This window comes from Lemur catta, chromosome 8 (assembly GCF_020740605.2).
Source record: "Lemur catta isolate mLemCat1 chromosome 8, mLemCat1.pri, whole genome shotgun sequence".
Classification (NCBI taxonomy): domain Eukaryota; kingdom Metazoa; phylum Chordata; class Mammalia; order Primates; family Lemuridae; genus Lemur; species Lemur catta.
This window is the reverse complement of record NC_059135.1, coordinates 58833108-58945258: the sequence shown is the minus strand read 5'-3', so window position 1 is coordinate 58945258 and position 112151 is coordinate 58833108. Positions and strand designations below refer to the sequence as shown.

General features: G+C 35.1%; 1 protein-coding gene and 1 non-coding gene across 9 annotated transcripts; both read right to left on the bottom strand.

The window, feature by feature from the left end:
• Window positions 1–25355: 25355 nt before the first annotated feature.
• On the bottom strand, window positions 25356–111115 carry LOC123643698 (sodium channel protein type 1 subunit alpha). 8 transcript variants are annotated; one of them, XM_045559356.1, is made up of 26 exons: window positions 110855–111115; window positions 97626–97744; window positions 95462–95551; window positions 93763–93891; window positions 92108–92199; window positions 90796–91065; window positions 82819–82882; window positions 82121–82262; window positions 80928–81134; window positions 79175–79459; window positions 77874–78221; window positions 76462–76594; window positions 75376–75614; window positions 73861–74034; window positions 72527–72883; window positions 70508–70990; window positions 50134–50254; window positions 47886–48040; window positions 46234–46407; window positions 43715–43837; window positions 36240–36521; window positions 33755–33808; window positions 31706–31843; window positions 30336–30440; window positions 28089–28359; window positions 25356–26559 (listed from the first exon to the last, which is right to left on the bottom strand). In XM_045559356.1, exons 1-26 carry the CDS (start codon window positions 111113–111115, stop codon window positions 25382–25384), a joined length of 5994 nt encoding a protein of 1997 aa, XP_045415312.1. In that variant the 3' UTR covers window positions 25356–25381. The 8 variants fall into 8 exon arrangements, with proteins under 8 accessions (XP_045415312.1, XP_045415314.1, XP_045415310.1 ...); XM_045559358.1 differs by having other exon boundaries at window positions 79175–79456; XM_045559354.1 differs by lacking the exon at window positions 92108–92199 and adding an exon at window positions 91921–92012 and having other exon boundaries at window positions 77841–78221.
• Window positions 52768–52870, bottom strand: LOC123644272. The gene has a single exon (XR_006737087.1). It is a non-coding gene; the product is annotated as a small nucleolar RNA U13 (small nucleolar RNA).
• Window positions 111116–112151: the final 1036 nt, after the last annotated feature.

The following is a 112151-nucleotide window of genomic DNA, read 5'->3' as shown; positions in this document are numbered from 1 at the left end:
CACCACTGGCACCGTTTGCCGCACGTTTGTGCAGGGGCCGGTCCCGCAGTGCAGCTGGCTGCGAGACTGGACTAGGGCAGGGAAGGCGCTTAACTTTCACGTGTGGTGGTTGTATTACAGCCACCAGGTGGCGCAGAAAAATCACAAGTGCTTCACAGAAATGCGATGAGCTTCTTGGGCCCTTATTTGCAGACATTACTGCAATCTCTTGCTTGTTGTTAGAATGCATATTAGCCTGGTTTTTGTTTTGTATTACCAGCCCTGATAAGAGGGACAAATAAGTTAAACTTTGTTTGTGAGCGCGTAATTTGAATGATACTGTTGATGTCAAACTGAGAATAAAATTAATCCCAATGCAGACTTTTATGTTTGCACCCATCAGGCAACTCTGTCAGCTGCTAAGAGATTTCTTCAGTTCAGAGAATTCCATTGAAATATAATGGACTAAGAGATTTTCTATTTCTGCTTAAAGAGTTTTTAAAAATATTACATAAGGTTTAAATCATCTTTGTTGAATCTTTTACCTGGATTCCGAATTTTGATCCTAGTGTTAATTATCTTACTTTAATTGACATGATATGTAGTTGCCTTTTTCAGGTTTTAAGTTTCTTAAGGAGTTTATGAACATTAACTTTTTTCCCATGTAATGACAGTCTTGAGAGAAAGGGTAGCTACTATCCTAGGCTTTAGGGCACAGCAATATTTCTAATTGGTTTCCCTTTAAAGGGAAGTACGTTCCACCCAATTCAGCACATATTTTCATGAGCATTGATTTTTCTTTTCAACATTCACAGTCCAGCTAAAACATCTGTGGTGATGGGCAACTGGTACTATCTGCTAGTATGATTTTCAAAGCTGTAGATTTATCTGCACTTGGAAGGCAACAGAGAATACCACAGGCCAAGAGACTCATTAAAACGTATTTGGTCATTAAATATGAAATGTCAGATTTTGAATCAAAAGTTTAATTTAGTAGATGTCAAACAAGAAGCAGTACAATTAATCAAAGTATGGACCTAAACGATCAACATAGTTTTGCCATCTTAATGGTAGCTTGTTTATGCCAGCAGCGAAGAAGCCTGGAGAGCAAATGACCATGAAATTATGAAAGGAGTTTTACACATCTTATTGAAAATTGAATATTTTTCCTTGCAAGAAGTGGTCCAAAGTTTGGAAGAAGTGGTGGTCAGTTGGAGCAAGGTCTGGTGAATATGGTGGATAACAGAGAGTTTCCAAGTCCAGCTTCTGTAGTTTGAGCAGCGTTTTTTGTGAAATGTGGTTTTGCAAGATGATTGGCCTGTCTCTATGGACCAATCTCAGCTGCTTAATCACAAGCATCCTCATAATTTCATCCAATTGGTTGCAATAGACATCTGCTGTAATCGATGGACCAGGTTTCATGAAGCCATAGTGGATACTACCAGCACTGGACCACCAAACAGACACCATTAGCATTTTTTGATGAATATTCACTTTTGGACTGTGTTTCAGCACTTCGTCTTTATCCAATCATTATGCCCAATGTGTGTGACTGTCAAAAAGAATACATTTTTCATCACATGTAACAATACAGTGTAGAAAATCGTTAGCCTTTATAGTCCTGACAGCAAAGAAAGACAAGCTTCGAGATGATTTGTGTTCTGATGCTCATTTAATTCATGTGATACCCATCTATCCAGCTCCTTTACCTTGCTGATTTGTTTCAAATGGCCCAGTACTATTGGAATAGTAATGTCAAACCTTGCTGCTAATTCACACATAGGTTCGCTTCCACTACAGCTCATCATTTCAGCTCATCATTATCCACCTTGGTTTCAAGTCACCCACATGGCTCATTTTCAAGATTAAAACCACCAGAATGGAGCTTCTGAAACTGTGGATGTACTGTGTGTTCATTAGCCACATCCTTCGAAAACACTTCATTGATATTTTGAGTTCTCTGCACTGCATTGGTTCCATGATGGAACCCATATTCAAAAATAACACAAATTCTTGATTTATGTATTCATGGTTTCACAAAATTTGCTCTAAAAAAATTTGAAAGATAATCACAAGCCAAAATGTCCGTTTGAAAGAATGAGGATGCATCTTCACAATAAAAATAAAACAAGAAGTATTAAAGTGAAATGTCAGAGATATCAAACTTAGTACTTAAGGAAATTGGACATTCCACGCATAATAACCTGATATAATCTTGAACTGTGACTTTTGGTTGCAAGTAAAAGTTCATCTGGAAGGAAATATTTTAGGATCAGGCTATTTCTGTATGTAATTTCCTTTTTCTGTCTATAATTACTGCCTGTCCAGGTTGCTGGGTGGAGCTCTTTGACCCTTTATTGGTTCTGGGTGCTGCCTGATTCATGAATTATTTCTTTGCTCAAATAAACTGCTAAATTTAATTTATCTAGAGTTTTCTTTTAACAGGTTATTACTATAAAGTTGAAACAAGATACATAGATGTTAAAGTATGAAATCCAAATAAACCAGCACATAGTTCAGGCAACATCATGAAAAACTTAGAAGGTTAACTGAAGTCAGAATTGCTGAGTTTGAATTAAGGTTCTGTCTCTTAATAACTTTTTAACTTCGGGCACATCATTAACTTTTCTCTGCTTTAGTTTATATATGTGTAATGGCTAATTAGAAATAGGTAGTGTAATATTGTCTTTGTCAATGAATTAGACTAAAAGAGATTATGTGAAAGTATTTTATAAATTGAAACACACTATATAAAAGTTATAGCACATTTATAGGCAAGCTCCTTAACCAAAGAGCCGTTTAACTATGGGGGAAGCCATTTTACCTCCCTGGGATTAGGATCCAGCCTATGCTATCAATGGCTCTTTTCTTTCCCAAATAACACAGTACAAATGTACTGTGCTTTTGAATAGTGTATGAAGTGAAGAGGCTGCTGATACAAAAAAAAAAAAAAATAAGACAATTGTCATAACTTATCCCTTTAAAAGTTTCCAATTTTTCTCATTTAAGTTAGGGAGAAGAAGATAGAGGTCAGTCACTTGCCTTTTATGTTTCTTTTACTAAATGGCACTCACTATGGTGAGAGTTGAGGAAGTGATCTGAGTTCTAACAATCAGTTGTTTAATCATTTATTCATTTATTCACCAAACATTTAATGAGTGTTTATGGCAGAGAAAAATTCTTCTCCCTACTCTTCTAAAGTTTAAAGTCTAATAGAGTTAGATAGACATTGAATTCACAAAAGGGAGACATTGAACAAATATTCACAATGGAAATGAATAAATTGCAGTAAGTTACAGCTACAATAAATTAATAGCTGTTTTAGAAAGTTCAGTGAAACAAGAGACAAATTGGGTCTCTCTGCCAAGCTTTAGGGATTAATGTATCAACTCACATCAATTGTTATAGTTCAGAGAATCCTTTGACTCAATTCCTATAATTTACTTCTTTTAGACTACTGTATGATACTTTGTTTTTGTCTAAAAATACCCCAGCAGCTCATATATCTGATGGTTAAGGACTTCTGATAATAGTAAACTCACTTCCTATTCACCTGAATTATCAGATGTAGTGAATGTTTCTAGTCAAATGTCATGACATAGATGTACTAGGAGAGTTATTTTTTCTTGGTTTTCTCGGGTAGATCTTGACATTTTATCTATGCAAAAGTAGGAGAGAGAAGACACAGAAACATACATTTAAAAAGAGGCTGGTCTTTTGAAATAGAGAGAATGAATTATTTAAGTGTTTATAACTGATATACAAAACATCTTCAGACAAGCTACCATCTCTCTTTCCTTTTGCTTCTTTAAAGAATCTTTTTCTGGTTTATGGAATAAGTACAAATAACAGTGATAACTCCTCCCTCTGCTTGATCTGGTAGTAAGATGGAGAGTACATTAATAAGACAGAGAGTACTTATGTCCAAGTTCACATGTAGAAAATTGTACTCAATGTCAAATTCACACTGCCTCCTTCTAGATACTTTATTACTTTTGAATATGAGATAACCAAAGCTCCATTCTAATTTTTGTCTTAAGGTTGAGAAAAATCAGGTCGTAACTTTCTAGGTGTCTGATAACTTTGTTTATAGCCATGTTTCCAACTAGTCACCAATACTCTTTAGAGGCAGTTACACATTAATGTAAAATGTTGAGTCTGCAAAATTAGAGCAAACAGCAAATTTATGCCCAGTAGAATTGAAATTATGAAGACTGTTATGCTCTGGTGTGATCTTCTTTGGGTATGTTGTATCTAATTTTTCTCACTGATCTTCCTTTGCTTCCCTTTTTTCATTGGTTTCTCCCTTCCATACATCCATTTCAGCATTTGTTTATTAGTAGAAAATATATGATGCCACTGCACTACTGAATTAACTACAGGGAAGGTGAAGATTTACCTCTCCCCTCTTAGGGTCTTTGGCGGGGTCTGAGAATTAATTTGGCATAAGACATTAATAGGAGAAAAGCATATGAATGTATTTAATGTAAGTTTTACATGACATAGGAGCCTTTGTAAGCAAATGAAGGCCCCAAGAAGTAGCAAAAGCAAAATGCTTTTATACTAGGTTGAGCAAAGAGAAGGAATTATGGAAAACAATTGAACTATGTGTGGAGATTAACAGAAGATAAGTATTATTTTTACAAGGTCTGTTTGTATAGAATTTTCTTGGCTATGCCTCCCTATCAAAGAATGTTTCTTTTCTCCTGGTACAGGGAGGACTTCTTTCACATGAAAGTCTTTCATCTCTTGTTTGCAGGAAGAAAAGGGGAGATTAGAGTGTCCTTTTGCATCTGCTGTATTTCAGGTGACTTTAGCTCAAAATAATTCTATGCCAAACTGGCATATTTTGGGGTAGCATATTCTGCCACACTTTCTGCCTCTTCTCAGCTTGTTGGTCCAACTTCTTGCCCTAAATACCTATCCTTCTGCCAGTTTGGCTTCTTTATCTCTAAGAAATTAGGATAGAAGCTCATCAGAGTTTCACTTCACATTGATGAACGCAGCATTCTTCCACCCTCGTGATGGCAACCAGACTCCATCTCCTTCAGGAAGGGAATCCTCCCCGTGCCTGGAGACAGAGATTATGTTTCCCTCTAACAGTTGAAAAGATTTTTTTCTCATCGCTGAAGTGTCCAGGCTTTCTCTTTTTTTATCCAATTCCTGCTTTTTTATGCACTGTAACCTTCTCATCAGCCCTTCTGCTTATCTGAATTAGCAGAATGAAAACAGCTGGAGCTCACATCTCAGGATTCCTGTTCCTAAATCCATTTATAACTGTGCTTTAATTTGTGGCAGTATATGTTTTTATCCTCAAATTTTTACTTTGGGAATATTGAAACATATGGAAAAGTTGCAGAAGAGGACGATGGCTACCCCTATAACTCACCACTCAGTCTGGGTTTAGTTAAATAAAAAATAAAAAGAAGAAATAAACATTTCTTGCACACATGAATTTTGGGACTGAGTTTCAAGCCCACTTACCAATGTAGTGAAAATTGTCTTTGGGAATTATTTTAAGCACAGTGTACAAACATAATTACTTAAAAATATTGTACATGTTTTTGGCCACTGGGGGACATTGTTGTCCTATACATAAGACAAAAAAGGTTTTATAGCAGTGGTTCTCAAACATGAGCATACATCAGAATTACCTGGAGGACACTACATTCACTCTCTTAGCATTTTTCAAGAATACACTATATTATTAACTATATCACCTTATTGTACAATAAAGTATTCTTACTATAAAATGATAATTATGTAAGGTGACACATATGGTAATTACCTAGACTTAGTCATTCCACAATGTATATATACTTCAAAACAATATGTTGGAGGGGTAGTGGAGCAAGATGGTTGAATGGGAACTCTAGCAGTCGTCCCTCCTCATGAACAACAATTTGACGACAATCCACACAAGCAAGCATGTTCAGAAGAACCAAAAATCAGATGAGTGATCATACTACCTGGTTTTAACATTACATCAAGCAAAGAGGCACTGAAGAAGGCAGAAAAGATAATTTTGCATTGCCTACACCCCCACCATGTGGAAGCGTTCACCACATCCCCTGTCAGTACCCGCATACCCAGGGGAGAGAGAATGAAGTGATTGTGGGATTTTGCATTGAAACACAGGGCTACTCTGGCACAGGAGAACATAGCACAGGGCAGAATTCTGCCAGTGCCCATGGAGGGAGCATTTAGACCAGCCCACACAGATAGAAATTCTGCACCGGAAAACTAAGCTCTGGCTAGCCGCACAACCAGCAGACAAAGGGAGCATGGAGCCTAGACTAAAATTGTAAGGCATTTGGGGCACAAGGGCTGCAATCCTTGGGCAATTCTTGTGGCTATACTGGCTCAGGGCCAGTGGACTTGGGGTACACATGAGCCCAGTGAGACATCAAGAGTGTCAGTGAAGTCAATGCTCGGGTCACTCTTCCTTCAACTCCAGGCATTGCAGCACAGGGAGAGTCTTCTTCCACTTGGGGAAAGGAAAAGGAAGAGTTCATAGGACTTTGCTTTGCAACTTGGATAGCAGCTGGGGCACTATAAAATAAAGTACCAGGCAGACTCCTGAAGCCCCTGAGCCCAGGCCTTAGTCCCTGAATGGCATTTCTGGACCCATCCTGGGCCAAAAAGAAACATTCTTCTCTGAAAGGAAGGACCCAGTCCTGGTAGGATTCATCACCTGCTGACTCAAGAGCCTTTGGCTTTAAATGAACATCAGAAGTAACCAGGAAATAGTCACTATGGGCTTTGAGTGAAGCTGGGCTGGCTTCAGGTGTGAGCTGGTGCTGGTGGGAATAAGGGAGTGCCCACATAACTCCTCTGCCTACTCCAGCAGCACAGCACAGAGCATGAAGGATGAGAGTTAGAGACTTTGCCAGGTAATCCAGGGAATTTTCTGTATCTTACCCAAGTCCACCAAAGTGGTACCACCAGGAGTCTACAAGAGTCATAGCATCACTTGGCTTGGGGCACACCCAGTGCTGATAGAGCTGCAGTGACCAAAGACTTAGATAACAATACTCAATTCCCTTTGAAACTGTGGAAAGACTTCTCAAAGAGGATGGGTTCAAACAAGCTTGGACTGTGAAGATTAAAATAAATACCTAACTCTTCAATGCCCAGACATTGACAAACATCCATCCATATGCACCAAGAACATTCAAGAAAACATGACCTCACAAAAATAAAATAAAATAAAATAACATACCAGTGAGCAATCCTGCAGTGATGGAGATATGTGACCTTTCAGACAACGAATTCAAAGTAGCTATCCTGAAGAAGCTCACTGAACTTAAAGAAAACAAAGAGAAGGAATTCAGAAGCCTATCAGAGAAATTTAACAAAGATATTGAAGTAATAAAAAAAATTAAACAGAAATTGTGGAGCTGAAGAATTCAATTGACAGGCTGAGAGATGCATTAGAGTCTCTCAACAGCATAATTGATCATGCAGAAGAAAGAAGTAGCTTGAAGACAGGCTATTTGAAAATACACAGTCAGAAGGAAAAAAAAAGGAAAAAGAATGAAAAGGAATAAAGAATACATACAAGATCTAGGAAATAGTCTCCAAAGGGCAAATCTAAGACTTATTGGCCTTAAAGAGGAGGCAAAGGGAGATTGGGGTAAAAAGTTTATTCAAAGAAATAATAACAAAGAACTTTCCAAAGCTAGAGAATGATATCAATATTAAGGTATAACAAGATCATAGAACACCAAGAAGATTTAACTCAAACAAGGATACCTCAAGGTATTTAATAAACAAGCTCCCAAAGATCATGGATAAAGAAAAGCTTCTAAGGGAAGAAAATGAAAGAAAAGGAAGAAAGGAAGAGAAAGAAAGAAAGAGAGAGAGAGAGAAAAGGAAGGAAGGGAGGGAGGGGCAGGGAAGGGAAGGGAAGGGAGGAAAGGAGGAAAGGAACAAAGAAACAAAGAAAGAAAAGAAAGAAGGAAGCTACAGTACATCTGGCAGCAGACTTCTCAATGGAAACCTTATAGGCCAGGAGAAAGTGGCATGACATACTCAAAGTGCTGAAGGAAAAAAACCTTACCTTTAGAATATTTTATGCTGCAATAATATCCATCAAACATGAAGGGGAAATAAAAATATTCCCAAGTAGTTATACATAAATGTATATGTATATGTTATGTACATATACTATTTGCCATAAGCTGTAGACTGAATGTTCGTATGCCCCCCAAATTCATATATTGAAATCATAATCTGAAAGTGGGATCCTTGGGAGGTGATTAGTTTATGAAAGCAGAGCCCTCATGAATAAGATTAGTGCCCTTATAAAAGTGCCCGAAGAGCTCCCCCGCCCTTTCTGTCATGTGAGGACACAGTAAGAACATTTGAGTCCACCATATTGGGGTTATTGTGGGATTAATTTGGACACTTAAGGCATGATCCAAGGAGGGTGCCATGGAAATATCTAGGTTTTGGTGTAAGGAAAGGGGAGTATCATAAAGTTCTAAAACATACCTGGCTGGTTTTATGCTAAATTTCATATAATTAATACTTAATGAGTTTTATTTTAGAAAATCATGATGTATAACAAATAGAACAACTTCTGCTGTGTTTTAATGATGTCATTCTTCATTCTTCTCTGAAAGAAATATTTCCAGGTACTTTAACCATTCCCCATAAATCCTATTATCTACCTCCTTCCGTATTTATATATTCACAGACTTATAGTTACTATACTTTGCTCTAGCATTTCACCACTCTCAGATTATCAGTCAGTATAACTCAATAGACATTTTCTGTAAGTTAGCACAAATGGCTGCACTTACCACTGAGGCTGATCAAAGGCACAATTTGTTTGCCTTTAGAAATTTTTTTTTTCTATTACTGTGAGAAATACTGCTGAACAAGACATTTCTTCACCATCCTTGATGAAAGATGAACATTAATAATGCAGATAAAAATCAGGCCAAGTAATGCTGGAGAGGAAACAAGGTCCAGTAGCCCTAATTCCTTTTAGAAGATAAGAATAAATAAATTTAAAATGGCAAGCTCAATAGTTCTGCCATAGCAAAAAATGAGGTGGGTACTTAAAACCCTTAAATTCTAAAGAGTTAAAAATCAATTTATGGACTCATATCTTGAAAATATTTCTGTACATACATATCTATACCTACACCTACACTTATATCTCTGTTTATTTCTCTATAGGTAATAGTGTATGTGCTTCTATGCATGTAATATGTGTTCATTTAAATATTATTCACATGTATCCAATATTCCTATAAGGTCTATTTTAATTTGTAACTTTTGTGATATTTATTACTTTATTTTTTTATTTTTTTTTATTTCAGCTCATCATGGGGGTACATAAGTTCAGGTCATATACATTGTCCATGTCCCACCCATCCCCCCAAGTCAGAGTCGCAAGCACGTCCATTCTCATTCTCCAGACAGTGCGCCTGGCACTCATCATGTAGTCATACTTCCATCCTCTCCCCCACCCCAACTCCCTGGGTCTGCACCTTCAAGCATGAACATTCCCCAGAGGGTGTGCAACGCACTCATCATGTAGGCATACACCCATCCCCTCCCCCCACCCCCCATCCCAGTCTGATATCCAATTGGTATCCTTCCCCGATGTACATTTAGGTGATGATCAGGGAAACCAGTTTTCTGGTGAGTGCATGTGATGCTTGTTTTTCCATTCTTTGGATACTTCACTTAATATAATGGGTTCCAGCTCTCTCCAGGAGAACCAAAGAGATGTCGTATCATCGTTATTTCTTATAGCTGAGTAGTACTCCATGGTATACATATACCACAGTTTACTAATCCATTCATGGATTGATGGGCACTTGGGTTGTTTCCACATCTTTGTGATTGTGAATTGTACTGCTATAAACATTCGGGTACAGGTGTCTTTGTTAAAGAATGACTTTTGTTCTTCTGGGTATATGCCCAATAATGGGATTGCTGGATCAAATGGTAGGTCTACTTGAATCTGTTTAAGGTATCTCCATATTGCTTTCCATAGGGGTTGCACTAGTTTGCATTCCCACCAGCAGTGTATGCGTGTTCCTGTCTCTCTGCATCCACGTCAACATGTGATGTTTTGGGATTTTTTGATAAAGGCCATTCTCACCGGAGTTAAGTGGTATCTCATTGTGGTTTTGATTTGCATTTCCCTGATGATTAGGGATGTGGAGCATTTTTTCATACGTTTTTTAGCCATTCTTATGTCTTCTTTTGAAAAATTTCTATTCATGTCATTTGCCCATTTTTTGATAGGATTGTTTGATTTTTTCTTGCTGATTTTCCTGAGTTCTAAATAGATTCTTGTTATCAGTCTTTTATCTGATGTGTAGTATGCGAAAATTTTTTCCCATTCTGTAGGCTGTCTGTTTATTTTTGTGACTGTTTCTTTGGCTGTGCAGAAGCTTTTTAATTTATTCAGGTCCCATCTGTTTATTTTTGTTGTTGCTGCGATTGCCTTAGGGGTTTTCTTCATAAATTCTTTGCCTAGACCAATGTCTGTAAGAGTCTTTCCTACATTTTCTTCTAGAATTCTAATCGTTTCCCATTTAAGGTTTAAATCTGTTATCCACCGTGATTTGATTTTTGTGAGAGGTGAAATCTGTGGGTCCTGTTTCAGTCTTCTACATGTGGCTATCCAGTTTTCCCAGCACCATTTATTGAATAGGGACTCTTGTCCCCAGAATATGTTTTTGTCTATTTTGTCAAAGATTAGATGGTTATATGAGGATGGTTTTATGTTTGGGTTTTCTGTTCTGTTCCACTGGTCTGTGTCCCTGCCCTTGTGCCAATACCAGGCAGTTTTAAGAACCACAGCTTTGTAGTATAGTTTGAAGTCTGGCAAATCAATACCTCCCATTTTGTTTTTATTGCTTAAGATTGCTTTTGCTATACGGGGTCTTCTCTGATTCCATACAAAGTGTATAATTATTTTTCCTAAATCTGTGAAAAATGATGTTGGTAATTTAATAGGAATTGCATTGAATCTGTAGATTACTTTGGGTAGTATAGACATTTTAACAATGTTAATTCTTCCAATCCATGAGCATGGTATGGATTTCCACTTATTTACGTGTTCTGCAATTTCCTTCCTTAGCGTTTCATAGTTCTCTTTATAGAGGTCCTTTACCTCTTTAGTTAAATATATTCCTAGATATTTTATTTTCTTTGTTGCTATCTTGAAAGGTATTGAGTCCTTAATTTGGTTCTCCGATTGAATGGTATTGGCATATATGAATGCCTCTGATTTGTGTGTATTGATTTTGTAACCTGAGACTTTACTGAATTCATTAATTAATTCCAGGAGTCTTTTGGTTGAGTCCTTGGGGTTTTCCAGATACAACATCATGTCATCAGCGAAGAGTGAGAGTTTGATCTCTTCTGTCCCCATTTGGACACCCTTGATTCTGCTCTCTTGTCTGATAGCTCTCGCAAGGACTTCCAATACTATGTTGTAAAGTAATGGGGACAGTGGGCAGTCTTGTCTGGTTCCAGTTCTGAGTGGGAATGCTTTCAATTTTTCCCCGTTCAGTATGATGTTGGCTGTGGGTTTGTCATATATGGCTTGTATCATTTTTAGGTAGGTCCCATTTATGCCTATATTGTTAAGTGTTCTTATCATAAAAGGGTGTTGAATTTTGTCAAATGCTTTTTCTGCATCTATTGAGAGGATCATATGGTCTTTATTTTTGCTTCTATTTATGTGGTTAATTACATTTATAGATTTTCGTATGTTGAATCACCCCTGCATCTCTGGGATGAAGCCTACTTGGTCGTGATGAATTATTTTTTTAATAAGCACTTGGATAAAATTTGCTAGGATTTTATTGAGAATTTTTGCATCTACGTTCATGAGAGAAATTGGTCTGTAGTTTTCTTTTTTTGTTGCATCCTTTCCTGGTTTTGGTATCAATGTTATATTGGCTTGGTAGAATGTGTTGGGGAGAATTGCATCCTTCTCAATATTGAAGAATAGTTTATGTAGGATGGGCACCAGTTCATCTTTGTATGTATGGTAAAATTCAGATGTGAACCCATCTGGACCAGGGCTTTTCTTTTTGGGAAGGTTTTTTATTGCTGTTTCAATTTCAGTTCTTGATATTGGTCTATTCAAGAATTCTATTTCTTCCTGATTGAGCTTGGGAAGGCTGTGTGTTTCTAAAAATTTGTCCATTTCCTCCTCATTTTCCAATTTGTGTGCATAAAGATTTTTGTAATATTCATAGATAATGTCATGCATCTCCGTGGCATTGGTTGTGATTTCTCCTTTCATGTTCCTGATGGAAGTTATTAAAGATTTTTCTTTTCTGCTCTTGGTTAGTCTAGCCAGTGGTGTGTCTATTTTATTTATCTTTTCAAAGAACCAACTTTTTGTTTTATTAATTTCCCTTATAGTATTTTTGTTGTCCTTTTCATTTAATTCTGATTTGATCTTAATAATTTCTCACCTTCTGCTGGGTTTGGGGTCAGTCTGTTCTTCTTTCTCTAGCTCTTTGAGTCTATTCATTAAGTTGTCTATTTGTAAGTTGTCTGTCTTTTTGAAATAGGCATTTATGGAAATGAATTTTCCTCTCAGGACTGCTTTAGCTGCATCCCATAGATTTTGATAAGTTGAGTCACCTTTGTCATTTAATTCAAAGAATGTTTTCATTTCTGACTTAATTTCTTCCTTTACAAAATTGTTATTCAGGAGAAGGTTGTTTAGCTTCCATGACTTTGAGTAGGAATGAGAGTTCCTGTTAGGGTTCATTATTACTTTTATTCCATTGTGATCTGAAAAGATGCATGGCATGATTTCTATTTTTTTACATTTTTTAAGACATGCTTTATGTCCTAGGATATGGTCAATCTTAGAGAATGTCCCGTGAGCTGATGAGAAGAATGTATATTCAGTGGATTTCGGGTAGAATGTCCTGTGGATGTCAGTCAGGCCCATTTGTTCTAGCATTCTGTTTAAGTCTGCTATGTCTTTGCTTATTTTCTGCTTGGAGGATCTGTCATGTGGTGTCAGTGGGGTGTTAAAGTCTCCAATTATTAAGGTGTTGTTGTCTATCATTTGGTTTAGATCGAGTAGGGTTTGCTTTCTGAATCTGGGTGCGCCTAGGTTGGGTGCATATATATTAAGTATGGTTATGTCTTCTTGTTGAATTGTGCCTTTCACCAGTATGTAGTAACCGTCTTTGTCTTTTATCACTTTTGTTGGTTTAAAGACTAAGTTATTGGAAATGAAAACTGCCACACCAGCTTTCTTTTGGCTACCATTTGCTTGAAATATCAATTTCCATCCTTTTATTTTCAGTCTAAATGCATCTTTGCTGGTTAAGTGAGTTTCCTGAAGGCAGCAGATACTTGGTTTGTGTTTTTTTATCCATTGGCCCAGTCTATGTCTCTTGAGTGGGGAATTCAGGCCATTGACATTTAGTGAGAGAACTGATAATTGGGACAGATTTCTGTTTATCTTATTGGGTAGAACTTCATTGCTATGTTTTCTCTCTTGAGCCATTGTGGTGGTTAGAATTTGATCTTTAGCTCTTGGGTGGTTTTACATTCGTGGGTCTTTGTTGTCATGATCCGTGTGTAACTCTCTTTTGAGTACTTCTTCGAGGGGTGGTCTTGTCTTGGTGAATTCCCTCAGTCCTTGTTTATCTGAGAATGTCTTAATTTCTCCTTCATATAGAAAGCTTAGCTTAGCTGGGTACAAGATTCTAGGCTGGGCATTTTTCTGTTTCAGAAGAGTGAGAATGGGGCCCCAACTTCTTCTTGCTTGTAAAGTTTCAGTTCAGTAATCTGGCGTAATTCTAATGGGCCTCCCTTTGTATGTTACTTGTTTCTTTCTCCTTACAGCTCAGAGAAGGGTCTGTTTAGTGGATATTTTCGTCAGTCTGACGACTACGTGGCATAGTGTTTTCCTATTTGCTATGAATCTACCAGGGGTTCTTTGAGCTTCTTGAACCTGTATATCTAGAGTTTTAGCAAGGCCTGGGAAATTTTCTTCTATTATGTCTTCAGATAGTTTATCCAGCCCTTGCTTATTATCTTCTTCACCTTCAGGGATGCCTATAACTCTCACGTTAGGTTTCTTCACATAATCCCACATTTCTTGAAGGCTCTGATCTTTTTTCTTATTTCTTTGCTCTATCTCTGTGACTGTCTTATTTAATTGGAAAGAGTTATCTTCAATCTCTGAGATTCTGTCTTCTATTTGATCTACCCTGTTCTTGAGACTTTCCACTGTGTTTTGTAGCTCTCTGAATAAATCCCTCATTCCTAGGAGTTCAGTTTGGTTTTTCTTCAATATTTCTATTTCTTTAGTGAATTTTTCTTCCAAATCCTGGATTTTTTTTGTGGTTTCTTTGTGTTGGTTATCTATTTTTTCTTGTATATCATTCAACTTATTTATAACCCAAGACTGAAATTCTTCTGGTAACATGTTGGTATTCTGAATCTGGTTTGTGCCAATTGGAGGAGAGTTGGTATTTCTCTTTGGGGGCGAGGTTTCTGTTTGGTTTTTTGTGCTCCCCATATTTTTCCACTGAGCCCTTCCCATCTGGCTCTATCGTTAGATCTTTTCTCACAGGTTTAGTTAACAGCACATCTTATACTCTGTTCTTAGGCTGTGAAACAATCTAGGTATGTTGCTTCCTTTATCTAGAGGGGGAGACTGTTCTGTGTTGTTTAGAGTTTTTTTCTATCTCAGTTGGGGGACTGCTTCTGATGGGTCCACCCTCAGAGGGTTGGCTTGACCTAAGACCAGTTTCGCAAGTTAAATCACTGTGTTGTGGACTTTCAGTTAGTAGGCAGGATTCACACGATTTGCAAGCAGAAAGCCTCTTCTCCCTCTCTTTTTCTTTTGTTCCCCCTGTCTTTTGGTTCTTCCTGTGGATGTGTGGTTTCTGTCTCTTTCCGCAGGAAAGACACTGGCTAGGTGGAGGAGGCAGTGCCCTCACTCACTCAGTGCCCCAGCTGCTGCAGCTCCCACGGGCAAAGGTCTACACTGTCCCAGTGTTCCCAAGGTCCGGGCTCCACACTCTTGCGTCTGGGGAAGCACTCAGTGTTCGCACCTGGGAAGGGGACCTGGAGAGGGTCTAGGGATCAGGGGATGGAGCCTCCTGGGGAGCCGCCTGGCACCCTATGGCTCTGCAGCAGTTAGACCTTGGCCCACACATTTGCTGCTGCCCACCCGCAGATCACTGGCACTGGGGGGCAATTTTCAGGGTCCGATAGGAATCAGAGCTGGGGGTCTGGAGTGCTCAGGAGTATACAGTAGCTCCTGGGCTGGAGGGCTACTGGAAAGGAGAAAACAAAAAGAAGGGAAAAACAAACAAACAAACAAGCAAACAAATAACCACTATAATAATAGTAAAAAATAATAATTAAAAAATGAAACAATATGAATAACAAGAAAAAGAAAAAGAGAAAACAAGAAAGAAAAAAAGAAAAAGAAAGAAAGAAAGAGATAAGAAATATATATATATAAAAATAAAAAAAAATAAAAAAATAAAAAAATAAATCAATAACAAGAAAAAGAAAAAGAGAAAACAAGAAAGAAAAGAAAAAGAAAAAAAAAGAAAGAAGGAAAGAGATAAAAATAGAAAAAAATTAAAAAAAATTAAAAAAATTAAAAACAAACAAACAAACAAAAAAACCCTGTTATTCCATGATCAAGAGTCTTAGCTCTTTCCCGCTGATGTCTCCCGTCCACAGAGTTCACACAGAGCCACAGCTCTTGTCGTTGTGTCACAGACTATGAAAGAGGGAGCTGCGCGGGGACCCGTGCGGCCCCCTATGGATCCGCGGCAGCTCAGCTGTGGGAACCAAGATGGCGACTGCGCGCCCGCCAGTCACGGTTGCTGGGGGAGAGTGTTCAGAGCTCGGCAGGCACCAGGGCCCACAGCAGCTCCCCGGCCAGAAAGCCGCCGTAGGAGAAGAACAGAGCAAAAAAAAAAAAAAAAGTCCCGCTTTAATATTTCACGCTTGCGGCCCCTCGCCTCAGTGCAGGTCCGCGTCTGTCCCTTTAAGAGATAGGTCACTGCGGAGACCCGCCAAAGTCCAAGCTCCTTTCCGCTTATGTCTCCCGTCCACAGAGTTCACACAGAGCCACGGCTCTTGGCGTTGTGTCACGGGCTATGAAAGGGGGAGCTGCACGGGGACCCGCGGGGCCCCCTATGGATCCGCGGCGGCTCAGCTGTGGGAACCAAGATGGCGACCGCGCGCCCGCCGGTCACAGGCACCGGGGGAGAGTGTTCAGAGCTCGGCAGGCGCCAGGGCCCACAGCAGCTCCCCGGCTGGAAAGCCGCCGTAGGGGAAGAACAGAGCAAAAAAGTCCCGCTTTAATATTTCACGCTCACGGCCCCTCGGCCCCTCGCCTCGGTGCAGGTCCACGTCTGTCCCTTTAAGAGATAGTTCACCAAGGAGACCCGCCCGAGTCTAAGCTCCTTCCCACTTATGTCACCTGTCCTCGGAGCTCCACGTCTCCCGTCTCCCGCGGTGATTCTGCACCAATTTCAGTCAGATCCCTGACCGAGTGGATGTGGGGGTCAGTGGGGAGATCAAGCCGCTCTGCTGTGGGGCTGAACCCGCCTCACTCGTCGGTGAGGCAGGCACGGCCGTCCCGCACTCCGCTGTCTGTTTTCCTTCCTGCACTCTCCAAATTATCTCGGTCTGACTTCCCACTCGCCTCTGTTTTTTCTTGTTCTCTGTGTCCCATGGTGATTCTCCGTGGGTTCACCCCGCCATTCTTGTGGGGGAGCAATCCTCTAGCATTGTGGCAGGTCGAGATCCATGCCTTCCTTTCTGGGAGCACAAATCCAGGAGGTCACCTCCACTCCGCCATCTTGCCCCTCCCCCGATATTTATTACTTTAAACATCTTACATATAATGACAACCCTCTGACATTGTGCATAAATAATGAAAAAATGATTTTAGAGGGGTAAATAATTTTTTAAAAAGAACTACTTAGAGCATTAATAAAAATTAACTCATTTTCTCATTTACTTAATGTCATCAGTCATCTTGTGTATGCCAAGCACTATAGAGGTTCATTTACACGTATCAGGCACCATGTGGTGTGTGTTTTCTTATGACAGAGTAGAAGTGAGGGTGATGAAGGGAAACAGCCTGCATTTCAAATTACACCTAAATGTAGATTAAGTGCTGTTAAATAGATATATAAAGTAACCCTATGTCCTGGTGTGTCTAGAACAGTCCCAATTTGAGTCCACTATTTAACACAATTAATGTCCTCCTTCACTCCCAAAAGTCTCTGGATTTAGACATATACATCAAAACCCCACGGAAATTCAAAGGAGAAAAAATTCTCTTCTAATAATGACAAACAAGGAAGCTGTCATAGAATCCTGAAGAATGGGCTTGGTTTCACTGGGTAGAAAGAGGGAAAGTATTCAAGGCTTATGTCTCACCATTTCTTGCCCGTGTTCTCCCAGTAACTTCATAAATTGTGTCCCTGTTTCTGTTTCCTTTGCCTTAAAGACAAAATCTGTTCACACCACACCCACCTTAGCTTCTTTTACAAATCTCTAAACGGGTCTTCATCACCAAAGCCCCCAACATGCATTTAAGGCCCTTCATTATCAGATCCCTGCTTGTCTCTCAGTTACTGCCAGTGCTCACTTTTCACATCAGCAATACTGAACTGTTGAAAATGCTCTGAAGTGCCAGCCTGTTTCTCGTTTTATATGTGTCATGGATTGTCATCATCGGAACAAAGACTTATTTAGTAATTATATGCCTGGAACTGTTGATCTGAAAGCTTTACCTCCATTAACTCATTTAGTCCTCATAAGAATTATTATCACCATTTTACAGATGATACAATTGAGGCAAAGAGAGATTAAGAAATTTTCAGAGTTATTCAGATCACATCAGTAGATAGCTGAGATTTAAATTCAGGCAACCTGACTCTAGAGTCTATGCTTTTGACCACACTAGTCTATGATATTGCTGTCTGAGCTGTCCTATTCCTTTGTTCTTCAAAACCTAGATCAGAAATTACCCAGTTAGAATCTTCCTTGTATGCTCACATAGAGTTACTCACCTGTTCCTCAATATACTCTGTAATTTGCACTCTTTTCTTTTGCTGAACTAAAAGGATAACTTTACCAATAACAGATATTGGGGGAGCAGTTTGACTTCTGGCTAGTTTCGTTGGTGGCTGAGAGAAAGAGAATAAGGAGAGATAGGTTCTAGACATGTTAAGTTGAAGGTGATAGCCAAATATGAAACAGACAGTTGAAACTGCAACACCAGCTTAGCAAAAAGGCTAACGCTCCAGTGTTAATCTAAAAGGAGAGAAAAAATTAATAAAGGTTAAAGGCAAAAAATCAAGGATATAGGAAAAGGCCTAAGATAGTCTAGTTTTATGCAAGACAAAGGAATATGCAATTTCAAGGTGATGATCATCACCATCAAATTCGAAAAATCCACCAAATATGAAGACTGAATAAAGATTGTATTTGTCTAATTGTAGACTAATAGAAGTAGCAGTAAGATTTGAGAGTATGAAGGAGAGCGACAGTGCTCTGGAAGAATTAAGACTCAGCATTGGTTCAGTATTTGAATCTGTTAGAGTCACAGCTTATTTCAAACAGCTTGAAGAAAAAAGATACAACCTGTATCTCAATGCTTTCCAACAAAATACATGCATTGCAGCAAGTTTACTTAACACAGGGGTAGTGAATTCATTAAAACCTTAGTGAAAAAATTAAATTTTCCCTAACAATATATTTTTCATGAAGAATTTATTCTTAAAAATATAATTTTTAATACGTTTATTTTAAGAACTTTCTGCTCTCCATGTCCTCCTAAGATTACATTCCTGAAGGAGAAACAAAACAAACCAAAACTGCTGCAGTTAACGATTGTATTGCTCTGTGACTATTATGCCCTTGTAAGTAAACACAGAATAGAGGAGATGTGATTCATGATAACCAGACGAATACGTATATCTTTGCTCCATATGGGTAATGCTCTTTTTTACTCTGTCCACCTTTTGTACTTTCTAGCCATTTCCTCATAATGTTATTGGGAAGACTAATAGCTAGCATAGCGTTTTGAAAACTCTAAGTGCTTATGTCAACAAGACGATTCGCAGTCAAATTTTCTCGTAAATATCACTGGGACTTTCTTTCAAATTTAACAAAGAGTGAAGAAGTAAATATACAGCCCTGGTTTTAGAAGCTAATCTTTAAAAAGAATGAAGTAACATCAGGGTTGAGCAAAGTTATATTTTCAAGATTAGAAAAACTGATTTTGAAACTGTAAAGGCAGACAAAAAGATGAGTCAAGAGGGAGAGAATAAAGATACCGGATAAGGAGAACAACTCATGGAGCAAGTTATCAGAGAATGTAGACATGAATGAGGAAAACTGATCCCTGAAAATGTGGAAGGAAGGGAGGAAGGGACAGAAGAATTGAGGGTGGGGGAAAGGGAGAGGAAGAATGGGGAGGGAAAGGAAGGAAAGCAAAGGGAAGAGAAATGAAGAGAATGGAAAGAAAAAAAGGGAATGGAAAAGAAGAGGAGGGGAAGGGAAGGAAGGGAATGGAAAGAAGGCTTAGGTATATTTCACAAAGAAGTTGAGGAAGTTTACGATAATGTCTTCTTGTTTCTGGGTGAAGCGAGCGGCAGAGTGATCTGCAAATATGAGAAGTGTTCTGAGGGGATGATACGGGACTGAAGCAACATTGAGTAATCAGCTGACATTGCAGTTTATCCACCTGTGATTTGAAAAATTTCTTGGTGATGCAACTTTTCCTGCTATACTTGACTGTCTGGAGTATTTTCCTCCTCTAGTGCCTTTGCCGTCACAATGATTAAATCGATGTTGTCTGACAACCTCAGTGGAACATTCCCACGTGCCAGGAAGAACAGTACTATCAGCTGTACCTTATTGAAGCATTTTTTTTTATTACGAACATTTTATAACACTAAATTCATGGTGATTTAGAAACACATTTATTTTCTTACATAAAAATATAAAATTCCAGTGCACACATGAAGAATATGCAATTACAGGACATATTTGCTGTCTTTTGCATGAAAAGTTAATATTGTTTGAATGTTTAAGCTTTGTGGTATGTATATACAAACATACAAACTTGTGTGGTTGAGTCGTCTATCCCAGTGGTTCCTAGACTTTTGGATTTCACACACCAGCAAAATACAAACAGGAGGACCAACCCAAGGTTGCCAATTTGTCATTTAGCCAAATAAAATGTTAAAGCAAATAACCCATTATCATTTATTCTCACCATCATTTCAAAAGAGCATTTTAGCATTAGATGATGTAAGTCTTTAGAAAATAATCTAAAAGACACAATATTGGAATGAAGATCTTCAAAGTGACTATGCTCAGCTTTATAAACATTTATAACATTATTCTTAATTTCCTGGATTAACTACGGGCATCTAGGAACCTTTTCATGTGGGTGCTGCTCTGTGGAATTGTGTTTGGAGTTATTATTTACACCCATAATGTCAGGGCCCCAGCTTAGACAGCCAAGAGCTACCTATTACCATACAGACAGAATCACTGGAGTATAGATCACAAGGTTCCAAATTAAATCTGTTTAGCTTCAAATACTGGGGTCTTAACCACTGTGCCACAGATCTCTCCTAATATATTCTTAGTTTTTGCAAATAGGGATTATCATGAAGAGCAAGGAACATAATAATTTAAGTGACTCTTCAGAAAGATGATTGCTAGGAAACAAGAATAGTAGTTAAAATCCAGTATACTGTTAAGTAATTAGAGATGCTTAGATCTAATTTTGAGGGTAGAAATCATAAAGTCCAGGACATAAGAAACAGATGACAGCATGAACACACATACATCAACACTTCAACAACATAACAGCAACAAAAAATCCTCCCTTTTCCAAACACACACACACACATCTATATCTATGTCTCTACATATATACATGTAACTCATTTTCCTTTGAACCCACTCAAGAGTGAGCTGAAAACATCATCTCAGTCACCCTACATACTTTAGTATGTATTTTCTGAGAACAAGAACATCTTCTATTTTCATGTATTAATAATGGCCTTAATAAAATTAGGAAAATTAACACTATTATAATACTAATATTATAATTATCAACAGTCCATATTCAAATGTACTCAGCATTCCCAATAATATTCTTTATCACTATTCTTTTTTCAGTTTGATATCCAATCCAGAATCCTACATTGTGTTTAGTTGTCATAGCTCTTCAACCTCATGCAGTTCCTTAGCCTTTCTTTGTTTTTCATGACATTGACATTTTTAAAGAGTTCAGCCCAGTTATTTTAGAGAATGTTCTTAATTTGGTTTTCCTTGTGGTTATATTCTGTTTATGAAATTTTGACTAGATACCAAGAAGTGATGTGACTTTTTCGGTATATTTTATCAGGAGGCACATAATATCAGTTGATTTCATAACTGATATATTTGAAGGTAGTGTCTGCTATGTTTCTCCACAGTAAATTTTCTTCTTTTTAAAATTTTTAATTAATAGAGAAGAGATACTTTGAGACAATATAAATTTCCTATTCCTCATCAAATTTTCACCCATGAGTGTTATCATTCATTGATGATTCTTGTAAAAATCAATGTTCATTATGATGATGGCCAAATGATGATTGACTCTATTATTTCTTCTATATCTGTTAGTTAACATTCTATTGTAAGAAAGAGATTTTTCTTTTTCTTCATTTATCATTATCAGAATATACTTGTGGATTCTTATTTTATTCAATCAATTACAATCTATTACTATCATTATTTATTTGATGCTCAAGTTGCCCCAGATTTGGCTAATGGGAAGTCTCTTTTAGTTGGTTCCTGTGTTCTACTGACATCACCTCATCATTACTTGAGCATTAATTATTTTTTGGCACAGGGAATATTATGCAAAATTACACCAAAATGAACATGGAGATTGATACGGTTATGTTTCACCAGTTCTTCTCTTTGTATTTGGAAAAGTGCCAGTCAGTACTGATATGGATGTGTAGTATAAAAATATCTGTAGGGTTTACCCTGTAATTATTACTTACTTTGGTCAGAAATAGGAAATATTTTTCAGCCACTAATATAACAGAATTAATTGTCACGTTGTTTTAGAATGATGATGTTATGAAGAGATGAGGTCAGTGAATTGTACAAGGATGGGAAAAGTGCTATATATTACTGTTCCTTTTATGGTCAAGGTCATATTCCCCCTTCTGACTTCACCTGATGACAAGTGAAGGCTTCTATTTCCTCAGCAATTTAGATAAATTTATTTAGACTGTTAATTTTACTATCTGGACCACTCCATAACCTTTCCATGAACTCTATGAATTCTGCACTTGTCTTCCTTGTGGTTCCTCAGTTACTGTTTTTCTATCTGCCAAAGCCAGTTAGATTAACCCCACAAACAGATGGATGCAAGGCAAATCTTTGCTCCCTACTGACTTTCCAGAGCTATTTAACTTTGTATCAGCCAGGCAGAAAACAGACGGCATGCTGAATTAAGGCATAGAGAAGGTTTCCCTGAAGGGGCCATTTACAAGGGTGTCAGCAACAGTTGGACGAAAGCTACAAGGAATAGGGAAGCACTTCCAGTCCATCAACAGGCCTAAAAGAGCAAGGGGAGGAGTGATTTCCAGACCCCAGAGAAAGTAGTAGTTGTAGGAGGGGGCAGTCTGACTTTCAGGGAGGTTCTGCAGCCACTGCCAACCCAGAGCAACCTAGCAAAGAAGGAACTGGGGAGTAAATATTGCTAGTCCACTCTTCTCCCTCTGGTGCTTTCCTGCTGGTGCTTCCCATTGGCCAAACCAATTGGGGGTTAAAAGATTGGGGAGCCCATTGATGCAATCCAGAAGTCACTGTCCCAGGACACACAGCAGGGTAGAGAAGCATGGAGAGTGGCTCTCCATGTGAGTGATTCTCCACTCACACATGGCAACTTGAAATTTGTTAATGATGAGTTAAGGGCTTCTTTTCCTAGCTTACGTGGTCATCACCATTGACCTGGTTCCTATACTTCTCTTCCTCCTACAGGCGCCACCTTATGTTCTGGCACCAGTTCTTTCTCCTAACAGAGAACACATCTGCTGCTTGTAGCCACCCTGGGAGGTCATTCCTCCCAGTGACATTTCTACCCCAGGTTTTCTTGTCAGCCAGGTAAGTCCGTGTGTGTGTGTGTGTGTGTGTGTGTGTGTGTGTGTGTTTAGCTCCCCATCTTCCCCAATTTATAAAATAAATAAAAATATCTCTATCTTGTTATAATACACTTAACAAAATGTAACTGGGCAAACAATAAAATAAAAACTGTAATCTTTATTAGTTTTGCACATTTTTAATGTTGTTTAGCATCATTTAGGGTAATAGTAGCATTTTCCAGCATGCAGTTCACGAATACAGTTTATCTAAGTGGTTTTAAGAAAAAGAGGAACCTATGGTTTGCTTCCGTAAGAAACACAAAATGTTCTGATGTAATTGACTATGTAAGTTCACTACCCTCTGTTCTTGTGGAAAAAAAAACTGTGAAGCCCACGTTATATTTAGAACTATCTAGAGTAGCGTGACTCCAAAGAAATGGAAACATAAACAGAAATTAGAAGAAAAGATCAAAACTAAAAAATAAGCACTCCAGTTCAGTTAGTGCGGACACTACCAGGAATGTAAATAAAATTTGATACCCTTTCCAATTGCAAAGCATAATTTAGATGTGAGTTGTGAACCTATTTTGTCCCTTAAAATTATGAAATAATCTAAAATTAGCAAATGTAATAAAAAAGCAGAAATCTATGACTATCCAGTCTTGTTTTCATTTCTTATTTAGCAAATTTCTTCCATGAAAAAGTACTATGGACATAAAGTAAGAAAAGTGATTGTGATATCAACCTGAAGATAATTTCCTCTTCATATTTATGTACATAATGCTGAAAAATAAAATAAAATGATTTTTTACAGTATTTATATTTGCTTATAAAATTCTAAACACATTTTTAACAGGTTAAGCAGTGTTTTTTTAAACATGTCTGTACAGTCTGACTATACACCATATGTTATCCACTTAACATTTAAAAATAACCAAAAAGTTGTTAAAGTGCTGCAAACTATTGCTTAATGACTTAAAGAAATGAGATCTGTTGATTGATTTCCTTGACTTTACCACTGACATATGGTTTCTCCTAAGTGAGATTCTGAGCGGTGAGAGAAACCAGATACAGCAGCATGGTAATATAAACATGCATTGATAGCATCCAAACTATCTATAATGGTACAGAATACATTATATTACCTGTGTAAAGCTTGCACTCTACATTTCTTGTGGTACATATTTGATGCAATAAATACTGTGCTTGGGTCATTATTTGTTTGCTCAAACGTGCACCACAGGGTAAAATGACTATTTACATAATAAATAGCATTTCATTAACATATACAGTATCAACCTTGCTGAGAGCTGAAGATGGCTAAACAAAGTACAGGATTAAGCAGAAATTTATAAAGGGTTATTTTGATCAATTCAGTCTTCTGGGGGTGGAGGGTAGAGGGCAATATTCATTATTTGAGTTTTTTTAATATGATAAACAGAAACATAATCTTGATGACTCCAGACATTTGAATGAAGTTTGCATCTGCTAAGATTAAATGTCCTACCCAAATGCAATCTACTTGGTCTAGGGGCTGGATTTGACAAAACAAGATCAACAAAGCACCTCCACTTATCACCCAATCACCCCTCCCAGAAATATGGATGGAATTTAAGAGCTCATTGTTTTTCTGGTGACTTTTTCTCATGCATGATCTCTAAGTGCAGCATGCCCTCATGCAAACCGTGTCTTTGTGTAGATGGGAGGGCTGTGTGGTTGCCATACCACCCACCCAGGTGGCATACCTGTTAATGAGGTCCTTTAGTCTATTTCCCAACAGAAACCCCATTTACAAAAATAGTCACATATACTAAACATATGGATTAAAAAAAAGATGAATCCACTAACAGATTTTGTAAAAATGTGACAAATGTGGCAGTTGAAATGCAAACAGTGGATACGATTATGACACTAAAGTGTTTCATGTTAAACAACCCCCAAATTATAGGTTTGCACCCTTTTAAACTGGTCCCTACAATCTGAATAGCCATTTTGTCTCTTGTCTTCAGCAGTGTCAGCTGGTAATGAGCACAGTAACCTCCTGTCAAGGTCGTCTCCTCTTTACACGGAGTCAGTTTGCTGACAAGGGGTCACTGTCTTATTGTAGGCACTGACCTTAAGTAGATTTGTGTAAAAACAGTCAGTTTGGCATTGACCTCCTAAAGGAGTCCTGTTGACAAAAGTACATCACCTTCACGGGCTGTAAACAATTTATCACCCAATTATTTTTATGTTTTTGTTTATTTCCCTTTGGCTTTTTCATCTTTGCCTTCTTGCTCATGTTTTTCCACAATTGGCTTTGTCACCCGATCATAGGAAGGTGGACAAACTGCAGTGGACATGGTCAGATCAGTTTTTTCTGTAATAGAGTTTTCATTTATTCTGTCAATTATCATGTCTTCTTTTACAAGAAGATTAGCCCCACCTTTGATTTTGTTTTTATTATATGTAAATGAAGCTTGTTTTACAGTTCGCTTTAAAAGGTGGCGCCTGTAAGCACGCTGAATAATAACAGCAGATACTTCCTCTTGCTTTCGTTTTAAAGTTGTAGTGATTGGCTGATAGGAGACTTTGGAAGGGTTGGAAGCCATGAATCGCTCTTCCATCTGTATTCGGAGAGCATCCATCTCTCCACTCTCTCCCAGAACCCGCTTCGTAAAAGCAAATAAGATGTCAAGACAGTGGATTCGGTCACCACTGACCATAGGCAAATCCATGGCAATGAGCTGGAGTTTGTTTGGTTGCGGCAAATTAAGAGGAGGTTCAAGAGCAGCTGCAAACTGAGATAGTTTTTCAAATTCCATGAACTGGGTCGCATCGGGATCAAACTTTTCCCAAACCTCATAGAACATCTCGAAGTCATCCTCACTCAGGGGCTCTGCACTTTCTTCAGTAGCAACACTGAAGTTCTCCAGGATGACGGCGATGTACATGTTCACCACAACCAGAAAGGATATGATGATGTAACTGACAAAAAAGAAAATCCCAACAGATGGGTTCCCACAGTCTCCCTTGACTGAGCTTCCAGGGTTAGGTTTATTCGGGTCACAGTCGGGTGGTCCACTGTTGAGAATAGGTGCCAGCAATCCATCCCAGCCAGCCGAGGTGGTGATTTGGAACAGGCAGATCATGCTGTTGCCAAAGGTCTCAAAGTTGAACATGTCATCAATTCCAACCTCCCTCTTAACATAGGCAAAGTTGGACATTCCAAAGATGGCGTAGATGAACATGACCAGGAAGAGCAGGAGGCCGATGTTAAACAACGCAGGAAGGGACATCATCAGAGCAAAGAGTAGCGTGCGGATCCCCTTTGCTCCTTTGATCAGACGTAGGATTCGGCCAATCCTGGCAAGACGGATCACACGGAACAGGGTCGGGGACACAAAATACTTTTCTATCAGCTCGGCCAGAAACATGCCTACGAATAAACAATAAGAATAACAATCAGTGAAGAAATTATTCATTAAAATATTACATTTCTTTAAATGCTCCAAGGTAAAGTTCTGAGTACTGAAATTCAGTAACATAATCCTAACTATGACAAACATATAATATATGTAATTGTATGTAATATATATTATGAATAAACTTTAATTTTACATTTAGCAATACATTCAACTATAAGGATTATAGTATTTTTTGTCTTTAAGGGATGCTTATGAACTATCTTTAGTTTACATAAAACGCAAGTCAGAATTTTTAAAAATGTAAGTTAAAAATACGCAAGTCTGACTGAACAGCAGTGACCCAACAGTACAAATTTGTATGAATACAAATGACTTTTACTAAAATTACCAAATTCTAAATTCTCTTTTCACTCCTTAGCCATCAAAAAGTATTTGCAGTTTTTGATGCTACTTTCATCTATCTATGAACTTGATGCTTCCTTAAGTTTGTACTATAATATTCTCATATACTTATTTATGTACATTCTGGTGAATTTCTAAAAGGATCCCAGGTTGATGTTCTTTTTGGTTTCTTGTGTCTGACATTGGAATCTCAATTATCTTCTTTTAATCTTCCCCATTTGCCTTTTAAATGAAAACTGTACTTTTATAAATTAAAAAAAAAAGAGGAGCTCAAGAAACTAAACACCTTCAAGTTAAAATGCCTCATTCTGAAAGTATTGTGTGTGTGTGTGTGGGTGTGTGTGCACAAGTGCGTGCATGTGTAAGAGATAGAGAGGGAGAAATATGTGAATACAGCTTTGATACCCCAGCCACTCTGATTATAACCAAGAATTAGCGTGGGAATCAAAGGCTACTTACAACATATGAGTTGGATATAAGGTCAATTTCTTCTGGGGGGAATGACATGAACATTTGCCCAACAGAGGTGCCCCATTTTGGATGGTAAAATATTGGCCCAGTGATATCATCTTATTTATGAAAGAATGAATACTTTGGGCCCTGCAGACAGATGCTTTTTCACTTCACCGAAGCTGTACTTGCATCTAATGAGCATTTGTTAATGTTTAGTCCTTGTCTTTATTCTCTTTTTACTCTATGCCTTTCCTTGTCTTGTAACCAGCTTCTGCTACTATCTACATGCCGGTGACTCCATGTCTATGTCTCTAATGCAATGTCTTTCCTGAGCACCAGACTAAATTTCTAACCTTCTTCTCAACATAAAAATCTATATATTGTATGGCTTCTTCAATCTCAACATATTGAACACATTTTTATCTTAGTTAATAGCACAGTTCTAGTTCAAACAAATAAGGTTTCACTACATTGACACATAAGATACTTAGTATCTAAAATGGATAGAATAAGATACAATACTGATATATAGTAGGAGCCTCATTTTATAAGAAAAACAAACATGCCTAGATAAATGCATCAAAATATTCACAATGGTTATCTCTGAATGCTGGGATCTAAACTTGACTTTTCCAACTTTTCATGTTTATTGAGCTGAATTTAAGAGATTTTAAATATTTCTTACCTACAATGGAGAGAATGACAACCACAAAATCAAAAATATTCCAGCCAATGGTAAAATAATAATGGCGGAGGGAGATGAGCTTCAGGACACACTCTCCAGTGAACAGCACAATGAACACCAGATTGATGCGTGACAAAATGCTAGTCACATATTCACTCTGGTCATCTGTTTCCACCATCATTGTGACCATGTTAAGACAGATGAGAATCATGATGCTTATGTCAAAAACTTGTCTGGTTACAAAATCAAAGACCATTCCTTGAAATTTATTCTGTAAAGAAACAGAAATGCTTTTAGCAACAAAGGAGTTTTCTGATGAACTTTAGCATCTACATAAGTACTTCCAGCGTTAATTGGCTTTTTAGTTTCCTGCATAGTAGCCATTGGCCCTGATTATTGCAAGAATGGTTTATAGCACATTAATTTTTAAAACTTAGGCATCTAAATTGCTATTTACCAATATGTATTCCTCAGCATAACAATCCCCTGTCCAAAGAGGGTTTCTGATTTAAAAAAAACTACATACATTATACTTCTCTCAGAGATAAACAATGCATAGCAATATTTTAAAATTATGAGAAGTTAAGAAACCTGTTTGATTTTGTTTTACTAGACTTTCCCATGATCAGGTGGATTATGCAGCCATTTAAAAATGTAGTATTTGTTAACATCATTTGTTTTATTTTCAAAGAACTGTTAAGGGAATTTGGGATTTCTAGGACATATCCTTTAACATTATGCATTTATTTATTTTAATTTTTAACTTTTATTTATTATGAGTACATAATAGTTGCATATATTTAGAGAGTACATGTGATGTTTTGACACAGGCATACCATGTGAATTAATCAAATCAGGCTAATTGGGTTATCTATCACCTCAGGTACTTATTATTAAAATATTTCTTTGTGTTAGGAACATTCTGATTCCACTCTTTTAGTTATTTTAAAGTATACTCTACCTTATGGTGGGTTACAGTCACTTTGTTGTGCTATCAAATATTGTTCATTCTAACTATATTTTTGTACCCATTAACCATCCTCACTTTATCTTCCCCTTCCTGCTACCCTTCCTAGAACCTGGTAACCATCATTCTACCCTCTGTCTCCATGAGCTCAATTACTTTAATATTTAGCTCCCACATATGAGTGAGAACAACATTATGCATTTAAGTCCCACGTTTGGCAATATTGATGTTCTTCCACAAAATAGCCTTTGCTGACATGGTCAGACAAAGAATGCTGAAACTCCACAAGGATAATCAACCCAGGATGACATTCCTTATGTTTTAATATCAAAAAATTCATGTCCTTTGTCAGTGATCTGTGATTCTGCTCACCAGTTCTGCCACTGCCAGTCACTGCAGGCCATCTGCAGGATTATTTTTTTGGGCCAGTGAGGAGTTCTGAGGATATTTCCATCTTATATTTTTCCTACAAACAGTTGGTTCATTTCTATTTGAAGTACTAAGTTTTAACAGAGGAAAGTATATATTTGCTATCATTCACTAAAGGGCAATGTTTAGCTAGCACTGGGGGGCATATGAATGTCCACTAGTGTTTTGTTCCTTGATGAACTCTAAGAATTACTTTAACCTCACAGATCATTATCAAAAAAATCATTACAGTATGGAATAATACCTTCCCATTTTCACAGAAGTTAATTTGGTTCACCATGAGAATTTGAGAATTGTTATTTATCATCATGAATTGTAATTACTGACCATGACTACCATAGACATTAGTAACTTCAAACTTTATAGCCATATATATGAATAGTAAACGCTGGAATTCTTTCCTCCTCCAAAACACTTAGTACCTCTAGTAAAAAATGAAATAGAAGTAAGGTGTTATTTCACTCAGCACTTCATCAATTTATTAATCTAGTAGAAAACTGAATATATTTTAGCCCCCTCTAAAGGTTTACTCCTTTCCCTGATATTACTTGGCAACCATTCTTGAGTCATACGATCAACTCTCTCCTGTGCATGTCAATTTGCCTCTGTGTCCTTTGGCCAATTAGCTTGGATTCTAGTCATCTTTCTAAATCCCTTGAAGACAAGGGTGAATTTTCTGTTTCTTTTTGTTCTTTTTAGAATTTTTAGCATTACCAAAAAAGGTAAATAACACTCTAAAAGTGGAAGAAATGTTTGCTACTGAAAATGTTAGTTACTTTCTCTTCGATAAGAAAACCCATGCAAGTTTTTGGTTTTGTATATTTTCTCCCATATTATTTGGTATTTCTTACTCCTGGTCGAGGTATAGGCTTTTGCGGCTTTTTCGATCCTAATTTTTTCATCGCATTATAGTATTTCTTCTGTTCTTCTGTCATAAAGATGTCTTGACCTCCAAAGTATAGAAAAGAAAAATCAAACTGGTTAAAACTGTGTCCCTTTGACATAATTGTTCAGTGTTAAAATAGGAAAGGGATGGTTAAAAAAGGAAATGTAATATTCAACCAATTAGCATAATTATACCTGCAACTTTAAATTTGAAAAAATTAAAGTCCTTTTTAGGTACTATAATCTTATTTAATTCTTAAAATCATTCAAAATTGACTTTATTATTATTATATTATCTTATAAAGAAAAAAAAACCCAGAAACTCTGAGAAGGTATTTTTACAAAACCATGCACTTAGTGAGTGGTAAAATTTGGTTCATGGAGATACTATGGTAAATACTTGGTTCCTTACACCATACATACTACCTTTCTGAAGCTAAAGGCAATGGTTTTCTTATTTAAATGTAGCAAAGACTTAAAAAGTATGTTTGAATTTTCTCATAAAAAGCCACTTTAACTTGGCCAAGAATTGGAACAAAGGGGTGGGAAGAAAACTGGACTAGTTGGTAGGGGAGTCGGAGATAACTCAGAGCTCATAGCACAACAAGTATGGGACAGGCCAGTAGGGACAAGGATTGGAACACAGACTAGAAAGTTGGCATGAAATAGCCTGATATTGACTAAAGAATACTCTTAGTAATAAGAAAAAAGGGCATGGGGGAAGGAATGTTCTGTAGTGAAAGAAAGCACTCATTATACAATAAGCAAACACAATGAGCACGAGATTAAATGATAGTACATAAAGGAAGAGATACAAGTGGCTAAAAAGCACTTAACATGTTCAAACCTATGAGTCACAAAAGCCATAAAAATTAAAATTAAATACATTTTGTATCTATCAAATACCAAGTATTAAAAACAGGATAATGTTTGATGCCAGTGAGGGGGCCATGGCATGGGTACATTCATACAGGGGAGTTGTAGGGATAAAACAACTTTACTTTGGGAAACGGGTGTATGCCTGGGTTGTTCCCTAGTTCTTTTCTAATTATCTTCTTTTAAAAGACAGAATAAGTGGCTTCTTAATAACTAAAAACAAAAAACAAAAAAAAAAAAAAAGGAAAAAAGTTTTGTGAACCTATCCACAGAGGAGTGGAGCAGTTATTCTTAGCTTTCTAAAGCCCCAAATGAGTAGTGGATGGTAGGAGAGGAAGAAAAATAGTTTTTAATTATACTTCCCTTTGGTTTCTGAATTCAAGAACTCATTTGGTGGATAAAACATTCTAAATAATAATTTTTCTATCTCAGAGGGAGAGAGAATATTAATAATACTTATCTTCTTTTTTTGCTGGTTGAAATTATCTATGATGACACCAATAAACAGGTTCAAGGTGAAGAAGGACCCAAAGATGATGAAAATAACAAAGTAAAGATACATGTACAGACTTTCCTCATACTGAGGCTGAAGTTCCACCTACCAAAGGAGAATATTTTGTAAAATATTACAATACATGTTAATGCTGGAAATATCTTCGGTACTTTTTCATGAGAATAAAAAATATTATTCCCAGTAATACTTCAGTTTTTTTCTGCATCAATATTCTCTAAAAAATCTCTGAAATTATGTTGTTTCCCATGTGAAAACCATTGTCATTATGACACTCTAGAATCTATTTTTTGTAACTATAAATACAAGTAATGGCCGGGCGCGGTGGCTCACGCCTGTAATCCTAGCACTCTGGGAGGCCGAGGCGGGTGGATCGCTCAAGGTCAGGAGTTTGAGACTAGCCTGAGCGAGACCCCATCTCTACTAAAAATAGAAATAAATTATCTGGACAACTAAAAATATATATAGAAAAAATTAGCCGGGCATGGTGGCGCATGCCTGTAGTCCAGCTACTCGGGAGGCTGAGGCAGTAGGATTGCTTAAGCCCAGGAGTTTGAGGTTGCTGTGAGCTAGGCTGATGCCAGGGCACTCACTCTAGCCCGTGCAACAAAGTAAGACTCTGTCTCAAAAAAATAAAATAAAATAAAAAAATAAAAACTAATATTTTTCTATTTGGACAGTAATGCGCTAAATTTAGCAAGTTTTTAAGGTACTGGATTTTAGTAATTTAAAAATTATTAGTAAAAATTTTACTTCCATAAATATGTATTGAATATGCTTAAAAGCAATCATTCATGTAAGCATGAATTAATGTAGCAAACAAGAATTAAGTTTTTCATTTACATGTTTGGCATGATACTCTAATATTATAACAGTCATTGAATTTTTCAGATTGAGTAGACAATTGCTCAGTCTATTTTATAAATCCTCAATTAATAATTTAATCATTAGATTGTGCTTAGAACAAACAGGCATTGAGTTATCACATAACTTAATAAAGGGATAAGAGAGTCACCATAGATAGCTTCCTTACAGATCATGTCCTTCTTAGGACAACAACGTTAAAAACCAACCAAATACATGAAACAAAATATAAGTAACAAAGTGAAATAAAGTAACTCTGGAAGTTATCAGGAAGATACTCAACATAAAACTAAAGCTATGGGAAATGTACTTCAAGAAAGAGAAGACCAAACTCTTATTAGGTCAGTTTAAAGATTACAGGGATGGAGGTTATTCTTTATGATGATAGACTAACCAGATTGGGCTTCAGAGTGGGAAGATGTAGGCTGATGGAAAATACTAAATTTTAAAAAGTTTTGAAGAGCAAAGTTGGAATGAGCATGAATTTCAGCTTGTATCATGAAGCATGAAAGAGGCTGAAATGAAATAAGTAGTTCTTTACTTTGATGTTCATAAACTTACAGGAATCTGCTGGCCACAGAAGTGATAATAGCATTGCTAAAGGCTCCAGCAAATTTATGGATGCTAAAATCATATTAAACCGTTCTTTTACATGATTTGAAATATGATTATTTGATAGAGATAATTATAGAAATCTAAGGCTGCCAGGACAGTATCTATAACTTTTCATGCTAATATGGAGGGTAACTATACATTTCAACTACAGATGGAAATTACATATTTCTTCACATGTACTCCTGCACACCAACATCACTACTTCTTATATAATTTGTAGATAAAAAGGAAAGAAAATAAAAGATATTTAAAAGAAGGATATTTGTTAGTTACTAAACAGATGCATTTGTCTGATTTTAACAGATGTTATTTTGTCTGATTTTCAAAGTAATTCATGTTTTGATTTATCTTAGTAAGATCTTTCTGATAAACATTGCTATACTTGAATATTAACCTGTCATACTTTTTTCTAAATACTTTTAATCAAAACAGAATCATTTCATTTGGATGCTGACATTTTGTTGAGTTAATTTAACTACTTAATATCATAAAAACATTTAGAATATAAGGAATACTTACATTTCTGGAATCAACTGCTGCATACATTATATCCATCCATCCCTTAAATGTGGCCTATTAAAAAGGACGTGCATGTTTTACTTCAGAGTAAAAATAATTCAGACTTTATGTTTAATAAATTTGCTTACTGATATATTTTATAAAAAGGAATATTTTTTAAAGACATTTCAAAACAAATTTTACATGGATTTTGGATCAACACAATATCTTAGTAAGACTTTTCATTTCCAGAATACATACTGAAAAAAATGGTCATTTGATATATCCTTCTGCTTAATAACAAACTCATAGAACTTTTTAATTCTTTAAAGTTAATGGAATAATGCAATTTAAAGTGCTATTAAACTTTGGTAGAACACTTTTAGAAAGTCTTACAAATTCCGACATACTTGGCAGTATCTCTAGCAGCCGAATAACTGCAATTTAGATCTGAGGATCGTCTGCTGAAATCTATCTAGAAGGTGATTCAAGTGACTGAAAATTTAAAATTTCTCTTTATCGTACAATCAATCTAAGGATCATATAGTTATACATAAAGGCAGATTTATAACTATCCTTTTAAGAATTTTGAAGCAAAACACTACACTGTATTCCACTTTCTTCTCTGTAATTATTGAGGAGAATGGGTTAATATGGGTCAGAAAAGTGAAAATACAGTAGACACTTGACATTCACAGGTTGAAGGATACCAAGTCTGATAATTTATAGTGATTTGCTATTTGTCTTAGGGCATGAGTTTTGAGCTCTATGGGCCTGAGAGGATTATTCCCTAACTATCCAGGGAGGCTAGCAAGGCTTTTGGCATATATATCATAGCATGGCTTTGTTTCTGTAACACTAACACGTGTGAAGTGGTGGATTCCATGAGAAGGTCAGGTGAGGGTGTACGTGATGGCAGTGAAAAGAAAGTAATGATTCTTAGTTAGAAAATGGAAGCTTTTTGTACATCAAAGAGAAAAGTGTTGAATGTGTCAATGGCTTAGGTCAGTGATAGGATAAGTCCATCATACACTTAGTACAGAAAAAGAAAAAAATGATTAAAGTAATCGTTTCAATAAATTAGTAATCATCAGAGAGGTGATTCTGTAAAAAGCCAAATGTGAAGCAGTATTTTAGAAGTCTTTTTTTTTTTTTTTTTTGTAGCAGAATTTACTTAATGGCTTGCATGGTGCAGGACCTTCACTCTATAATTTCAGAATCACTTAGCATTTTAAAAGATTGTTTAATATTTTAAATGATTCTTTCCTTCATTTTATGGATGAAGTGATATACTTGAGTGATACTTACAAATGTGGTTATTAGTGAAGGATTGGAATAAATGTCCAAGGAAATATCATCATGTGTCTACTATAATATTTAAATAAATCATTCTTGCCAGATTATTTAAGTCCCCATTTTAATTGCATGGACATTCAGAGTAGGTCAGAAATGTCTAGAAGAGCAATTAAAATTTCCAAGAAAAAGGTGTGAAGAATTTGCAACGTAGTCAAAGTATAGATACCTTTGAAAGAGCTGCAAGAGTGGTTTGACCATTGTGGGTTTGTTTGCTTAGTTTCCTGGCCAAACAATTAAAAGTATATCCCTAGTGAACAGAAATAGATTTCTGCCCTAAAGATTCTGTAGAATTGCAAGGGAAGAAATTATATAGCTTTTTTTTTTTTTTAAAGCTAAGTTTTTGGTGGCCAAAACAGAGCAGTATTTTTTACTGTTTTTCAAATAATCTGACTGTATTTTCTTCATGGCTTTGTTATGATACTGCTGCAGCTAAAAACAAAATCAAATGAAAATGTTTAGAGCTACCAAATTTTGTATTTAAAAAAATTATGAATGATTTTTCTTAGAGATCCAGTCTTAGAGACCCAGTAGTGAAAAAAATTAATATTTAGGATAAACTAGACTTCAATAATGGTGCTGAAGGGTCATTTATGGTGAGACAACAGCTGTTTGTATTTTGTTTCTGTGGCCAGGTGCGTCCAGGTGTTATTTCTGTTTCACTATGAGGATTGAATCCTAACACTGAAATATCATTCCCTAAACTTCAATCCAAATGATATAACTCAGTAGCAGTTAATCTCTGCTAATTAGTTACAATCCAATTATTTAATAGGTGTGTTATGTGTGTGCTTTGGAGGGTAACCTAGCAGTGAAACAAGCTTTCCAATTTCGATAGAAAAAATAGCAAAGCTATTGATTTATTGATCAACTTGTTCATACAGAAAGAGAGAGCAATATATATAAAAAAAGGAAAATTAGGAAAAAGAGAAAAAGACCTTTGGAAAGAACTGGAATACCTGACCACTATTGACTGTGTCTATAATAAAGTTTATACCTATCTGGGCTCATAAACTTGTACTAATAAATCAAAATTAAAAAAAAAGAAATATGTTATAAACTTTCTTCTTAGTAACTAAATAATAGATGATGTCATTACTTTTTTATTATTCCAAACAATTAAAAAAATTCAGAGAAAATAGTGTTCACTTACAACTTGAAGCAAAGAGAGATACCCAAATCCTACATTATCAAAGTTTACTTTCACATTTTTCCATCGGGCAGTCTCATTTCTTTCTATTAGTTTTAGGCAATCAGTGTGATTATTCACTTCGTTGATGTCAAACCTGTCACCAGTTGTGGTGTTAATACAGTGGTAGAATTTGCCAGCAAACAAATTTACGCCCATGATGCTGAAAATTAGCCAGAATATAAGACAAACCAGAAGCACATTCATAATGGATGGAATTGCTCCTAAAAGGGCATTCACAACCACCTAATATACAAATGGAAAAAAAGAAGTGTCAGAATTCTTATCTGTTAAAAAAGAAAAGACATTCCCCTAGTAATCTTTGGTCTCTCTAATTTCTTTTATATCAAGACTATTTATTCTAGAATATTTAAAAGTAAACAAATCTTAAAATAAAATTTATTTTTTTCTAAAACAATACACATAGGAAAACAGATATGGGCAATATAAAATAGAAATGAAAAAAAAGTTTTAAAAAATGGAGGGAGAAGTACTACAGGGTTAAAGGAAAAGCAAAAATCAGAGAAACTTGCTGCCAGATGAAGTCAGAATATGTGTTGTTTATCAGAAGAAAAGTAGGAAATTCTACACAGAAGATTAACTCATTTAAAAAAGACAGTATATTAAAGAACAAAATTAAAACATTGGACCTGAGCTTACTTGACCAATATACTTTTAAAATAAACAAAAATTCAAATGTATAAATATAAAAATACTATTAAATACCTAATATAATTTTCTCCTTAATTATTCATGCATTGCTATGACTAATAATTTTTGCATAAGAAGCAAGACAATTTGCATTATGTATTTCATTAGATCATCACATCATTTATTTCAAGCTCCAGTCATGTCAGTTGTTTCATTTACTGAGTTTAATTCAATAAACTTACTTTAAATGAAACATAATGGAAATCAGGTTCTTAGGAAAATAAGGAGGGATGCCTTACGTAGTCCTCAAATCTGATGTGATCACATGAAGTTCTATGCACAATTATTATCTACATTTTTTCTATGGAAGCATGTTTTTCCCCCCTTTATCTTTAATCTGGACCACAAATTAAAAAGCTGAATTTTCATTCATGGTAACACTGTAGGGATGGCTGTCCTTGTTTCCTCCTCCATAGATCCCATTGGAGCTGCATATGAGTAGCTAAGAGGGAAGGTGAAGACAAGCTCTAAAATGCTCATAAATGGTAGATGTCTCAAACTTGAACATGAATAGCTAAGTTTAACTCCACTTATGTACCTCTATTTTTCTTATCAATCTGATCCAAAGTAAACAACAGGCATCAAAATATCTTCAATCTGCTTTCTGATAGAGTATTTTTAAGACAGTGTTTTGATTGCCTGTCTGAAAAAAAATACATGAACCAATTTCTTATATTTCTGAGCCCTGTTTAAAGTCTGTAAAGAACTCTAGGTCTTTTGTAAAACAGTGTAATAAATGAGCCAAAGGAAATAATAATACCAGTAATGACAAAGGTGGAGAAATAGAGATGAAAAAATGAATTCAGGTTATCTAGGCAGAACTCAGTGATGTGGCCTGTGCAGCTTACCAAGCTGACACATGGCACCTTACCCATCTCATTTGACTGTCTGCATTAATGCCATTGACTTAATAAACCCTTATTTTATACTTTATTTTAAATGTGCAGATACAATTAGATTTCTTTCAGGTTAGAGATTTGAATGCTGAAATCAACTTACTATTCATTTCCCTCCTTTTCCAAATATTTTGTCTACCATCCCGATTAAAGTGCTATGTCTACTGTGTACCCACAGAGTACATATTAAAACGTGTCTTTTACTTTCAACACCCAATTTAAAGTATGAACAGAACACTGATTACCTGTATCTATTTCTTGAATTTCTTTTCACATTGATCTGTAGGTCTCACACTTTTTTCTTCAAAACATTTCTCACCTTTGTCATTTCTTTTCCATTGTCACAGTCACCATCCTAGTTCAGCCCTCTATTACTTCTTGTCAGGATCTCCTAACTTTCTCCTTCCTTTAATCCATGTGAGATGAATTAATCTTCCCCTAGTCTCACTTTAAAGTTAGTTATTGGCCTGCGGGTGACTACCAAGTACATTTTTTTTACCTTAATATTCACACCAGTCATCAATCTACATTTCTAGTTTTAACTTCCCTGGCTGCCTACACTTCATGCCACACCAACTAATATAATTACCACTTGGTAGTATAATTGCCAAATAATTGATCTGCCATTTCCTTTGAAATTCCTTCTCTAATATCTCCCCTTCTGAGGTAGTCTCCCTTCTCAAGGGCTTTAGCTCCAATAGCACTTCTTTCAGACAACCCAACATCAAGTTTAGCCCCCTAAATAAAGATGAGTGTTTTCTCTTTTGAATCCAAGAATCAGAGTTCTAGTGCTGGACAGAACTTTAGAGATACTTTAGTATCATGTTCTCATTTGGCAAATGAGAAAAATGAGATAAAAACAGGTTAAGTTCAGAAAATAGACTAGGAGTGGAATTCAATCTACCTCATTAGTTCTCCTTAGAGTTGCTCCTGCTTATCTGGTGCCCGTATTGCTCTGTATTAAAGTTAATTGTATTCCTGTAATCTTGATAGAGTATAAGAGTTTTTTAAAAATTTAAGATGCAGAAATATATTTGTGAAACCTCCAAGGCCTTGGGTGACTTGAATATAGGAATATAATAGAGATTTTGAATATAGGAATACAAAAATGGTTGAATGAAAGAATGAACAAACGAAGTAAAGGTTAGCTTAGTATTTATTGATCAAAGCATGATTTTTAAATGTTATTTCTAGATATGGGATGAAAATAACTTAGGAAATGAGTGCAAGAAAAAGTCTGTGGTTAGGGTGTAAGTTTAAGAGGTTTACTTTAAAACTGGGGGGTTGGTTCTGAGTTAAAATGAACTCTAACGGTGGAATTCCCAATGTAAGCATGTGCTCTGGAGCAGTGTAGTTCAGGATATGATTTGCAAATCTGGCATACCTTTGGCCCAGAGAAATATTTTATTTTTACTAAGAGAAAAGAACTTAGAAAACATTTGGCATAGTACTGGGGAATTCACTATACCAAGGTGCATTCATATTTAAGGTTTCACTAAATTAGACAATGAAGGATCATAGAAAAGATTGTCTTCCCAAGAGCCCCAAGCCATTCCCTGGTTCAGCAGAGAGGGAGATGCATTAACTTTTTTCAGTTTCAGTCTCTAAGGAACTGCAGTAATTGATTCCCATGAGGGAACTGTAGTAATTGGTCAGGAAGGAACAGTTGGTTTGAATAAATTGGAAAGAACAGAATGAGGTTTCAAGCTGCATGAAAGGAGATGTCTAAGAAAGAAACTATCTTAACAAATTAATATTGTACTAAGGTTGTTTCTTCTCACAAACTTTTTTCAAAACATCATCAAATAAAATTTCTCTATTCTAGCACAACTAGTTCTTACAGAAACTCTTCCTATTTCTGGTTAACTATCTGCATTTTTTCATTAAATCAACACTAAATGAGGGATTGATAATGAAATATGCAAATTAGTGTTAGAAATATTGATACATACTCTTGTCTGAATGAATTGTCTTTGAACTTCAAACCCATATTACCCATGCATTCTAATGCCTCTCTAATTAAAATAGAGAAAAACTATAGGAATAAAAACCAAAAGTAGGCAAAGTAGAAATCATACATTTTTGAGTATGAAGACCAGTAATAGAATCTTTTAAAAAAATCTAACCATTATTTTGCACTGTAGGTTTTAATAAGGCAATTGTTTTTGGAAGCTATGATGTCAATTATACAGACCAAAGTCCTAACTTTTTGTCTCCCTGTAAAGTAAAACCTCTTGGCTGGGCACAGTGGCTGATGTCTGTAGTCCCAGCTACTTGAGAGGCTGAGGCGGGAGGATTGCTTGAGCCCAGGAGTTCGAAGGTGCAGTGAACTATGATCGTGCCACTGTACTCTAGCCTGGATGACAGAGCGAGACTGTCTTTAAAAAAATACTAATAACTTAATTAAATTAAAAAAAATTAAAATTCTCATTCTTGTACCATATGCTTTAACCTCAAGAATAAATAAAATATAGATTCATTTTTATGTCTGTTTTCACTGTGATATCTTCTAAGAATCTAGAAATTTAGTTGGCAGTGACTCATTCTAAAAAGTGAGTTTACACATTAAATTTTCTCTTAATACTCATGATGAGATGTTTTTGTTTTATTTCTAGGTGAGTGTTCTATTCTGCATAATTCAAATAAATGGATTCTTTTATATTAACTTTTTCCATGTAAAATACAAATCACATGTGCTTATTCTATTCTTTCTTAATGTATTTTTGCCTTATTATGTTTTGAAAATAACCCCTATGAATTTATACTTAATAAAAAATGAGAATGGTCACACCATCAATACCAGTCTTCTGAAACCTGGAATATTGTGCACTAGCATCTGCTTACACATATCAACAGCTGGTGTCTTGCTGGCCATTTTCAGGACCCAGACCAATGTATTAAAGGTCAGGGGCTGTATGCCTCAAACAGTATCAATGGCTTGACAAGTTAAAAATTTTTTTCACACAGTCATCCTACACCAGGGTCCCCCATCCATACCAATTGAATAATCACCCCATAAATGGATAATTCAGTACACACATAACTAAATCATATTCAATGAAACTTAAATAAAGATATCAACCATTGGGGTTAAAATCCACAGAGGGTAAATTCACAAAGGTATTGTTTTCAAAAGAAATTTAAGACAATGGAAAATAGGGGATTAGGATGTATATACTATATCGTCCCTACCGTGGTGCAGTAGTACCCTTCCCAACCCCTCCCTCATCCCACTACACATAAGTCACAGTGCAAGGATTAAAGGTAGCAAAAGGGGTAATACAGTACCCATAATAAAGGGCTCAGGGGAGGAACCAGCGCTCCACCCCATCCAAGTTGGAGCAAGATTATCCTATATAAAATAGAAATATATAGTTTATTATTAGTTAGAAATCTGATATGACAGAACATTTGGTGTTACTTTTTGTATATGATGCTCTCTGTTTCCCTATCAATTAAGACTCGAGTTCTTTGGAAAAAGAAGGTATTTAAGATTTCCTAGACTAGGAAATTAAAAATACAAATTTAAATAAAAATTTTATTTCACCCTAGATATTCATGACATTAGTTCACTCAGTTCAGTTTTACAAGTTGAAAAATTTGGACTGGAAATTTGAAATACAATAAGTATTTAAAAGCTGTCAGCCAGAAATGTGCATAAAACATGCAAAACACAAAGTGCAACGTGATGATAATTTATTTATTATTTTCTAACTTCTTCTCAAGCACTGTACAACATGCTTTAGTCAGTAATGTTGCATAAAAGCACATGCTTTGAAAAAGTGACAGAACAACAAAAATAAAATGAGTGCCTGAGTTATGCTTTGACACAGCTATTGCAATTTTTATGCTACTAGGGAAAAGAATTAAATGAGAGTTTCTGAATATGTTCAAATCTCACTTCCCAATCATCATCATCATTATTATCTTCAATCTCACCATCATTCATGATTATATTTTTACAAAGTAAAAAATTCCAAAACTAGAAATACAAAAAATAGAATCAATAAAAAGGTTATTTTGACTCTACAATGCCAAATGTGTTGAATAGCTTAGTCATTTTGGCGCTGTGTACATACTGTCATTATGAGGAATGGAGTCATATTCATAAATCTGACAACTTAAATGATTAGTTTCATAACCAATCAGTATCTATAAGGAGTTTATGTTTTTAAAACTCCAAATTTCAACTAACCTCTTTTTTAACATAAAAACATCATTAATTAATAATTATAGATAAAGTATTTCTGTAAAAATTAAAAGCAGACCTATAAGACCAACTTGTTAGGAAAATAAGGTGTTACGTATGGGAATATCTGTCCATTTGACCCATGGATTTAATAAATTCCAAAAAGTCAAATTGGAAATGTCTATAACAGCTTCAAATACTTGGCATTGTTCAGATTTCAGAAGCCTTTTAAATGTATTATTTTGATTCAGGTAACATGTTTTCAAGTAGAATGTATGAAAATGATATTTTTCTTCAGAGCTGAAACTGCCAGTCTGAAAAAAAAGAAAGTGACAAGTTAATTAGAAAACAAACTTTAATTTTTACATAACCTGGAGCGAATTTCTGATAACATTCTGGTGAACAGTGAGGATTTCTATGAGAAGTTAAAAAGGACTATTTATATCTTATTTGTTGAATCGTTTCTAATGAGGAAAAAGTTTTCATATATGATAGGGAAATCAAAGCCGAGTCTTATGTTCTTAAAAAGTGATATTTATAATAAATTTTAATTTAGACGAGAATATAAGGCTATAAACAACCTACAAAATGAAAATGGAAGTGCACAATACAGCTTAGTTTCTATAAACATAATTAAACCCTAAGCAGCAAAAGAGCAATATTTTTTATTGGAATCACAATTCAGTAGGTTTGTTCTGCTAAAAAAAAATTAATTTTTTTAAAAAAACAGAACTAATTTTTATATAATGCATCTTATATAAATTAATGCTTCTTGCTTTTAAAAAAAGGATGGAAAATAACAAGTCAAAGTGGCAAAATTTCTAATCTGTTAAGGATCATGGGAGATGGTTAATATTTCCTTAAAATGAATAGTATAAAATTTTGTGGGACTCTGACAAATGAGATTTAATAACTTAAGAATAATTTATGAATCATCTATGATAATGAGTCAAAATTATATTTTCTGATCATTGTTACAAATGTTTTACTTTACTGTCATAAAAAGTGTGGATTTCTATGTAATCTTTAAGTTAGTATTACTATTTATATAAATTTAGAAGATTAATACAGTTATACATTGAGATTATATTAAACATAATTTTTTAAAAAGTTTAAAATTCAGTCAATATTTAATATCTACCCTTAAATATATGCAAATAATGCAAACTTTGGCATTATACAGACAAAAATTTTGACAACTCTTCATTTTTTCCTTTACACTCATACTTAGGCACATGTGTGATGCATATTTTCAATAAAACTCATTAAGTACAGATAAGTCATTGCAAAGAAGTACATGATATAGAGTTCACTTTAGTTTATTATTATTATATCATTACATAGAGTACTTTAATAGTGCATCTACTTTTTTGTATACAGGTTTGTAAGGAAACTCCCAAGATGGATTAGGAAATAAAGTCATTTTAATGAGCACAGCAGATAAATGATATTATATCATTTTAAGAGAGGCCTAATTCTCTTGCATATCACCTGGAAGTAAATATGCAACAGATTATAAGGTAAAGTAGCAATTTTGCAAGGATTTGCCATTCCTTTTGCATGCATGGGTTTTCCTTTTTCTAAATTTAATTTAATTTAATTCTGGCTATATGTAATACTTCAGATTTTTTCATTTTCCTTACCCTCATCCCTTCAAATCGAGATAAGGCTCTTAGAGGTCTCAGAGCTCTCAGCGTCCTGAGAGATTTGATGGCACCAAGTTCTGAGTAACCCAAGGCATTTGCTGTTAAACTAACCAATGAAACCTGCACACACAAAAATAATAATAATAAATAAATGGAACTGTTGTCATTCAATTTGTAGTTACTATATAATACAACATTTTTGCTTATAATTATTCAGAAGAAGACTGTTCAGACATATTCAGTAAATCTTTTAAATATTTAAAGAAATTTTTCAGTTTGATGCAAATACCGTAGTTTGTAAGACATTCATTAAAAGCTAGTTTTTTTTTTTATTTCAGCATATTATGGGGGTACAAATGTTTAGGTTACAGAAATTGCATTTGCCCTGCCCAAATCAGAGCTTCAAGCGTGTCCATCCCCCAGATATGAGTACTGAACCCATCCCTTCCTCCCCCTCCCCAAAATCCCTAAATACCATGTGATTTATTAATTGAACAATTAGTTAAAAAATAAAAAATTAATGATATAAAAGAAGAAATCCAGGTAGAAGAAAATGTCATTGGTTAGCCTTTTATTTTATTAAGTTGCTGCTGAATTTAGGAATTTGCTTATGGCTAGTCATAAAATATAAAAACTGCTATTGTACTGAAAAAGCAAGAAATTTTTACCGTGTGTTAGTATATTCAATTAATTATATTAATAATCAATATTCTCAGTATTTAATGTGCTAAATCGGCTTCAAAAATCATTTTTTGTTTGTCTCAGTAATACCTTGTTTGTGTTTTCACTTGTTTAAAGTTTATTTCTATGTAAATAATTTAACTTAAAAAAAATTCTATCATAAAATTTCCTCAAAATTATTTTATAATAATTTACAGCTTCTGTCACAATACCTGGCCCTAAATGGCCAATCAATGAATATTTGCCAGATAATAAATTAGTGGATTTACTTTATTTGTATGACATATCAATAACTAAAAATCTTAGGTATCTAATTTTCTAAACAGAGAATTTACCAAAACTAAGTATCTAAGCAACATTCCATTTTTTTGGCCAGAAAGTGGTTAGAGTCAGACAGTTCCACATAAACATGAAACTATTTTTGCAAAATTTTCTTTTTTAAATGTATTAAGTTGTATTATATTTAATGTACTTTTTATATTATTTGAGATGTGTTATAATTAGTTTTTTTAGAGGGCTATACTGATCATGAAATAAAAATAGAACATTGAAAATAAAGGTATTATTACTGAATAATTACAAAATTTTCTATGGAATTATTTTTCTAAAGTATTTCAGAAATGATTATTAAAATCCAACTTATAATAATAAGCAAAATCATCTTTCTTCTACCACAAAGCTCAGATCTGTAATAAGCAAAATAGAGAAAAGCAAACCCAGGAAATGTCAAGAAGGTTAAATTAGATTTAAAATCTAGTGTAAAAAATTATAAGGAATTGAAATATGATGTAACTTTTAATGCTTGAAATCTCAATATTAGATACTTTCTGCTTTTTTGACATGATAAAGCAATTATTTCTTTGAGGTTTCTCTCAGTTTACTCATTTCATTGTAACATGAAGATTTTCAAATTTGCCTTTGTTCAGAATCAAGGAGGTATAATGTATACAAGATTCTTAGCTCTAGAAACATTTTCCACAAGAAACCTTCATAATCTTGCTGGATTAATACTCTTTTGGGGTAAAACTTTCTATGAAGTCATGATATTTTGAACATAGTTTTCTAAAGCTGAAGTTATGCTAAACTGATAGTATGAAACATGATGTTTAACACATCTCAGGCACTTGTTTTAGGGTAAATGAAGTGTTAATCATTGGATATATAAATTCTATAAAAGGCTGTTTGGTATATTATGGACTTGCCTTAAATCTAGCCTCCATTCGAGGAAAAGTGCTGTCACTGCACAAAGTAACTTGTCTTTCCCTGCACTCTGCATACATTACTTCCCATAATGGAGTTATAACTTATATAACCTACTCTTTAAATCTACCTTTTAAACATTTTGAGTAGATCAGAGAGAATTATTTTAAAATGACAGTAGTCCTCACCATCATCAGTGTTTATTGAGTGCCTTTAACATTGTACAAATAATATCACCATTTTACAGAGTCAGAGGCCAAGTAAGTTATTCAGTGGCACAAACCCAGTAAGTTGTGAAGCTGGGATACAAACTTTAGTTTGTCTGATTCACAATATAAAGAATTTAAATAACATGCCCTTTACATTTCTGATTTCCCTACTTTCCTATAAGCTGCTGATTTCTTTTTCCCCTTCAGCTTTTTCTGCTAGATAACTAACATAGATTCCATCCCTAATGCTATTTTAAATCAGTACTCCATGTCTTCCAAAAACTACACTTTCATTCAGTGAGTGAGTTTAGTGGCTAAGTGGCATATCCTGTCAACATAACGTAGTGGTCCAAGATTCACTATTTTAGAATTAGAATATAAATAAGACAAACTACCTTGAATGACAAAGACGTGAAAGATACTTACATCAACAATTAAGAAGTCCAGCCAACACCAGGCATTGGTGAAATATGTTTGATAGCCATATGCTACCCATTTTAGAAGCATTTCCAGAATGAAAATGTAAGTGAAAACCTTGTCAGCATATTCCAACATAGTCTTAATTGTCTTTCGCTGATCAATATATATATCTTCAAATGCCTATAAAGGAAGAGTTACACATTTTAGCTTTCAAAACTATTATGCTCTATAAATTATTTTTCTCTGATTATATATGCATATTCCATTTTATTGGACTAGAAGAGCAGAGGAACAGTAGTTACTGCTGTCTTATTTTCTCTCAAAGGCCTTCTTATTATCTAATCAGGGGAAATATACTCTCCATTGCCATTACAGCCAGGAGACAGAAGGAAAGTGTAATTCCAAAGAATTGATTTGACTTGTTCAAAAAATAGTCCTTGATGTCATATCCTGATGTGGCTTCCCCAGTTGGAGTTACAGATTCCTTTCGTTTCATTTCTTTTGCTTTCTTATATTGGCTTTTATGCCATAGAAAGGAGGTTGAAGAAATAAAAATGAATGCAGAAATCATGATTGATCTTTAGAGTGTTCAATTTTCCTAAATACTTGGGTCTATCTGCTTCTTTGGTGTTTATTCGTTTTTCTAATGGTTTATATTTCTCAGCAGAGATACAGTATGACAATGATGATAAAATGAAATTATATTTCAATTAGATCCTAAGATGTATTCTTCTAATATGAACCTCACTTGATACTTTACTTCTAAGTATATATTCCATTCAATGGTGAAAGAATATTTCTTGTCTAAAATAGCATGTAGAGAAAATTTATTTCCTTCAGAGAAATCTGCAAGTAAATATAGTTCTGTGTTTGAATTAAGTTAAAGAAACTTGTAAGTAATTGTGTTTCAATTAGGCAAACTCTATCATCTGTATTTATCAATCGATTGCTCTATCTAGCTATATGTTACGGCTTATCCCTTTGTATCAGTGTTTGTTAAAATGAAATCTATATATTATACTTATACTTTTAAAATAATTCTCATATAAATGTAAACTGATTCTGATGAAATGAACACCTCCCTATAAAGAGGAACCAATCCTTAAATGAATCACTTAGGCATGCTGCCCAATATTTATTGTTCCCAGTATTCACTGTTTCCTGAGTAGCACAAAAGTAGTGAACACAATTGGAAAGAGACAGAGAAGTGGTCTCTAAAGACTTATTGACTGTCCATAAAGAGATAATAATAAAAATACCATTCACAAACAAAATTTACCACAACTTAGAGGATACACATTTCCAGTCACAGGACTTCTGTTAACAATACTGTGGTTGCCATGCTTATTTTCTTATTAAGCTATTAGTAATTGAATAGTCACACTTTTTAGTTATAATGAATAAGTTGAATGTCTAAGTTTTCTGGAATACTTAAGAATAAGCAAAATAATTAGCTTATTAGAAATGTTTGTATACATAGTAAAAGTAAATCTATAAATATATAGTTATACAGTAAGTCTATAGTCTGGAAGATACAAAGTGGGGCAATTAAAATTCGTTAGACACTAAAACTATGAAACAGAAAGCATTAATAAGCCATCAGTATTAGAAGATTCTAAAAATTAGTAGTGTAGCACCTTTGCTTAATATTCACTCACCAGAGCACCGCTACTAAGGAGAATCATGAAAACAATGAAGGTTTCAAACCAGTTATGTTCAACTATTCGGAAACACGTTCTTCTCAGGTTCCACCATTGTTTTCCTCTCCCTTCTTCCACACTGATTTGACAACATTTGAATCTTTGTACACAGCCTGCAGGTATAATATTCAAATAGAAGTAGATAAAATAACTTCTGCTGCTTCTGTAATATTCTTTGGTGTGTCCCTGTTTCATGTTTTTATTACTATTGCCATCTCTGTCTTGCTAGGATAACTCTCTAAGCCTAGAGTACTAAGACCACATTCATTAGCCGTGGGAAGTTGTGGAATTATTCAGCCTCTTTATTATTTTTTATTTTTATTTTTTTGAGACAGAGTCTCACTCTGTCACCCAGGTTAGAGTACTGTGGCGTCAGCCTAGTTCACAGTAACCTCAAACTACTGAATTCAAGTGATCCTCCTGCCTCAGCCTCCCAAGTAGCTGGGACTACAGGTGTGTGCCACTACACCCAGCTAATTTTTTCTATTTTTAGTAGAGATAGGGGGAGGTCTCACTCTTGCTCTGGCTGGTCTCGAACTCCTGACCTCAGGTGATCCTCCTGCCTCAGCCCAGAGTGCTAGGATTACAGGTGTGAACCATCATGCCCAGCCTATTTGGCCTCTTTAAATGGTTCCCTAGATAATAATATCTTTTCTGCCTCACAGTGTTATGATCTAAGAAAAACTTTGTTAATTACAAAAAAAAAAAAAAAAAAAAGTGAAGTAGCTTTGACCTATACTATATCAGCCTGTTGCACTCTGTTGAAGTCACCTTAGAAAAGGACTTCAAAATGGAAAATAATAATAAACAGAAATCTTCCCTTTTATGGAGGACATAGAGTAATAATGTAGATCTCTTCCAACAATGCTGGGTTTGTTATTGTTTAGATTTTTTTGCGGTGCTCCCAGAAGAGATTATGTAATTTTCAAAATTAAGTTAGTCCACTAAAATGTGATTTGCATGGTTCTGCTTTGACTCGTCATTGACTTCCTCATACACTGCTTTCACTTACTCTGACATCTAAATTAAATCTACAGATATCTCTGAGTACCTTTGTAAGCACCATGGAAGATATTTTTTAAAAAGTACAGAACATGTAACTTGCCCCCAAGAACATTATAAGAAATTCTAATTTTCAAAAAAATAAAAATAAAAAAGATATAAGCACAGGAACCCTGTTCTGAGGCAAAAAGAAAAAAAGAAAAGAGAAAGGCAGGTATGTTGGAAGAAAAAGGAGAGAAATAAAGGAAGGAAAGGAATGGAGGAAGAAAGGAAGAAACGAAGGAAAGAAGAAAGGAAGTTCCTAAGGAATGGCATCATAGAGGAAAAGGAAAGAAGGTAGACAGTAGAAACACATACAACAGTTCAACAGAGAAGAGTTTTCACACGGTAATCTATGATTAGTTATCAAGTGAATTAAATATATTTGTTACAGCTATTCAGAGGAATAAGAAGCTCTTTCACCATGGTCAGATGAAAGTAGTTTTGAGAAGGACTTGAGTAATGTGCATAATTTATATAGAGAATACAGAAAGACTGAAGATATATTAGGCCTATGAGGAAAAGAATACCAAGTAGAAAATATGCAAGTATATTCATATCCCCAAAACTCAAAATCCCAAGGAAACCAGACCATGGGAAATACCACTTATGGTAAAAAACATATCTCTTGTACCTATTACCCATATTGCACAAGGCTCAACTAGGCACTGTTTAGGTATCAGGTATCCAAGGCAGTGCTTATTTCCTGTCTCATGCAATAAATATTGGAAAATGATGTCTTCATGAAAAAACATGATTTAGCATTTGCAATTCATTTAGTTTTAACAGTCAGAAAGTTACTTTTAAGCCAAATTCTGTGTATAAGAATTTTAACTAGTGCTTAAAAATCCAACTTATTGTGAAATCACTTTCTAAAAAATGTTAAACTATAAAACTTAGTCACAAGTTTTGATTGCATTAAAACACTTTTTTCCCTTCATTTTCAGGAGCCCTTCACATAATGGGCAGAGATAAAGCACAACACTAGATTTTTTTTTTTAATTTCAGCTCATTATGGGGGTACAAAAGTTCAGGTTATATATATTGCCCATGCCCCTCCATCCCCCCAAGAATAGATCTACTACAAACTTCTATTTTATTACAAGTAATCTATTTTCGGTGACCAATAGCTAAAAAAGCTGTGCTCTGAAAGTTATTTCTTTACCTTCAGTGAAACAGGCTTCAGGCTCAAGGGTTTCTTCGGGTTCCACAACAGGCTGCTCCTCTGCAGGTGCGCCAATGTCCACCGTGCTACCTTCCGACGAGCTACTGCTTTCATTAAGTTTCTGTACGTGAGATGGACATAAAAAGTAAACTCCTTTAATTTTAGTGATAAGTGGTCTACCAAGAAAGGATTATTACTATGAACTAATTCTGTGTGCTCCTTGAGGTAAAGAGATTTTAAGTTTAGTGCAAAAGGGGGATTGAATAACAAGAGGAAATAAGAAAATCACTGTGTCTATGTTAACTCCTTCACCATAATTCACAAGGTAAGTATGAGATCGGATTACTGTTTGATGTTACAAATGGCCATCAGCAACACATACTGAGCAAAACACTGTCCTATGGATTAGAGAAGCAAGAGAGGAAGAGAGAGGGAGGGGGAGAAAGAGGAGAAGGAGGAAGGCAAGGGGAACAAGAAGAGAATCCTTATTTTAGAAGGAAATAATGCCATTAGATTATTCTGCATTTTAATGTTTGACTTCATACATTTCCTTAACAATGTCTTACTTGTGAACAAATACTACGTTGTTTTCACTCATGTTACTAATATTCATGGTTAAGGTTTTTAGAGTTATTTTATATAAATATATTAATATTTGTACATTTCATGTGTTCTTTGGAGAGAAATTGTTATGAAATAGGTAAAAAAAATTAATAAATAAATAACCTTAAACATACTAAATAAACAATTTAAATTTCTGGAAAATATTTTAGAGCCTGAAATCTTGTAAATTGAGATAAATAAATAATGTGGGGGAAAATTCAGTTTACCCCAACAGATAATGGTTAATATGCCATGTGAAGCTGAAAGGAGGAAATCCAGTTAACAATAGCCCTTATGTTTTGACAATAGTTATGGGACACATATTTCTCTTTCTAGAGTTCTGAGAAGACAAGAATGGCAGAGATAATAGAAAATATTAATTTAACTCACTAAGATAGGAACAAATCATGAATATTTTTCCTTAAAACCAGCAAACTGGCTTTTAAATTTTTGGTGAGAGTAATTAATTCATTCATTTACTCAGCTAATATTTATTGAACACTAAAAATATACTAGATGTTAAGTATTAACTGATGACTAAAACATCTGTGGTCCTTAGGCTATCAAATCTAGTACAGTGTTTTTCAAACTTTAGGCTTATGTAGACCATCTAATAAACATTCAAAAGCACACATCAACCAGCCATTCAACTTGTTATCACAATATTGTAAACAATAAAAATTAAACACAATATTAAAACTGTTAATAATAATCTCATATACAGGGGACACAGTTGATATTTGGAAAAAAAATTTCACAAAACCATGTGTATTTGCTCAAAGAAGGATAGCTTATATATCTGGATCCATTTCCAGTTGCTCTCTTCTCTTCCCTTTTAATTTCTTATAAAATAGAAAAACTTAACTCACAATTATAGGTCATTAGGCCCTATAATGATATGTAGCTCTGTCATAGTTCTGAAAATTCAAGTTGAAGATGATCTCTGAAACTAAAAAGAATTTCCCACTGAAGACCAATTTCAACATTTCAATAAATCTTAAATTGGCCTGCATACCACACTCAAAAGCTGAAAGATTGACTATTCAACATAGGAGACAGTACCAAATAGATTTTTAATCCACTTTTGGTTGCATTTGGCTTTGAATAACTTTATTTTCTGTTCTAGCATTCATACTGAATTAAAAACATACCCAAGAATAAGTCATTGGTTACTTCCTCTGACAAATGAAAAGAACCATTAAATGATGGGGTTTAGTCACAATCTCAATCAAGTCATTCATAATCTAGTCTTCTGAAGAAATCTTTATATCTTATTCTCAACATTATAGAGATTCATCATTTGGATATAAAATGATAGACCTAGGCTGACACTTGGCACTTCGACAAATGACTTAATATCATAGAAATGACCTTTATTGGCAAAATCAGTGTCAAAAAAATATTCATTCCATATTTTATAAAAACCATATGAGCAACATTTTATCACCCATTGTTCTTCATAGTAGAAAGGCAGTCCTGTGCAAGATGCATATTCTTCATGTAACAATCAGTGAATGAGATTTGAGAAGTTTAACAATTTTCACCAACACTAAGAATAAGAAAGCATTTTGTTTTCTGTGAATAAATTTGCATGTGTAGAGATTCAGATGCAGTGTTAATTTCCATCGCACATGTGCCTTCTGGTGCACATAACTATTATCTGCTAGATCTCATCCCCACATATCCTTTCCAGTCTATATCAAGACTCACAAAATAAGAGATTATTAGAATAAAAAAATCTCCTTTTCAACAATATGGGTTTTCAGTGATAGGCAGAACAAAAAGTTGTTGAGCAATTCATCCTCATGTAAGTGTGATATTTAAATGATCCATTCTTTACGTGTAAGTTGATGTAAGTTGTTTCATCCAACTGTGAGGTGAATTATTATGGATCCTAGCATGAATATGTACTTAAAAATTGTTCTTTCTTACTTGGGCCAATAATATTATGCAATAGCTATGTCACTTGATAATAAAATATTGCCAATAGCTAATTTTGCTTTCTTGCCAGTCATAATATGTATTTTTTCACATCAGAGGGGTAATGTGCCTATGTTGTAACAAAGATTGAGGAGGCACATCTCATACATGTGAATGAACACCCAATCATCATGCTTATGAAATACGAAAGGATCACAATATTTGTTTTCTTATGAGGAGTATTAGTTTTAGCGATACCTCTGAAGGACTGATTTTTATTCTGCCTTTAAGTGAAAACATTTATTCATTTTATCAATCAAAGCATTGTTTTTTTACTCGTTCTAAGAAAAAGACATCTGAGTGGTGACTACTTTGTTTGAAATTCCAAGAACCAAAAAGACACATTTTCAAAATGACATTCTGTGAAGAAGCCAAATAGTTCAACAGTTCAATAAGATTCAATTTTCAGATATTCATCTTCCTATTTCTTATTTTAACATTTATTGTTAGGCTGCTTACGTAAGATGGTCACTCTTATAGAATTGCTTTTTCTTAAAATATGTGCAGACTTACAGTTTTTCTGATGTTTTTACATTAGAGTCCCAATTCACAAAGATAAGCTGAGTTTTAAGTTCATGTTATTTTCATTCAAATTTTATTCTTTTGAATTATTAAACCAATTTTGTGCAATAATGATATAACACAATAGGAAAGTAACATCAAAAATGCAAATTGAACAATGTAATACTTAGCATGCAGTTAGGCACACACAAACTCTACCCTCTCTACTAGATGTTAGATGAGGTAAACTTACTACTACTTGTAAGTATGTGAGCAAATATTTGTAAATACTTGTAGTTTATGAAAAATTCTTTAAGAATATAGTGGCTGTTATGAATATTATAGGATTCTGTGAACCTTAAGTTAGCTTACATTTAAAATAGGTTATTAATCAATGTTGGTGAATAGCTTTTCTGTTTCTTGAAGACTACTTTATAGGCAAACAGGGACCATGGGTAGGCTGTAGATCAAGGAATTGGTGAGCAGTGCTACTTCTCCAAATTGTAAAACATTAATGGCAAAGCCAAAGATAGTCAAAGTCACAAGTGGATGGATACAACGTTAATCTATGCTATTATAACTACATAGTGTGACCCCCTTCTATGTTGCCTGGTGCTGCATTAGTCACTTTTTACTCATTATTGCATTAATTCTAACACTTTAATTCTATGAGGTGGATAATGTTGTTCTCATTTTAGAGATGAATGAGACTAAGCCTCAGGTTAAGTAACTTGTCTAACATCATATAACTAGTAAATGAGAAAGCCAAGATTTTAAATAATTATTTTTGAGCCCAAAGCCCATGCTCTGTCTTCTATGCAGCCACATGGTTTCTGAAACAAAAGAAACAATGGGTTCACACACTGATAATTCTTCCATCAAGTTAAAAGTGAAAATAGTCTATAGACAAAAAAATCAAGATGAGCCTAATAAATGAGGAGAATCTACAATTTAATCCTGAAGTGAAAAACAAAACAAACCAAAAAACTCCACCTATTCACATCACAAACCAATAACGAAATTTTATGTGATACAAATATTTAGTATCTTCATAGAAATTATTTCACCAGCTCCAACTACTTTTGGTAGTATAGACATGACTTATATTTAATTTTTGTTTATGATAATTTTGTCAACCTAATTATATGCTTGTTAAAAAGCAAATATCATAATAATAACATAAGGGCAAGCAATAATAAAATCCTTGGGTATGGTATTACTTTAACTCACAAAAAAATTTTTTAAAATAATACTTATAAAGTCTTTAAAAATTTTAGACAAATCTACTTTTTGCTTAGCACAGTTCTTCACACGTAGTGCCAAAATACAAATATTAAAATTCATATCAAAACTTTGTATACGTTACTAAATATAATTATTAATCACCTAGATTTCAGTTTTTCAGTCAGCAACTGTGAGTCTTAAGGTAAATAGATGTGAACCTAAAATAATATAAAACTAATGTATTTCATACCTACTGATTGCCTTCTTAAATAGCCTCCCCTGATGTATCTTGCCTGGATGATGACAAATAAGTTGTTCCCTTTTTAATATACAAAGTTGCCCTAGGTTTTACTGGGGTCAGACTCTCTCCAGATGAGGGTGCTATTGCCAATATAGTCAACTTTACTGTATGAACATTCTTTAAAATTAGTTGTTCTTGTTTTATAACTCAACTTTGTGATATATTACCAGTTAATATGCTTCTAAGTATACTTTCCTTTTAATACATACAGTTGGGAATCAATCTATATTTTAGATATTTTAGGATGATTTAAAAGATGATTAAATGCCTTTGTTAGTATTCCACTGGAATAGCTACTCTTAGGAAGTTCTCAGGTCTAGGCAAGTGATCCTCTGCATGTTTACAAATTGACTCCTAAACACTTCTTAATATACAAGTATATTCTACAGTCTGTCTGAACTACTATAGGAAAACAGAGGTGTGTCGAATGGTACTCAAACTCAAATATGCTCTCAATTAAAATAATGACTTCTTTTTTCTATTCTAAACCTCCTCCTTTAACAAGTTCCTGATTCTGGTTGTTCACAATCACTCATTCAGCACCTAAACTCAAAATCTCCTGGCTTATTCTCACTTATTTCAAACATTAACAGTAATCAAAAGTCAAGTTTACTTAATTTTACGTCTGAAAGAACTGTTTTCTCAGCCCCATCTTCCAAATTCCTATGAACTTTCTGTTCATTTTTGTCACCTTTTCTTTGAAGAGTTATAAATAAAAAAATATAAATAAAAGAGGCCTCATTCTAGCCTCATCTAACTTAGACATTTGTGGACCACAAAGCTTGGCATATGGTAAATGCCCAATAATGTGTGGTGAATAAATGAATGGATGAATATCTCTGTTTCAGATATTACTGCAGATGAAGATTTTGTCTCCAATTTCACATTTCTCCCAAATCTCCCAAATCTATCTTTCACAGGTAGAAGCTGCACTTATCAAGGTGAATTTCTTAATGTTCTCTGGCCTTTGCTGACAGTGATTATTTTTTCCCATCATTGTGAAAGAATAATAATTGCTCAGTTATCTAAACCCTCCTGAACACTTTATATGCACTACTGTTAGGGCACATATTGCTTTTTATTATAAACTACCTTCATTCTATTTTTTTATGTAAATAGATTTGGGAGTATAAGTGTTTTTTTGTTACATGGCTGAATTGTATAGTAGAGATATCTACGCTTTTAATATACCTGTCACCTGAATGGTGTACACCTCCCCTTCCCCTTCTGAGTCTCCACTGTCCATTAAGTCACACTGCATGACCATGCATACCCATTGCTTAGCTCCCACACATAAGTAAGAACATGCAGTGTTTGATTCTTTGTCCCTGTGTTACTCCACTTAGAATAATGGCATCCAGTTCCATCCAAGTTGCTACAAAGACAGTATTTCATTCTTTTTGATGGCTGGGTAGTATTTTATGGTATATACATACCATGTTTTCTTTATCTACTCATTGGTTAGTGGACACTTAGGTTGGTTCCATATCTTTGCAATACTGAATTGTGCTATGACGAACATATGGGTACAGGTGTCTGTTTTAATAAAATGACTTCTTTTCCTTTAGGTAGATCCCCAGCAGTGGGATTGCTGGATTGAATGGTAGAATGACTTAGTTCTTTGAGGACTCTCCATGCTGTTTTCCATAGAGGTTGTACTAATTTACATTCCCACCAACAGTGTATAAGTGTTTTGTTTTCACAGCATCCAGGCCAACATCTATTGTTTTTTGACTTTTACAAATGGCCCTTCCTACAGGTGTAAGGTAGTATCTCATTGTGGTTTTTGATTTGCATTTCCCTAATGATTAATGATGCTGACATTTTTTTCTTATGTTTCTTGGCCATTTGTTTCTTCTCTTTAGAAAAACATCTGTTCGTGTCTTTTGCTCACTTTTTAATGGGGTCCTTTGTTTTTTCTTGCTGATTTGTTTGAGTTCCTTATAGATTCTGGATATCAGGTCTTTGTCAGATGTATAGCTTGGGAATATTATCTCCCATTCCATAGGTTGTCTATTTGATGATTATGTTTTCTGCTGTGCAAAAGCTTTTTAGTTTGTCTTGTTTATTTATTTTTGGTTTTGTTGTATTTGCTTTTGGAGTCTTAGTCATAAATTCTTTACCTAAGCCAACGTCAGGGATGGTTTTCCCTAGGTTTTATTCTAATTTTTTATAGTTTTGGGTGTTACATTTAACTCTTTACTCCATCTTGAGATAATTTTTATATGTGGTGAGAGATAGTGCTCCAGGTTCTGCCTGGAATTTTCTCTGTAAAACACAATGACTGATGCCCTTGATGTGCCAAAAAATGCTTAGATGGTTGGCTATTCTGTAGTACACCTGTATACTTCTGCTTTTGCTACATGAATTGTATGCTTATCAAAAATAAGGTATGCTTAGTTTTAAATCAATTTATACCATTTAAATTAATGTAATTATGTAATCTTGTATAATTTAAAAAATGAATTACTTAAGGGCAAGCAATTATAAAATTTTTGGTAAGATTTTACTTTAACTCACAGGAAATTTAAAAAAAATACTAAAAGAAAGTTGTATTTATAAAAACTAAGTTCACATCATTGAATAAATTTAATAAAAATACATTTCTCACAAGTACACATATACAGTAAAAAAATTGTAAAATTAGGTGTGAATATTTTAAAAAGAGGTAGAAATATAAATTTCTGGGAAGATGCTGAATTCAGGTTGCTTTATAGGATTCTTTAAGATCTTTGTCCTCTTTGGAAAAATCTAAATTGGAATCATAGGTGATGAATTTCAGGTGTGGTTCATGCTAAAGAGATGATGTAGTACTCTAAACAATGAACCCATGCTAGAACAAAGGACCTAAAGTGACATTTTTAATCTAAATATGTGTCATTTGAAATAAATAGGATGATTAAATGTTTGGGATCTGGAGGAGTTTATGTACCTTTCAGGAATAGAATATGATTAAAAATTAGATTTAAAAAAGCAGTATTCATATTTGGCTTAAGCTCTACTTCTTAAATCAACATTTTGTGAAAGAAGTCTGGTAAGCCACATTGTAGCCAACCCCTTTGGGGTTGGCTGATTCTGACAATGGTGAGGGGACCTTTCCCCCATGTTCAAATCATACTAACATCAGATAACCAGATAATGTGACAAGTGAATATTAGAAAGATCAAACTACAGGCAACTGGGCTCATGTCAGTGAATCTATTCTAGATAAACTATGCTAAATGGAGAAACGTTAGTGATTTTCTAGAAATTCATATATAATGTAAATAAATGAACATTAGTGTGAAAAAGAGAAAACAAAACAAAATAAATACAGAAGCAACTGAAGTATTACTGGCCAAAACATGTAAAAAAAAAAGTTTTGAATGCTGTGCTAAGTAAGGACCATTAATAAATAAATTAAAAATAAATTAATTAAATAAATAATCCTATTAAGCAAGAGATTCAAATAAATAAAAACATTAATTGAAAAAGGCACTGAGATCTTTTCACTTGAAGATGATGGTAAATTAATAAAAACAAGAGAGAAAGGCACCAAGATGAAGCTTAAACATTTTTTATAAAATATTACATGTTTAGTCATTAATGCACTTTACAATTCAAACACAACACGTTTGCCAGTGATGAACTATACAACTACATTCCAATCAACAGTTATACAAATGTTCACTATATATCTTTCAATGAAAGATGAATATCTGTCTTATTACAGAAGAGGGGTTTCTAGTCTATGTTCTGCAGAGATCTAGGCTTCAGTCTTAAGAAGGAGGGGAAGGCCAAGCAGGCAAGTTCCACCACCATCTAATTTGCGTTTGCATGGTGCATGAAAGAATACGTTTACAAGGCCAAATTGTTAAAAAGTATTGAAAAACGGCATATAGCCCCATCCACTTGGGACACTGAGGCCAGAGGATCATTTGAGCCCAAGAGTTCAAGGGCAGCCTGGGCAACATAGCAAGACCCTACCTCTAAATAAATGAATAAATAAATTTAAAAAATTAAAACAATATATTGAAAAAACATAATTGAATCAAAACTTGGGGAAAGGCATGCCTAAATTTTAAAAGAAGATATTAAATGGAAGAAAAAAATGTATAGCAATTGTAGGAAAGATTATATGGAATTAATAACATGGGTTTCAATGAAATCAAGGTGCTAGGAGGAAAAAAATCCCCCAAATCTAGGAGAAGGCAATGCAGGGAGTAGATCTGGATTCAGGAGGAGAAAAGGTGATTAGAGAGCTCAGAGTGGGTGTGGCTACTGGGTTTGCACAGGTAACAGAAGTCTGGTGTGTGGCTAGAAAAATCCTGTGATCATCTCTGACCAAGAAGAAGTAATAGCTATTCCCACCTTAGAAACAAAGCAATCATCCACATATAGGTGAGCTTTTAATTTAATTTTCTTATTAGCTCTATGTGCAATATTCAATTACTGAACATTTATTGGAAGATACCATGTTCTGGTATTTGTGTTAAGTGTTGGTCTCATGGACCCACTGCACCAGCATAATGCATTATTTACCTGTTTTCTTTTTCCTTTTCATGTGCTACTTTTTTTCCTTTCTTTTTTATTTGCTGAATTGAAGAGTAGAAAGAACATTATAATTATTTTAATATTAATTTATTTGATTATATTTAAGGGTAATAAATCTTAAGGTTTGTCTTCCAATTATGTTTTTTTTTCCATAAGTTGTCTCTGTCTTTTGCCTATTTTTCTATTGAAGTGTTAGTGTTTTTATTAGATTGTAATTTCTCTTTATACATAGAAAATCATTTGAGTTTTAACAAGTATTATTTGCCAAACATATTAGTTTTTTATTGCTGTGTCACAAATTACCATGCTCTAAGTAGCTTACAACAGCAGATATTCACAATCTCAAGGTTTCTGTAGGTCAGAAGTCTGACATTTCATTCTCTGCTCAGGGTCTCACTGGGATGCTGTTAAGGTGTTGGCTGCAAGAGCAGTTCTCATCTAGGGCTCAGAATCTTCTTCCAAGCTTAGTATTATTGGCAGAGTTCATTTCCTTGTAGTTATGACTGAGCTCCCTACTTTACTGCTAGCTCATGGCCAAGGATGACTCTCAGCAACTAGAGGCTTCCTTGGTCTCTTGCCACATGGCTGCTGTATGCAGTTTACAGCATAGGTGTTTGCTTTCTTCTGGGCCAGCCAGATTATATCTTTCTGACTTCCTCTATGTGACGGTGAGAGAGAATGCTCTGCTCTTAAAGGTTTTACCTGATTAAGTCAGGTCCACCCAGCATCATCTCTCTATTGCCATAAACATAATATAATCATAGGGTGATATCTCGTCATATTCACAGGTTCCAACCACACTCATGGGGTGGGAATTGTGCAAGAGCAAGGGCCACTGAGGCCACTTTAGAATCCTGACTGCCACATCAAAGTGTGTGTGTCTTACTGATTTTTTTTCCCTAGAAACTGTTATCCTAATATTTGTTACATTGATAATTTATTAATTTCTCTCTTTATTTATATTCCCTTTATTTTGTTGTTGCTGTTTAACTTTTTCAAATTAAGATATTTGTTATGTTCTTTTATGCTTTCTTAATCATTCTTGGCAATATTAAGACATTCAATAACAGCTTGGCCCTATTCCATAGATTTTGACATAAAATCTTCTTATAAATGAAACAGCTATTTATGTATTTTATTTGTCCCTTAATTCAATATTTGTTTGAGAGGAAATTTCTTCATTTTCAAGTGGTTGGAATTCCTTCAATCAATTTATTATTAATTTCAGGGTTAACTGCATTGTGATCAGATAACCCTATATAAAGTCTGCTTTCTTAAATTTATGGAAGTTTACTTTGACCTCTACTTTGAGCTCCAGTATATGGTTAATTTATATAAATATCCCATGGACACTTGAAAATAAAAATTCTCTGTGGATGTGATTTTTGAGATAATGTGCAGCAATAATGCATTTACTTTTCTTATTTATGTTATTTAAATTTTCAGTGTCCTTATTTAATTTTTTCTTTACATTTTATCACAGGCTAAGTTGTATTAAACCCTAAAAACCAGTATATTTTTACCAATATATTTTTATATTTCTCATTGTTGAAATAAAAGATGAAGTGGCTCAGTTCTTTATTTGATTGGGATAATAATATTAATACTCAAAAAGAGAAGGAAGAGCTCTTTAGATGTATGGGAAGAGTCCATCTCTACATTAGAACATGAAATATGAATTCAGATAAAATATTTAAAAAATGGGTAAAAAGCAAAACTAAAATATTCTCACTTTTACTGATTTAAAAATAAATGAGGCTAATTTATTTTTCCGTTTTGTTCTTAGATCAAAATTAATTTTATTTTGAAATTCACCATTCATGTAATAAAGCAATTGATTCTCACTGTTTTCAAGATTAACAGAATATTTTAAAAATCCTTTTTAATATTTATTAAGTCACTAATCATCCTTTAATTTACTAATTTCCCAATGGGCTAGTTCATTTGAAAATAAGTATATTTCACACATGACCCTCAACAGCTAAATTATATACTTATACACTGATTTGTATTATTCATATATTTTTGGCAGGCTGACTTAATATGCAAGCTGAGAGAATGGAGAGACCACATTGTATCTGAAGCATCCACTTTGCCTTATACATTAGGGCATTCAATAACCACTTAATAACTACAGAACTGATGGTAAGAGCATTTTTCCTCCTCAGTGGATTTATGCAACATTTCTTGCTTTTAAAAAATGTTCTTTACTATAGTAAATGATTTTGACCTTGAGGGTGAAGCAAAACAAAGCAAAGCAAACAAACCACTCTACAATATTTCTTTGAGAGTAAATGATTAAATGCTTATCTCTTGTTCTCTAACTTGATCTTAGAATATTTATGCTTTTAGTTTTATACTTGGTTTCTTATGGGGAAATTATTTATACAATTTAATAGTTCAATTTATAATAAGTGATATAAATAAATCTGGAACTTAAGGGTCAAAAGGATACAGAATATGTGTGTGATACATATACACATACTATATATATATTTTGTATATATTATATATAATATACATATATACACAATAAATATCATATATTAATTATAATAAATTATATATGTGTATATAATATACACAATATATACAATATATACATTTAAATGTAACAAATAAAAAATATTATTCCAAGTACTAATTTTTAAAGCTGGACAGGTACTATTTTAAAGATGAGGATTTTAGTATTGCTTTACATATATACAGGGGTACACACACATATATCATGCACATATAGATGCTAAATCATACATAAATTAGGTGCTCTACAACCTCAAAAATATTAGTATTAATATTTCATTGTGCACATTGTGCACTAGCAAATATTTCCAATGTACACTATGCATATTAAAAATTAAAATCATCTCTATTAAAGACTTTCAACAAAGCAACAATATAATATCAAAAGGAAAATACACTGTACTGAGATTTAGCAGTTCCACAGGGCAGCTAGAAAACTCAAATATTAACTCATTAATTCCCACATCATTCCCAGTTGATTTCTTCATCAAGCTGTATGTTGGAAGGACAATCTTCAGTGGATTTTCATATTTACTAATTATTAATTGTTCCTATTAATTAGTCAAACACTTGCCCAGTGTAAGGGTGAAGATGGAGGAATATATTAAGAGCTCTAATATCTACTCTGAATTCTGCTTTTACAAATGTCAAACATGAACTTTTTCTATTAATGATTAGTTATAAAGGAACAAAAGAAACATAACATCTCAGTCCAGCAGAAAAGCATTATAAAGCAAAAAAGTTGGAAAGGAAACAAAAAAAATTCTGCAAAATTGCATTTATAATTCTCAAGTTAGAAACCAAAATTGCAAATCAAATGAGTAATTTCCTTTGTTAAATTCATTTTGCTGAATTGAGCATAGAGTTTTTGTAATGTTTTTTTAACATTAATTTTTAACATTAAATGATAACATGTTTAATAAGTGTCTACTGGGTAGGAAAACTCTATAACTATACAATGAAATGGTTAAAAGTATTGTTTTGAGGGTCAGACAAACTTGGGTTTGAATCACAATTACCAGTTTTATGGTTTTATGGGCTTTAGGCAATTATCTTGATCTCCTTAAACTTTAGGTTTCTAATTTGTAAAATGCTCCTTACTTCACATGGTTATTTTAAGGATCAAACAATGAAACAAATGAAAAATATTTGGCATGTGCTTACTTGATAAATGGTAATAGTTTTCATCACAGTATTATGTAATTTGTAATAGGTGTAATTGCTGATATTTATAAATTCTAGTATATGCCAGGCATCAATACTAGGAAACAAAAAATAAAATAGTGACTATAGTAGCCTTAGTACCTGTTCTCATGGGTTCACAGTCAGATAGATAGAAAGTACAGATAAGCAAATAATTGCCACACACTATGATAGGGTTCCTGTAGGGTATATTGAGAGCACCACCCAGCTCAGTCTAGGAAGGACAGGGTAGAAGAAGGGGATAATTGGGGCCAGAAGGATGAGTCAGGTGAAGCAGGATGGAGTAAGAGAGTATTCCTGACAGAGAGAACAGGTATAAAGATGAGAACTGATAAAGCAAGCAGATCAGGAAACAAAAGATCAATGTAGCTGGGTGGGAGGGGGTGGGACATATGATTTCACAAGCCTTGACGAGGTCAGTGGTGGCCAGTTTGTGCAGGGACTTGTAGCCTTGTTAAGTTGGATAGACTCTATCCTGTGAGCCATGAGCAACTCCTAAAAGGTTAGGGAGGAGAGAGTTATGACCAGATTTGCCTTTTAGAAAGAGCTCCTATTGTTGCGCACGGACTAGACTAGTAAGGTGACAATTAATGTGGGAGACCCATTGCGGGGCTGTAGCAATAACACTGAGAGATGATGGTCTGAGTAGGGATGCAGAGAAGTAGATTTGGTAGTCCCTGGTAATCCATTAGACACAGGGAGAGGGAGCTTGGGTTTCCATGGCTAGAGGGTAGTATTCTCCATGGAGAGCAGCTGCCATCTCATAGAGATCATGTGCTTGGGCTGAAAGTTGACATATATTCCTTAACCGATATATAGTAAGGATAAAAGTATTAAATGGAAAAATATCAGCAAAGCAGCAAGTAAATTTTTTTAAACATGGGTGATATAACTGGGAAAACAAACTGAAATCTAGAAGTCACTGCTCATCGCCCATTTATTCATTCATTTAATAAATATGTTGTATGTGATGTGGACTTAAGGTAAGACATGGTTAGTGTTTTCCTGTTCTCACAGACCTGGTAATCTAATGATGCATCACAGAAGTGCTTCCTAATGATTTGGCAGACTCTTCCAGGCAGTGTTAAAATCAGAAGGATGTGCTCCTTAAGTACAACCTTGAGTACCCACAGTCTCGAGACTAAGTGCTCTGGAAGTAGAATTAGACTTCCACAGGTCAGTGTGGGAGGCAGAAACAGATCGTCAAAAAGTGCAGGCCAGTATGGAAGGAAGAGCACCTTTCAGGGTTGGGCAAGACGAGTCACACATGCCTGGCTATGCTACTAACTTATGCCCAGTGAGGAGAGATGGCTACTTAACACCAAATCTATAGTGACACCTATACTTAGTTCTTCAATAAACATTGTCGAAGAAATGCCACAGAAAGTACCTTTTCAGAAATTATTGAGAAGATTTACAGTAGCAGGAAGAGCACAGACTCTGGATTCTAGTCCAGGATCAACCGCTTACTATGTGTGTGACTTCAGCAAGTGTTCATTTGTTCAAAATATGGTTTTTCCTCATCTGTGAGACTGGAGTAATAATATCTATCTTATGGTGTGAAGATTAAATGAGACAGTATGTGTAAAGCCCTACAAATAGAGCTTTGTTCATGATGATGCTCAACAAACGATATCTGCCATTAACATGATCTGAATTACAAGGACCAAAATGACATTTTTACTCATTATTCTGAAGCTCACAAATTACAAAAACAAGTCTACTTTTTTCTTTTAAAAAATTTTTTTTCTTAATTACTTTAGTAATGTGTTATTTTTTTATTTCAAAGAGGTATAATTTTAATAACTCAGTTCATTTAAAAAGTATTTATTTAAAAGGAATTACAGGAGTAATTTTGCTGATATCACCTTATGTTTTTGAGTACTTTTAACTTCCAAACTGCTTTTAGATCCTTATAACATTCCTGTAAGCATTATAAAACAGATGTCCTCATTTAATAAATTAAGAAACCGGGTAATATAGAATTAGCAATTTGCCTATAGTAGAGTCAAGGCTACTTGACTCTTAGTCTAGTATTTATATAAATCAACCAAAACTCAAAAAATTATTGGTCACTTAATAATAGGTACCCAATATGGTGGTAAGTGCTTTAGAGGATAAAAATCCCATAAAATATTATCCATAACCAAAGAAACTCACTTTTTAATTGGGGAGACAGAATTTTACATTATATTTTACATAGTCTCAGTAGTTCTGCTAGCTTTCATGGCTCTCCAAGTCTTGCCAAGCCACCATTCTTCATTATTAATGTTCAGTAGAAATCTGCATTTCTAGCTGATCATTACTCTCACTGTTGTATGAGTCAAGACACTTTCTGAGGTTTTAAAAACAATTCCTCAAGTTATTTCGATGTACTTGGTTGAAGTCTCTTGGGACTTAAAGAGATGATGAAATGTGACCCATTCCTTGCCTTTTCTTTTTTTGGAAATTGACAGGAGGAAAGTGTCAAAAAGACTTCCACTAAGTTTGTTCTGGAATGGAGGACAGTAATGTGTGACTACACTCCTGATATAGGGTTATAAATATGTAAATATGAGTTTCAATTTTTTTACCATGTCTCTTCACATCAGTCTATTCTTAGTTTCCTGGAAACTGAGACTACTTGCCCCTTCCCTCCACCCTTAGCCTCATCTCCTGTGATTTTATTCCCCAGCAATTTCAAACTGCTAATTGTTTCTGAACAGACCCTGTTACTTCATGTCTTAAGGTTTTTGCATATTTATGTTTTCTGATTGGGATGCCCTTCAGAAAAATAATTTTCTTAAATATTTTAAGGAGTTTACCATATCAAGAATTTAATCAAAACAATTGTAAAATTAAACAGAAAATATAAAGTTAATCACTATCCCCAGATTACTTTATAAAATAATTTATTACAGAGGACAAAAAGAAAACAAGAAAAGAAGTGGAATATGTTACTAGTAGTTCTGGTAAGAAAACTAACTGAACAGTGTGGTTGGAAATGCAACTGGTAACAATAATAATAATGACAATTAATTGAATACTTACTATATGCCAGGCACTGTACTAAGTCCTTCAGGTATCTTATTTAATTTTCCCAAAAAAGAATGCAGTAGGTAACAATATTCCCATTTTTGAGATGAGGAAATTGAGGATTAGACAGATAAGATCACACAGTATGTAGCTGAATGGAATTATATAAATCAGTATCTGACTCCAGAGTATAATCTTTCACCAACAGTATTGTAACTGTAGCCTCACATGTCTAAAAACAAATGATCAGAATATGGATAATAAACAATGCCCATTTGTAATTTTAACCTGAGGCATTAATATAATTTCTGGGGTACTGTAATGGCTTATTTTCCTTACCACTACCTTCAAAGAGCTGATAGAGTGTTTCTGAAACTTAAGAACTCCTGAACTTCTGGCTCAACATCCAGCAACCAAGAGGGTATACTCTAATGAGACAAATAATTTATTAAAATTCAGCACAAGCAGTAAAAGCTTCATTTACCAGTACTTCTCCCTTCAACATACAATCTGCTCTTGACATAATCTATTCTATTTCATTAAAATAAAAAAAACTGGTCTGTATTGAAATACTGGTCATTATTGAAATTTGGGAATGAAAACAGTAACACATTCAAATGGAATAGGTATAATAGAGGCCATGAAAGATAATATTTTTGAGTCAATAAGATATGTCCCAATATGAAAATTCATATTTAAAGGTTGACAGTCATACTACCTGAAATATAGCTATGGCTTATTAGTATTGCCCATTAACCAGTCCCCTTGACACTTGGTAACTACTGAATAAATGCAAATAGGTGAAAAGAATAAAGGCTAACACAGAAAGAACCAAAATGATGAGATTACTTTAATGTACTATAGGCTGCATTCTTAATGGAGAATAAAGAGTCTTCGTCTTTTGGGGCATCTGCTGTCCGTTTCATTTCTCTAAAAGCAGAACCTCTCATAAATTCTGCCTTGCTTTGATGAACAAATTACAATATAAAACTGATGAAGCAATGAGGAGAAACAATTTTGTGTGGGTTTATTTCTGATCAAAAAGGAAGAAATGATGAAATGAAAGTGCCAGGAAATTTGAGGCAATATGGTAATCTATACAAGAATATGAAAGAATCGTCTGATTCAAAAATGAATGAGAGAAATTGAAATGTATTATTTAGGGGATGAATAGAAGTTTCAGTATTTAATTTTAAAAATTTCAGCTGGATGAGATACACACGCATTTCAACAGCAGTTCATATGAAGAGGATGAGGGATTATTAATATCACTTTCTTAGAGTACAGTATAAATTGAGAAGGTAACATTGCTAACAAAAACAAAAACATCAAAATCTAACTCAATTGAATCCCAAGAAAAATGGGGTCCAGAATCATGGGAAATAAAAATATATTTTCACATACACTCTCATCAGAGCAAGTGTGACGATGAGCATCTTTCAAAATGGTTCTATGAAGAAGAGTTGAATGAGCTGGAAAGTTTGATCTGAGTGTCTGCTTTTTCTCAAACATGTATAAGTAGGTCAGGACATAAAAAGAGACATGCATGCACATAAGTAGCTATCCTAAAATATTTCAGTACTTTGTAAGATGCATAAGTCGACAGTATGCATTATTTATTAGCTGTGCTCTATGCTTTACATCTCTGGGAACCAAAAAAGAAAGCTATCTGTTCTGTCTGGGGGAGGGGAAGGCTTTCTTATCACTACCTTCAAAGAGATGATACAGTGTTTCTGAGACTTAAGAACTTCTGAACTTCTGGCTCTACACCCAGGGACCAAGAGGGTGCACTCTAATTAGGCAAACAATTCATTAAAGTTCAGCACAAGCAGTAAAAGCTTCATTTACCAGTACTTCTCCCTACAACATGCAATGTGCTCTTGATGTAATCTATTCTATTTCATTAAAATAAAGAAAAAATACTGGTCCATTAAATAGGTTTCTCAACTCCAACTGGGCCATGACTCACAATTTGAGAAACACTGCATTAAATTATCTCAGTTTTTATTATCCTAACATTTAAAATTTCAATTAATGCAATGTTCCAAGACATAAAATGTCACAAAGCCTAAAGAACCAGAACTGCCTCTAGTGGTTCAGTGGATAGACACTTCAAAAGAGGTTAGTGTTCCTTTCAGCCCTGATCAATACAAACAAAAACAGTAACAGTATAAATCACATCAAATTTTTGCAGAAAAAATATTTGTTATGGATGGTCTTTGTAATAAAATAGGCCCCCTCCCCCTGTTTTTAACTTAACAGTTAGTATGTAGTAGCTCTTATTACTCATCAAATATTAAATGTAGGTCTAAAGATCCAAGAAAAAGAAAATTAAATTGTTATTAAATTAATATTTAAAATAAATTTTAAAATATTTAAAATAAATTAAGTAAATTATTAAATTTATTTAAACAGAAGTCCAGAACCAACTTTAGAAATATGAAGACAACAATCTCTCAAAACATTGTCCTCCATGTGGTTCCTTAGCAAAACCCAGGTCTTTTAATGAACAAAGTTTAAACTGATATAATATTCAAATTAAAAATCCTGAAAAAATTCCATAAAATTTTACAAAAGCAATCTATCATTTTTTCCTTAATCTATGTCCATGGACATGAGAGATGTCACCAGGATCTATCTACTATAATGTCTCTGTACTATATCCCCGCTGCTTCTCTCATTACACAAACCTGAATTACCTAAGAAGCCCAAGGCTAGGATCAAGGCAGCACCTTCTATAACTCCAATATTAGCCCTCTACTCCATAAAGTGGAAGATGACCTAGATTATTCAGAGATTCATTATAAATGCTTAAAACATCTTTAAAGGGACATATTCAATAATTCAAAAGAATGTCATATGCCTGTGGTATCTTATGCAGGCAATTATCAAAATGCAACAGACATGGTGATATATAATAGAACTGTATGCCTAACAAAATGTCTTTTCTATATTGTATCCTTTAAAATACTTAGACTATGTAACCTAAAGGGTGGGCACCCTACTCTTTTTGAGACTTCTAAACACTAAATGGGAACTAAAGGCTTGGTTCTAGATTTCTTTTGAATTACCTTATATATCCAGTAGAGTTTTAACTTAATATTTTTAAGTAGGTTGCTCTGGATTGAGTTGTGTCCCCTCAAATTCATATGTTGAAGCTCTAACCCTCAATGTGACTGAATTTGGAAATACGGCTTGTGAAACAGTGATAAAGATTAAATGAAGTCATAAGGGTGGGGCCCTAGTCTGATAGGGTTGGTGCCCTTACAAGAAGAGGAAGAGACAACAGAGCTCTTTCTCTCCATGCATATACGCTGAGGACACAGCAAGAAGGTAGCTGTCTGCAACCCCAGGAGAGAACCCTCAGTAGACATTGACCCTGCTGGCACATTCATCTTGTACTTTCCACTTTCCAGAACTGTGAGAAAATAAATTTTGGTTGTTAATCCACCCAGATTATGGTATAGTGTTATGACAGCCCAAGCAGACTAATATATAGAACAATATAATTTTAGTTAAAGGAGCTACATAGAATATAGTTCTTGTTAAATTCTTTTCCATGTCCATGAGCCAATGTGATGCAATGCAAGACAAACAGAACTGGTGGGAGAAGGCTCTAAGTCCAAGTCTTTGCTGTCCTCCCACTAGTTATGTGACCATATGCTCCCTAAGCCAGTGTTCTTATCTGAAAAGTTTGGATAATAACACATTTCTTTCCACGTTAACATAGGATTAAATTAGATGATGTTTATCCATTTATTGGATCATTCATTTATTCCTCTAACAAATATATATTAGTAAGCATGAGAAAACTCACTCATCTGAGTTATTCTTCAATTTATCAATCTTCTCTTTGGGTTAAATCTTTGTCTCTGCTTCCTCAATGAAATAAAATTTTATATGATGACAAACAAATTCTATATGGAAAATATATAATCACAAATACAGGCAATATAATACATGTATTACAGATGTTCCTCAACTTATGATGGCATTATGTCCCCAAAACCATTGTAAGTTGAAAATATTATAAGTCAAATGAATTTAATACACCTAACTTACCAAACATGGTAGCTAGCCCAGTCTGCCTTAAACATACTCAGAACATTTGCCTACAGGTGGGCAAAATCATCTAAAACGAAGCAGATTTTATAATAAAATGTTGAATATTTCATGTAATTTATTTAATACAGCACACTGTAGAGTACAGTATTGGTTGTTTACCCTCACAATCACATGGCTGACTGGGAGCTGCGGTTTGCTGCCACTGCCCAGCACCACAAGAGAGTACTGTATGCACATTGCTAGCCTGAGAAAAGATCAAAAGTCAAAATTTGAAGTATTGTTTCTAATGAAGGCATATTGCCTTTGCACAATCATAAAGTTGAAAAATTATAAGTTGAATCATCTTCAGTTGGGGACTGTCTATATATGTGTATATATATATATATTTGTATATATTTATACCTACCCACATCTATAGAATCTTACCTCTTTACTTTCTTCCAAATCGGATTCACTACTAAAGTCTTCCGTGTTTAAGTTTTCAAAGTCAGATTCTCCGACAGCAATTGGTACAGTCACAGTAAGACTAGGATTGTTTATGAATGACATGTAATCACTTTCATCGATAATGTATTTTTCAACACTGCTGCCGGTTCCTATGCCACTGGTGGTTCCATTTACATCTTTAAGATAGTCAAGATCTTTCCCAATTTCTGTTGTATGATTGGACATACAACTGTCTTTCTTGTTGTTAAGATCATCAAGTGGTTTAATTTCATCTAAAATCTTTTGTTTCCTAACGAAGGCCTGTACAATAAATTCATATAGTTTTCTTTTCACATAAGCTATTCCTTTGTGCATTCTATCCACAGCAATTTGGAGATTGTTCATTTCATTATCATCATCAGTGGCTGCAAGGTTGTCTGCACTAAATGAGCTCAGAAGCAAGGCCAGAAAGAGGTTCAGGACCTTAAAAACAACAAAAACATGATTACAATTTTGCCCCAGTGTAAAAAAGCACAAATTACGATCACTTATTCCCCTGAGCATGGCAGAAACTATAAATTCTTTCTTTTTTTCTTTCTTTTTTTTTTCTGTGACAGAGTCTCACTCTATCACCCTTGCTAGAGTGCAGTAGCATGATCATGGTTCATTGCAACCTCAAACTCCTGGGCTGAAGCGATCCTCCTGCCTCAACCTCTAGAGTAGCTGAGACTACAGGCATGCGCCACCATGTCTGGCTAATTTTTTCTATTTTTGGTAGATACGGGGTCTTCTTTTGCTCAGGCTGATCTCAAACTCCTGAGCTCAAGCAATCTTCTCGCCTGGACTTCCCAAAGTGTTAGAATTACAGGCACGAGTCACCGTGCCTGGCCTGTAAATTCTAAAACTAGATGAGAAAGAAACACCATAGCATAGTGATGAGAAGTTGGGTGATGTGAATTTGTGACCTGGGTCAATAGCTACTTACCTATACATTCTTGGGCAAAAACGTGATTTCTACTGCTCTCAAGTTCTTCCATTTGTAAAATGAACAAGTTGACTGAGCTGACCTATGGTTCTGCTAAGTTTAAAATTGTATGAATAGAAGAAAGATTTATATATGGACTATACAAGAATGCTAAACTTAAAAATCATTAATGTTTGAAATTATGCACTTAAATGTATTCTATAGTTTCCTTTTTGATAAACAGAGATATTAAATTGGAAGTTAATTGAATAATAACCATTATGACTCAGAATGAAGATTAAGGGTTTCACATAGGCATTGACGCTAGTTTTCTTAATTTACTGTATTTCTCATACCCCACTGTGACTAACCAGAACTATTTTTGAATAATTCCTAATATTTCCACAAGACTGGCACACTAATGTCCATACCTTTTGAAATATATTATATATTTCCATACTATAAACAGTAACACTCCAAATTTGAGAGAGAGAAGGATTGATCAGTTATTCCATTAGTATAATCTCAGGCATCGTTAGCCATGCTTTGTTATGACTTGCAGGCACTAGAGAATTGACCAATTCAGGTTGACTAATGCACCTGCCATATAATGTAGGGTGACTGGATGCTATATGCCACAAAAGGGCAAGGAAATGGCACAATTAGTATGATCACTTAAAGGAACCACTTTGTAGTCCTATACTGGAAGGTAATGTTGGACTTTCTCTTTCTCTCTTTTTTTTTAGACTTCTCTCTTCCTTGGTTCTGAATTCATAAAATGTTCCCAGCATATCCTTTTAGGCCTGTCTTCAATATGACACTCTATTGTAATTCACAAAATAAATGTAATGAAATAATTGACACAATGGAATTAGGTATAAAAATTGTAGGGTCACTGTTATATTGTCATGTTCTCAAAATGAAAATATAAGCATATCCAAGGTAAAAGGCTTTTTAAAGTAATAATTATACAGGATTTTGTTTAAACAAAATGTTCACCATTCTATTATGCTCTTAACATATTTCTGAAATACATATCTTAAGTGGGTACATACCACTAGGTTTCCAATGACCATGACCATCATAAAGACAGTAAGGCACATGGCTTGACCAGCGACCTCCATGCAGTCCCACATGGTCTCTATCCACTCTCCACAGAGCACACGGAACACAATCAGGAAGGAGTGAAAGAAGTCATTCATGTGCCAGCGTGGCAGTTCACAGTCACTGGAGATCTTGCAGACACAATCTTTGTAGCTTTTTCCAAAGAGCTGCATGCCGACCACAGCAAAAATGAAGACGATGATGGCCAAGACCAGGGTTAGATTTCCCAGAGCCCCCACTGAATTGCCAATGATTTTTATCAGCATATTTAATGTTGGCCAAGATTTTGCCAACTTGAAAACTCGGAGCTGGAAAATAAAAAATTAATATATATTATTATGATCTTTAAAAGCATTACATATATTGAGATTTTCCAAGAATGATAATCAAAATTATTTCTCTTACATCTGCCCTACCCTAAACCTCTCAGGCTCATCGCTAATTTTTGGACCTCCTAAGAAGAATTTGGTTTATCCACATTTTAAACATTTAGATTATTTTATCTGAGAGTGAATTGTTAATGATTACTTGGGGCCCAATAGTTCTTACTTTGCTTTATGAACATGGTTCTAAGACACTCCATCCCTGACATTAAATTATTAACATCTGAATCTGAATAATCTCTGTTGAAAGATATTCATTTGTCAATAGTGTGCAAAGTAGCATTATCTTGAGCCCTGATATAAGTAGAGAAAAATGTTTATTATTCATTAATGCTCCTTTGGGCACTGATATAGCTATATGTCCCTGCACTGAAAAACTTGGGATATTTTCCATGACTCTAAAATTATATCCCTGATCTGTAAGGGTATATAAGGGAATTTAATGGGCTATTTAGTAATCATACAAACTTTTTCTTCTTTGATTTTGGGAAGGTGCATATTTTCCAGAAGTAGAATTAGGAAAAGTTTCTGCATGCACATTTTGTATCTGATTGTCATCCACTGCTACAAAGAGATATTTTTAAGTTAAAGGGTGATGTATTTTCATTAAAAAATTTTCTTTGATCTGGAAATATTAATTGTAATAGTCTGTAGAAACAATAATTAGAGAATAGTAACTGAGTAATATAGTAAACTTTACATGACTATGCTTTGGAATAAAGGTTTTGGTAAATAAGTGGGAATAATTTTTTTCCATTTAGGAACTGTTTTTGACAACACAAATGTTATATAAAAACTTAAAATGCTAATGGTTGCATGGTAAAATCTATGACAGTAGTATGCAAGAACACTGATTGTAGGAAAGGCTTTTGTGCTTGTAACCTTTTTGTTTTGTTTTTTACCAATCGGAATGAACGAAGAACTGATAATCCTTCCACATTGGCGAGTCCAAGTTCTACCAGGCTAAGCGTCACAATAAAACCATCAAAGATATTCCAGCCTTCTTGGAAATAATAGTAAGGATCCATGGCAATAATTTTCAGAAACATTTCTGCTGTAAAGATCCCAGTGAAAACCTAAGATCACAACAAAATGACTCTATTTCCATCGGGTAATGATAAAGTCCATGGCATAATATGTGCTCTTAGAACATAATGCTTATGCTACTTTCCCCATGATTCTATTACTAACTTAAATTTACATAGTAATTTATAGTTGATGAAAGATTCTCATGTACATTATTTCATTTTATTCTCACAGAAACTCTAATAAGTGAGTAATGCAGGTGTTATAGTTGTCACTTTATAGATGAAGAAACTAAGGTCTTCAGATAGGCAAAGTAACTCTATTAATATCATATAACTAGAAAATGGCAAACTAGGATTTGAGTGCAAATCTTTTTTTAAGTGTTCTTCCCATTACAGCAAACTGCCTTTTCCTCTAGACTTCATACACCACAAGTATTGGCAAGATTTTGTTCACAAACAGTTTTATTTATCTATAAGCTTAGTCCCATTTCCCTTAAATCAGATAGAATTATTATACATGCTTACCTATTATTATAATATATGTATTACCATTGTCATTATTTGTTATGCACAAGAAAAAATAAATTTACTTCCATAGTATAAGTAGCAGAGCTTTAAAAGTATAAATAATATACTGCAAGATGTTATACATGTTTTTGCTTTTTACCATCAAAAATCCTAAACTTCAAACCAAATATTGTGGAAAAAGCATACATTACTTTAGATAGCTCTTTCTTGCAGCAAATAAAAGCTAATATCCCTAAATTGAATCAACTGGTAAACATTTTAATAATTTATGTTTTTTAAGCACAAAAAGAAAGAATTAGGTGGCAACCTTCACCAAAATTGGCCTTGCTAACCATATAATACACAAAGTGTACTAGAAGTTTTTAATATTTCATAGCTTTGCTGTAGAATAGATGGACAAAACAGTACATATACTACCTAGATCCTGGAAGCAGAAAACTTGGAGACATTTTTGATTTGTTAAATTATTTCTTGCAACGATGATGACTAAGAAGGATAAAAAAGTATAAAATTTTATTTTAGCCTTCTACAGCAAGTAAAAATGTAATAATATCATTTCAGAAAGTGTATTTTTAAACTATGAGCTACTTCTGCATCTTGACAAAGTTGTAAATATCACTATTGACTTTTCAAGTAGTACTGCAGGCCTATGCCTGTTGTTTTCCTTCTCAGTTTTTGCACAGACATTAAGGTCATTATTTTTGGTAAAAAGTAGGGTATAGCTAACTAGATATAATCCCCATTTTGGGGGTGGGGGTCAGGAGGCAGGAAGGGTGGTGGCAATACTGCTAAAAGCTATTGTAAACATTTCTCAAACAGAAAATTTGAAGACTGAACACATTTACCTTCCAATATGCTTACCAAGTTTCCTACTGTAAGCACATTATTGAAATGTTCCGTCATGGGATAGTGCTCCATGGCCATGAAAAGAGTATTTAAGACAATGCAGATGGTGATGGCCAGGTCCACAAAAGGGTCCATCACAACCAGGTTGACAATATGTTTCACTTTTAACCAATATGGAGAACAGTCCCAGATTAAGAATATGTTGGAGAATTTATACCAACAGGGTGGGCATTTCTGCCTGGACTCTTCAAGTTCTAGATTTAAAAAAAAAATAAGAACCACCACCAAAAAATACTTTTTACATATATATTTATTTCAGATGCACTAGACATAATTTTGGTAATGAGCACATTTTTATTTGCAACAGAGTCAACCTTTTTTGTACTTGTCAAAAAAAAAATTACAGAATTTATTCTAAGACTCCCAAAGATATTTCATTAGACATACACACAGAGCAGGGGTAGCAAAGGATAGTTTTTTCTCTTATGTACTGACACTGTGGCTCAGCACTTGGACTCAAGCTAAGTAAGTGGACATTTAAATGAAGTCTCAGTAGGAACAGGGTTTGGGGTAGTGTAGATGCTGTGTGTAACCCTATGTTAAGAACTGACTACATTTTCAACCTCTGGTTATAAAAGTTAGGGTAGGTATTGCTGTGATATAAGAACCATTCTATAAAAAAGACATCTTTTTAATTTGTTTTTATTTTGTGTAAATGAGCTCCCACTCCTCTCCAATCTTGAGAGTATTAAGGATGAGGCTGAAAGGGGCAGTGTGCTGAAGTCCTAAGCTAGGTGGAACAAAGAGAGGCTAACTATGGCTAATGAGTTTATAAACCCCCAACGTAAATGCTTTATTCTGCATTTTCACAGCGTTGCCACATAGTTAGGAAAACATTCTTAGTTCTAATTCATTGAATTTAAATACATTTTAAAGTTTGTAGAACATACGTGTACATATGATAAATAACTCTGGAATAAGACCTATTATTTTCTCATGAGAATGCACTGTTCCCAACTCACAAATAGAGATTTTTTTTTCAAATAAGACAACATAAGCGTAATGAAAATAATTGAAATGGGAATGCAATTTGTTACAGACCTTCTACTGTATTTGTTAGGATGCTGGCTATACTCATTGCTCTTTGCCTTTGGGAAGGGTCTTCTAGAAAGTCCATGGAAACATGGAAAGAACTTGACCTTCTCTTTCTCATTTCAGTTTCAGTAGTAGTTCCCTGTAAACAAAATGCTAATGCATTAAATGATTAACTTAAGCAATATGATAACCAAACAACCAAATGGTGACACAGTAAATTTCATGAAACACATGCATCATGCACTTATTTAATTGGTGATGGCAGATATTACTGACTTATTGTGTCATTAACCTGGAATGTCCAAACTGTTAACCATTTACTCATACAGCAAAAACCAAGATTTTTTAAACTCTGATTTCATAATTTTATGAAATAAGATATAATTTTGATTGAGTTGATAAATCCCTTGAGAAATATATTTAACAGTTACCCTTATTTCTGGACTAATAGTAAAAGCCCAGTAACTTAAAAGTCATACAAGTGATCAAAGCATTTGATTTTTGAGAAGGTAGCCATTTATTTTTAAGGAAATACCAATGATTATAACACACTTAGCTGCCATCTCATTTTCTGGACACAAGACGTGGATGGTCATTGACAACACAAACCGTATGTTAAAGAAAACACACACATGCTGCATGGACAACAGTTTCATCCAGGGTACCAAAGCAATAAGTCATCTAATTCTGACTTAGTCATGCCTCTTCATGCTGATATATTTCCAGTGAGTGAACAGTCTAAAAAGAGGCAGCATCTGTTTTGAAATTCCTCTTCTAGCTATATATTCACGAACACGTAACATAACTTTGTATACAGACAATTATTTTATCTGTCTGTATTAATAATTTATTTGTGTTTCTTCATTTAGATTAGTTTTGAGAAGACCTATATCAGCATTTTTTTAGTAAGACCAATACGAGTACTAGAAATTTTAAGGTAATAATGAAGCTATCTATTTAAGCACAGTGTTTTTGAAAATCTAAACTAAAGCAGAGATATATTGAATAATATGTTGAAAGATTTATTATACACCCTTTACACTTAAACACAAGGATCATCCATATACTTTTATACCAGAGCCTTAAAGGATGTCCTGCTCTTTAAATTCAGCGTGGGTATATAGCAAATCCTCCAACTAGAGGCAGTAATTATTGTGTCTAATTAATTGTTAGCACACTTAATAAGTAAATGCATTCAGGTTTGTGAAGGAGAGTGTTGAGGTCTTAAGTTTTAGTTGGTTAGTCTATTCAAGATAGTACAAGATGCAGGTGCATTCACAGCTTGACCAACCAGGAATCATTCTCAAGGTTGCCGTTCTGTAGAAACACTGGCTGGTGCAGCAGTAATGGGCCAGCCATGCCTGAACTATTTAAAACTTCCTTACATTGTCATCAGTAGCTGGCTTATCTATTATCACCTCTGGCAGAAGCTGTCCAACAGGCGATGTAGGAACTGAAGGTCCACCAACCAAGGAAACCACACCATTGCAATCCACAGTGCTGTGCATCTTCCCATTCGATGGAAACACTGCCAGCATCCGGGACGACCTACTGGTCTGACTTAGGTTGCTGTTGCGTCGCTCTCCATGTCGTCGGGGCACAAACAAAGAATCTCTCCGGCTCTCGTTATCCTCAAAGGTGCTGTGCTCATCATCAGCAAAGTCGTTCTCAGACCCCACATCTTTTGCTCGCCCTCTAAAGCTGAAAAGGCTTGTTCTGCTATTTCGCCTTGGAGAAAATAGGGAGCCACGGATGCTCAACAAAGACTAAGAGTTTGAAACAAACAAAAATATAAAATCATATTAACATAGCCCTTTGAAACGTGCTTTCATTTTGCAAGGTTAAGTGGAAGGAGATTTCAGCATTCATAACAGCATGGGGCTCATTCCTCTTGATTCACATTCTCATTTTATGCACATTCAGATTAAATTAAAATAGTTTTATAAAAGGAAGTTTTCAGCCCTTAAGAATAAAGAATGGGGAGATAAATTGCAACCTAAAGATATTGCAAAAACAAACAAACAAAAAATCAAAACTCTAAAGTACTATTTCTCAGTTCAAAAGGAAACATCCTTGATATATCACAATGGACATTGTAAACATCCAGTGAAACATTGACAGTATCACCTTAACAAGGCCACATTTGTTTTCATTGCTCTTTTCTTTCAAAAAATTCCACACTTTTCACAAATTATTTTAGTTCCTCTTTCTAAAGTCACTTTAGTTATTATTTCTGTTTCACCTATAAGGCACGGTGTTGTTGGAAATTGAAGTTCAGACTTCTAACATTCAGAGTGATTTGTTTTTCAGTAAAATGTACCATGATTAACATTTTCAAAAGCATACATATAGTTTATAAAGAAATTAGGGGGAAAAACAACAGAAATCATAAAATAACCAAAAGGATATTATTGATCAGGTGACCACAGTTACCATTTTTGGTGTTGTTAAAGTCCCTCAGGATAAGAAAGATTAAATGCTATTAGGTGCAGACAATTACCAGAAGACAGTAACAGAATGAAAATGCAGGTCTCCTGGCTTTCAACCCAGTGTTCTCTCAACTACATCAAGCTGCAGACTTACATATATATGGAGTAAAATTTTCACAAAATTAGGGAGAAATTGATGAAAATTCCTAAGCTCATTTTAATTCTCTCCCTCTCTTCACGTTCTCTTTCTATTTTTCATCCATGCATCAGTAAACTCAGCAGTGCCGTACCTGGTGTGGGGAAGAGTACCTCTTTTCATATGTCAATCTGTTCCCTTCAATGGAGAAGCGAAACCCTTTCCTCCTGATGCTGTCTTCAGATTCGGATTTATGGAATTCATCCTCATCTTTCTCTTCCCCACCAGACTGCTCCTTCTGCTTTCTTTTCTTCCTCCGATTTCTTCTTTCCTTAGCGCTCTTGGAACTCAACTTGGAGGCTTCAGATGAGCTATCTGAGAGCCTGCCTGCTGCGCTGGGCTCTCTGGAATGTTCTGAGGCAGTTACAGTTGCTGCCTGCTACAGAAGAAATAGTTTTAGCCTGGCACTAGAAAAGATTATCTTTCTTTAAAATGGCTTAAGTATTTGCATGGCATTTAAAAAATACATTTAGCTGACGAAAGCTGATCTTACATAGAAGATTCTCTGCGAGTATAAGAGGGAATTATTTTACTTTCTACCTAATAAAGACTTTCAGAGATACTTTGTTTTTCTCTGTGGTAACATCGATTATGTCTGTGTTATGCTTCACAGACCACATATTCAAAAAGAACCATCAGGTATCAACAAGATCATAAATTCATATTACTTTTTGGGATGTGATTTACTCTAAAAATTAGTATTTCATTAATGTCTTCTTTTCTCTGAAAAAGAAACTGGAGCATGGAAGAAAAGCTAATGAGTTACTTGAGGTCACTTCCAAAGGCAGAAGAATAAGATAAAGATCTGAGGTCCTCTCTCTGGTTATTGAAACTGGGTTGTCCAATAGCTTCAAAATACTATTAATCAAATTTATGGATGGTTATAAAGTACCTTCCTCACTCCACAATACGCTATGCAGAAGAATGGAGAAGGGAGGGTCAGTAGTTTTCTGCTAGGCAAGACAAGATGGCTCATTCTCCTAAAACTGTCCTCACCACCTTCAACTCAGCACTGGTTCTTACAGGCCATGGGGACATAGAATGGAAACAGTGCTTTTTGATCATAGTTTGCACTGGTACTAAGTTGGCATTTTTTGATTATTGTCATTGTTTAAAGAATAACAGGACTCTGGCATATAAATTACTATTCCTGAAGCCCTTTTCTTCTTTAGTAAAGATGATGAGTTTGTATGCTAAAGAGAATGATGACAGTGGTAAAAGAGCATTTTACAATTTACTGTACTGTGAGCACTGACATCTCACCATAAGAACAAGTAATCCTTCTTAGATTACCTGATTTCCATAAGTTTGATAATATTCATATGGCCATTGGATACTGCTGTATTAGAGAACATTATATTATGTGATCACTTCCTTATAAAAGCAATTAAGTAATTGCATTAAAAGCCAACATATTTTTAGTTAAAGAAAAGAAGAGACTATTTTTAAGAACTAGATGAGCATCTTTTTATATAATAACCAATAATTTTTTTAAGAAAAGATGATTTCCCTAGGATTTTCTCCTAATACTAATATACTTGTTCAGTAAAAGTTTCTCACTTGAGAAGACCCCAAAAGTCACATCTTCCCTTTTATTCTGATAATCTTGAGATGATTAAAATAACATGAAAGTTCTATTGTGTTTAATACTGTAAACATCTTAGAATAATAAAACAAAATAATTAAACTAAACGTAACTAAACAGATGATCACGATACAGAAATCTTTACTAATTCCTCATACTACCATGCACTGTCAAACAATTATATCTCTTACTTTTTCTCCAATATTTTTGTAACCATCAAAACAATAGAAAAAAAACGATGCATTTGATTTGGTGAATTTACCTGAGCTGCCTCCTGTTGCTTTTTAAGCTGTTCGAGCATCTGCTGAAATTCGGCCTCTTTCTGTTCTGCCTCTTCCAAGGTGGCCTGGTTCTGTTCCTCATAGGCCATGGCCACCACAGCCAGGATCAAATTTATTAGGTAGAATGAGCCCAAGAAAATGACCAGCACAAAAAATATCATGTACGTTTTTCCAGCAGCACGTAATGTCTGGAAACAAAAATATCAGAACTATTTTTCAATATTATTTCACTAACTGGTGGTTCCCACTTTCAACTTACTTGTGTGTCTTGTAGAACTCTGATATAAATAGTAATTATGTTGGTCACAGCACGCCCTACCTTTCTGACTGTTTTTATTTATTTATTTATTTTTTTAACTTCAGCTTCTTCCTTCTCGCCTAACTTATGTATTCATGCTCTGATCTCCAGGAGGGAATTCTTGCATTCACTAAGAATGAAACTGTGTCAATAAAATACCATGGAGACCTCCAGGAAAGAGCTGAGCCTTGGCTGAAAATTAAGGAAGAGACCAAAGTTAGCTTTCTAAATCTGCCTTTTCTTTTTTTGTCCTTTTCGTTGTGACAGAGTCTCACTCTGTCACCCTTGGTAGAGTGCAATGGTGTCATTGTAGCTTACTGTAACGTCCAGTTAACTTCTAGGCTTTAAGCGATCCTTCTGCCTCAGCCTTCGGAGTAGCTGGGACTACAGGAGACCACCACAATGCCCAGCTGATTTTTGTTTTTTCTTTTTGGTAGAGATGGGGCTTTTGAACAAGCAGGTCTCCAACTCCTGAGATCAAGCAATCTTCCAGCCTAGGCCTCCCAGAGTGCTAGCATTACAGGTGTGAGCGACCACGCCCCAGCCTGCTTTTTCATTTCATCACCTCCCACCTGAGGGATCATATTTGAATGGGTAGACTGGGCTGAGGAGAGAATGTGACTTCTGTTTAGGAGAATCTGTGCCTGAGAAGAACAGGAAATAGGTTTTGAGCCAATGGGAAATGGGAGAGAATCCCTATCCTGGGCATCACTCTGTTCAACCTGTGTTATAGTTAATGGGATAGAAGAACTCAAGTCTCCTGATCTCAAGTTCTGCTCTTTTCACTACATTGTGCTGTGGTTTGGATTTCATAACTCAATTGCTTTTCTTGTATATTTCTACTTAAATGCAGTATGTGTCTTTTTAGTTTCTCACCAGTTGATAAAGATTTTCCCAGAAGTCCTGAGTCATTAGTCGAAACAGGGACAAAAAAGCCCAACTGAAGGTATCAAAGCTTGTGTAGCCATAATTGGGATTTCTACCAGCTTTCACACACACATATCCTTCTGGACATTGGCTATAAATGGGGCAAAAGAAAGTATTACAAGATATTCTGCTGTCTTTTTATTCTGGTAGCATGCTACACTTGTAACATTGTCTAGTAAACAGAAGATTTGCTATTTCAAGGATAAAAGTATGATAAATAAGTAACTAATATATTTTCCAACTTTTGATTTAATATAGTTTTATTAGCCACTCAGTGTCATCATTAAAATATGATACAACATTTCTAATAGTATTTTACAAAACTATTTTCTCTTGATAATTGCCGTTTCAACATCTCCATTTCAAATTCACTACTATGAAGTCTCCAGAGTTGATTCATAGTTCAGCATATGTATCTAAGGGAAACAGCATTATAATTGCAATTATTGCTTCGTGGTTTACAAAACCTAAAAGTTTGCTTAAATTTTAATAATCTCACACTTTATCAAAAACCTTAAGTGTAGCAAATTAATATGAATAAAGTTAGTTGATTGTTATCTTCAGCTTCTACAAAAAGAGAGAAAAAATATGTATGTATGTACTTGTACACACACACATACAAAAACATGAACAAATTATTGGCTTACCCTGCATCAGAGCTATTTCCACATAGTAGGGCATCTGGGAAACCCTCCAGGAAATAATGATACCCTGTTTGAAAAAAAGAAAGTCATCTGACGAACATTTGCATTATTAAAAACAGTAAAACGAGAACAGAAAGATCAGGTCCTACTTTTAGGTTTATTGAATAATTTGAAATATACAATTCATTCAAAGACATGAGTATTTGCCTACTTCTTCAAATACTAGACATCATATTAAAAGAGCATTAGATACTTAACAGTGCAAAGTATTTCATTATAAATGTAAAATTAGTTATAATCACAGTGCTAAGTTTTCCATGTACAGTCCTGTAAAGGCCACAAAACCACATAAGGGGAAGTATTTTTATTTCCAAATATCCTGATTTCTTTGAAAATAGACAAAACTGACAGTATTTTTAACTTTCAATTAAAATTAAATAAAGTGAAAGGACTATGATAGTTTCTGAATGCATTTTTGATATTTCATATTTATAAATGAGGTTTTGTCCATTAAATTCAATGTTATAAAAGTCTTAACCTGATAGGATCAAGATGGCCAACTAAACATGTCTCCTCCGTGGAGAGGAACCAGAATAGTAAGCACATACTCGCATTTTGAATAGACTGCCTAGGAGAGGATGCCCGGATTTGCCAAAGAAGTGACAGAAAGCACCAAATGTGGGTAAGGAGAGGTCTCAGGGCAACTTGCCCAGCCTGCTTAAGAACTGAGAGAAGCTCCTGGACATGGGGAAACAGAGTAAAGTCCCCAGGGCTCCACACTCTGAGATAAGCCTTTACACTCTTGGCTACAAGAGAACCCCCTGACCCATGCAGGTCTTGGGCCTAGGGAATTTCCTAGAGATTGCACAGAGACATTGCTCCCAAAAGGGAACCCATGAGGAATCCCACAGGCATCTGACCTAGAGCAACTTGTGCCAGGCACCATTCTGAGAGCCTGGATACCAGGAAACTGTAGGCATACCTGCAGCTATTGTGTGGCTCTGACGAGGAATAGAGGAGCCTAGGCACTTCCATACACCCCTGGGAAGGTACCTACCACCCTGTTATGGGGTGCTGTTGAGACTAAGACAGGAGAAGACAGTATTTTCCAGTTTCTCATCCATATTTCCTGCCTAGGTGGGGCCCAGATTTTCTGGTCACAGGCCCAAGGTTCCATTTTGACACTTTGACACTGTGCTGCACGCTGCCCTCAGGCTGAGTTTGGGCTGAAATGGCTGTAGTCCCTGCCAGGCTGGGGAGGGGCAGGAAAACCAGGCTATCCAGCAAGCATCTGGGATGAAAAGCTGCATGTGGCTGCTGTAAGACCAAGTCTTGACTAGACATCATTCACCCCAGAATCTTGCCCATGCTGTTTGCCTAGAAGGGGCTCAACCTTCTCTGGTCACTTTTGAGAGTATAAAGCTGGGCAGAATCCTATCTTCAGGCTGAGTTCTGGGTGATACAGCTGCAGCCCTACCTAGATGAGGAATGCCAGGGAGGTCCAAGATCTCCTATGAACTCTTAGGATAATTCCTACCACCTGCTGTGGGCTGCAGTGAGACCAAGGTGTGAGCAGACTGCCTCCCCACAGTTTCTTCCTCATGCCACATACCTGAAAGGGGCTCTGCCCTCTTTGATTGCAAGCCCACAGCTAGTGCCATTTTGAGATTTAATGCTGGGCCATGCCCTACCCTCAGGCTGAGTTTAAGGTGACTTGGCTGCAGCCACCACCTGACTAGGAAGGGAAAGGGGAGACAAAGCTCCCCTAAGCACATTTAGGACAATACCCAACATCCTGTTACAGGCAGCTATAGGACTGGGGACTTGTTTGTTCAATCCATTGCAGCTACCAGTAACACTAACAGGGACAACCTGGGTCTTACTGGTTGTCTCCATCACTGCTATTACTACCTCCCACATCACAATAGCTGCTCAAGTACCTGAGAACACATCTACACACCTGGCCCTCTGCTCCAATGACCGTTTTGAGCAAGCCACCCAAAGACCCAAGAATTGGCCCCCCAGGACACAGTGGCTGCTGCCAGTGTAAGCTGCTCTGAAGCCTAAAAGCAGTCGTATTTAGCCCACTGCTTCCACCACTGGGGCCCTAAGACTGGCTCAGCTGGCATTCAAGTCCCCAGCAGAACTTGACCACAGTTTCAACTAATAACCATTCCATAAGCCACTAAGAAAATCACAGATACCACAGACCCTGTGTATTGTCTATGAATCATACAAAGATCACACTACTGTAAGCATCCAAAATCAAAGCCAAAGTGTCCTAATCAACCAAAAACATATGTATAACTTCAGAAAATATTTTCTCCTTCAAAAGCAATTTCCAAAAATTAGAACAAGTGACTGCTACATCAGATATCAATGGAAGGACATAGGAAATGTAAAAAAAAAAATCAAGGAAATATGACACTACCAGGGGACTACAACAATTGTCCAGCAATGGATATCAATTGAAAAGAATTCCAAAGGATGTCAGAAAAAGAATTCCAAATATTGATACTAAATAAGCTCAATGAGATGCAAGAGGAATCTGGAAAAAAATGCAAAGAAATCAGGAAATCAATTCAGGATATAAATGAGAAATTTACCAAGTAGATAGATAGCTTTAAAAACAAACAAACAAACAGAAATTCTGGAGCTGAAAAATTCATTGAAGATAATACAAAAAGCAGAAGAAAGAATCTCAGAACTCAAAGACTGGTCTTTTGAAATAATCCAGTCAGAGAAAAATAAGGAAAAAAGAATAAAAAAATGAGCAAAGCCTTCGTGACATCTGGGACTACATAAAGCAACTGAACTTATGAATTGTTAGTATTCCCAGGGGGGAAGAGAGATCAAAAAGTTTAGAAAGGCTATTTAAGGAAATAATCAATGAAAACTTCCCAGGAGTAGCAAGAGAGTTAAGACATTTAGATACAGGATGCCCAATGATTCCCAGGCAAATACACTGAAAAAGTACTTCACCATGGTATAATATAATCAAAATGACTAAAGTTGAAGTGAAAGAAAGATTTGTTTCATCCAGAAACTAAAGTCAGAAAAGGAAGCAACAAAAAAGGAAATGACAGACCAATATCTCCAATGAACATAAATGCAAAAATCCCCAAGAAAATACCAAGAAACTGAATCCACAGCATATCAAAAGGATAATTCACCACAATCAAGTGGGTTTTATTCCAGGGATTCAAGGGTGGTTCAATATACACAAGTTAATGAATATGATTGACCATATAAACAGAATTAAAAACAAAAACCATCTGATCATCTCAATAGATGGAGAAAAAGCATTTGATAAGATCCAGCTTCCCTTCATAATAAAAACCCTCAAAGAACTCAGCATAGAAGGTACCTCAAAATAATAAAAGCCATATGTGACAAACCCAAAGCCAACATCATATTGAATGAGGAAAATTAAAAGCATATACGCTTAGAACTGGATGCCCACTTTAACCACTTCTACTCAACATAGGACCAGAATTCCTAGCCAGGGCAATCAGGCAAGAGAGAGAAATAAGGGCCATCCAAATTGGAAAAGAGGAAGTCAAATTATCTCTGCTTGGTGATGATATAATCTTATACCTAGAAAACCCTAAAGACTCCTCCAAAAGACTCTTAGATTTGATATAAATTCAGCAAAGTCTCAGGTTATAAAATCAATGTACAGAAATCAACATTTCTGTATACTCACAACAACCAACAGAAGCAAATCAAGAGCTCAATCTCATTTACAATGGCTTAAAAAATAAATAACCTAGAAATCAAATTTAATCAAGGAAGTGAAAGATCTCTATAAGAAGAACTATAAATCATTGATGAAAGAAATTGTAGGTGACACAAACAAATGGAATAATATCCCATGCTCACGATTTGGAAGAATAAATATTGTTAAAATGACCATATTGCCCAAAGCATTCTTCAGATTCAATGCACTTCCTATCAAAATATCAATGTCATTTTTCATAGAATTAGAAAAAAACAATTCTAAAATTTATATAGAACCAAAAAAGAGCCCAAATAGCCAAAACAGTCCTAAGCAAAAAGAACAAAACTGGAATCACATTACCTGACTTCAAATTATACTATAGGGCTGTAGGAACCAAAACAGCATGGTATTCCATAAAAATATACACATAGAACAATGTAACAGAATAGAGAACTCAGAAATAAAGCCATATACCTACAACCAACTGATCTTCAACAAAGCAGAAAAAAAACATACACTAGCAAAACAACACACTATTTAATAGATGATTCTGGGAAAATTGGGTAACCGTATATAGAAGAATGAAACTTGAACCCTATCGCTCATCATATACAAAAATTAACTCAAGATGGATTAAAAACTTACATGTAAGACCTGAAACAATAAAAATCCTAATAGAAAACCTAGAAAAAAGTCTTCTGGACATTGGCTTAGGCAAAGAATTTATGACTAAGACCTCAAAAGCAAATGCAATAAAAATAAAAATAGACAAATTGTACTTAATTAAATGAAATAGCTTTTGCACAGCACAAGAAAAAATCAGAAGAGTAAACAGCCAACCTACAGAATGGAAGAAAATATTCACAAACCATGTGTCTGACAAAGGACTAATATCCAGAATCTAGAAAAAACTCAGCAAGAAAAAAACAAATAACCCCATTAATAAGGGGGCAAATGACAAGAACAGGCATTTTTCAAAAGAATATATACCAATGGCCAACAAACATGCAATGGAGCAAGACCCTGTCTCAAAAAAAAAAAATGCTCAAATGCTCAACATAACTAATCATCAGGGAAATGGAAAATTAAAACCACAATGAGATACCTTCTTACTCCAATTAGAATGGCCATTATTAGAAAATCAATAAACAATAGATGTTGGCATGGATGTGGTGAAAAGGAAACACTTACACATTGTTGGTGGGAATGTAAATTACTAAAACCTCTGTGAAGATCAAACAGATTTCTCAAAGAACTAAAAGTAGATCCACTGTTTGATCCTGCAACCCCACTGTTGGGTATCTACCCAGAGGAAAAGAAATCATTATATCAAAAAGATACCTGTACTTGTATGTTTATCACAGCACTATTCATAATCACAAAGATATGTAATCAATCTAAGTGCCCATCAACTGAGGAGTGGATAAAGAAAATGTGATATGTATATCACACACACCATGGAGTACTGCATAGCAACAAGAAAGAATAAAATAATGTCTTTTGCAGTCATTCAGATGGAACTGGAGGCCATTATCCCAAGTGAAGTACCTCAGGAACAGAAAAATAAATGCCATATGTTTCCACTTACAAGTGGGAAGCTAAACTATGGCTACACGACAGCATACAGAGTGGTATAATGGACACTGGAAACTCAAAAGGGGACAGGGTGGGAGGGTAGTGAGGGATGAAAAATTACCTGTGAGGTACAGTGTATACTATTCTGGTGATGGGTACACCCATTGCCTAGACTTCACCACTATACTACATATATATGTGTAACAGAATTCAACTTGTACCCATCAAATCTAGTAAAATTAAAGAAATAAAAAAATTAAATAAAAGCCTTAAACTGAGGAAAATACAACTTTTCAGTCATTATGTTTATCTTTAATTTTCTATCACTTTCAAAGATGAACCATTTTATATATATTTGCATTTGATTTAATATAATTTTTTAACAACTGAAATATTAGGGAAATGATGAGAATCATAGATTTTTAGAGCTGAAAATGACCTCAGATATTCTTTGATTTCCTTTCCTTTGAATATCCAAAAAATGGAGTCCAGTGAATTTTCACTGGAGAGAATAAACATTAAGTGACATCCTCATAGTCATTACCTTGACCTTAGATAAAAAAAAAAATCAAACAGCAGATTTTAGCAAGTTAGTGACAAAAGTGTACTTATTGGCATCACAATAAGTCAATAAGGGACATTCATGTATTGCACTGACACTTATTTTTCTTAATCAAGGCATTTTTCTTTTCTTTTTTTTTTTTTTGAGACAGAGTGTCGCTTTGTTGCCCTGGCTAGAGTGAGTGCCGTGGCGTCAGCCTAGCTCACAGGAACCTCAAACTCCTGGGCTCAAGCGATCCTTCTGCCTCAGCCTCCCGAGTAGCTGGGACTACAGGCATGTGCCACCATGCCCAGCTAATTTTTTTCTATATATATTTTAGTTGGCCAGATAATTTCTTTCTATTTTTAGTAGAGATGGGGTCTCGCTCTTGCTCAGGCTGGTCTTGAACTCCTGACCTTGAGCGATCCATCCGCCTCGGCCTCTCAGAGTGCTAGGATTACAGGCGTGAGCCACCGCGCCTGGCCAAGGCATTTTTCTTAATCTAGAGATTTACAACTGCTTGTGAATTATTTGCTAATGGTATCATTGAATATCATGGAAGAGTTAATTTGTACCACCCCAAAGTATTTTCAAGATCTGTAACTATGAGACACTGATTAGTTCTTTTTTTATTAGGCTATCATTACTTTAAGAATTATCAAACCACCAGTAACTTTCTGTGACTAATCTTACTTGTTCCACAGAACCAGTCACTAGAGTTTTCTTTTATCTTTTCCAAAGTATTACTCATCACCTTAAAATAATAAAGATATTGCTATATTCAAGCACATCTAAAATCTAAGTTTTATATATTTAATATTTTTCCTTACAAAGGACATTTCCTTTACCCATGAATCATGTTTGACTTTCCCTACTTTTGAAATATTGCTACTGGCAGATACTAAAATTATAGACAAAGAAAACTTACTTTTTATTTTCACTTTGAAAAGAGAAAATACATTAGACCAATTATTTTTAAGACCTTCTAGAATGGACTATTTAAATGTTCAACTGTTTTATCTAAAGTCTTGAAATAAAGATAAACTGATTCCCATAAGTTTACTAATTCATCTGACATTTTATATTACTCTCTCCTGAAGCTTAATTAACTGAAAATTTTCTTCTCTTTAATGCAATACTACTTTTCTTTTCTTTTTTTTTTTTTTTGAGACTGAGTCTCGCTCTGTTGCCCGGGCTAGAGTGAGTGCCGTGGCATCAGCCTAGCTCACAGCAACCTCAAACTCCTGGGCTTAAGCGATCCTACTGCCTCAGCCTCCCGAGTAGCTGGGACTACAGGCATGCACCACCATGCCCGGCTAATTTTTTCTATATATATTTTTAGTTGGCCAGATAATTTCTTTCTATTTTTTTTTTTTTAGTAGAGACAGGGTCTCACTCTTGCTCAGGCTGGTCTCGAACTCCTGACCTCGAGCAATCCATCCGCCTCGGCCTCCCAGAGTGCTAGGATTACAGGCGTGAGCCACCGCGCCTGGCCGCAATACTACTTTTCAAATACAAGAATAATATTTATTTTTAGGTCTTACTTGATTTCTATAAAATAACAAAATAATCTACTAAACTATGGCACCCTGAAGCCATGCACTATAACCATTATTTTCTCCAGTGTCCTATAGAGTTTCTGGTACATAAAAGGCATTGTGTATTAATGTTTAATAGGTTACATTTGCATAGTACTTTAGAATTTACAGAGGGCTTTCACATATTTTATCTCCTTCGATTATCTCAATTGCCACAGGAAGAATGTACAGCAACTGAAGATCCTAGGCAAATTCTTTCTAGCTGAATTCTTCAGCCTTCCACATGATGATACAATAGAAAGTGGCATTTGGAATCCAAATTAAAATAGTTATCAATAAAATAACTATATGTATGTGCAAACCATTGATAAGGTGATGCAACAAAATTCTTTTTTAAAATTGGTTCCAGAAATAGAAATGATCTATTGTTTAAAATCCAGGGGAAAGAAATTCCCAATAAAATATAATTTTAAATATTTTAAAATAGTTTGATGACATAATTTTCTAAGAGATCACAATTTGTTAGATTATCATTTTTAAATTTTTTTCCATGCCTAGGAAGGCAGATCAATAATGAAAAGAATAAATATAACCGTAATTCTTACTTGAATCTTGAATGTAAGATTTCCAGTCAAACTCAAAGACAGTTTCATTTACAAATGTGCCATTGTTATTTGTAGTTCTATTCATCTCTATACTGTGTTCCTCCATGGAAGCATTGGTGGGGGGCCATTGGACACATTTATTCCGCAGATTGCCCATGAAGAGCTGCAGCCCAATTAGTGCAAACACGCTCAGACAGAACACAGTCAGGATCATGACATCTGAGAGCTTCTTCACCGACTGGATCAGGGCTCCCACGATGGTCTTCAGGCCTGGAAGAAAGAATCTTATTACTGGGAATTCTTAACACATCTGAAATAATAAAAGCTTCCCACAATTCTCTTTGAAAATGTAGATTTCATGCATAAGTCCAAAATGTTTGCAATGCTAGTGAAAGAGCAACACTTCAAGGAAGACTGAAGAACTTATGGAGGTGAGCTCCAGAAAAGTATTGATGCAAACAATGAAGTGAAGATCCATATTCCATTATGTTCAGAGGAAATAATAGGAGATTCATGGTCTTCATGAAGCCCATATTAAGGAAAGGGTCTTGTCTTTTTTGTTTGTGACTGAAACTTACCCCATACTTTCATTAAGGTCAGTTGTCAGTTTTACAACAAATTGACTGAATACATATTTTTAAATTTCTATTTATAAGTGGGAAAAGTTTTGCTATAAAGCTGAAGGTGGTTTTAAGTATAATTGCACTTTAAGATAAATTCTTCATGCAGACATGCCATTCTTTATTATATTATTCACTTGTCTTTTGTTAGCAAACGACTTGCAAGATTCATGTTGTATATACATGGTCATCAAAGGCTATAATGAATAAGAAATTATAGATTGGCACATTCAACAGGAAACAAATTCTTGGTGAAGCTAACATGATGAAAATAAAAACCCACAATATCTCTAAGTACAAATCACAGAGATGCAAATGACAGGGTCTCACATAAGAAACTGTTAAACCCCAAGACTGATAACAGTTATGCCCAGACAACAGGAATCATTCTCTGTGAACACCTAATCTTATGATTCCCGATTTTCTGTAGTGCTAAATGTCAAGCAAAAAGGCTGATGCTGAGAAGACATGACTGGTCCGCCTCGATGTTTAACCTAGGTCTCACCTGGAATGACTGAAATCGTTTTCAATGCTCGGAGAACTCTGAATGTTCTCAGCGCTGAGACATTGCCCAGGTCCACAAACTCCGTCACATATCTGTAATAGGGAGTTCACACACAAACACAATGACAGGATACAAAGAAAGAGCTGTAGGTGCAAGGAGCCTGTGCTTTACGCTAATCACTTCTTACCTGGAATTACAGAAATAGTTTTCAAAGCTCTCAAGACTCTGAAAGTGCGAAGAGCTGAAAAATTGCCTAGGTTTACAAATTCTGTTACATACCTGTAGAATTAAATCAGAGTTATTCATGATTTTAGCAGGATTTATATTATGTGTGCAGGTCTTTTATAAAGACCTTCTTGGTGATTTTAAATGACAAATATCGTCAAGTGGCAAATTAAAAATTAGAATCCATCACTGTGGCTTTAGTCACATAATTTTTAAGGCCATTAACTAAAGGTAAACTTCATGAAGTATGCATCCCTGCTGCCATTTTGGAAAGTAATGTAGTCCATGTGTAATAATGTAATCAACAACTACATAGGAGAATTAAGTAAAAAGGAAATAAATCTTGGCTGTGGTTTTAGGGTTTCAAGTTAGAAAAAAATGCATGAAATCATTCAACAGAATTTAGGCATGAAAAGGCAGATAGCTTTATTGCCTTTATGTATGAGATAAGGTTTTCCTAGAGTAACTTTTAAATGAAAGTTAGGCAAATCAAGAAGAAAAAGTATTTTATGGAGGCCCAATGTTGCCCTTGCCATTATTGTTATTTTATTCTGAAGAAACAGAAGTCCTATATGGCTTCTTTTGAGCCGTGGCCAGAGAGCTTGGAAAAAAATTGGCTCATCCTGATCAGATATGAAATTAAGACCAGATAGGCAATATTTGAAACCCTTAGTATGTCAGTGCCCCCTCTCCTCCTATCCACCACATCACATCTGCAAGAGGCCAAGAAAGTCAGCTCCTGGAGGAAGGCTGAGGGCAAGTGGTGTTGGTCCACCTTCTTCCACACTCAACTTTCACTTCCTCCTGAATAGCTTTCCATTATTTTTCTAGGTCTCTTCCTGGGAAAGTTTACCCCATTAGGAAAAAATATGGGGTGCAGAAATTGTGCATATTACTGAGTGTATATAGGTAAGAGATAAGGGTAAGGTTTAGTTTGAGGGTAAAGAAAGCTGAGGAAAGCAATAAAGGGAAAGAAGAGAGGAAGAAAGGAAAAGGGTTGGGAGAGAAACAGAAAGAGGCAGAGAGAATGTGTCTATTTATAGGTCTTAATAATCAGTTTGTCGATAAAATAATAATTTGACATATTAAATACAAAATATACCAAATAACTTATTTTTTCCTGTTTGATTTGCCAGAGTACTTTGATGTTAATATTTCTATTATTCTACCAAACTAATAAAAGAAGCTGTACATAATCAGGGCAAGGTCAGTGCAAACTTACGGGGCCAATAGAATTTTTTGTAGCTGTAATTTTTAAAAGCCATTTTCACAGATGTATTGTGAATATACTTGTGCTTTCATATTAGGGAGTGTGTGTGTGCATGTGTGTGTGTGTGTGTGTGTGTGTGTGTGTTGGAAGAGCAGCGTGCATGAAATTTGCTGACAGATGTTTGTTACATGTGAAAATTGTAGTTTCAACTCCTGCAAAGCCTTTATGCCACAGTGAAATGCCACTTAGACCTCTAAGACCTCTTGTACTAAATTAAAACCCAGAGCTTAAATGTGTAAATCACACCAAAATATTCTACAGTTAAAGCAAACCTACTCTTTAAAAGCATAAGCACTCATAGAAAACCAAATCACGTTCTATTTCGAAGTTTCAAAAAAGGCACTTACGCAAATGTAATGACAGTGAAATCAAGCCAGTTCCATGGATCTCGAAGGAAAGTAAAATCTTCTAAACAGAAGCCCCTTGCAATAATTTTTATAAGTGATTCAAAAGTATATATTCCTGTGAAGGTGTACCTGAAAACGAGTATCCAAAAAAAATTGAGAAAGTAATAATTTTCTTTTATAGCATATTAATTTTTTATCACTCTGTCAGTGGAATAGATGAATACTAAAAAAGGAAACTAAGCAGTTTGATTTTATTTTCACAGAAATAAAACATAACCCTAAATGAAAATTCAACTCCCTAATACATGAAGAGCTGTTTTTAAAGTGTTGTTAAGAGTAGTGTGAGAAATACGAGCAATTAAAGTCTCTTTAGCTACTGTCTGAAATGTCTTGGCATTGACATAAATGAATATAGCTTCCTGAGAATTATCCGGTATGTTCAATGATGGAGTACCCAATCAATATTATTGCACAAGCATAAAATAATTTTCTTTAGAAGGCAAGAAAAAAAAATCTCAATTTCAATGATGTTCCAAGAATGAGAAGAAATTGCCAAATTAGTAAGTCTTATGTCTTCCCTTTCTACAAGGAAGGTTAACTTACTTGGGAAAAGGACTTCGTTAAAATCAAAGTGGATAAATCTAGGGTTAGAAGCATGAAAATTTAATTTAGAATAAACTTTTTGTGATAATTCAGAAACTTAGATGTTTCCAAAGTTTAAATCTTCTACTCAGAAGTTGAGGTGTAAAGGCAACATAAAATCACAGACTCTAGGGCAACTGAACACCTGCGGGCCTCACATGTTAACTTCAATACAGTAGGAATTCTTTGCATATAGAGTTTATTATTTTCTTCAGAATCTGTTGGTTTTCTTGTTGGCTTCAACCTGGCAGAATCCAGGAAGGGCAGAGGATCTTGGGAATACCTCTGACTTTGTGAAGGGTCAGCAGCCACAGAATAACAGGGGTTAAGACACAGGTAGTATGGGCTGGTGGCCCAGCCATTGTTAGTGCAGCCTCAGCTGCAGTTATCACAAATCTGGTATCTGTACCCTCACAGGTATCCCCAGAACAGAAAGATTGTCAATAGAGTTAGCGATGCTCCCAGTTTCTGAAAAAGCTACCCAAACTTTCACTTCTGTTAGTTCAGCCTTCAGTCTACTGAATGTTCAAGTTCTACAATCCCCAAATTTTGGATTTTTTTTTTCCTGCCATTTGGTGACCATGCTTGAAACTGATATAGGCCTGACATGAAGTAGGTGGGCCTGATGGAAACAAAAACTTTGTGAGGCTCAACATTGTCTTCACATGGCATTTCTAATTCGCTTGTTTTGATTCTGAACTCACTAACTTAACTGGAACGAAGGCCCACCATATTGGCTCTTTTCTGCAATTGCTTTTTACCACATTTGCTTTGGCCACTGTAGATCCTAAAGGAAAAGTGATGGCTGTGCAAGATTGATGGCTTCTGGTGACCACCAGGTAGAGGTGAACTAACACCAGCAGGCATGAAGGCCAATGAGTATTGTCTTCTTGCTAGAAGTGGCTTTAATAAGAATGCTCTTCAGTTTTATTTTGAGGACACATTAAGACATAGTTTCAAAATCCCAAATATATATATATGTGTGTGTGTGTGTGTGTGTGTGTGTGTGTGTGTGTGTATATATATATATAGTATTTAAAATATAAGTTGCACTTACTCTACATTCTTTGTCCAGTCGGGAGGGTTACTCATTGTCATAAACACACAGTTAGTCAAAATAGTGCACATAATTAGCATGCTGAATAATGTAGGTTATTGTTAAGGAACATGCAAAAGAAAATCCAAATCTAAGAATTATATTATTTAAAACTAACATTTTAAAGCCCAAACTGCAGCACAGCCAGGACTCAAGGATAAATACATTGTGGGAAAGTCATCTATTATCTTGAAGATTCAGTTTCTTCACCTGTAAAATGTGGGTAATGGTGTCATCTTCACAGAGTAGTTGTGTATATTAAATGAGATAATGTATGGAAAAGCATCATACCAGCCCAGGGTGTTGTTTTCATAACTATAATTAAATCAGTATATTTATCTCCCAGAGAACTTCAATGGGAAAACTATTTGTGACACCTGGAGTTGCACAGTTTTTGAGCAGAAAGCATTGCCTTGAACTGATTCATGCAATTTAGAATAGCAAATTGTTGAGGAAGGGCATATATATGCAATATTGTAATTTCTTAAATATGTTATCCAATATAGTTCAATGCACGAAAATAATTTGTGGTCAAAGTACATGATGCCATTTTTTGTGTTGCTTTATTTTGACTGAGTTTATACCACTCCAGTGTAGCAGCATTGGAGAAGATGAAAAGTGAATATTCTTGAAGGTCAAGACTTCACCTGATGTGAATGTAATGAAAATTCAACATAGCAAAGTGATCTTGGGCAAGTCATTCAGCCTCTGTGTCATTGAGCCACCCTGTGTCTCCAGTTACTTTTTACACAATGGAGCTGAGGCTGTACAGACTTCATCATTTTGTCATGCAGACTAAATGAATTAATAAGTGTGCAATGCTTGGAACAGAGCCTGTATATAAGTAAATATGCTCTATGTGTTAGCTAAAACAAATGAACAAGGCATAACAGAATTACAGAGCTGAAAAGGACATTAAAAACCAACTAGTCTTATTATATTTTAGAAATCAGTGAAATAAGGCCTAAGCTCTGGAGAAGTTAGATAACATGGCCCAGTACTAGAACTCACATTTCCTGCCTCAGATCCAATATTCTTCCCACTGCAGTTTACTGCCAAAAACAAAAATTTTCCATTAAGTGAAAAAGAAAGTTTTCCTCAAATGACCACATGATGGCACTAGAAATACAAACTAGGATAGAGAAATTTCCCTAAGTGTAAAAACCTTGAACGTATGATTTTTATGTTTCAACTCTCTTAATTTTAGTAATAGCATATTTATACCACTAAGGAATTTCTTGATATCAGCTTAAAACTAAAATGGCCTTTTAAATTTTAGAATCCTTTTTTTTTTAAATGAACAGGCAGTATGAGTTTAAGATAATTATAATAGTATTCTGTATTTAATATTGCCAAAGCTATCAAATGAGACACAATCAGAAATGAAGTTTTTTGCTGATGCATATCATCAACAGATGGATTTAATTGCAGAGTCCTTTTTAACACCAGTGGGAATCACAAAGCCAAATCCCTTGAGGCCATTTGGAAATAGAATCTCAATTTCTTTCACTGACTTCCAGAGTCTTTACTAAGCAATCAGTTTCTCAAGGCAGAGTCATAATTCAATGACTTAAATTTGAAATTCAGCCAGTATTCTAGTACTTCCTTCACAAAAATCATCAGGAAATTTCAAGAATTAACTAAATACTGGCCAAAATCCTCTGACATTCTCCCATGGAAAATAATGCTTACCTTCAAGGTTTATTCTAAGACATACTAAAGTGTTTTATATCATAGGTATGGCTAAACTTGGGCCTGGAAGTAGATTTCTTTGTTATCATATCACTACTCACTGCAAGTTCTACACAATCACAAACTCTGTGCAAAGATGGTAAAGATAAATATGGCTATCTTATGTTAGATTTGTAGGATTAAATACATATAAGTATTTTTAGAAAGATAAAAACGTACATATGTGTGCATATATATAATGTTAAAACTTTGTAAGTTTCAGTAATATCTATGTTATTAATCAAGTTTAAGAATAAGGCTTATATGATAAATGAAAATGCAAAATGAGAGTAATAGCTATAGAATATGGACCTTTCCCAACTTTTCTATTTAGCTACAAAGTACTTATAGATTATGTATAAATAGTTAATATTAATCACTTGAAAAAGGATATGAATGTACCAAAATCTTAATAGCTATTTTCCTAAGAGGATTGAAGGGAGTTAAAATGTACAGGGCAGAGGTGGCACTGAACCGGAAGATGGCCTTCCCTTTATTCAATACTATAAAAGTCTGTAAGACAGGAACACAACATAGAAGTATGAAAGTATAAACCATTTAAAAGCTACTATCTGCAGTCTGTTACTTGTCATAATGAATTATTGCAATGTTAGATGAGAAACCAGCATAATCAAAACTTTTAATGTGCACCATGAAGAAAAGCTATCACCGTGCCTCTTCCTAACCAGAGAGGAAATTCAACAATGTCACTTACCTTTCACCTTATACTCACCTGCAATTTTATTGTACATAAGACATTTAGCCAAGAGAATTTATTTTTTTCCTGATATTTTAAATATCTGAATTAAACAAACATCTTAAATGGGTGCACATTTCATTTCATTCCAAAAAACTTAAGGTACTAAGCTCCTTTTATAGTGATTTCAGCTTTTTCAATTCTATAGTCTTGAAAATTAATCCTGTGGAATGCAAAAATCATTCAAGAGAACTGATACTGTTTTTGAAATAAATATTCTTTTACCATCTATCCTTATGAAATAAACATTTATCACTTTATTGGTAAAAAAATAAATAAATAAAAACAGCCACCATCAAACCCACTCTTGGGTTAAATGGATACAATCCAACAATTGATTTTTGGAGGCCAAGTTCCCTGGAGAGTGTCTGTTGACCAGGAGTGCTAAATTCTGCATTGGGATTTCTGAGGTAGCTAACACATTGAATTCTAATCCCAGTTGACTGCCTATCTCATGTAGTGCTTTCTTATCACAGGGGAAAAGCTCAAAGGCCCTGAAGAACCCAGGATCCATGAATGTGAATGGAATTCCCTTCCAAAAATTAGACTTAAGACCAATTGGCAGCGTGCAGACAATTAAAGAAGCAACATGCAATAGTTGCTTCTTTATATAAAGGACAGTAGTCTGGCTCAGTGTTTCCTAATGTGTTTATTTATATTTATACAGAGCCAGGAGTTGGAGAAATATAGTTGGGGAAGGGAATTTTAAATTCACTCATTTTTTAAAAGCTGTTTTTTAGACCTTAGAGTTCATACCTGCACAGATCTCTTTATGACATAGCAAGCGTTAACTTTATGTTTATTTTCTACTAAGAATGATAATTGTTTATTCTCTATGTTAGTTTTTATGTCATTAATAGATTTCTAATTTTTCTCCCTCTATTTTCAAGATTTTCTAAATTCAAGTAATCACTCCCAAATATTTACTGAGTTGCTGTTTGAAAATAGCACTTCTTATCTGGGAAAGAAGTGCCCTAAATCTGTTTTGAAAGTGTGGTTCACCCAGCCAGTGCTGGTCTGCCAGTTGTTCCCAGTCTGCGACAAAGTAGAGACATGGATAGTATGTGTTTAGAAACTTGTAAGGCAATTTACCAACTAATGTTGTGTCTGTTGAATCTAACAAGAAAAAAGTGGGGAAGGTTGTGATTTGTGGGTCTGTTTTCCATTTCAATTTTCTAGGAATTTTTAAATTTTTTACTACATTTTATAGAGACCTCACATTCACAACAGAGTTTAAGGAGTACTGTGCTAACTCTAATCTCTAACTACATTCCCTCTATCATCTTTGGAATATGAGTCTAAAAGACAAAGAAAACTGTACCACAAAGTCCATTGGTAGGAAGGGAGAGTTTCACCTGTGCCTACTAGAGGGAAAATCACCTGTGTCAACAACACTTATCCACTTTTTTCTCTGATTCATTCAGTGCCTCTGTCCCTAAATCGCACTGTGAGATCATTGTAAAATGTGAACAGACCTTGTGCAATGCAAATAAATGCCTTTGCCCTAGGGAATATGAGCATGCAAGGACACAGAAGGGCCAAAGTGAGCTAAACCAGGACTAAATATGGCCCATCTTTCAAACCTACTGAATGTGCTTCCTTTCCCCAAATTATGCTGAGTTAAATCTCATAGAAATACTGGGGGCTGGGGTAGGAGAACCAGTAAAAATACAGCACAGAAGAAATTGTAATCCATAGGTGGCCTAAATCATGGGCTGGAGGTTGAGGGTGATCGAGAGGGTACTGACTGTAGCTCAGTGGACCAAGAAAATTACCAGGCTCATCTGATGGAGACAGATCCATGCTCAGAAGAGAATACCTGTGCCTCTGGCTCCTTGGCCACTCTCCAGCTCAAACTAGGAGCAGCAGTAATAAATGAGGAAAATAGAAAAGATGGAGGCCAGGTGGGAGCACAAAAAGAAAAGCTAGAGAGACTGAAAGATGGGGCGGGAGGGAGAGGAAAAATTTTCCCAGAGGACTAAAAAGTAAAAGTGGCAAGATTAAGAAAGTGAATACAATCCTAGAGCTTTGGGAGGCTGAGCCAGGAGGATTGCTTGAGCCCAGGAGTTTGAGATGAGCCTGGGCATCATAGTGAGATCCCATCTCCACAAAAAATAAGAAAAATTAGCTTGATGTTTTAGTGCCAGCCTGTAGTCTCAGCTACTTGGGAGGCTGAGGCAGGAGGATGCTTGAGCCCAGGAGTTTGAGTTATGATGATGCCAGAGCACTCCAGCATGGGCAACAGAATGAGACTCAATCTCAAAAAGGAAACTGAACACAAAGGGTCCCCAAAAAGGAGTATACACGGGAATATGGAGTAGAACAGAGGATACTAGAGGAAGGGAAGGGTAGGGGGAAGGGAGGAATTGGGACAGATTTGTTAAAGGATACCAAATTACAACTAAAAAGAAGGAATAAGTGCTAGTGTTCTATACCACCATGGGATGACTATAGTTAACATTAATAAATTATATAGTTTTAAATAGCTAGAAAGAGGGTATTGAACATTCTCAACACAAAGAAATGATACATGTTTGAGATGATGGATGTGCTAATTACCCCAATCTGATCATCATACATTATATGTACTGAAACATCACTATCACTGTGTATCCTGTGAATATGTACAATTATTATTTGTCAATAAAAAAATAAAATAAAAGGAAGTATAAAGAGCTGGAACTCAGCAAGGTGCGTTTAATGAAACCACTGCACCTCTAATGCTGACACATAATTCTAAATCTAAAAGCCCTTTGACACAGAGGAATTAATACTTTGACACAGAAGTTAAAGACAAATTGACATAATTCACAATTGTTCAAGTCTTAGATGAAACCTTTTCCTGATTTTAGGGTGTATGCCCTTATTTATAAAATTCAAAGAATGTGTAGAAGATTACTTTGTAACTTGATATTTATAAGGTTTATGTGTGCAATGTGTAAATACTTGTAATTTGAATTTATAAATGGAATTAATGAGGGTTTACTGTATAACTATGTTTGTTTTGCCTTAATTTTTCCCAAGACACACAGTCAGGCAAGATATCCTTGTTAAAACAAGGTCAACAATAAGGTCAACATTAGGGGACCACCTTCCTAGGATTCCTTCTGTCAGGACTCTGCCTTTCTCAGGTTGAAGCATATATACTTACGTACAAACTTCATATATGTCGTTTTAAGGTGTTCATGGGTTTATTTTCAACAGCTTCCCAATAAAGCAAAAGTATCCAGACTTGTATAGCAACCCAATATGTAGAATTTTTAATATGTTATCATTTTTATATCAGTAAGTTCCATTTAGAACTTCAAATTTATTTTTTGAAGCTGATCTTACCTATCCCTTTATAATCGCTTACATAGCCAAGAAACCAATCATTCAGTTTATAAGTGTCAAGAATCCATATAAAGATATTCTTCCCCCAAAGACTCTCAGATACATGTTTCTCCAAATAGTGGCATTGATAGTATTGAAGGGAGAGTAGAGTCAGAAGGGAACACTGTTTATTTACAACAAATATTTAAGTAACTCCAGAGTCTTCATACATATAGATGTTTGCCTTTCTCACTTTATGCACGATAAAGTACTCCAGAAGGTAAGAATTTGAAGACTACCTAAGATATTACTGTAACTTAAACTGTATAAACAAATATTATGTTGCTTTAAGCAAATCAAGATTTATGAACGATTCAATTGAGCGACATTTTTTACTTTTTAAAAGAATGTATTAAGTGGCTTATTATAGTGAATTTCTTAGCATCCTTAAAATCTAATTAGTTTAAGAAAAATTTCATTAACACAACACCTCAGGATAATTTTTATTGCATTAAGTCACTTGGATAAAAAGAAACAGTTAAAAATTGGCAGTGGAGGAGAAAAGCCTGACACAGGAGCATCTAGCCTGAAATAGGCTCCTTTGTACACCCCAGGCTAATATGAACATGGACATGACTGGCCCCTTACCAGCCCCAAGAGTTTGTCTTTTAGCAGAATTCAGTCACATATATGACTATTCTTAAAATATGTCCTTCAGTTAATTTGTAACAGGGCCAAAACAAAGTTCTACAAAGGAATAGAACTGCAAGAAATTCATTAAATTATTTTAACATGTGAATAATTTCCTGCCTCCAAACACATTTTGAAACATGGCATTGTAACTGAATTAGAAACTCGATTTTATATCAGATATATTTGCAGGAATGTAACATTCATATATTAGGGGATTTGCTAGCTTATCCCTTACCTCTTCATATAAAATTACCAAAATCAAGTAACATTTATTGAGCACCGTGTAATACATTGCTAAAATGTATGAGCATTGCAGATATCTCGAAAGTAGAATGGACCTAGTTTTAGGTCCAATGTTAATTTCAATTCAGAAGACATGTATGAATTGTTTAGTAGTATATTTGCAAAGCCCTGTGCTACAGTCTATAGAGAAAACAAAGATAGGTAAGTTATGACCCCAAGAAGTTTACATAAACTAGGAGACTCTCAATTACTTATATTAATAGCAGAAAATATGGAAAAATTAGTTAAGGTTACCTAGACCAGCACTGTCCAATAGAAATATAATGTGAGCTACATATCTGAACCACAGATACTATTTTAAATTTTCTGAGAGCCACAGTAAAAGAAAAAAGAAGCAGGTGAAATTAATTCTAATAATGTGTTCTTTAAACATTATTAAAACTATGCCAAATAACAGGACTGACTCCAAATTTTTTTGCACTTGCTTACTCTTAAAGTAAATGTATTATACTAGCAAAGGCAAGAAGTAACATAGGAGGAAGGTGAGCTATGATGATAAGCAACATAAAAAATGTAGAATGTTCTACTGGTTGATTAAATTTATCCTTTAGCCTCAAAGTTTGGAACACAGGAAATTTTCAATTTGTGTATCAAGTGTGTTCCAGAAATGTCTTCAGAAGTCAATTGTTTGGAACTTTGAACATATTTCCCCTCAGGGGATGTATAGATATTCTGTAGACCCAAAAGTTTATTTAACTCTTAATGAAGTATAATTCTGCACTAATGGTACTGTGAAACTGTATCACCATGTGTTAGAAAGTGTCACTCTGAAAATGGAAACAGAACTCTAAATTAGGGTGCTGGGTACATGTCTCTCCTCTTGATACAACCCTGGCAGTCCCATCAGGGAAATTTCCTGGCTCTAGATCCTGCCCAGAACTGGGATTAACCTGTTCCCAGGTCTCTCTAAACTGCCGATTTGGGAAGAGGTTCCAGCAGCAAGGGAAGAATGAGAGCCAGGTGACAAGAGGAGAGAGGCTTCAAAATTTCAAGTGTGAAGAACAGCATAGAAGGTCGAGATTCCTATTAGTACATATCTCTGGGGACATTTCTCATGCTGGGCCTATTCCATGGTATTTAATTCTTTTTTTTTTTTTTTCCTAAGGACTTTCTAAATGCTCTCACTTCCTTCCCTGCCCATTTGTTACAACCTGTGGATTTGGGCCAAGATTTCCTTCCTTTTCTGGTTTACTAGGGGTGAAGAGTTTTCTTGCAGGTTTTCTGCCTGACTCTGAAGTGAGCAGGAAACATTTAATTTTTTTTTCTTTCCTGGTCTCATTCAATTTTTCCTTTTGGACTAGGGATAATCAGTCTAAAGAACAACCTGTGACACTTGCCTACCTGTGGCCCAACAAATTTTTATATTAAAGCTTTCACCTAATTACAGATGTGGTCTTTAAACCATGGAACAGAAATAAAAATTCCCACAGAGATCTGGTGGCAGTAAGTACCTGCCAATTTTTGGCGTATAAGTCAATGATGCCAGATCTGATATTTCAAGAGAAATCTTAAATATGCATAATTGTGTGTGTGGGAGTATGTGGGAGAGAGATATCTTGATTTACAAATATCAGAAAAGTATTCAAAATTATAAACAATATTGTGTGAGTCTAGCAAAGCATATCTTTGGGTTCCATGGCCCACAGGTTTTTTTTTTTTAATTTCTGCTACAAGTTCAACACAAAGGAGAAGAACTTGTACCCACAGAAAAGTTTATAAAATTGTTTGTCCCTAGGCTTTAGCTGAGTGGAATAGGGGGTGGGGGTCAGTGGAAGAGATAGCTCTGTGGGAGGTTTTCTAACACCTAGTGAGGTTCTCATCAACCAGGGCTGGGGAGGCCTCAGTCTTTACCTCAGCAGGGAGGAGAAACTATAAATAAAATGATAAAATCTGGAGGTGAAATATTTTTCAGCCCTATATCATCAGTGCATACCATGGGTCTGGTATACTATTATATGCTCAGTTAATTTTTATGTGACTGGAAAGAACAAATTTGAGTCCCAGTTTGATTACAGGCTTTCTGTGTGAGAGCTAAGAGCAAATTATTCCCCCCTCAATTTCTCCATCTCAGTGGAGAAGATTAAAATTTTACCAATCTTCGGGTTGTTTAGAGGATGAAATGAAATAAAACATGTCAGTGCCCTTAGTGAATTCTAAAGTGCCAAGAAAAATGTAAGGATTAAAATATGAAAACTGTGTGTCTGTATGTCTAGCTGTTAAATATACACATATAGCAATGTTTCTGTTGCTCAAAGCAGCGCTGATTTTCACAATGAAATTTTCAGGTTCACTATCTTTCCTCTCAAACTTTCTATCTAAGAAACGATGCCATCAGCTTTCTCTGGTCTGACACCTAAAAATCACCCCTTCAAAACAGATTCTGATGTACCCATTCATTATTCTCCATCTCTACTGGCAAAATGCTAGACCAAGTCTCCATAAAGACTCCCAAAATATTTTTCTTTTCTCAGTTAGTTGAATCTGTTCTCCATAGAAAGCTAGAGTGATTTTTAACGGTCGTAAAGTGGACTGTGTCACTCCTATACCCAAAGACTTCTTAAGAATTCATTTAGCTTTGAAAATAGACTTCAAACTCTTTAAAGTGTACTACAAGGTGCCCTTTATCCAGCCCCAGGCCCATCCCACTAACCTCATCTTATTCCCTTCTTACATGTTACAGTCCAGTTCAATTATTTGTCTTCTGTGCTGTTCCCTTTCCCTGAAAGACTCTTCTTCTCCTTCCTCTCCTTTCTAGCCCCCAGATGCCAATTTCAATGCCATTTCCTTACAGAGGCACACAATTTAAGTTTCCTAAATTGTTCCTTTTTGAAAAAAGGTGCTTATCACTGTATTAGAATCTGGTGGGAAATACAATTTTCTAATTATTTGAAAATCAATCTAGACCACTGCGTCTCTAAGATTTTAGTTTTTACAAAGGCAGGAGATGCCCAAGTGGTGAAGTGACAAGTCAGGGTTTGGGAAATACTGGCAGCCTAGGAGATGAGAACTACACCTTGCAAAGCAGCATGAGTAGGAGGGCAGAAGGACAAGCTACAGGCTTATTTAGACTCTACCACTGACTTCTCTTTTCCACTGGTATCCTTGTTGCTACCACTGCAAACCCAAAGGAGCATGGCAAGGAGCCATAGAACCTCACAGATCTGGTTTTAAATCTAGTTTCTGTTACTTAATAGTTTTGTTATCTTAGGCCAGTTACTTAACCTACGTTTCATCATTTTTAAATAAAGACAAGAGCTACCTTGGAAGGACATGTGAATTAAATACAAACAGTAAACATCCTGATACGTACTACGTCTTCTCTAGCAGTCCCCATTCTCTCTCTTCCTTTTGGAAAAAACCTTTGCTGCATTGTCTGCCTGTGTGACTTGAGTGGAACTGACCCTCACTTTGGCAACACTGGTCAGCATGTGATATCGACCTGGCCAAGGAAACTGTCACATACCCTTGGCCACAGCGACTGGTTCAGAGGAGGCATATAACCTAATTAGAACCAATTTTAGGACTTTTGGTAGAGCTTTTGAAGAAAATGTGAGCTTTTTTTCTGAGGGGTTACTAGGCTGCAGGGGGTTAGCTTAATGCTACCGGGGGCTATTTTTGCCATCCTGGTGGCTATTTTTGTCAGCTTGCCAGTGAAGCCAGCACAGGTGCAAGCAGAGCCAAAAATGGAAAAGCGCTGTCCTGATGATGTCATTTTTAGGTACTAGACCTTTTGATATTGAAACCAGATTCACCCCACACATTTCCTTTCTCCCCCTCACATTCCCCCCAAAGTAGTTTCTGCTGGGTTTTGGTCATTTCAATTGAAGGATCTCTTACTACTATACCAGTAAGTAATAAATGCTAACCCTTACTTTATTCACCAACATCATCATCTTGGAATTGTCTTTGAGACAAGGATTGGGAGGTGACAAAGAAGAAAGGCGCATAAGGAAGAAACACAGGGGGGGAGAAGAAAGATTTGAAAGTCAACTACAGTGCTGTGGATGTAAGGGAGAGCCTGGGTGGCTCATAGTTCTTGAGTAGCTGATGATATTCAGAGAACAATTGTACATTGGAAACTGTCCATATAACAGTTCACAGAGTTATAAGCTTTTAACTATCTACTTTTCTGATTTTCTATTAAACTACTATTGCAAGAAAAACTTCCTAACCCCAATTAAAAACAGAACAAACAACTCTTCCACCAAATATAACAACTAAAAACTCCTGTAGCAATGACAGACCAGGCATGAGTTTGCAATCTCAAGTTCAGAAATGATTCTTCATGCAGCCCAATATAGAGGGAGCATACATCTTTTCAGGACAGCTGATAGAGAATAAGTTATTTTTAAATGGTCCATGAGACAATCAAGGAAAGAGTATATTTTAAAAAATGAATACATTTCTACATTCCATAATTAAGAAAACATCCATTTTTACTACAGATCTAAAATACCTCATTCTATTTCCAGTAAATCTGCAGTCCCCAATCCCTGGGTCATGGATCGGTACCAGTTTGCGGCCTGTTAGGAACCAGGCTGCACAGCAGGAAATGAGTGGACAGTGAGGAGCGAAGTTTCATCTGTATTTATAGCTGCTCCCCATTGCTCACATCACCCCCTGAGTTCCACCTTCTGCCAGATCAGCAGTGGAAGATTCTGCATTATGGTGAGTTGTATAATTATTTCATTATATATTACAATATAATAATAATATAAATAAAGTACACAATAAATGTAATGCCCTTGAATCATCCCAAAACCATCCCTCCCCCCAACCCCACTCCATGGAAAAACTGTCTTCCATGAAACCAGTCCCTGGTGCCCAAAAGGTTGGGGACTGCTGCAGTAAACTATCACATTGTCAAAATGATATTTTCTTCTATGTTAATAATGAGTCATTTGTAATTTTAACAAGAACATGAGAAGAGAGCAGGTTTCTTTAATAAAGAGTGGGTAAAGAATTTGAGTGTATAGCCAAATGGTGCAAAATCAACCCAAGCTATGAAAAGAAACTGAAAAAATCCCATAAGGAATAAAAAAAAGGTGTGTTCACAAGCTAAAATGTGCCTTGCTACACAGCTAAAGTAAATAAACAAACAAAAGAAACCCAACCTGGCAAGCTGGAATAATTTCTAATGACCACTGTATCAGAGCTAACATGGTATGGAAAATTCTGTGACTGCATTTTGAAAGCACTGTTATTTTTTTTTTCATGAGTCCTTACCTTGAACTTCTAAAGGCTCAAAAGGTCTGAGGGGCTGGAAAGCTCCTCATGCTTCCAGACATAGGAATGTTCATGAGATGGTTGCTACTATTTTTTCAGTTACTACTACAATATCACTGATCATAGATTAAACTACTTTAACAATTTTAATAGAATATTTGAATGTTACATAATTTGTACATTTTGAACTGGGACAAAGAGGATAAAAATATGTGGGCATATGCCATCAGAAAATACAGCATTATCAGTGACATTTCTGTAAGCTCACTGACATTGTCTTTGTAAAGGATCACAGATAAATTTAGTGTGGTGTTGTGTTGTTTCTATTCACATAAATTCCTTACATGTATACTACTGCACTTTAACTTATAACAAAGAATGGATTCTGTAAGCATTTTTATAATTGGCTTGCTTTGTTTTTTCTTTATATTATTAAGAAAGAAACTAGAGGCTTTGTATATTGATACAAATGACACAATAACTATTGTAATGGAGTTCAACCTCAGGGTTGTCACTGGCCTAACTGATGTTGGCATAGTCCATCTCACTCAGGCAAACCAAATCCATATGCCCAATATCAGCAATAGTGAAAAATCTCATCCTAACAAGCATTTTTGATAGTGACATTTCCACTACTGGACTATTCAGCTATGCCAGGAGTGCTGTGTATGTGCATGACATTGTTTAAATGAAGAGCACCTTCCCGACCTCAGATACTCCAGTTCACTAAAATAAAATTAGTCATCGAATATTGAAAGAAATATTCATTGTTTTTAAAAGGTTGAGCTTTTGCTAAATATTCCAACTTTAATCAGAACAAATTAATTAAGAATTTAAGAATATTCTTCAATGCTGAAATACTCCAATTATGAAAGAAAATTTAAGACTAGAAAACAGTGTACAAGCAACTTATAGAAAGTCTTAAAACATAAAAATGCAAAAGAAGGAAATTTCAAACACATAGCTCAATCACGTGTTCTAAGCATACCTTGTTAGTTTTTAAAGATTTCAGTCCTGCAAAATGTTTCATTTGCATTGTTTTTCAATGACTTACAATTGAAGATTTGCTTGATGTCAGCTCAGTAAGAAATGGATGTACCTTACCTTGGGGAAAACTCTTTCCTGATAATAAGGTTTCTCTTATCAGGTTGTTCTACTTGCACATTGTGCAAGTTCCAAACTGCCAAAATGTTTTTCCTTCCTACACCATGTGCATTTGAAGATAAGGATAGAAGATGTTAAGCATAAGCTTAGACACCAGCCTAACAAAGTTTATAAGGGTTGCCTCAACACAAGAATCTGGCTGACTCTCCTTCCATCATAGTTGGTTTTCAGCCTCAGTTTTAAGACTATTTTTGAGTATTTTAAAAAGGTTTGCATAATTTTATTTTGTATCTGTCTTTATTTCCTTTGTTATATATAATTCATTAGAAGCCAAATGGACTATTTACTGGAGAAACATCCCCTCAAGACAATAATTTTATCAGTCTGAAAACTCTTTAATTAAAAAAAAAGATTTATTGAATAATCTGGTCTCCACATGAAGAACCGTTACCTTTGTCAACATAAACTGGTTTGGTATTTCTCAAAACATTCATTTATTGTTTTAGACCTAAGGACACAGCGTAGGAGCTGAGATACTAGATTTCATCCTGTTTGATTAAGGGATAGACTCTATATAGCATCAATAATTTTTAGATGGTGATTACTACCAAAGAGGTAGAGGCTGGGTGTCCAGGGGTAGCAAAAGTTCTGCTGAGGATGGAGCCTATTAACCCATCAGAAGGGCAGCCTCTGAATAGACTAGATGTATCCAAGGGCTATAAATAAAATAACATACTCCATGGTATGAATAAATTTCTGTCTGGAACACAACAGTTTTTACTTCAATAATGAAATAATTATAAAAAAGTTAAAATGTTTGAATAATTGGATTATCTGCATTTTTACTTTTCTTATACAAAGAAAGTCATCCTAGCCTGTTTATTTTGGGCTTTGGTTTTTCAGATATCATATTAAATTAATTTCCTAAGAACTGATTTAATGATAAAGTGCAATTTTTCTCATAAGTTAAATGGCAGCTACGAGATTGATAATCTCTTGCCTACTAAGATTTGACAATGTAGTGTTAAAAAGCAAAGTTAAAAGAAAATAAAACTATGGGAGATGATTCATCTCTTCCTTTACTGTAAAACAAACAGACTCATTTTTAAAAAGGGAAAGTGTGTTATACTTAAACTGGTTATATCCTATGAAGTTAAAAAAAAAATCTGGACATAAGGCTAGTCATCCTTTTATGAGGCTCTTACTTCTGCAACTGTAGCAGTTCAATCAGAAGCAATTTACAAAACTGCCTTTAATTCACATATTAAAATTGCCAAACTTCTGCATACATTTTACAAAGATGAACTTCACACAGAAGTGGGCCAGAAACAAAGAGGGTCCCTCAGAGTTTTGGGGGTATTTTAAGGTCAATGTCCAACAACAAAAAAAATTGTGTTTGCTTAATTGCATCTTTGTGCCCTATCCTTTTGCTAAGAGTCACAAATGTATCTTCAGGTGAAAAAGATAGTAAAATATTGCAAAGTAATTAAAGTCATAAATTTAATTTAAAATCAATACAATAACATTTTTGGATTTTATGTTTTTTATGCTTTTCTTTTTGTTTTGGTGAGATGATGGTCATAATGAAAGACTGGATGCATAATACAAGGTATTTGCCTGATGGATCCAGAAAATTTATTCATGTAGATACTATTTATAGGTTCTTCAGAATATTACATTTTTGGTAATTCTTACCAATATCAACACATTACTACCAAAAGGTTGAATAATTTGTAAAACTGTAGTTTATAGAGAGATGTTATTTTTCATGTGAGAAAAAAATCTTCAAGACATTAATTGATTCATCCTTTATAACACTATATAGAATTTGAAAACCCTTGTGGCATCAAATTTTGTTCCATGAGAAATTAATACTAATATTTTTTGAAATCCTTATAACTTATATGATTTTAAGATTTTTAAGTGCAGAAAGTACATAACATTGTATAGCCAACCTGTTCAGTGGAGAGAATTTTTTAATTCATTGAATTAGTTGTCTATAACTTACATTTATTTTTAGATATTTGTCATGGTGCATTTAGGACAGCTCCATATGTTATGATATAATCATTTCTCATGTATATGCATAAAACACACACAAATGTGCTTCATTTCTTAAACAGAAGGATACTTAAGACTGTGCTAATTCAGCATGTGTTGGTCCTATGACAGTCCAAGGTATACAGTAGGCAATTAGCAGCAAAATATGCCTGATAAAAAACACTCACTTTTTTATTGATATAATATGGATCCAGGTCCTCCAAGGGCTCTGACACCATCCCTGGAGGAATGTCTCCATAAATAAATGGAAGGTTCTTCCCAGCTTCCAAGTCACTATTTGGCTTTGGGCCATTTTCATCATCATTTTTGTCTGGTTTGGGATTCTTAGCCTTTTCTTCTGCAATGCGTCTCTCAATAGCTGCAAGAGATTCTCTGGTGAAGAAGTTGAAGCTGTCAGGTCCTGGTGGTACAAGCACTGTTTGCTCCATCTTGTCATTCTGCACATTTTAATTACCATTTACTCTCTGCATGTGAAAGTCCTACAAAAAAAAAAAACAGATATTTTAGGGAGATTAAGAGAAGTTGTTCATATATATAAATTCTTGTCATGAAATATGAGCTAGAGAATTTAAATTTTGGTTTCCTCCTTAAATTGAAAGGTAATTCCTCAATAAAAATTCTTAACAAGCATGTTTTCTATGTTAAGTTTTGTTAAACAGCCCATGTTTATTAATTCTTGTGCTTTACTGACAAGGAACTGTACTGTGAGCTTAAAAAGTGGCTCAAATATATCCTTAATCGAAGTGTCTTAGGCTAATGACCACTATGTCACTAATGGGCAGTTCACTCTGTGACCCACCCAGAAGATGGAGACTGTGCCCATAGGGACAAAGGATAAGTCAGTCAACAGGGATGGAGTGAAAGGAATTGCCTCTGAGAGGACACAACAGCTAATGTGCTAGGCTGATGAATGGCTTGACTTTTTGGCCAAGCTGATCAGAGCAGTTTGTTGCAGCCAGCCTTAATGACCAAATAGTTACTCCTGTCTGGATTGGGCCTTCATCTATTCTGAGATTTGAGAAGTTTGGAATTATGACCTGCTTACTTCATTAACCATGCTAGGTCAGCTTTCTTGAACATATAAAGAAAAAATACAGTTCAAAGTTGGACAAATGCCATTTATGTGACTAAGAAGGAGTGAAAAACTAGGCTGGAAAGAAATTACTAGACTGGGGCAAGGATGAGAGAAGGTATCTGTAGGTACAGGAGACAGCAGGATTCTCCTATTTCAAGAAAAATGATCAGAAAGAAGACAGGGTGCCATAAACACAATAGGAACTGAGGTGTTTTTCTTCACTAAAGCAATAAGGATATTCTTGCTGATTCTACAGTCCTATAGTGCTAAACATATTATGAAGACCTGAGGCAAAACTCTCAATTCTGTATAGCAGAGTCAGACCTGAGCTGATGCCAAAGGCCAAATCCCAAATGTATTGTTTTAAGGCATATTTAATATGAACTCAA

Coding starts and splice junctions, on each gene's coding strand:
- LOC123643698 (XM_045559354.1), bottom strand. CDS start 111,115: ATGGAGCAAACAGTGCTTGTACCACCAGGACCTGACAGCTTCAACTTC. Junction 92,013..93,762: donor TTCACTGTCATTACATTTGC/GTAAGTGCCTTT, acceptor TCCCTATTACAG/ATATGTGACGGAGTTTGTGG. Junction 36,522..43,714: donor CTCGATTTGAAGGGATGAGG/GTAAGGAAAATG, acceptor TTTGTATATTAG/GTGGTTGTGAATGCCCTTTT.